The sequence below is a fragment of the Myotis daubentonii genome, chromosome 20 (assembly GCF_963259705.1).
Source record: "Myotis daubentonii chromosome 20, mMyoDau2.1, whole genome shotgun sequence".
NCBI lineage: Eukaryota > Metazoa > Chordata > Mammalia > Chiroptera > Vespertilionidae > Myotis > Myotis daubentonii.
The window spans coordinates 501,248-619,358 of NC_081859.1; the positions used below are offsets into that span (position 1 = coordinate 501,248).

The 118,111-nt window shown below is 61.7% G+C and overlaps 3 protein-coding genes across 24 annotated transcripts; 1 reads left to right on the forward strand and 2 right to left on the reverse strand.

Annotated features, from left to right (window-relative positions):
- Nucleotides 1–2,252: 2,252 nt before the first annotated feature.
- PPP1R12B (protein phosphatase 1 regulatory subunit 12B) lies at nt 2,253–66,830 on the reverse strand. Of its 18 annotated transcripts, XM_059677440.1 has the most exons (27): nt 63,809–63,947; nt 63,113–63,253; nt 62,024–62,367; nt 51,610–51,740; nt 50,680–50,798; nt 49,664–49,823; nt 48,442–48,586; nt 47,670–47,744; nt 46,945–47,024; nt 46,233–46,369; nt 45,671–45,765; nt 44,996–45,196; nt 44,457–44,539; nt 43,500–43,625; nt 38,656–38,835; nt 28,363–28,453; nt 27,896–28,096; nt 27,438–27,606; nt 27,226–27,338; nt 26,349–26,390; nt 14,434–14,450; nt 13,399–13,543; nt 12,746–12,850; nt 10,761–10,814; nt 9,539–9,589; nt 6,937–7,089; nt 2,253–4,561 (listed from the first exon to the last, which is right to left on the reverse strand). In XM_059677440.1, exons 4-26 carry the CDS (start codon nt 51,714–51,716, stop codon nt 6,955–6,957), a joined length of 2,631 nt encoding a protein of 876 aa, XP_059533423.1. In that variant the 5' UTR covers nt 51,717–51,740; nt 62,024–62,367; nt 63,113–63,253; nt 63,809–63,947; the 3' UTR covers nt 2,253–4,561; nt 6,937–6,954. The 18 variants fall into 18 exon arrangements, 15 of the variants coding, with proteins under 15 accessions (XP_059533423.1, XP_059533424.1, XP_059533425.1 ...); XR_009450234.1 differs by lacking the exons at nt 62,024–62,367; nt 63,113–63,253 and adding an exon at nt 9,393–9,429 and having other exon boundaries at nt 10,761–10,811; nt 63,809–64,238; XR_009450233.1 differs by lacking the exons at nt 62,024–62,367; nt 63,113–63,253 and adding an exon at nt 9,393–9,429 and having other exon boundaries at nt 63,809–64,238.
- Nucleotides 66,831–67,015: 185 nt separating this feature from the next.
- On the forward strand, nt 67,016–72,134 carry UBE2T (ubiquitin conjugating enzyme E2 T). 3 transcript variants are annotated; one of them, XM_059677306.1, is made up of 8 exons: nt 67,016–67,034; nt 68,013–68,091; nt 68,916–69,074; nt 70,045–70,114; nt 70,771–70,876; nt 70,952–71,050; nt 71,158–71,238; nt 71,770–72,134. In XM_059677306.1, exons 3-8 carry the CDS (start codon nt 68,966–68,968, stop codon nt 71,890–71,892), a joined length of 588 nt encoding a protein of 195 aa, XP_059533289.1. In that variant the 5' UTR covers nt 67,016–67,034; nt 68,013–68,091; nt 68,916–68,965; the 3' UTR covers nt 71,893–72,134. The 3 variants fall into 3 exon arrangements, with proteins under 3 accessions (XP_059533289.1, XP_059533290.1, XP_059533291.1); XM_059677307.1 differs by having other exon boundaries at nt 67,017–67,034; nt 68,013–68,142; nt 68,845–69,074; XM_059677308.1 differs by lacking the exon at nt 67,016–67,034 and having other exon boundaries at nt 68,013–68,142.
- A 3,095-nt stretch (nt 72,135–75,229) lies between these two features.
- On the reverse strand, nt 75,230–113,995 carry LGR6 (leucine rich repeat containing G protein-coupled receptor 6). 3 transcript variants are annotated; one of them, XM_059677874.1, is made up of 18 exons: nt 113,450–113,987; nt 99,847–99,918; nt 98,870–98,941; nt 97,781–97,852; nt 90,856–91,071; nt 88,559–88,630; nt 85,738–85,806; nt 85,291–85,362; nt 85,055–85,126; nt 84,382–84,450; nt 84,140–84,211; nt 83,100–83,165; nt 81,968–82,039; nt 81,683–81,754; nt 81,227–81,352; nt 80,690–80,850; nt 78,923–78,991; nt 75,230–78,159 (listed from the first exon to the last, which is right to left on the reverse strand). In XM_059677874.1, the coding sequence occupies exons 1-18, from the start codon at nt 113,662–113,664 to the stop codon at nt 76,898–76,900; spliced, it is 2,901 nt and encodes a 966-aa protein (XP_059533857.1). In that variant the 5' UTR covers nt 113,665–113,987; the 3' UTR covers nt 75,230–76,897. The 3 variants fall into 3 exon arrangements, with proteins under 3 accessions (XP_059533857.1, XP_059533858.1, XP_059533859.1); XM_059677875.1 differs by lacking the exon at nt 84,382–84,450 and having other exon boundaries at nt 113,450–113,995; XM_059677876.1 differs by lacking the exons at nt 97,781–97,852; nt 98,870–98,941; nt 99,847–99,918 and having other exon boundaries at nt 113,450–113,977.
- Nucleotides 113,996–118,111: the final 4,116 nt, after the last annotated feature.

Sequence of the window (118,111 nt, forward strand, 5' to 3'; positions counted from 1 at the left end):
TGGGGGAGGGCAGGCAGGGAAGTGTCCCAGGCCGGATCTTGGGGCCCAGAGCCCTGACATGAACAGTGAAACTGTTAAACGTAGGGGCGTCCCAGGCACGACTTGGGACACAACCCACTGAATGTACTTGGCTGTGTGTCCCTGACATTCGAGTCTAACTGGCCGGGCTGTGGGTTCTGTGACCGTGTTTCCGGGGGCGGGGGGGCACCTCGTCTGTTGGAGACAGGTCCCCAAGGGCTTCTCCTCCCCTGGGTTTTGAGCTGCAACATGATGGAGGAGGAGGACGCTGAGGCTTGAAGACACATGAATATACTTTATTTTTTAAGCGACAACAAAACCAGAACCTTCTGAAGCCATTTGAGCCGCCCCCCCCCACTCCGCCCCCCGTGGGTACAGTTGTCTGTAACTGACTCCGTCCCCCTAGACGCCTGACCGAGCCTCGCCCCACATGCATGTCTTCCTGTAAGCAGCGCATGGCCCAGCTGAGCGCTGGCCCCTCCCCCGAGTCTGCGTCCGAGAAGTCTGCCCCCCCAACCCCCCCCCCCCCGCTCACCCACTGGGAACCGCCCCCCACCCCTCACCCTCCGCCGTTGCCAGCCCTGGGGTTGCTGGCGCCTGAGGGCCCCCTCCCCGGGGTCCCCTCTGTCTGCAGGGCTGACCTGGCCGTGCTGTGTCCAGCCCCCCGCTGTCTGGTGTCCGTGTGTGTGTGTGGTGTCCCCCCACCCACTGTGTGAACTAACTGACAAGCCATACAGGGGCCCCCCAGGAGCCCCCCCCTTGGCTCCCGACCCCCCACAAAGGGCTCCCCGCTGCTTCCTCCTGCTCAGCCCGTGTGGTGAGGGCGAAGGTCCTCAGGGTCTGCACCCGTGGTGGACGGCCCGGCTGGGCACCCCAGGGGGGGCCTGTCCAGGCGCCTGGCGGGCATGTGCAGCCATGCAGGGGCTCAGCCTGCGGTCAGGCTCCCGTCACCGCTGGGGTGGGCGGTGCTCACTTCCCACGTGGGGTCAGGTCTGGATGACCAACGAGGGGGACCCGCTCTTCCTATCGCCCCTCCTGCCGTCCGACCGAGGGCACCTGAGGCTGCAGGGCCGGCCGGAGGGTGGAGGGCAGGTCTAGGTGGGGGAGCACGCGGGGGAGCACGGGGCTCCAGCCCGCCCGCAGCCCCGGCCGGGCCGGCAGGGCACACGGCTCCCGGAGCTCAGCTTGGAAGGGCGGGTGGGGCCTGGGCATCAGGCAGGTGTCGGTCGGGCCACAGGGGCCAGGCGGGCTCTGCCCTTCGTGATGTGAGCACACGGGCCCGGCCCCACCAGGGCCACCTTCATCGTCACAGAACACGCGGCAGCCTGTCCCCCCGCCCCCCACCTGCCTGGCGATGCTCTCACCCCTCGTGTGGCCCCTTGTTCTCGTCTGATCTCGTCAAATCGTTATTTTGTAATGAGCTGCGTCTCCTTATTAAAGAAATGAGCTGAGAGAAACCTGGGGGTGGGGCGTGTCTGGCTGTGTTTGCTGGGGGGGGGGGCAGGCGGGGGAGGGGGGTCTGGGCTCCGAGGGCAGCAGCCTGCGTGGCGGAGGCCGCTCCCTGGGGTGGGAATGGAGGCCCTGAGCGGGGCTTGGGGGAGCCTGGCCCCGGGTCTGGAAAGAGAATTCCTACACGGTCCCCCGCCAACTGCCTCAAAGACTTCAAATGTCTGACTGTGGAGGCAAAGGTGCTGGGGACCAAAGACAGGGCTACGGCCGAACGGCAGCCTTCACGTGGGGGCTTGTTCCGCTGTGGACCGGCCCCGAGCGGGAGCAGGGCCGGGGCACGGAGAGCAGCCGGGCGGAGCTGGCCTGGGCCGGCCGGTCAGCCAGTCACAACCGGGAGCCGGCAGAGGCTTTGTCTCTGGCTACGGCCACATGGACGTGGAGGGTGCACATCTTGTCTGAGCTCTGCTGTCTCCACGGAAATACACGGGCGCCCTGGCCTGGGGGCTCTGTGGGTCCTCACTGGGCCTCGCCTCGGCCGGACTCTCGGACCTGCCCTGGGGACCCGTGGCCGAGGCAGAGGTGGGCGGGGCCCGGGCATGGGTGGGTGTGTCCCAGGGCAGAGGTGGGCGGGGCATGGGTGGGTGTGTCCCAGGGCAGAGGTGGGCGGGGCCCGGGCATGGGTGGGCGTGTCCCAGGGCAGAGGTGGGCGGGGCCCGGGGCAGAGGCGGTGACGTGGAGGGAGGCCGGACGTGAGGCCCACTGCCCGTTTCTAGGCGCAGAGCCAGTCAAGTCGAAACACGTTTATTGGCTGTTTGTAAAGACCGCTGTGCGCAGGCGCCACACAGTGAGTTACTCCCACACAGGAACTCAGTGACATTAGGCAACACCCACCAGCAAACCACTCGCCCACTCGGGTCGAAGGCCACGCGAAGGTGCATACAAATACATTCAGCTCAGTGGCCTGCTGCCCGCTCGGCGCCCACCCGGCATTTACAGCGGCAGCGCCCGGCCCAGGCAGCGCCCGCTGACCCGGGGGAAGTGGAGAGGGACAGAGGGGGATGGGGACCAGAGTCACCCGAGGGCGAGTCCTGGGATGGGGGTCGGGCAGGTGGTTTGGGGAAGCGTGAGCTCCCAGGGCTCGGACTCTGTCCCGGTGGGACGTCGCCACGCTGCCCCTGCTCCAACCTCAGGTGTGCGGCCGGGGCCCCGCTGGGAGTCTGGGACAGGCCGGGGTCACATGGCGGCTGGTCCCTGGAGGCCTCCCTGCCCTCGGGGAGGAGCGGAGGGTGTGAGGGAGGCCGAGGTGAGGGCAGCGGCCAGACAGGACGAGCAGCTCACGCTCAGTGGGACTCAGGTTAACGAGGGGCTCAGACTCTCGAAGGCTCCCCTCAGCCCACCTGCCAGGGCACCTGCGCCTCTGCGCTCCGGGCACCTGCTGGTCAGGTTCCTGCTTTTTCTCTGCTCCAGACCGTTCCCTGGCGGCCGTGGCCGTTCCTGGCGGCGGTTCAGACCCTCTTGTACAACCTCACCAGGAGCCGACAGGCGGCCAGGAGCCGGCCCGCAGGGCCATGCCATCGGGAGGCCACTGAGATCTCCGCTCGGCTGGAGGCTGAGGTCTGAGCCACCAGGGGCCCACCCCACCCGCCCCTTGATGGGCCCGACCGCCTGCCTCCTTGCACCTTGGGGTCCCTGTCCCTCCTCTCCCCCCACCCGCCTTCCGAGAGCGACCGTACAACAGGGCTGAGTTCCCCATGGGTGTCCCCCCGCAGACCCAGGGAGCGGCCCTGCCCCTCCTCACCTCGCCTGCCGTCCGCAGCTCAGACACCGCGTGGGGGCCTCCACCTGTGGCTACTGTGGGTCTCGCTCGGGCAGGGACAGCTGTGTCCACTCAGGGTGCCCCGGGGGGAAGGAGGCCCAGATGGAGGCCCCCTGCCAGGCTCCAGGGAACCGGGGGTCGCCCTCCCCGCTGCCTGGCGCTCCGTCCCCAGGTCTGCACGGGCTCCGGGCAGCGGAGTGAGGGATGGACAGACACCGGACACCTGCCTGTCTGAGGAAGGCAATGGCACGGAGTCCCCGGACCCCGGCGTTTCCTGAGGCTGGGAAGCTGGCGCTTCATCACGGGAACTTTCTGGCAAGAGGAGGCGTCGTGAGCGCGGGGGGCACAGCTCTGGGGAAGGCACACAGGTCGGACGGACGTCCTCCTAACAATCCCGCTTTCTTTTCCTGAGAAGAGGCAGCCCCTCCCCGCCCGCCCGCCGAGTGGAGCAGCCCAGTACTTGTGGGCTCCCAGCCAGAGGCCGTGGGGGGCAGTGCTGTCTGTCCCTGAGCCCCCACACTGCTCCCCCTGAGCGGCCCTGGGGGCAGACTGGGCCGTGCTGGGCCCTCACCGCAGCCCCAGGACCAGGAGCCTCTGACTGACCTGCACAGACAAACCGCCCTGTCGGCTGCACCGCTCCTGGCACGCCCGCCCCACCCACCTCCGTCCTGGGGCCGGCCGGGTGCAGGGAAGAGGTGAGGGGAGGGGCCTGTGGACCAAGCCCTGAGCAGGGGCAGTGGGAGATGTCAGGGAGGCTACTGCCTCCGGGGAGGCCCGGGAGCTGTCTCTGTTTAGAGTGCGGGAGGCGGCGGAGCAGAAAGAGGAAACAGGACAGGCCTGGGGGGGTGGGGGGCAAGGACATTGGGGGTGAAGGCTGCTGACGGAGACCCCAGGGTCTTGGGGGGCCGGTCTGTGCACTCCCAGCCCTGGGTGGCGGCCCCACCCGACCTCCTGCCCCACACGGGGTCCAGCAGGGGCCACCGGCGAGGCTCTGGGCGGGTCCAGGGCCAGTGGGGACGGCGGCGAGCAGCAAGGCCCAGGCTGAGCGGGCACAGCGGGGCGGAGGTGGGGTGGTGTGGAGGGTGCAGAGGCGCAGAGCAGGTGATGTGGGACGGGCAGGCGGCCTTCCCCACAGGCCCTCTGCGGGAAGGCGAGTCTGGGGCAGCAGCTGGCCTCCATCTGGGGCCGCGGCTACTTGGACAGTTTGCTGATGACTCTGATGAGGGCGCCGTTCTCATCTTTTAGCCTCTGGTTGTCGGATTTCAGTTCTGTTAACACCTGCGGGAGAGGGAGGGTGTCACAGCCCTGAGCACCACCTGCCCCCAGGGCCGGTCATGTGACCATGTACGGAGGCCAGGCCCGGTGCCCCATCAGCCCACCAGAGCCCTGGTGTCGCTGCAGGTTCAGGGATGGCTGCTCCTCCAGGGAACAGGTGCCGCGGGCAGGAGGGCGGCCCTCCCATCACCGCAGGCATGCGTGTCGCCCACCAGGAACCAGAGGGGTGCACAGCCGTGGGCGCACATGCAAACCCTGTGGGGTGGGGTGCAGTGCCTGTGCGGACGCTGTGGGAGTGGGAGGGGGTCAGAGACCCTGGAACCATGCCCGCGCGGCCAGGGCAGGTGTCCCAGGACTGATCGCCGAACAAACAGGCAAGCCACCAACTGCAGGGTTCCTACGACAGAACCGCCGTGCCCTTGTCCCTGCCAGAGAGGGACCCGTGGGGCCCACAGGCAGTCAGGCGGCCGCTCCCAGAACCTCCTCCAGACCCTGCCTCCTGCCCGCCCTGCAGCCTGACCCAGGGCCGAGCACTGCCCACGGCCACAGATGCCCAGTGCACCTGCCCCGCCGCAGGGCCACACGGCGCAGCTGCATTCATCTGAGGGCTGGGCTGAGGTGCCCCCTTTGGAATCCTCACCCAAGGGCACCCTTTTCACCCATTCTAGAGACGGGAAGGGAGAGAGACACATCGATCGGTTGCCTCCCATACGCGCCCCGACCGGAGAGGTGACCTGAAAACCTGGGCAGATGCCTGACTGGGAGCAGAGCCCAGGGCCCTTCAGTGCACAGGCTGACGCTCCAACCCACTGAGCCACACCAGCCGGGCCCCACCCCTTTTTAAAATGTACAAATTCCTCTCAAGCCTGGGTGACCTCAGACTTAATTCTTTGGGGCGTAAAAAAGACACCGGACAGCGATTTCCCAGCTGCACGGACCCTGGAGGGTGTCCCGACCTCACTGGGTGGGCGTTGGGTAAGAACACCTGAAGGCAGACGCTGTGCTGGGGAGCGACTGCCATGTCAGTTCCCTGGACGTCAGCTCCCCCAATTCTCAAGCCCCAGTTCACCACGACCGATGTGATCCTTGGACAAATAAAACGCAGTCTGTGTCTCAGGTATTACTTCCTCCCGCCTCTGACGAGCAGTGTCGGCAGGGACCACGGCCCGAAGCTGCAGGGACGGCGTGAGCGCTGCCTGGCAGCTGGGGGGTCAGTGCTGGGGACAGTGGGACAGGGCGCGGCTCCGGGCCTGCTGCCTGGTGTGGAGCTGGCCTCCACCACGTGCTGAGCGATGGAATCTGAACTCGGGCCTTTTGTTTGTGAAATGACTGTTCTGGGCAACAAGGAAGGAAAAGCTGTGAAGCACCGGCCAGGCTTTAACCCGACCTTCACCATGGTTACCATCGCCGTGGTTACCAGCCGCATGCTATGCTGCCTCCCTGAAAGAGGGACACCGCGAATAACTGGGGCGCCTGTGAGCCTGTCTCCAGCTCCAGCTTTCAGGAGTCTCAGGGTGACTTTAAGCGGGGAGCCATCTCTCTGTGCCGGGGGCACCCCTCGTGGGTGCGAGCTGCCTGCTGCCAACCGGAGGCTCCGCAAACAGGCAGAGGACAAGCCGGCCCTGAGAGGCTCCCGAGGCGGCTGCCAGGCGCTAAGCTCCTCCACCCGCTCGGACGGAGGACCCGCCTGTGAGCTCGCCTTTCAGACCTCGTGCAGGGAGGGCTGGGACCAAACCCGCAGTTCTCTTCTCCGGAGACGAACCCGACCCATCTCCCTGCAAGGCCAGCCCACGGCTCTGCCTGCAGCCACACGCGGGGGCCCGCACACGCCAGGCCCATGATTTGTGAAGGGGGAGCAATGCCCCCAGAGGGAGGAGGACCACATGGGAGGGAGGCTGACACACGCACCTCCACCAGCCTGGGCTGCCGATGGCTTTGCTGGCGCAGGTGCTGGGCACGGCAGCCTCCAGGCCAGCCCCCCAGCCAGCCCCCGGTTAGATGGGGAGCTGGCTCTGTGTGCTCCCCACAAGGCCATGGTCTCAGCCCTGGTTTCACAGACCCCTTGGGGCTGGGCCCAGGCACGCACATGCCGCAGCCCACGCCCACTGTGACCCCCAGGCGCAACCCCAACTGCTCTGGGGACCAGGCTGCATCTGGTGGAGACAGCGCGGTCTGTGTGGCATGACCCGTGCACACCTGTGCGTACCCACGGCGTGTCCAGTCTTTGGGCAACCTTCCTGCACAGACCTCAGCCAGGAGGCCCTCCCTGACCTGGCCGTCCCACAGGCCTCATCCTGGCTCCTTTGCACGACCAGCCTTGACAGCGCCTGATGGGCTCCGGTGGATGAGCCCGAGCGGCAGCAAGGGGAGCGACCTGCCTGCAGAGGGCGCGGCGGCTAGAGCTCCTGGGACTGCGCGGACTCCATGGACGCCGAGAGCCGGGCCACCACGCGGGCCAGCGCCCTGTTCTCAGCCTGCAGCTGGGCGTTCATCTGCTTCAGGGTTTGGATCTGTTTGAGCTGGTGGAGGTTCTGCAGGGACACGAGGCACGACAGAGAGACAGAAAGACAGACAGACAGACCAGGAGATGAGAGCAGGCAGAGGCCACACGACTCGGTTAGTCTTGGTTCGCATGCGAGAAAGGAGACGAGAGGAGCAGGGATGGAGGAAAGCGGAGCCTGCCCTCCCCGCGAAGGCAGCCATGCGCACGCACGGCTCGGCTCGGCTCCAAAGCCACCTGCTTGCTCTCAGGGCGACACCCTGTGGCTGGGCCCGCGGGCTCGGAGCTGTGGGTGCGGTCGAGCCACAGCCTGGGACCCTCCATGGTCATGGCCAGGAGATGGGGACCCAGCGTGTCCCGGTGAGGCCAAGGCCCGTGCTGCACCTCTGTCTCACCCCGGGCCCCTGTTCGGCTTCTCTGTCTGGGTCCTACTTCACCTCATGACTTTTTTCTCTAAAGTAAAGAGCAGCCTGAGTAGGTATTTTCTGGGTGAAGCGGCTGCTAGAACTGGAGGGACACGTCCCATGGACGGTCCTGACCTTCCAGTGGCCGTCGGCATCGTGGAGGTCAGGCGCCCCAGCTCCATCAGCTCACGCTGGGCTGACGCTCATGTCGGGGGTGCATGTGCATGAGGAACAGCCCCACGTCCCAGCCTCGCGCTGCGGGACCCCCAGGGACACGTAAGGGCCTGCTCACTGCCTGACCCGCGGCCGCCACTCCTGGGCGCAGAGGACTGGCATGTGAGGTCAGGCGCCCCAGCTCCATCAGCTCACGCTGGGCTGACGCTCATGTCGGGGGTGCATGTGCATGAGGAACAGCCCCATGTCCCAGCCTTGCGCTGCGGGACCCCCAGGGACACGTAAGGGCCTGCTTACTGCCTGACCCGCGGCCGCCACTCCTGGGCGCAGAGGACTGGCATGTGAGGGCTGCGTGGAGGCAGACAGAACCTGTAGGCCGCAGGAGGGTCGCCAGGACCACACAGGACCGTCTGCCACCCCCAGAGATGAGGACAGAGATGGAGGGTGAGGGGAAGAGCAAGGAAATGAAAGAGGCATGAGGGGGACAGAGAAAAGGAAACAGCACAGACAACACACGGAATCTCTGTCCCCACAAGGGACGCCAGCTTGGGAAACGGTCGGCACCGAGCAGCCCCAAGTCGCCATTGGAGGGCCAGGACCAGCAGCCGCCCCCCGGCCGGCCGCAGGGAGGACAGAGCAGGCTCCGGGGCTACACATGGACACACCCAAGGGACGGGGGAGGGACCACGTCAGAACCAAAGGCAGTCCCGCCTCGCCCTCCTCTGAGGCTGGCCTGGGCCCACGGCCTCCCTCCCTGAATGCAGCCTTGACTGCACGCAGGTCGGGGGGTGGGGGTGGGGGTGGTCTGGAGGACTCAGCAGGAGGCAGGAGGCGCCTGTGGAACGTTCCAGAGGGAAGGCACTGGGCAGGCTGGGGATGGGGTCTTTCCAGAGGAAACAGTACATGCAGGAGCGGACGCTGCGGGCCCTCGTGCAGGGACCTGGGAAGGGCTGGTGCTTCTCAGCGGCTGCCGCCGCCGTAACCAGCCTGAGGCGGGCGCAGCCAGACAAGAGCGGCCGCGCAGCTCCCGCCTGCACCTCCCAGGACCGGGGAGTCTGGGTGGCCACGGCGTGACCACAGCCCGCGCCCACCTCCGGCTCCCGTCCCCTGGGCTTTCTGCACGACTCGCCTGAGTCCGAACAGGCGCCACTGAGGGTCCCTGGAGGCCGCCCTGCACCTGCTCCGGCCGACGCCCGGGGCCCAAGTGCCTGCGTAGCTGCGTGCGCGGCAGACACAGCCCCTGGCCCTCAGCTGGGCCAGGTCCCAGGCTGGACGGACGCTGGCCACGGCTCATGACTTGCTGTGTCCACAAGAAGCACCCCTTGGCCCAGTTCCCCCAACTTCACGCGGCTTAAGTTTCTGCCTCCAAAGGCACAGACCTTGTCCGGTCCTGACCAGCCTTTTCAGTAGATTCACCGTGAGCCAGCGGACAACAGGCACCTCTCCCCACGCCAGGGCACGGCACCCACCGCCAGGGCACCAGGCAAACACTCTCTCACGGAGTGAGGGACCCCGCGGAGGGAAGCTGAGCCGTGCTAAGCGGCTGCGGGTGCTGGCGTCATGCACGCAGGGCGGCGCTCCCAGCCTCCGGGAGGCCCAGCAGCCCCGGCCCAGCTGCTGCGGGGTGGGGAGCAGTGAGCGAGGTGAGGTGTGGCCTCGGCAGCCCGACATCGCGGAGGGCCTCGGGGGCCACCGGCTGTGGACAGACCCCGACTGCGTGCAGCGCGGGCTGTGGTGGGAGGGCGGCGGCACCTACCTGAGGCCCGGGCAGCTGCCGCCTGTCCACCCAGCCCCTGAGGAAACCACAGGTCAGCCCACGCCTGCCCCAGCGTCCCCGCGGCCGAGGCAGCGCTGCTCCCCGAGGGGCTGGGTCAGGGCTCAGCCTGGGGACCCTCCCCGTACCTTCATCTCCTCCTCCATCTCGGACATCTTCCGCTCCAGGGCCCGCCGCTCCTGTTAACAGACAATGCACGTGTGGGCTCAGCAGGGAGTCCATGCTGCCTCAGGGTCGCCAGTGACCAACAGAGTCAAGGCTCAGGCACACTGCCCAGGAGGCTGCCTGCCCTGCTTCCCTGGCACTGTCTCTGCACCTCCCCCCACAGTTCCCCCCCAGCTCCCGCCCCTCAGTTCCCCCCCAGCTCCCCCCAGCTCCCCCCCAGCTCCCCCCAGCTCCCCCCCAGCTCCCACCCCTCAGCTCCCGCCCCTCAGTTCCCCCCCAGCTCCCCCCAGCTCCCCCCCAGCTCCCCCCAGCGCCCCCCCAGCTCCCACCCGACAGCTAGGAGCACAGGGATACCAGGGCCCGCTCAGCCACCTGGGGGTTCACAGGACACCAGGCAACGAGAACCTCTCAAGGAGTCCCGACTCCCCGCAGGGCGCCCTGTTCCTTGGGAGCCGCTGGTCACCAGGGGCCAGAGGCTGAGCTGACTCCCCCCTCCCCCCAAGGATTCCAGGACAATGCGGCCTCGTGATTAGATGAGACACCAGCCAAGGGAATAAATGCGTCACAAAAGCCAGCTGCTTTCCAACTGAAGAGGGGATGAGAGCATGCGCCCCAGGGTCAGGCAGCGCAGGGGTCACCAATGCACCAGAGTCTTCCCGATCCAAGAGCCTCCGATTCCAGAAAAACATTCTGAATGCGGCCCGAGGCCAGCAACTAACAGGAACACTCCCCCAGGGCGAGGCTCTGGCTCACGCTCCATCACAGCCCGGAGGGTCCCTCTGCCCCAGGGGGTGGGGGGGCAGAGCCTGGGCCCAGTGTGTGTGGTGCAGTGGATTTGTGTGCATGCATGTGGCGCAGTGCGCACAGGGTGTGCATGTATGCAGTATGCGTGTGCATGTAGTGTGCTTTGTGTGCAGGCGGTGCACTGTGTGTGTGTGTGTGTGTGTACGAGCAGGTCTGCCTACAGGCAGGACACTGACCCTCCCAGGCCCTGCCCCCACACGGGACGTGTGGAAGGACTGACCGTCTGAAGGCCAAGGACGGGCAGTGAGCTGCCGTCCCCGTCAGACAGAAAGAATTCATGACCGGGCTGGGAGTGGAATGCGGTCCCCCGCCTGGGACGCGCTTTTTCCACTGGCACACACAACAGGAGAGCTCGGGAAGGAGGACACGGGGGCTGCCTACCCGCTTCTCCACCTCCAGCAGCGAGGACCTGTCGGGCGTCTTCTCCTGTTTCTGCTGAAGAAGGGGGGGGCGTGTCACGGAGCCTCCCAGGCGGGCGTCTGGGCAGCCCCACCGTGGAGGCGGAGGTGGAGGCGGAGGTGGAGGCGGAGGTGACAGCAGGCTCCGGGCGCCCGGTATGCCCTGCCGTCTGCAGGGCCCCGTGTTCGGCAGCCACCGTGCAGACGGCCCTCTGGGCCTGCCCCTCCAGCTCACCAGCCCCCGCGTCCTCCCTAGAGTCCCCGAGTGAGCACGGGGCCCTCTCCTCTGAGAGCGGGCACTCCTGAGCGGGCCTGGGCCACCCCACTGCACTCTGCTTTTCCCCGGAGCAGTGGCCTCCCCGGCTGTGGGCCTCAGGGTCCTCCCTCGGGAGGCTCCTGCTGTCTCCCCAGCTGGACCAGACCCGGCCCCCTTCTTTCACACATGGAGCTCCCAGATAAGCTGATTTTATTTGAATGAAAGATGAGAACTTCACTCTAGGTCACAGGGAGGGCAGAGCCGGCAGGGCAGGTCATGGCTGCCTCACGGAAGGGGGAGGTGAGGGGGGCGGAGAGCGGCCTGGCACCAGGAGCTGCCCAGAGCTCCTCTCTCGGCAGGCACTGGACCCAGACACCCCGTGGCTCTGCCTGCAGAGGTTCCCTTTTTCAAAAAACTAAGGAAGAGCCAGAAGTAACAGCACAGCTGAGAACGTGCTCCTGTCCTGTGGGCTCTCCCCTGTCCTGAAGGTCACGTCCCTTGTTCTTTTTTAAAAAATATCTATTTTTATTGATTTCAGAGAGGAAGGGAGAGGGAGGGAGAGAGAGAAACATCAACGATGAGAGAGAATCATGAATCGGCTGCCTCCTGCACACCCGCTACTGGGGACGGAGCCCGCAACCCGGGCATGTGCCCTGTTCGGGAATCGAACCATGACCTCTGGTTCATCGGTCTACTCAACCACTGAGTCACGCCAGCTGGGCATGTGCCCTGTCCTGAAGGTCATGCTGTCCCCTCCGGAAGCCGTCCCGTCCTGTCAGTCTGCATCCCTGGCTGAGAAGCAAGGTCTGTGAGGACTGCACTTACTAGTCGTTCACGCCCACAAAGAACTGGCTTTTGTTGTTCTTTAGATCTTAGCGCCCTCAGAGCTCAGTGGGCCTTCAATCCACCGACGCCAGGTATCGCTGGGGAACCATCCCCATGAGGATGGGAGGCTCTGCCCTCTCCTGCCAAACACTCCACTTTGGCCAATCAGCAGTGACTTGCTTTGCAGCAGCACCACTTCTCCTGAACTTCAATAGTGCATATTTGGCAAAACTAAGGACATTACGACACACCCAGCAAGCAGTGGCTGGAAAGGCAGATTTTATTCCAGCGCCCTGCGCCCGTTGGTCAGCAACGGCTGAGACTGCGGACCCTGAAGGATCCTCCTGTGAGGTGCTGGGTGAGGTCTGGATTGACCGACAGCTCATTGGCTGCTGAGATAAAAGCAGCTTCGGACAGCTGGGTCTGCTGAGCGTGGACTGGCGGGGAGGGCGGAGGGCGGGGAAGGCGGACTGGCAGGGACTGGGCTGCCGGGGTTGAGTCCATCCCTTGGCCTCACTCTTTCCTTGAGGCTGAGGCCTGCTTTTCTTGTCCCACTGAAGTCACTTAACGCCCCAGGAGCCCCCGTGGGGGAACCAGGCCGCAGGACAGAAGCACTGCAGGGGCTGGACCCTCCGTCCACCACCACCTCTGCCCTGAGCAGCCGCTGCCTCAGGCCTCTGTGCCCTGAGCTGGCGTGTGACAGCGCTCCTTGTCCCTCTCTGGGGGGACCTGGGGGACGAGGCAGAGCAGGCTGGGACTGGCCTCATCCCACGAGATCGATGATTCCCATTTAGGCACCAGGAGTTGCTCCCGGGACCAGCGACCATCCCGCCTCGGCAGATGTTGATTAACCTGCCGCCCCGCCCCTGAGGGCCCCGCCCCCTCACCTGGGCCACCTTCTCCAGCCTGGACTTGACATCTGCCAGCTCCAGCTGGGCCTCCTGCAGCTTGGTCTTCAGCTTCTGGTTTTCGGTCAGGGCGCCCTCGTAGAGCTGGGGAGCGAGTGGCCTGTCACCTTGGGGGTGGCCCGAGGTCGCCCAGCAAGAACCACCACCCGCCACCCACTGGGGGGGTTCTAGGGAACGTGTCCGTTTGCTGGTCTGCACCCCTCCCCACCCCCGTCAGCGGAGGCCCTGGTGACGAACACAGCCACAGGCTCGACCTCCACACAGTCCCTTCCCCACCTGGAAGCCACAGCTCACCCGGGAACAGCTGCTCACACCCCATGTGACCTGTGTTTTCAGAGCCAGCCCTGTACGCACTGATTGGTCAAGTTCTGCTTAACAAACAAACGCTTTCCTCACAAAACCGTTCTTTGGTCACCTCCTCTGCGAGGTGGAGAAGAGTGACGGGGGCAAACCTGTGCACCCGCGGCCGCTCTGGACAGGCCTGTGGGCAGGAGGTCCCCGGGCTGACCGAGCTGGGGGCAGCGGGAGGCCTGGGTGTGATGTCACTGCCTGCCCTCAGCTCCATCAGACGGGGCGCACGTCCCACCAGCGAAGGCCGCAGCCTGCGAACCGCACGCTGAGCAGGACGCTACCTTCTTATAGTCCCTGCTGCTGTCCTCGTCCACGCGGCTGGCCAGGTTGGCCAGGCGGGCCTCCCGCGCCTCCCTGCGCGCTCTCGCCGAGGCCCGGTCCCCATAGGAGTCGCTGGCCGTGGGGTTGCTGCCTCCAGACTCCAACCTGTGGGGACACCCGGAGACGCACTGACATCAGGTGGACTCTGAGGACGGAAGGTGTGGAAGGGCAGCGAGCCTTTTCTGAGAAGCGCTTGGGCGCCAGTCGACACATGCAGACGCCCCTTCCCTGACCCCACCCCCAGCTGCTGGGACCTGAGGTGGAGCCAGCTCAGAGGAGGAGGAGGAGGAAGAGGAGGAGGAGGAGGAGGAGGAGGAGGAGGAGGAGGAGGAGGAGGAGGAAGAGGAGGAGGAGGAGGAGGGGGCCATCACTGGCCAAGAATGGAGCTTACTTGAAAAATTGGTGGTTTAGACCCAAATGCTAACTTAAATCTTAGAGCTTTTCAAATTAATTTAGGGTTGAACTGCTTCTCTTAAGAGTGTGCTTTTTAAAGCAAAAGTTTCTTGGATCTCAACAGCCCTGGGAAATGATTCCAGCGACCAGCCAGGGAATCAGAAACACATGGACTTGGAGCTCGAGCTGCAGGCCTGGGAGGAGTGGTGATGGGGCAGTGGGCTCTGGCCCTGCAGGCCGAGGGGGTGGTGATGGTGGTGATGGGGGGAGTGGTCACGGGCCCTGCAGGCCTGGGGAGAGGAAGAGGGGTGTGGGGAGGGGAGGAGGGGAGGAGGGCTATGGAGGGGAGGAGGAGTGTGGGGAGGGGAGGAGGGGTGTGGGGAGGGGAGGAGGGGTGGTCAGGAGCGCTGCAGGTCTGTGGGGTCCAGACGGCTCCCCCCGCACGGCTCTGTACTCCACACCAGACTGTGCTGCCTGCTCAGGGTGTGAGTGCTGTGGGGCCGTGGAAAGGGAGGGACTGAGGGACACACTACACTAGGAAGCGGTGTGTCAGACATGCACTCACACGAGAGCTAAGCATGCGGAAAAACGGTCCTTCTTACCTAGAAAGTCTTTCGTGCTGGAGAGAGGAAGAGACAAAAAACAAAACAAAGATTAGAAACCAGCATCAGCAAGGGAGAGGTACACGCGTCTCCATTTGCAAACACTTCAGACCAGGCCTCCCGCAGGTCGCACTGCGCGGCGGCAGAGGGGTGCGTGGAGAGCAGGGGTCTTGGCAGCAGCCCCCCCTCTGCGCCAGGACTCTGCCCTGGAGATAGGGGACACGCTTCCAGCACAGGGAGCGGCGAAATGGGAACAGTCACTGCCTGCCCCCTCCTGCTCCAGGAGCCAGGCAGGTCACCAACCCCGGCAAACATCAAGCTCCGGAGGGCGCCCGCCGTCTGTCTCCCGGGCCTGCAGTGACGGCCGGGAGGGACAGTCCCCATCCCAGTCGGACGGACGGCGGAAAAAGCTCTGGGGCCTCAGAAGAAAGGACTCTGAGGTGCAAACGAGGCGCGGACATGGGGCCAGGGCAACCCAGACATGACAGTTCTTCGCTTCACAGTTAATTTTAGTCATCAATGACCTTTACCCTCTTACCTCCACTTTTCTTTTTAAGAACTCAGGAAAAGAAAAGCCCCGCTGATTTGCATGCATCTACTCATTTCCTATTTTGAGGCGTTGACAACAAAATCCCCAAGGACAGAGAGAGAAGGAAGAGGGACAAGGGCCCAACAACCCCAGAAAGGAAGGACCCCGGAACCGCCAGAGTCGCCCGGCTGTCCACTCGCCCCCCACCCGGCTGTCCACTCGCCCCCCAGCTCTCCACTCATCCCCCCACCCTGCCGGCTGTCCACTTGCATCCCCCCCGGCGTCCACTCGCTCCCCCCGGCTGACCACTCGGCCCCCCACCCTGCCGGCTGTCCAGGGGAAGGACGGAGAGGGCGGCCATTCTCCATGGAAACCTCTCTAAACCAGGGGAACTGCCATCAGAATTCTCAGGTGCTTCTGCAGAATGGACACTGGCGCAGAGCATCCGGGACCTGCGGCTGGAGCGCAGGGACCTGCTGGCGCACCGACGGCCGGTGAGAGTCAGTTACTGCGTCATCAACACTAAGGAGGTGGGTGTCTGACTTGAAGCCTGTTTAGTGCGATCCCCTCTGGAGAAGCGCTCGTTTATAAAGTGCCGCCAGCCACCGCTCTGCGGGGAGATCCGCCTTCACACGTCGGTGGGGGTGAATGAAAAGTCAGAGCCAGGAGAAGGGTAAGCTGTGCAATGCCAGAGATTCGTGAGCTCAGAAGGAGCTCACAGCAAATGCCCAGGGCCTGGTGAGCCTAAGAGCCGCGGTGCGGGCCTGCCGGGGGCACGGCTGAGTGGCAGCCGCTCTGAAGCAGGGAGGGGAAACCTGTGACCAGGTGGCAACCGGGTCTCCAGTGGAGGCTTCCGGAAAGCGCCGGCTTCAGAGAGACACACTCACGCGTGCGTTCTAAAACCATGTGTCTCGGAGGCTTCCCTGGGACCCACCCTTGTGGCTGCAGGGCCCAGAACGGGGTGGGCAACCACAGGGCTGCCGTTTCTGGGAGGCTCTGAGGTCTGCTCTGCGCACGACCGGCTCTTAGGGATGATCCAGACCCAGGCGCAGGCTCCTTCCTTTCCCCGGGAAACTCCCCGACAACCTCCCTCTGTCAGCCCCAGGGCCGTCTTGGGAGGGACAGCGCCAGGCTGGTTCCGATGGTGAAATGTGTACGGCTCGCAGAACACCAGGGGCTGGCTTAGAAAACCCCACAAAAGCTTCCAACTTGAACGTTACCAGGAGTTCAGGAAGACCCATCATTAACGCCCCCACCCCCAACGTTTAAAATAAAATTGTGGCTCTGGAGAGCTGGGCCCGAGGGACAGGAAGGAGCCGGGTCACACGGCCACTGCCACGGGTCACACGGCCACTGCCACGGCCCACAGTGATGGGAAAACCTGCTGCCATCTCCCCGCGGAGAGCGGCAGGACGTTCACACCGGGTCCCCAAGCGCCCCCTCCGCCCCCGGGACAGGCTGAGCTTTGCTGGGGGCCTCGGAGACCCGCCTCCTGTGGTTCTCGGCTCCGTGACCACGGTGAGCGGGACCCTTCGGGTTCCAGGGCAAGGGCAGCCCAGCACATTCACGGCTCAGGGGTGAGGCCAGTGGGAGCCATTTCAGAAATTCCCACGTCACAAGGCTTCCCCAGGAAAGAACGGCCTCATGAGAACCACCCATGCCGTGGCCCAGCTGCAGCTGGGGCCTGTGCGGGCGGCGGGAAGGGGCGGGGCGGGGCAGGGCGGCGCTGACTGCCGTGAGCAGGTGAGTTTCCGACACCCAGTGTTTCACACGCTGAGTCCCATGACCTCCCCCATCACTGTCCTGTCAGGACGTGCGGTGCCTGCCCCAGTCTGCGATGTCCCTGAAGGGTCTCACGGCAGTTGTGGCCACCCTGTCGCCGTCAGGTGTCCCTCACACGCTCTGGACACGTTTACAACGTGTCACGTTCCGGTGCTGAGGCAGCTCCGTCCCTTCTCCCCGACACCCGCTGGGCCTCCCTGGTCCCCGTCCTCCCGTCCCCTCGTGGACAGGGACCATGTTTAACAGCATGTCATGCTCAGAGAACGGACAACGCGGTTGCTGGAGAGAGTAAACAGACACCCTGGCTGGTGAGGACACCGTCTTGGGCACAGAGTGCGTCCCCCGGGGAGGAACACGCCTGCGTCATGCTGAGAGGGTCACGGCCGGCACACAGGAGCCCAGTGGCTGTGGGAGTGTTGAGGGAGGGGGATGAGACTGTGGTTTTCCAGCTGGTTTTGAGTTACAACGGTGCCCGCTGGGTGGCAGCTCAGCCCGGCTGCTGCCTGGCGTCTAAGACGAGGTGTGCAGCCATTCCTGCTCAGCCGGGAGCCAGAACCGGAGCCGAGGTCCCATGAAGGACGGTCTCCTTGTCCGGGGCAGAAGCAGGGACCCCCCCCCCCCCTTCACAGCAGGAAAGCAGGACTTCATCCCTGGCTCCCAGGCAGAGCTGCTCCAGGAATGCAGGCCCCAAGGCCACGCCCCTTTAACCCCAAAGTCTCTGGACCACAATTACCTCTCACAAAGGCAGTGAGAGCTTCTGCATCTTAACTCTGAGATCAGACCCCCCAGCGCCTTCCCCGAAGCCCAGTGCTTCTGCCTCAAGGCCCTGCAGCCTCCGTCTCTCTGCCCCTCCAGCTCTGCAGACACCTTGCTCTTCCTGTACCTACAGCTTGGGGTCCCCGTCCGTACAAAGGTGGGGCTCCCACAGCTCCCCAAGCTCTCCCCGTCCTCTCTGACCCTGCCTGTCCCTCACCTCAGACACACCTATCAGAACGCAGTGTTACTGCTGGTTGTAGTCAGGCTGCAGCTCTGCTGTGTCTCGGTTCCCTCCTGTACACGAGGCCGCAGCCCCACCTTCCAGGGAACCAGAGTGAGGGCCGGGCACAGGTGGGTGTGACAATCACGTTCCCGCTGCATTAGACAGATCAGAACGCGGGCAGCACCCGGGGGTGGGGGGCAGGACGGGGCTGCGGAGGGATCCGACACGAAAGCACTGGGGTTTGCGGAGACAGTGGGACGGAAATGAGGGTGAGGAAGAGGCTCCCTCCCGAGGGCTCCTGGATGACAGCCGGGCCCCCGGGAGGAGCCGTCACTGAGGGGCACACAGGCCCCCTCGTTCCCCCACGAGGAGCTCAAGACAAACAGCTTCATACAAACTGTCTTGGTGTCTGGGAGTCAACAGCCCCGGCTGATGTCCCAGAAACACACTCCACACACGGCTGCACCCGTGCCGACACAACAGAGGGCCAGGCCGCGGGCCATCACGCAGACGCGGGCCGTGCGGGTCCTGCAGGCTTCCCCACTCGGCCCCAAATAAGGAGCTGCCCCTGCGCCCAGCAGACTGGTTCCTAACAAGGAGTGGCCGCCGCACTGCCCAGCCCACAGCCCGCAGAGACGCCTGCTGGAACACGGGCACGCCTGGGGCAGCACGCCGCTGTCAGCAGGCACAGGGCTTCCTGGGCTTTCCCGGCACGTTCCCTGAGGAGGAGGAGGAAGGCGGCAGGTGCCACGATGCCTGGCACACACTGTCCCTGCGTCTCCCATGTACACACACACAGAGGCTGTCAGAGCCTCACACACACAGGCACAGCCTGACACACACACACACACACACACACACACATACAGTTACACACACAGAGGCTTTCACAGCCTCACACACACACAGAGGCACAGCCTCACACACACACACACACACACACACACAGGCACAGCCTGACACACACACAGAGGCTGTCACAGCCTGACACACACACAGAGGCTGTCACAGCCTCACACACACACACACACACACACACACGCACACAGGCACAGCCTCACACACACACAGAAGCACTCACAGTCACACACACACACACACAGGCACAGCCTCACACACACACAGAGGCACTCACAGTCACACAGGCTCTCACAGTCACACACACACACACACACACACACACACACACACAGGCACAGCCTCACACACACACAGAGGCACTCACAGTCACACAGGCTCTCACAGTCACACACACACACAGGCACAGACTCACAGTCTCTCACACACACACACAGGCCCTCACAGTCTCTCTCACACACACACACAGGCACAGACTCACACACACACACACACAGGCACAGACTCACAGCCACACACACACACACACACAGGCACAGACTCACAGCCACACACACACACACTCACACACACTCACACATACACACACGTGAAGCTGCACACAATTAAAGGTTACTGTCCACAGTTGCATGGCCATTTGGGAGCTTTTTCTTTTAAAAACACAGTGTTGACCCATAAAACACAGGAAAGGGAACAACTAAATATAGCCCGGAGCCTGAGAAAAGGCCTGGAGAGGCAGACAGGACGGAACGCCCCCTCCGCCCCTGCAGCTGACACTGTGGGTTAAGGGCTCAGGTGCAGGAGCCGCACACGTGCGGACCGGCTGACACAGGGCCACGTGCACGTGGGACCGTCCCTGGCACAGCAGCCACAGGGCCTCTGCGGGTTCTATCTTCCTGCCCGACTCCCTCGTGCCCTGACATGCCTGTGCTCAGCACCTCCCAGACACACATGCACTCTCCCTGCACTCAGCACAAGACACGAGACAAACCGCTTACTCGGAGCGTCTTGGCAGTCGGGGAGGGAGTGGCGGGGGGCGAGTCCGACGTAGACTTCCTGCTCCGAGGGAACTCCTTGCTCCGGGTGTACAGAGAGGACATGGCTGCGCTGGGCAGCGGAGCTCAGCGAGGACGCGGCCACCCTGGAGTCCAGCCTGCAGCTCTGGGCCGCCAGCCGAGCAGGCGTGAGGCGTGTCCCTCCACAACGTCTAGCCGGGCCCGTGGACAGCAGTCCCGCCGGGGGTGGCGGGGAGCCTCGCTGCGTGGCCTGGACCGAGTCCTGGGTTCTCCACAAGCTCACTCTTCCCGAGGCCTCCTCCCCGACAGGAGATGCAATCCTGAGGCAGGACGCCCCGGGGCCTGCAGAGACGCCGGACGGCCAGCTCCCGGCCGGAGGGAAGGAACGAGCCCCTGCCAACACGCGCCTCCCAGGCTGGCTCCACGCGGGGCGAGGCCAAGGGCTGTGATCACTCAGGTCCAGCAAGTCAGGAGTTTGTGAGAAGCAGCAGTTGGAGGAGCTGGGCTCCCGTCCTCCAACATATAAACACTCAGCCACATCCCTCCTCTTCTCTCTGACGCTCCAAAGCCGATTCGCTCAGCCAGGAATGCTGGAGCCGGGCCAGGGGCAGGATCGCTTCCAGCCCACGCGGCCGCCACTTGTCGGGGGAGCCGGCGCAGCTTCTAGGAACACGGGGCTCGGGGTGCACGCGCAGACCCCTGTCCACAGCGGCTCTTCTCGGCTGTGACCAGGGGCCTCTATTCAAAGCCCAGACAGAGGCCCGCACAGCACCGCGGCCCCCATGCTCCGTTCTAACCACGCGTCACTAGCTGCCCTGAGGAGCCCAGCAAGTGGACACAGAAACTCCAGGCCGGGCAGGGCTCAGGTGGGCACGGCGAGGGCCAGGCCGGGGCACCGACAGCAGGGGCAGCAGGACCCAGGACCAGTCTCCACAGCGAAAAGTCAGTTAAAAAGAAAGGCATGTGTCTGCGTGGTCTCGAGGGGGAATCTGACCATGAAGTGCTTCCACACCCTGCCATCCCCACCCACACTGCTGGCCCCTGCTTTCTACCCCTGGCGACCCCTCTCTGGCCCCACCCCCTTTCCCACATGAATTTAAATTCCCTCCTCTCTCCTGGCAGTGCCGCCTGGTGACCCCTATGACCTCGCGGACCCCGCACCAAGTTCACAGACAGGAAGACCAGCGCGCCCTGTTTCCTTCTGATGCAGGCGACAGGAACTGCCCGTGAACACAGCAGTGGACGGGACCCCAGGCAGGGCCCCGAGGCCCCACCACCTCGTGCCCTCGGCCTCCTAGGGCTGCTCCTCTGGGTTCTGCCCAAGGATGGGGAGGAGGGGCAGGGAGGAGGAAGGTTCCCTCAGGCGGGGCCCAGGCTCCTTTCTCACACGAAGGGTTAGTCACCAAGGAGCCTGGGAAGGGACCCTCAAAGACAGACTTCAGGGCCCAGACCAGAGGCTCCGTCCTGCTCTCAGCCGGGGTCACGGCCCTGCCCCTCGAAAGCTCGAGGCTCAGGAGCTCACGAAGGAGAGGGGTCCCAGGCCCTGCAAGAGGCTCCTCCCGCGGACCTGCCCAGAGCTGGCTTAGGGCCTCGTGCTTCACAATTAAACTTAAATTCAGCAACAGCTCGCAAAGGCAGACCCAGTGGGAGGCTGCCTGCTTTCATGGAGGGTGTGTGCCCCTCCACGGCCAGATGGAGCCGCGGCCACGCCGGGCGCAGAGCTGCCCACTGGGTCGGCTGCACCTGCCCCAGGACACAGCTCTCAGCACTGGACAGCGCTCCAGGCGGACGCCGATGTCCTACTGTGCTCCAGGCAGGCCAGGGAGGAAGAACTACCCGTCCCCATGTTCACTGCGCCCGAGGAGAGCACGCCAAATGGATCCTTTCTGACTGGCTCAGAGGCAGCCACGGGGGCCTCTGTAGGTGCTACAGCTGGTTAGATAAACGCGGGACAAGTAGCTTCAAAAGGTAAGACGCACCAAAACTTTTGTTAAAACTATAAATATTCAAAAATCAGCCGGGGTTTGGAAAAGTCCTTTATGTCACGAAGGCGGTTTTAAAGTGAGCAGGAGAGATGCCGAGTACCACTCACACGCCCCATAACCACTGTAGGCGAGTAGCTGTAGCATGAGCAGGTCTGCTCAGGAGAGAGGCCTGGCATTCAGGGCGTGCTGGTGCTCTGCGTCCGGTGGAGCCCCCCCGCCCCCCGCAACAGGCCCACAGCCGCACCATTTGCTGGCGTCTCGTCAAGGCTGCTCTCCCACTGCCACAGAGAGTCGGGGTCACACAGAGGGCTGACCGCAGGGTGCTGGGCCCTGACCGAGGCCCACAGGGGACGAGGCTGGTGCTGCCCCGCCCCTCCCGCTCGCACTGGGGGACGGGCACCACGTCCCTCAAAGGGCAGAGCCTGGCGCCGTCCTCACAGGAGCCACGGGGCACGTCACCTGGGCAAGTCCCCGACACTGAGTAAAAGTCCACAAAGTGTGTTACCTGGTTACACAACATCCCAACGTGCCGTTTCCTGTCACCTGAGGGAATCTGAGACATAACCAAGAACAGGCTCCAAGACGGCACAAGGATTAGTCTGAGCTATTAATTCAGCAACAGGTTTTTAAAATGTCCCTCCTCTCTCCCAGGAGCAGCACTGGCATAGTTTAGGGTGTAAGAAAACACAATTTTTAAAGCATCGAGAAGCCACGTGTTCTGTAAGGCTCATGCTGTTGAGGCTCCTGTGCCAACACTCACGTGCCTTAAGGGATCCTGTTTGGTGTAAACGATGCTTTTCCTACGCAGAAGCTCAAGGCACTAAGTGGCTGTGCCTGCCTCCAGCCCTGAGCCACGGCCCGCGCCCGGCCACCCGCCGTCGCCATCGCAGAAGGAATGACTCTGTGACTCGAGGGGCCGCCCAGGCTGCTGCCTCTGATGGTCAGAGCTGAACCTTGTGCTTTGATGAGGGCCCCAGGAACGCTCAGGGTGAAAACGATCCCGTTCTTAAGGATGCTATTAGTTGGTCTAGAAAATGTTTTAAAAAAACAACAACACAGGAAATATACCAGCAGGAAATTCAGCAGAAGGTTAAACAATAATTTCTTCTTAGTGGTACGACTGAACAATTTCTTCTTCTTTGTAGCAGAATCCCCTTTTATAAGAAAATTTTCTAACACCTCAACCTTTACTATCCCGACATGAAAGCCACTGATATAAGCCCTAGCTAACATCATAACCCATCATCTGAACAAACAGAGGAGACTACCATAATGAGATGCAGTGTTTCACTTGGACAATCCGAGGCCTGTGACACCAGGAGGCAGACGAGACAGACGAGGCCGCCAGGGCGCGGCTCTCCCAGGCCGTCCTGGAGGGGAAGGTGGACGCGGGCCTGGAGCACGTGCTGCTCGGCGTCCCCCACGCGCCCCACCATCACCGCAGGCACCACCGTGAGGGAGAGAAGCAGAATTAGGTAGTTTTCTCAAGTTCACAGGGGTTCAACGTTCAGAACCTCCCTCTGCCAGAAGACGTGCATTAACGTGTAAAATCAAGTCTGGTTTTGGACTCAGATAACTGCAGGGCGACTGTCACACGGGGCACACAGCCCCACAACCTCGGCCAGACCCCCAGCTGCTCGAGAGCCACCGCCCTGTGCTCGGAACTCCGTCTCCACGACAACGGGCCGAGCTCGTCAGGTCCCTCCAAGGAGACAGAGCCGCGGCCACTAACCCGCTAGCACCCGAGGCGGCAGCAGCGGAAGTGGGGAGACGGACGGGGGTGACGGACCGTTCTGGTGGCTGATACACCTTCCTCACCCCTGTATGAGGAATCCAAGTCCAAACAGAGAACAGGACGCAGCTTGCTCTCCTGACAGAGTCCTGGCTGGGGCGCAATGCACGGGGCCGCAGGACAGTGGGTCCAAAGCTACAGCCTCTCCAGGGAACAGACTGCGCCCTGATGACCCGTCTCCTTGGCAACAGCACGACCTAAAATTAATCGGATCCTTAAAAGGAAGATGCCAAGAGGACTGGTTCTGAGACGCCCAGGCGGCCTTGGGAGTGGAAGGCCCATGTGACCCTGGAGGGGGCGGTCACGGGGTCACCTCTGGAGGAGACATCAGCGGCTCCGGGTGGAGAACTGCCCCACACGGGGCTGCGCGGCTGCCCATTCTCCACGGCGGCTCCTTCCCCCACGGCCTGTCCCCGGGGGCTGATGCGACGCCATCGCTGAGGGGCCCGTCCCCATGAGCACCAGGACCCTATCAGCCCTCAGACTTCTCAGACCCCGTCCTGGGCAAGCTGGCCACCCCCTTTCCGAGGCGGAGGCTGAGAGAGGAACAGGGATGCCTCTCGTTCACTCTGCCGGAGGAGGGGCTCGCTCTGAAACCAGGACTGCGCTGCAGGAGCACTGAGAAAGTCTCACGTCCACACAGCACCTCACCTCCCTCCGTGTCTTCAAGCTCAGCCCGCCGGCTCCCAGGCAGCTGCCTGCCTGGCGGGGCATACCTTACCATATTAGGCAGTCGGGCCAAGCAGGAGGCTCAGCCTGGGGTTTTACCTAAAAGGACAAGGGCTGGGAGGGACGGGAGGTCACTGGGCACCAGCAGGGAAGGGGCTCCGGAGGTTAAGGAACGAGACTGAAAGCTGCACTGCTTGGGTTGGTGGGGGCGGGGCGTCCAGCAAAGGCTAGAAGCAGGCTGGGAAAGCCAGGGCCGAGGGACAGGGCTGCTACCTCCTCAGGGGGGACTGGAGCTGGGGGGACACTGGAGGAAACAGGGCGGGGTGCTTAGGGAGCCGACTGGAGCGGGGCTCCCCAGGCTCCGGGCGAGTGGGAGCGCCGGCCCCACTCCTGCCCTTCCCATCGGCCCGTGCTTCCCGCTCCTGCAGCCCGTCAAGTCCACTTCTCAACCCACCAGGGACATTTCAGACACTGACACGCGTCGGGGGAGCCTGGGCGCCTGACTCACAGGACACCTAGTCTCTGCAGAAAAACTAGGAATGGCATCAAATCACCCGATTCTAAGGTCAGCGAAAGCCTCACTCTCATCTAGACTTAGGGACCTGGACTCCGAGGACCTCAATGGGCCTCCAGCACCCCAACCATTGAAATGCACCATCACTCCCAGCACAGCTCCGGGTCGGCCGGGCGTCACCCCCACGTACACGAGGGACGGAGGCTGGGAGCTGAGTGGTGCGCCAGGTGCGGGCTGGCTGCAGCTTAGGCGTCCGCTCGCGTTCTAACGGGGTGTCCTGGAGACATAAACAGACGGAAAGCCCACCTGACAGCCCCATAGGAGCACGGCCGTGATAGGAGCTCGGGGCCTCAGTTCTCATCTCTGACACGAGCAGCGGGAATTTAGGGTCCCTGAGGCCGCCCCACCTTCCCCAAGCTAAGCCCAAATCTGCTCCCCGAGTCTCCAGCTCACAGCCCCACGGACTCCCCCGTCTACACCGTCTGCTCACTCTGCTCAGCTACATGGGCCCCCACCTCTCCTCAGGGGCGCCGGGCACACTCCTGCCTGTCTCTCTGCCGGCGCCGTCCCAACGACAACACTGCACCCCTAAGTCCACAGCCCACTACCCTCCCTCAGGTCTACGCTCGCACGAGGCTTCCCCAACAAGGCCTGTCCGACCCCCGGCTGGTGCTGCCCTGTCCACACGCACCCACCAGAGCAGCCTCCCTCGGAAGCGGAGGTGGCATCGAAGGCGACCCTGTGCAACCTGCCGAGCGGAACGCCAGTGGGAGAGGCGTGAGCCTGGCCGGTCTGCCTCGCGGTAGCCCCATGACACCAAGCGGCCAGGTCCCTGAACCCTAACTTGTTGGGGCCTCGGTTTCCTTCACCTCTGAATCCTCCCAGGTCAGGTGAGTGGCTCCACTGCGTGGAACTGGCTTCGACGGTCCCTTTAACACAAAGCCAGCTGTCCCTGTCCGCCGTGCAGGGCCCGTCCGTGGAGGCACCAGCGTCCTTGTCGCCCCCAGTGCCTCCGAGTGACGGGTCAGTCACGGGACAGATGCTGCGAGGAGCAGAGGCGGGACAGCCCAGCGCAGGCCCAGAGGGGCGGGCGGAGCACGCAGGGCGAGGCCTCCCCTGGCCCACGCAGTGCACAGCACAGGAGACAGACGCTCCTTACCGCCCGCGTGCTCTCACCACAGCCTTCCCCACCTCAGGGTGCAGGCTCGCTTCTCTTTAACCGAGCGAGGTAAGGCCACCCGGACACCTGCAGGCTGCACGCCGGCTGTGACAGCCACCAGCCGGGCTGCCCACACACCCGTCGGCGGTGTGTTCCCGGTCTCACTGGCGCCTGAAGCGACCAACGGGGACAGCCTTTGGCCACACCAGGCACGAGGCAAACTAAGCAAAGTCTCCACCGTCTCAGCACCACGCCTCGTGCCCTACAGTGATGCAGGGCAGGTCTGCCTCTGTCGCAACCGGGAGCAGAGGCAGCCTCCAGCCAGAGCCCCTCTCCACATCCAAATGCTGGTGACAAGCAGACGCAGTGCCAGTGCCATCTCCACTCCCAGCTGAAGACTCAGAGATGCCCCCAGGGGCGCCATCCAGAGAGGGCGGGAGGCAGCCTGCAGTGCTGCCCATCGCAGGAGGCGGGAAGCGGAGGAGACTGTTCACCGCGTCACAGCCCCGACCCTGCCTGCGCCCGAGGACGCCGTCTCTCCCTCGCCCGTGGCCGGCTCTGCGCGGCCTGGCCTCCTGCGTGAGGTGTGCGTGTGAGCAGGCCCGGGGACACCCTCGCTGGCTGTCACTTACCCTCGCTTCCTTCACCTCCTCAGAGCCATCAGCTTCCTCCTCCTGAAAAGGAAAGAGTAGACAAACAAGGTCACCGTCACAGACGCCTTGGGAGCAGGAGGGTCAGCCGCCAATGACCCAACACACAGCCTGGGGGGACAGACAGCTCGGGGCGTCCTGCTGCCACAGCTGGGAAGAACTCTGAGACCACAGACCGCATCTCCCCTGTCGACAGCCCACAGCCCCACGGCTGTGAGCATCTCCCTAGAGCACAGTTCTACAGATGACACTGCCCTTTCTTCCCCACCGAACGGCTCAGCTAATTTCAAAGGAGTTGTTGGGAACCAGGGGTCTGACTCTTAAAACCCCAGTGATGGAGCGGGGCGGGGGGGGGGGGGGGATGAGAGGGGAGCAACTTAAAGCTCCGGACGGGGTCTGCAGCCAGCGGCACAGTGCGCCTGCCTTTGTGCAATGCCAGGCTCAACCTGTTCTGCATTTTTTCCTTCCTCAACCTGTTTTTTATGATCCCTTCCTTTTTCCTCCAAAAGAGCGAGGCTGAGCGGAGGGACTGGCTACTTCCCGTGGTGCCATCCCTGCGAGGAGGTCCGGGCGGCACGGCTCTGGGGCGTGGGGAGGACGCCGAGGGCTGGGCTAGCTTCCAGGTTGCAAACAGTGGTTTCCACGCATCACCCGTCGTGACTGAGTACCTACTATGTGCCTGGCGCTGCTCCAGGCACGGGGCCCCCGGAACACCCTCACGAGTCCCACACGAGTACCTCTCCTTTCTGTCCCACAGACACTTCCTGCCACCTGCACCTTGGGGCCTTGGGTGGGCCTCTGACCTCAGCACGGAGGGCGACCGGGTGCTGGGACAGGTGCCAGCAGACCGTCCACTTACGTCCTTCGTCCAGAAGCTGATGCCCGTGCCCCTCCGCCGCTCCCGGGGCCGCCTCCGCTCCCGGACGGACAGCCCACCGGCGCACGGGTCGTCCACACCTGCCTCTTCGCTCTCTGCGGGGGAGAGAGGAGTGAGCACCAGGACCCAGGGTGCGGCCCGAGGACGCTGTCGGGAAACTCCCCGGAAGCTGCATTTCCGGGAGCTCTACGCACCGTCTCTGTCCATGTCCTTGGCCTCTGAGCTCTCAGCGTCGGAGGCTGCCGGCTCGCTCGTCCGCAGCAGGTGGGAGCTGGTGTAGAGGGTGGGTCTTGAGGCGGTCGGGGACACGGCGGTGGTGGGCTTGTCTGGCTGAGCTGCACCCCTCAGGCGACGGCACGCAGGCTGGGGGCCAGCCACAGGGAGACGTTAGAGTCCAGCCCCACCAAAGGGCATGCACAGCGGGCTTGCTGGGATGGGCTTTTCTGCACCAAGAGGGTCACCAGTAGTAGATGCTCAGGAAGTAGCTAAAGCTAATTGATTGCCGGAAAGGAGATAGTGACGGCCTGGCCACGGCACAGGCAGCCCTGATGCTGGAGAAAACCCCCAACTTTGGAATGAAATAGAAGGACAAGGGCCTCAGGACGAAGCTCCACCCACCCGCCAGCACAGGCCTGCGGCCTCACGAGCTCACCTCTTCCTCCTGACCCCGGCCCCAGGGCTGGCGGCCTTCCCCGGTGTCCTTGGCGGGGAGTGTGGACGTCTCATGCCTCTCGGCGCGGCCCTCCAGCCCTTCGGTACCCAGCTTCTGGCCCGGCTGGTCCTGAGCCTGCCGCTCTGCCCGAGACCGGCTGAAGGTCCTCTCTGCCTCCTGCAGGTCTGTCAGGGTCACTCCCTGGGGAGAGAGGACAGATCAGAGAGGGGCCAGCCTGACCAGGACCCCACATCCCAGCTCTGAACGAGGCCCTCAGCACGGACCATCTCCAGCACACGGACTTAAAGTCAACCTGAGTGTGCAGAGCCCTGTCCCCGAGGATGGCCGAGCCTCGCTGCTCCTCACTGCCAGGCAGCGGCGCTGCATGGTCAGTGACAGCCCTGCGCTCGCCAGTCCCTAGTGGGGGCCCTGGGGTCGCCAAGGACAGGAAAGGAGGCCACACCCACCTGCGTCGACCTCCGCGTCTGCCGGGCCTGCCTGGAGCGTGCTTTCCTCAGAGACTCGGCTTCCTCATCGCGGACGGGCGTCAGGTACGACCTGCGGAGGGATGGACGCAGTGAGGGTCTGCCCAGCCCGTCCTCAGGAAGACGACGCGTCCGCACCCTCAAGTGGGTCCCACCTGCAAAGAGCAAAGGCGGGAGCCGGCAGAGGCTGTGGGGACACTGGACACACAGCAGCACTGAATCCTTGGGACGCGGTCTTTTAGTTTAGGGCTCTCCCCCACGTCCCGTGAGAGACCGCAGCGCCCCCACTGTGATGGCCCGCTCTGCAGCGATGCTGGGCAAGCTGAGAGGAGGGGCTCCTCGTCTGCTCTGTGGGGACGTGTGTAAGATTGGGGTCTGTCCTCCTTAACTCACTGAGAGTTCACCAGTGAAGCATCTGGAAAGGTCTGAAAGAGGGGCTCCATTTCTTTACTACACTCAGGCCTATTCACATTTCTGTTTGGTGATCTGATCACAAAATGGGCAGAGGATTAAATAGACCTTTATCCAAAGAAGATGTACAGATGCCCACAGGACGGTGCTAAAGGCCACTCACCACCAGGGAAATGCAAATCAAACCACAGTGAGGTGCTACCTCACGCCTGTCTGAATGGTGTCATCAGTAAACCAACAGCAACAAGTGCTGGCGAGGACGTGGAGAAAAGGGGGCCCTGTGTGCTGCTGGTGGGAATGCAGACTGGTGCAGCCTGTGTGGAAAAAATACGGACTTTCCTCAAAAAATCAAAAAGAGAACTGCCTTTGGACCCTGCAATCCCACCTCTAGGCATTTATCCGAAGGAAACAAAAGCACTAAAGATGGGGCACAGACACAGGGAGGCATTGCTCAGCCGTAAGGAGAAGGAAACCCTGCCGTTTGCTACATGGAGGGACCTGAGGGCATCGACTAGTGACACCGTCAGACAGAGACGAGTCGTCCATCTCACTTTCCCATGGAATCTAGACGCCCCAAGCGCAGACACAGAGAGCAGAGTGGTGGGTGCCAGAGGCAGGTGGCGAGTGGGCAGTGGGTGCAGGGGGTCAAAAGGCCCAGGCGTCCAGCTTTAACCGAGGCCAGTCCTGGGGCAGCACCCAGGGTGGTGGCTGCACTGAGGATGGGACAGGCGCAGAGGCCAGCAGACCCTAAGCGTCCCCACAGAAGGGAGCGGCTGCCCTGTGCGGCGAGGGGTTCACCGCAGCGAGGCCCAGGCACCGGGTTCTGCACAGTCGGCTTGTCCTCCATGGGGGCCGCTCACACGCTCTGCGGCCGCTCCTCCGGGAGACACACTCCAGCAGGCCTGGCACCTGCCGCCCAGCGAGACGGTCACTGCCACTCACAGGCAGCCGGTGGGATGGAGAAGCTTGGTTTTACATTAATTTAAGCCTCGACAGCTCCACATGGCTACGCTCCCACACTGGACGGCACAGCCCGAGAACCCACTTATACGACCCCAACCCTGGACCCATCTCGTCTCCCACGAACCACATGCAGGCTGCCTGCCAGTGACACTGAAAGCAGCTGATGCGACTCCTCAGGACACAGCCGCCCTCCCACCATGCTCCTCGGAGCCTCTACACTGTCACAGGCTGAGGAGGCGGTGCTGGCTCCCACCTGAGACACTGACAGGGGCAGCACCAGACCAGCTGCCTCCCCCGGACGCCCACTTCCCTCTGCCTCGACCACAGACGTACCTCCTTGCGCAGGCCTGCATGGCGGCGGGAAGGTCAAAGACGCGTGGGGTGGACGGCCAGAGAGGTGCGTGGCTGTGGGGAAGACGCAGCCTCGGCACCCACTCCCTGGGCACCCGATTGCTGGTGTGCTGGTGGCTGCCACCCAGCCGGACGCCCGGCCGGTGAGCGCGAAGCTGCCGCAGAGCAGGAAGGGGGGGGGGGCAGGAAGGCAGATCCTGGGCTCAGCAGAGCCAGTGCCGGTAACAGTTCCCAAACACACTGCATGAGATGCTATTTCATCACTGTCCGATCAATACTCCCGTCCGCGGGGAAGGCGGGGCGCGCAGGGAGGAAGACGCAGGACGCAGCTCGGGGAGGAGTCCTGGACACGGTTCCACCTGCCCTTGGGCGGCCCTCAGGCTGCCCGTCCTCGTGGGCCATGGGGGCAGATCCCGCCTCGCTGGCGACTGAGTGGTGAGGGCGGGTCAGAAAGAACCAGCACAGTCAGCATTTCAGGCTGTGCAGCTACTCAACAGCTCCTACTCGACACAAAACCAAAGGGCGAGGCCCCGCGCCCACAGCGCTACGGAGAAAGCCTGCGGACCCTGCTCTGGGCTCAGCAGCACGCCACGGCTCAGGGGACACTGCTCTGTACAGACCGGGAGTCTGGCGTGTCTGCGACGACCTAGAAAGTACTGTCATCCTGAATTCGTGTCCTTCTGAACGTTTGCACCATTAAAACACTCCAGCCCCAAGTGCCAAAGCCACTGCCACCGACGGCACGGCCTTCGTTGTGCAGATCACGTACAGTGAGTCCCGGACCAGCCATGGCTGACTCCAGCCCCGAAAGGCTGGCGAGAGCTGATTAATTTCACACCCACAGGCTGGACCAGCTGGGCCAGCCAACGGCCCTGCACTGCTCACTGACCACAGCCAGGCCCGGTCAGACTCAGCACCAGCGCCGGTTTGTTTTCTTTTAAACAAGAAAGTCCTGGAAATAACCCAATTCTCAAACAGTACGGAGAATAGTTAGATAAATGATGGGAGATCCATTATAGAATACTACACAGACACTACAAGACAAATGAATCCAAAAGATACCCAAGTTGGGGAATATTAGTATCTTGAACATGTAAAGAACTTACAGCAATTTAAAAAAGAGTGAAAAAACCCAACTGAAAAAAATCAGCAAAGCACAATCAGGAAATTCACAAAATAGGAAACTCCAAAGCCTGTGAATGTAAGAGAAAACGTTTATTTCCACTAATAATCGTGAAATGCAAACTAAGACAGGAGGGACGACTTCGTCTTCCTTAGACTCGCAAACACTGAGCTGTCCAGGGTCACGTGCCTGGAAAGAAGGGACTGGCCCCCCACAGGCCCCGCGGGGGGGGGGGGGGGCACCTGTTTGCTTCTTGGACAACTGTGAACTTAGGCTGGACCTTGTGCAGCTAAAACTTAACGGTAACAAACGATGTTACCGACAGGGCACTGACCAGACAGCATGAGACACGAGACATACGTGGTGTCCCAGCGGGTGAGACGCTGCAGGCTGTGCCCAGCCTGAGGGAGGGAACCCAGGGAAAAGGCGGCGGCGCCTCCGGTTGTGAGGAAGGCAAGGCACACGGGGGCAGGAAGCGCCCAGACCCGGGGACCTGTCCTCAACACTCACTTCGCCGTCAGGTGACACCTGTCCTCTCCCCAGAGCAGCGCTCTGTCCCAGACTCTGCTGTTCCGGGGTCCCTCCCGGCCGGGCCCCCCGCCCCTCCGAGAGGCCTCTGAAACAGCTTGTTATCTTCCCGCCCACACCCCAGCCCGGTGACTCACATTCCTGTAATTAAGACGCAGTGGCACGTTCTACGTCAAGCTTTCCTGGGGTGTAATTTGCACACAGCAAACTTGCCCTTTTCAGACGAGGAAATGAGGGAAGGAAAAGAGTGCCCAGAAGTGGCTGTGGCCACAGCTCCCAGCAGCCACGCTCCAAGTGGCGGAGACAGGGACGGGGGACACTGACCCCTGTGGAGGGAAGGGCCTGTGAAGACGAGGGAGGCCTGGGGCCGACACTGAAGGGACACAAACAGGAAGGACGGAGTGAGCTGGCGGAGGAGGTGTCACGGCCCGGGAGAAGCCTCGCAGGAAGAAGCGCCCCGCAGTGGGGGACCCTCACTCTGCCCCTGAACCTCACCTGTGCCCGAGCCACAGGCCCACGGGCGCCCCTCTGCTGCCATCTGCTGGACACACGGGCACTGCACACGCGAGACCACGGCCCGCAGCAGCATTTACTCAAGCAGCTTGTGTAGGCTCTGCGGTGGAAGAGACACAATAAAGAGCACCCGCAGGAAGCTTCATGCGCATCAGTCACACCTCCAAGAGCAGAGCAGCAACAGCCCCCGGGGGCGCCCTGGTGCAGTGGGGCGGGGTGCAGGGGTCTCGTGTGCACAGGACCGTGCTCAGCAGAGGGGTGACAGGCCTCGGCGTGGCCAGAGGGCCCCCGTAACCATGCCTAAGCTTTCTCTCTGGTGCGTAGCTGCAGACACGGGGGGTGGGGTGGGGGGTGAGCTCCAGCCTCAGAGCCGTGGGCTGGGATGACCCAGCAGGACTGTGAATTCTGCCTGGAAATTCGTCCTCGGAACATCCAACCCCAGTCAGAGCGTCCATCTCACACACACCGGAAACACTCGCCTCCACTCTCCCGTACAGCAGCCGCGGCAAGCAGACAGCTTGCACCCAGACCCAGCGCCGGCCTCTCGCCGACAGCTCCCTGCCGCACCTGGAGCCGGCCTTCCTCCTCCTGCACCAGCGTCTCCGTCCTGCCCCGACTACCCAGCAACCTCCTGCCCCAAGCACCTTCATTTTCTCAGCACACACATCATCACGTAACACAGTGGTTCTCAACCCTCTGGCCCTTTAAACACAGCTCCTCATGCTGTGACCCCCAACCATACAATTATTTCCGTGGCGACTTCATCACTGTGATGCTGCTACTGTGATGAATCGTCATGTCAATATCTGATCTGCAGGATGGTCTTAAGCGGGCCCTGTGAAAGGGTCGTTCGACCGCCAAAGGGGTCGCGACCCCCAGGTTGAGAACCGCTGATGTACCATAAAAGGCAGGTAATACAGCCGCCCATGCACTGCCACCTGACGTTCGGGCCACATGAGCGACCCCGTCTCCTCCTACGGAGAAGCACTGAGGCCCTGACCCCCTGGGGCGCTCCAGTCGGGCACACGTTCAGGTTCGTCAGGGGCATTGCAGGCTCCGGAGCAGCGCCATACCCTTCTGGCTGGCGACCTGTTCTTGCCCCTGCTCCTCCGCCCTCCCCGACCCCCGACCCCCGACCCCCCGACCCCGGACCCCGACCCCCACTCATCTGCAACCAAACCGCTTCTGAAGGGCCATCGGGAAGAGCCAAGGACCGAGCAGAAACAGAGCCTGGACATCACGCTCTAAGCAGAGCCCGGCGGCGGCTCGGCTCAGCCCGAGGAGCGAGGCGTCCCGGTCCCTCCCCGGAGCACAGAGCACCCTCCTGCCCTCAGGTTTCCTGACAACCAGCTCCTTCCTTGGCTGTACCTGGGCAGCAGCTCGCCCAGAGCCCGATCAGCAAACAGGGGCCACCTGGCTGTCCTTCCCTAGGAGCACAGCCTGCTGATGGGGCTGTCACAGCGACTGCCCTGTGCTACACCGGACACCCGACTGGGAGAGGGCTGAGTGAGGGCACACAACTCCGGTCCCTCCCGGTGCTGCCACACTCACACTCTGAAAAAAGAATCGCCTTATCAGAAGGAGACTAACCATAAACAGGGCCTGATAAGGACCCTGAGCAGCAGGGGTCAGGTGACCGCTGGCTCCCTGAGGTGCTGGGAGCGGGGACAGAGCCAGAAGCTGGAGACACGGGGTCTGGCCTCCCTCTGGGTGCGGGAGTCCTGTGCAGGGGGCACTTGTAAGCCCCCACGCCTGAATGCTGGCCGGTGGGAGGACCTGTGAGGCCCCCGCGCCTGAATGCTGGCCGGTGGGAGGACCTGTGAGGCCCCACGCCTGAATGCTGGCCGGTGGGAGGACCTGTGAGGCCCCCACGCCTGAATGCTGGCCGGTGGGAGGACCTGAGGCCCCCACGCCTGAATGCTGGCCGGTGGGAGGACCTGTGTGATGAACACACCATGTTGGGGAAATGAGGTGAGTTCCTGTCTCAATAGTTGTGCTGAGCAACAGAAATCCAGGAAAAGATGACAGACTTTTAGTCAAGATCTTGCACCTCACTGTAGTGACCCAGCTGGCATCGCCTTGGCCCTGTCTCCTGGGTCCCGGGCACCAGAGTCACCAACCGCTGTGCTGCGATCATCCATACACCATGGAACGCACACTCAATGGCTTGTTCAGTAAATCCATGTGATGCAATCGTCACACAATCCATTTTCAATCATGTTCTTCACCCCGAGGCACCAGCAGTCACTCCCGCCTCCTGTCTTAGACTCAGGCCCACAGGACATCTCTACGGACAGAACGTCGTCACTGCAGCCACAGCGCACACAGCTCCCCTCATCCCCTCACCTGACAGTGACTTATTTGGACACGCTGTGTTCTGTGTGGCCACATGCATGCAGGGAGGGCAACCACAAGCCTTCCTGAGATGTCAGCCGGGAAACGCCCCTGAGCACTGGCACCACTGCTGGGCACTGCGAGTGCACGGCTACATGACAGCAGAGCCTGGCCACACCCCATGCAGGAACCACACGCACCCTCTACACAGCCGACAGGCGCCTGGTGACGAGTCGCATGACAACCAGACCCCAGGAGGGGAACATGGGAGAAAACACAATGACGGCTGCTAACCGCGCCCCCCTCCCCTGCAACCTCCGTGCAGGAAGGACGGTTCCGTCAGTGGAGGACGTGGGAGTGGGCAGTGCTGCAGTCTCTCGGGGCAGAAAAGGCTCATTTTGCAACAATAATTGACGGAGACTAGAGGGCCTCTCTTTGGAGCCCTTTATGAATTGACAACTGCCTGTCTTTAGCCTGGGGACAGAGATGAGTCAAATGGCTTTTAAAAACCATGACTCAAGGTTTCACGGCCTCCATTTCCCACCTTCCCAGGAGGAGGCCGTTACTCTGCTGACACGTCACCCCAGTGGGAATGAGCCCGGAGCTCAGAGACCTCCGGCCCCGAGAAGGCCGCCACATGGCCTGTGGGACTCGAGCCAGACCTGGCCGAATCCCACCCCGCAGAGCGGTCGCAGGGGGGCTGTTTGGGGCAAGAAAACCCATTCACCTTCTTGTGCAGAAAAACTGTGGGCCGTTTCTATGAAGAAAGGGAAGGGCACCCACAAAAAGGAAGAGATAGGACTCAGGGAGGGCGAGGTGGTGGGGGGCAGGGGTGGGGGCGGAGGAGCCGGCAGAGCAGCAGCACAGGGAGAGGGTCAGAGGCCGCACTCAGAGTCTAATATTAGCCCCAGGGCTGTTTACGCTTTGTTGCTAAGGAAAACTTGGAGCTTTGGAAAACGAGGCCAGTCCACTGTGACAGCTGCCACCTGGCTGCGTCCCTGTCCCGCAGGGCTCTGCCAGCCACCCGCCCTCTCAGAGGGCCCCTCTCAGATGGCTGCTGCTCTGGGAGCGCTGGGACAGGGTGCTGGGACAGGCTGCGTGGCAGGAATTTCAGTGCCTGGGGCCCAAGGCCACCAACCCAAACCCTCATCCTTAACCCCTAGAGTGCCGGGGATCGCGACTGCGCTCCTCCTGTCTTTCGCCAAAAGTGCCGGGAGCGCTATCAAAGCTTCGAAATGGCGTCTAGTTCTAAGTCTGCTTTTATTAGTGATGATGATATTGCTAAATATGTCAATGTAGTAAAGGTTTCCTTAAGTTTTTGAATACGTAACTTCATTTACTTGCGATTCATAATTTTTTTCCTAAACTGCTGTAAAATCAGCAAAAATGCCTGGGCAGTTTTAGCCTAGTGCCTAGGATATTGGCTGGCACTCAGAGGCTTAGATCTCGGGGAGGAAACGGTTGGTGAGCTCCGTGAGGGGAAGAGGTGTGACAAGGGCCATCACTCCGCCAGGGCCTCAGCATGTCCACCCCACCGGCCTAACTCTGACCCCTCCATCGTGTGACCAGGATGCATGAGCCCATGCGAGCTTTGCAGGGTGAAAAGGGGACTTTGTAAATCCAAAACTGTGCCCTTCTTTAGAGAGAGAACTGTTGTACAAGTCCTGCCCTGAGCTTCTGCAGCAAAATCATAAATGACCCAGAATCCTGCAGACCTTGCATCCAGATGGACTGTTTATTCCTCAGGGTGACGGTCGCTCACAGACTCACGTCACGTCACGAGAGACTGTCCTGTCGTCCCTAGAGGGCGCTGTTCGCACTCCTGCGCCACCCCCCCTCCCCCCACAGTGGTCATACTTTCTCACTCTGCAACTTTGGGGAATGCAGGAGGAAAAAAGAAAATACAAGTTGCCCACATCCCTCAGAACAGCCCAGGCGGCCACGCCCATGCTTGCCCTGTGGTGTCCCAGGCACCCATTTGGCTCTGGCTCTGCCCACTAGTGGCCCAGCTGCAGCTCGCCCCAGGGGAAGAATGGGGTGCACAGGGAGGCTGGTGCTGGCCACCAGGTGTGCACACCCTCCGGCCGCTGGAACACAGGTTCTCGGAGAAGCAGCCAGCTGTGCAGGTCACTGTCAGACCCGCCCAGCCCGCCTGCTCCGGTCATCACCTCTGAGAGACCTGTCCACAGGCCAGTTCTAAAGCCCAATTTATCCCAAGGCTCTTCATGCTTCCAACTGGACTCGCGCACCAGGCCTCGCCACGACCCCAGCACGAGCTTCCCCAGACGGCACCCGCCAGCTCTTTTAGAAGGAAACGTTAGCTGTTTCCAAAACATGTGATTTTTTCCCTTTCATGTTTGTCTGGAGGGAGAAATTAAACAGCTTTAATTCTGTAACAGCCTAAATGATATGTCTGATTGGATGAACTCAAACGAACTGACACACCCGGGTCCCCGCAGCTGGGAGAGAAGTTCAGTCCCGGCAGGGCACCTGTCTGCCAGGCAGGCTCCCGCCGTGCTCGCTGTGGTCTCCAGTGCACACCCAGTGGAACCTGGCCTTGGTGTCCGTGATAAAACAGAACGACTCCACAGATGCAGAAACTTGGAAGATGCTGCAAATTCTACCCCCGCACCCCTTCCGCACCAAGAGGACCGATCGGCAGCTCTGAGCCGCCCATTAAGCTTATGTGACCGACTTGCACACATTTATCTGGTGCAAAAATGCCTTTTCCTTCATCTAATCTATTTCATACAAGGCCTGCTCAGGTGTCCTGAGTGCCGCCCCTGAACTTCCTGTTCCTAGACCCGCCCCCAGCATCACTCACGGGAAGGGGAGCTGCCTCTCCCAGACGCCTGCTCAGTCTCCTTCGATGGGGTGAGGGTGAGCGCTGAGGTCTGGGGTTTCTTTCTGGAACGAGCGCGTTCACACACTGACTGGTGGCGGCTGCACAGATCTGTGCACACACTGGAAACCGCTGAGCTGTGCACGTCAGGGGTAAATTGTACGGTGTGTGAACTGTGTCTATAAAGCTGTCAGCACGGCTCCTCCAGGCGCAATGTGAAGCTGGCTGTGAGCGGGCTGCACCGTCCGCCCCCTGCCTATCCCCAGCGCTCCAGGCCTCGCAGCGCCTTCCACTTCCTTCCCACCCGGTGCTGACCGCACCTTCTGCCCGGATGCTCGTCCTGCCTCCGCCTGGCCTCGCCCTGAGCGCTGCCTCTCAGGCACTGGCCCCTGGTCCCCAGAATTCTCCAGCTCAGTTAGCACCCCTCCCGTTTCTTCTCATGACGGGTTTCAGAGCCGCCTTTATGACAAATACCCAGACACCTGGACTGGTTGTGTCTCGTCGGAAAGAGTCTCTGGCTTGTTTTGCACAAATACACACTCACAAAATAAAATCTTCCTCTGACATGCACGCATTTTCTAGTCTGAAGACAGGGATGACCGGGGCCTCAGTTTAGGGTTAGGTGGGCCTGAAACTCCTGAGTGGAGCGCCCCCCTCGAGGGAAGACTGGCCGTCCTCCTGGTCACATCTCCCCAGGACCCTGAGCCCCGCCCCCGCTCCCTCCTACCTTACATCTCCCGTGTCGGTGAGACCACCTCCAGGCAGACACCGCAGAACCTGCACGCGGCAGTCACCATCCTGCTGTCACCCATTCCTGCTCCGATTCCTCTCCAATGAATCAAACGTGACAGCCCTCGACCTCTGAGCCTCTGATGCCCTCACTGCCTTTCTGAGCCGCCAGAGTCCCTGTGGACGACCCTGAGCAGAGCAGCCGGTCCCGGGTCAGGCTCTCCCTCACAGAGCGGACACTGCCTGCCACGACCTCAGACAGACAGACAGACAGACAGAAGGGGAGCGCTGTCACCCTGACAGAACAGGCGTCTCTCTGAAACAGTCAGAAACAATGCAGATCTCCACCGAAATCCTCCTGGCAAATCCAAAACCCAAACTGTAATGGAAAGGCCTGCTTTCATCAGTGTGTGAGACTGGGAAGACGTCCCACAGCCCCCCTCCCCCCGGGAGAACCCAATGAGCCGGGCCCGTGACCCACCTCCGTCTCTCCCTGGCGTCCACGGAGGAGTCCGGCCCAGGCGAAGACAGCACAGAGGCAGTGGTGACGCCGTTGGCAGTGCTGGGCGGGGGGCGGTTGGTGATCACACACAGAGGGGTGCTCGAGGAGACGCTGTCTGCTTTCTCCGCTGTGGAGTCGGCTGGGGACCTGTGAGGAGCCCTGAAACCAGAGGGATACAGATGGCGTTCAGGCGCGGCGCCACCCGCAGAGCCGGCGCGAGACAGGCCGTGCTGAGCAGCTTCTTGCCCGGGTCCCGTCTGCTGCTGGTGTTTAACTCTGAGCCCTTGGGTCTGAGGACAGCGAGAGCAATTCAGTCGGACCGCCTCTGCTGAGGAGGGATGTTTTATGAAAATGTTTTCTTTGCTCGAGATTACATTTTTAAAAAACTTAGCTCTGGCAGCAGGCGACGCGGAGCCTGGGCAGGAGCTTTAATGACCCCGCACACCGCCTGCTCCCTACGCACAGAGGCGGCCGCTCCACCCCGGGCACGACTCTGCGGTCCTCACTCGTCTCCTCCAGCCCCGCACACCTCAGCCTGGACGGGACGTCCCCTCGGCTGTGCAGAGATGCCTGCTACCTCTGCCCGAGCCCCCAGCCTGGACGGGGACCACGCCGGGGGCTGTGCTAACTGCCGCCCCAGGACGGTCACCCTCCCTCCCCCAGCCAGCAGCTGCGCTCTTTCCAGGAGCCAAATGCCTGCCTGTCTGTCCACAACTGCACTGAGAATCAGAACAAAACGCAGGGCTCTAGATGCACAGCCTGCAATTACCGTCATTTACACAAAACAAGATCTCTGTTTCTCAGCAGAGCGAGTCCAACCACCGGCTCTCCCCCCAAAAAGCCGCCAGTGGTGAATCACAGCTCGTTGCTGGGGTAACATCCAAAACCGACTCCCAGAGACAGAACAAGCATGAGCATCAGGGCTGCTAAGGGCCGTTCTGCTTCGCCTCCTCGCGATGACCAGGCGCTGAGAGCAGCTGGAGCTCACTGTCCAACGGCCACGGTCAGAACAAGCGCAAAACAAATCAGACCCTAAGGTCTCATGCGGCTCCTCGACGCGGACAGAGCAGACAGCGCTCGTGGGGCCAGAAGACACAGGCAGCATTCGGAGGCAGGCAAGCCCTCCGGCCTCGAGATGTCGACAGAAGGGCCAGTGAAGTCACGCTGACCCAAACCTGACCCGCAGGCCTCCTCGGGTCAGGACCGTGTGGTTTCCCTGCAGCCCACGCTGCAGAGATGGCCAGGACTTCACCACGGCACATCGTGGGCCAGAACTCCCGCGGCTACTGTGAAATGTGGTGAATTTCACAGAGAGCGGAGAGCTCAGAGAGACGACCCGAGGCCTCGGGCAACGGGGCTGCATCTCTGCCAACGTAAGCTCTCCGACCGTCAGCTGTGAAATGGGGGTCATGTACCTCCACACGCAGGGTTGCGTGACACTTCAAGGAAACACTGTGCGCAGACACCTAGGATGGGCCCAGGGTAAGAACTCAACGGAAACAGACAGTGCAGCAGGCAGGACCCTGAGTCGGACAGACTGGGCGCAGACCGCGTGGCCCCGCCGCGCTGTGACCTGGCGGACGAGTGGGCTTTGGTGTCTGGTCCTCCTCTATAAAGCGAGGCGACCCTTTCATTCACAGAGGACAGTGACCCCTGTGGCTGTGGTGGCTACTGCCTCGCCCTGTCCACTGTCCTCTCCCCCCTGACCAACAGAGCCTGGGAGGAGTGAGGGCAGCAAGGTGCTGCTTAAAAACCCACTTTCCCAAGTCTCCCCGAGCTTCAGTCTCTTCCTCGGTGAAGACAGTGCTTACGATGCCTGTACAAACGCGTCACTGCGACGACCCACTAAACGTCTCCATGACGACGCAGTGCTGTTCTAAATAATCCATCATAAGCCCACCCTCCTGGCAAACAGATGGTCCCACTGGTTTTAGGGGGAAGCTGGTCACTAACGATGCCCGTCACGCACCAGCCGGCGTGTCCTGAGCAGCAACGCCACCACTAACATTCCCCTTGTCCTTGTGTCGGCTGGAGAAGCAAGACCCCAGAAAGGAGTCCCTTTGCCAGACCCGAAGTAAACAGGGTCCTGACCACAGGGGACTGCACCCCAGGCACAGCCACACTGAGGTTCTCTGTGCTCTCAGCGACCTGTCCGCTGCCCTCAGATGACTCAGAACCCAGGATGCCCCCCGCCCGCCCCCCCCCCCCCCGCCCGTCTCCCTGGAACCGAGTTCAGACCACACACACCTCCCCTTCCTGCAGAGGTTCCAGCAACACTGGCTGGCTGGGATGTTCGGGAGGCTGCAGGCCTTTGCAACAAGAGCTAGCGCTCCTGGTCTGGGGTGTGCCACCTTCCAGGGAGGTGCGTGGGAGAGCCCCTCCTAAGAACTGAAGTCCCAGGAAGCGGGGGTTCGGTGTGAGATTTACCACATGTGGGGCCCTTAGCTGCAGCCACGACTGGCAGGTGATGAGGTGGAAGCAGTCAGTCCGTGGGTGCCAAACCCCAGCACAGAGCACACGGTGGCGACTGTTCTACAGGCTGCTGGCTGACAGGGGACGTCTCAGCAAAGGCAGCCTCACCGAGTGACGGCCCTGTCGCAGTTCACGCAGCTTCTGAGGGACAGGCCTCTTTGGCCCACGTCTCTCACGCATCCAGAGGCGTCCGCTGTGATGACGTGACCGAGTGGCTCCAGAAGCCTTACCTGCGGTGGGCGCAGGTGCACAGCGTCCGCACTGCCAGGCGCGGGACTGCAATTGGCTGAAAGGAGGGCGTGTGGGGCCACTACTGTGCAAGGGAAGCACTGAAACACACACACATCACGTTCCTCAGGACCAGCCGCCCACCCGGCCCAGCACCTCCTCCCGTCACCAGAGAAGGCAGGACAGAGGGCGCGGGAAGAGGGAGGACCAGCCAGCGCTGGCCACGGCAGCAAGCAGGCCTGCCAGTCACCCAAGGAGGGAGGAACGTGGAGGACAGGCCATGTGCAGCCAGAGAGAGAACACGGTGGGGGAGGCCCAAAAGGGAAATCACAGAAAGAGAGTCATTTTGTTAGAAAACCCAATTCTCAACCCCCCCCCCCCCGAGGCCACAGGTCATGCACCCACCCCGTCCGCCTGTTACGGAAGCAGCTCCGAGAGGCTGAGTGAGACCAAGAGCCTGGAGAGCGGGAGCAGAGATTTCAGACGAGAGAGGGGGCCAGCCTCCAGAAGCTGTGGACAAAGTCCCTCTGGGGGGGTTCCAAGTTGTGAGTCTAGAAACCTACTGTGTGGGCGACACCAGGCAGGTTCTGCTTCTGCCGAACGTGAGCGAGAGCCACCTCGGTGGCGGCAATGACCTGGCTACATCTAGAACCTTCCTCCTGTGGCAGTAATGAGGCTAGGGGGCGACCACCCGAAGCTCCTGAACGCAAGCTGCGCTTTCTGCCATAAGACGAGCGACTCGCGCCGGGAGGTGCTGAGCTCGGCACGGCCGGGACCGCGCCTGCTCTTCCAACAGAGACGCTGCAAGATCCCTCACTTTTGAAAAGATCCTAAGATGTTGTAAAACCAAAACGGGCTTTCGGGTTGGAGGAGAAAAGCTTTGAAATCCCAAGTGGGAAGCACGTTCTAGGTCTTCTCTCAGCACGTGCGCACGGCAGGACGCCGCTCCCACCCCGAGGCGCCCTTGCTCCTCCGCCACCGCTTGCCCTCCGACCTGGGTCAGACCCGTGCTGTCACTCAGCCTGGGCGGAGGACCTGGGCCGTGAACACCAGCCCCCACGAATTACGACCGGCGGGCGGTTGGGGCAGCCTCCTCTCCCTGGGCCCACCCTGTTCTCTCAGGACGGTCTCCTGGGAGCAGCGATGACGGAGGACGTGTCTAGCTAGACTGACACCTCCGCCTTGAAGACAAAGAGGTGCGGCCTCGGGACGCTGGGGACAGGGAGTCTGTGGGAGGCAGCGCAGGGACCAGCACAGGCTGAGCCGCCTCGCAGGGTGTCTGAGCAGCGCTGCTCGTCTATAGCTCATGTCCTGACACTGCCCAGTGGACAAGAGTCTCCCAACCAAGCAGAAGTCTGACCCCGACACAGTGTCAGGTCAAAGCCTGCGTCTGGGTGCCCATCAATCACCTGAACCACCTGCTGGCGAGGGTCGCAGCACGCAGAGGCAGCCGAGGGGTGTGGGTGGGAGAGAGGTTCAGAGTAAGCAAGAGAATCGGATCTTATAGCTTACAGAGCTATATAGAAGTAGATCTTATAGCTCGAGGGCTCTGGCAAAGGTGCTTTGCTGGCTGGCTGGTACAGGGCAGAGAAAATCATGGCAGAGAAGGAAATACAGACGAGAAGGGGAGAAGCCCAGGTACCTTCTCTGCACCAAGCTTGCGAGTCTCACATCTGGATGGATCTGAGGGCCATTCAAGTCATAAAAAGAAAACAACAACTCAAGTCCCTCCATTAACAGGCTTCAATGTGAAACATCTCTGCTGCCACACAAACCCAGCCTGTCCCCGCCCCTCACCACCTGCGGGTCCCCTCCTCCCTCACAATGAGCGTGGCTGTCGTTTTACACGGGACAGCCGGCCGGGCCGGCTCAGAGCTCCGGGCACTTCCGGGCGACCTCACAGGACCCGGAGGGCAGAGTGTGAGTCCAGGCCTGTCCGTGGTGGGACTTTGGAATTAGCTTACTTTAATTCAGCTAAGAACATTAATTAATTTTAATTTCAAATGAGTCACATGTTACTCCCACGAAGTCTACAGGAATTCACTTCCCGACTCACGTCTGTGGTGTTGGCTTACAAACGTGCAGTTACGGCCACACGCCTGTGGCCAGAGTGAGCCTGGTACCTTCTCAGGTAGGTGGACACGTAGGTGGAAGGGGCCGCGGTCTGCGGCGTCTCGCTCCCTTTGGCTTCATCCCTCCGCATCTGCCGAGTGTACGAGCCGCTCCTCACCAGGTTTACAGCCGATTCTCTGAGGCAGAAGGAAAACCAGCGCACAGTGCGCCCACCGCCAGCCTCTGCCGGACCCGCACGCGAGGAAGGGCCTGAGCGCTGTCGGCTGGGCAGAGGGTCGCCGCCCCGGCCTCTGCTGTGCTCCACGCAGAGGGCGAGAGCCACGCCTGCTGCCCCTTCGCAACTTCAAAGCCGACCCACTCGGCCAAGCCCTGGGCCACGGCCTCTCCCCCTCTCCTAACGAGGACTCTGCTCCTCCCTTACAAGGCTTTGCAAACCTGTCCCCAGCAGGAGGCAGGGAAGGGGACCGAGGAGGAAGAGGTCGCAGGGAAAGAGGAAAGAGCAGGGCCTGCAGTGGCCGCACTGGTATCACCAGTGAACGGTGCCCAGAGAGGCTGTGGCTCGGTTCTGACCACACGGGCACCTCCGGCCTTTGCTATAAGAGCTAAGTCTCCAGAGCCCCTCCCAGGCTCCCACGCAGCTGAGGCGCCTGGACTGTTGTTGGAACGGAGCTTCCAGTTCAGCGGGTCTGGGTGGGGCCCACGTCTGCATCTCGGACACGTGCCCAGGTGCTGCCGGGAGGACCACACCTGAGAGAGGTTCCAGGGCAGGGTCCCCTGAGACTCAGTGGCACCTTCACTGTAACTGATGAGGAGGATGGAGATTTCACCTACTGACAAACTAGGAGCTGATCAATTCTGTGAAAGAGCACTCCTGCTAGTGCTGCCCTGGGGTGGCCGGGGCGAGGGGCGCGGGCACCTGGGAAGCCAGAGCCCGGCCGCTGCAGTGCCCGCCATGGAGCCCGCCCGGAGGAGCCCTGTGCAGGCGGCTGCCTCAGCCTCGCAGTTACCTGTTCTCCTTCTCCTCAGCGTCGCTCGTGCTGCTGAGTCTCCGGGGCGCCAGGGAGCTGAGGTAGCTTCTGCTCTCCCTCTCCTGCAAGACCAGACACAGGATCAACCCTCGGATGCACAGCCCTTAGCACACCCACCACCTCATCCCAGCTCAGTCCCACGTGCAGCCGGAGTTGTTACAGAGGGTAGCTCTCCAAGGCTTATTCCCAAGGCCCCTCCACGTTAAACCCACACGCAGGGAAAGGATGCTGCTGGGGAAGCCAGGACGATGAGATACAGAGAAGAGCTGCACGAACCACGTGCGGCAGCTGAGACACAGGACTGCTCCGCCCGACACCAGCCCGAGCCGAGAGGGGCAGGGCTCCGAGGGCTGGGCCAACAGTGAGAGAGGGAGCCGTGCGCATCGTGGCCGTCGCCCACGAGTGGCCTGCGGAGCCGGCCTGACCACCCGGAGGAGGAAGCGGGACGCTGAGCCTTCCTCCGTGTGAGCTGCCTGAGCCGCAGCCCATGGGAGCCGGCTGCCCCGGCCCGGACGTACCTTGTCTCTGTTGTCCAGCAGAGCGGAGATGCGAGGGCTGGACGCCGAGCGGGAGAGGGCGGAGCCCCGGTCCCTCGCAGCCTCCCGGGTGTCGGCCACGGCACTCAATGTGTTGTGGCTGCCAGTCTTCCTAAGTCCCAGGCGCCACGAGGAAGGCGACTCGTCTTTGGGCTCCTCCAGCTTGTTAAAAAGGCTGGCGATCTACAAGGAGAGGAAAGAGAAAGAAAGGGCCGCTTGCCTCTGCGCCTGGAGTCCAGGGAGGCCCACAGGCTCTGGGCCAGTGCCCTGCCCTCTCTCCCGACACCACGCTCCCCTTGAGGCTGGCTTTGTCCCTGAGCCAGAAAGAGCCTCAGACTCTCCACACACCTGCCCTGGGGCTGCTCTGACAAATCAGACTCTCCTGTCTCCGGAGCTCAGACCCCCCGAGATGAGGGGGCATCTTTGAGCCAAGAGGGGGGGGGGGTCCTCACCAGGAACTGCATCTGCTGGCACCTTGGCCTGGGGCCCCGCCCCAGGCTGAGAAGTGAATGACCATAATTTAAAGGCACCCAGTCTGCTACTTTGTTAGGGCAGCCATGTATCTTTATTGTTTTGCAAGAATGTATCCTAAAGGCCTTTCTCTTATGTCACTGCAGTCGGGGAAACATAATATCCAAATTCATCCCCAGGACTCACCCTCCTGGCTGAGGGGGCTGGTGTCTGCTCCAGGACCGGGCCCTTGCTTTCCGAGCTGGAGTGGTTGACAACAGCCACCGGCTTCCGATCTGCGGCTTAAGACACAGGAAGCACAAGTGCACGTGTGAAAATTCATATTCATGCATGTGCTTTCCTGCTAACAGAACAGGTTCACCCGTGACCCAGACCAGAGCTGGGCATGCTTGGCCTCAAACTCATGAAAGCTCTAGCAGCTGCTGCCAGAAGAAAATAAACTCAGCTAAACCTGCATTGTGGGCCGAGCTCAGGGAACCCAGACTCCCCTGCACGGGTCTCCCCGCTGGACGGACACAGGAGGCACCGACCAATGAGCTCCCTGAGACCCAGCGTCGGAGAGGTGGCCCCTCACACAGGGCTTCTCGGGCACCTGGTCCCGACTACAGGGCAGCTGCTCTAGCTCAGCTCACCGCCTCCACCGCTGCGCTCTCCCTGGCAAAGGGACAGCTCAGCCCCCTCCGCCCTGGCTGAGGACTCCTGCTCCGCCGGACAGCGCACGCCTCGCACTGGGACACAGCCGCATTACCTGCCTCCTTCTCAGCCTCAGACTCGGACGCTTCATCTTCGCCCTCCTCCTCCGAGCTGGAGCTGCTGGACTCCTTGCTTTCTTCCTCTGTTTCATGGGACTTGGGCGTCTCCTCCTCATACAGCATCTTCTCTTTGCTAAATCATAGAAGACAGTGTGAGTGTCATTCAGAAACGACAACTATGTAAGCGCACTCACAGGTGTCGGGGGAGCGCATCGATGAGCCTGGGTCACAGCAATAGAAAGGCATTCGGACCCTCCTCTGCGCCTGCGCCCCGAGTCCTGGCCTGTTTGACACATGAAGGTTACTGTTTGGCTGTGGAGTGTGACTTAGGAGCTCTAGCCATTCACACACAGAGAAAAGAGGCCATGGGCCTGGGTGCTGCCGGGCAGGCAAACAGAAATCATTTAACAAGTTACTCAGTGCTTATGACGCCAGGGAGCCTGCTGGCTCTGGGGTGGTGGTTCCTGAGCTCACAGAACAGCCCATCGGAGTGGTGGCTGGGACTTGGGACCCCTGAGCTGGGGACCAAGAAATGCTGCACAATGTGGATTCATTCCCCCACCCTCAGCACCTCCCCGCCTATCAATGCCCCTCCCTGCCCTCAAACGTTCCCACGTGTTCAAAAGTCACTGGGCTAAAATCAAAGTTTTCTTATTGTGCAAATCCTCACACTAAGTGTGTCACACCCACAGGCTCCCAACATCTTACTTCTTAAAGAGTCCACCCTGCAATCTGCTGTTCAGGTCCGACTCAATGAGCTTATTCCGCGTCTCTTTTTCACTCCGAAGCTGCAAAGTGAGAAAAGCCAAGAGGCTGATCTTTGGTAAAAACCAGCAGAGATGAGAACTCGGAACAGCCCTGTCATCCTGAAGACAAGACCAACACCACAGGGGAGGAGGGAACCTGAGCAAACCACGCTCCTTTTCCAGAACGCAGGGCTAGCTGTTAGTCTGTCGTTTTACCTTCCAGCTGATTGAAGGTGTTCTTGTGATGAGGCAACTTTAACAGCCAGGGTTTCAGGGCATTTCCTCCTAACAGGCTGCTGACAGTGCCCGAAGGGAACACGCCCTCTCCAGACACAGACCTGACCAGAGCCAGTGACTGAGAGGCCTGGCATGGACGGAGACTGCCCAACAGCTCTCAGCATCCCCCGGGCCCTCTCGGCGTCCCCCGGGCCCCTCGGCGTCCCCCGGCCTCTCGGCGTCCCCCGGGCCCTCTCAGCGTCCCCCGGGCCCTCTCAGCATCCCCCGGCCTCTCTCAGCATCCCCCGGCCTCTCAGCATCCCCCGGACCCTCTCAGCATCCCCCGGACCCTCTCAGCATCCCCCGGGCCCTCTCAGCATCCCCCGGACCCTCTCAGCATCCCCCAGACCCTCTCAGCATCCCCCGGACCCTCTCAGCATCCCTCGGCCTCTCAGCATCCTGGGGACTCACCACACTCTGCTGCTTCTGGAGCATCTCCAGGTGCTCCACGAGGCCCTCATCAGCCACATCGAACGGCGTCTGGCCCTGGCAGAGAGAGGGTACCGTGACCAGGAGAAAACACAGGAGTGACCCCGAGACTCCACCAGAGCCATCTCCAGCAGTCACTCCTGTCTCTGCATCCAGCGCCAGCTGCTTCCCTCACACATCGGCCCTACGTGACGACCAGGCCTTCGTCTACCACAGAGAAACAGCAAGGCCTTGTGGAGAGAGCTCACACTTTGTAACCAGCAGTGAGGAAATGCCCACAGCATTCGGACACTTCCTGGGCCTGCTCCTAAGTGGTCTGACTGTATGACAAGTTCCACAGGGGCTCTCAGAAGCCTCAGGAGGGCCCGGCATGTCCCTAACGTCACGACTCCTCCAGGCAACACCAGCACAGCCAAGGACCCAAACCCCCAACCAGAGAAGAGACCGGACCTGGAGATGGGGAGGCCCATGGGCACACCCACTCTCTAACGGGCCGTGCCTCTGGACTGCCAGGAAATTCCTAAAGTTCTGCAGACACAGAAAAGCAAGTAACATTATTTCAACCAAACCCCTGTTTGCTTGTTTTAGGGGCTTCAGCATCAGTGGAAGCAGAAGGCGGCTGGAGCTTCGGGCTCAGCAAACCCTGTGCTGGTAATGGCCATGGCAATGTGTCTCCACGCCCTGGCCAGACTCCAGACAGCTGTTCCGAGGCCCGGCACAGTCTTGCTGCCTCACAGGGGCCCGGCCGACTCACCAGCTTGTTCCTGACGTCCATGTTGCAGAGGGCCTCGGCCAGGATGGAGCAGGCCTCCTTCACGCCCCAGTGCGCGGCAGCGTGGAGGGGCGTCCAGCCGTCATGGTCCTGCACGTCCAGGTCGTAGCCAGCCTGAATCAACAGTCTGAGAGAAACCCAGACGGACATGTGTACCGCCATTCCGTTCCCCTCCCAGAGGCACAGGGCGAGGCTCTCCTGTCCCTCAGCACAGCTCCAGCTGGTTACACACTGCGGCCCAATCACAGGCAACACGGACCCACCCGAAGGCACACGGGCGCCCCAGCACATGCGTGTTCCGCCTACGGGAGTGTCTGGAGCGAGTGCACCTGAGAGATGCCAAAGCCTAACCCATGAGCCAAGCCCACGACGCCCCCCCGGGGTGTTCTGTCTCCCGGTGGGATTCTCCGTGTGGTCTCCCCGACCGTGCAGTCTTCCTACGTCTGCAGGTGGGAAGTGACCCCTCAAATGAGAGCTTGGCTCTCTTCGGGGCACTTCACCTACTGACTTCGGTTCACTTCTGGGGCACCCCATGCTCGCTACAGACCCTCACACCCCCCCTGCCCAGTGCCCGCAGGGCTTCTCACAAACAGCAGGCGTTACTCTAATCGCCCAGGGCCAGGGGGCCTGTCTCCCGAGGAAACAGCATGGCCACTCCCCACCTCGTGGGCCTCCAGACGGCTCCAGGAGTGAGCAGAGCACGACTGCCGCAGCTAGAAACCCAGTCAGCTGCGTCTGACATCGTGACGCCATCCTGAGAGCCACTGAAGCCGTGTGGACACAGGGGGCAGGACCCAAACTCCGCCTGTCCAGACGGATGGCCATCGACTGCAGCTGGACACGCACACTCCAGAGCCTATCACAGACCAATGAGCCCAGAGAACTGTGTCCAGCGGACCAAACGACCTCAAATCTGTCCCGCCTGACGTGTGACAGAGGAGCGGCTGCAGGGGTGTGACGCTGCACCCGGAACTGGGAGAGGCCTGTAAAGCCGCCTCTCGGCCAGGCTCCCGTCTCACAGGCAGGGAGGAGCTGGGGGCGGCAGGGCTGGGTGTCCACGGTGAACACCAGCAAACGTAAGGAAGACTGCAGGTCGGGGAGACAACACAGAGAAACCTGCCACCTGGGAACCCTCATCCCCCCACGTTCAAGGCCTGTCTTGCTCGTCCCCGCCTCCCGACCATGGTGGCTGTGGCTGACACACCTGAGGACCTCGGAGTAGCCCTTGGCGGCTGCCACGTGCAGGGCGGTGGCCCCCGAGCGAGCCTGCCTGGTGTCCTCGATCTTCCCGCTGTTGAGCCACTGCCTCGAGTCCTGCAGCATCTGCTGCTCCTCCTCCTTCCGCGCCTGCTCCAGGTCCACCCCTGTGGGAGCCACACGGGACGCGGCGTTACCACGGCCACTCACCCTTAGGCTCAAACACACCCTCAACACACCACAGGCCACTGTTAGCACCGGCCGGCACCCATCCATTCGCCTCCATTTGCAGAGCTATGGCAAGTGTGAGATAGCAGTCGCTTATCAGTGTGACTGCGTCAGGAAGACTGTGATGGCGGCCCATTAGGGCACACCAAGCGGTTTTCAGCCCAAGCGCACCAAGGCCAGAGGCGCTGCCATGTCTGTGTTAGGGTCTCTGGGCAGAACGTCCCCTTCAGAGTCTCCGCATGGACAGCATTTCTGTTCCCCAACATCCTCGGGGTAAAAATAACAGACACACCTCCCCTGGCACAGACAAGGGAACAGACACAGAGGCCACTGGGCACATCGGAGTCGCCACCAGGCCCTGAGAGCCTCTCTGGGCAGGAGACTCAGCATCGCCCTCAGGTCCACGGGCAGAGCTACACGGAGGCAGTGACAGCTCACACTCACGGCCCGGGGCCACGGTCCCACATGTTCTCTAAGGGCCGGCATGAGACACGCCCGGCTCTGGGCAATCTGCAAACACGTGGAGGGACAGCGCTGTCCTCCCGAGGTCACGCCGGGAAAGGCGCTGCGCTCCGCCAGGGAAGGGGCGCAGACCCCGTGACGGCCACTTAACAGGCAGAGGGGGAAAAGCACCACGAGCCACGTCCACAAGCCAGTGCCTCACTTCCGACGCCCGTGCCCAGCTGCGGTTGGACACGTGTCACTGGACGTCTGACTGACGACGAACGCTGCGCACACAGGTGGCCCTGTCCCGTGACCACGTGGCTCCCGGGTGCTGTGTCTGAGCCCGGTTACCTTGCTTCTTCACTTGCTCCAGAAGAAGGTCCTTCATGGCCGGCTCCTCCGCCAGGTCGGAGGGCACCTCCCCTTCGCTGTTGACGATGCTCACGCTGGCTCCATGGCTGAGGAAGTACCTGTGCAGACGAGACCAGTGTTAACACCGCCTGTCACATGCTTTCACCCTCATGCATGAGACTCGAAACCGAGTGAGGCCCGTGTGAGAAACTGGGCTCACGCGCCGACTGATTTTCTTAGAGTCACAGAGGCAGCGACTGCCGAGGTTACGGCTCCAGTCATGTGACTTCACGTCTAGTTCATCTTTCACAAGATCAGGTGCTCCTGGGCCAGTGAGAATCCCAATCATGCTCAGAGCTCTACAAACTGTTCACAAGCATTTGAAGGAGAAGAACACCTCCTAAGCCTTCAGCAATTCAGTAGACATTTACGTCATTTACAAGGCGCTGGCTCCTGAGGCCTTTGCTGCTCTCACCATCGGGAGGTCCTTGCTGCTCCCTCAGTCCCTCCCACTGCCAACACTTCCCCTTCCTTTCGGCTGAGAAACATCGACCAGAGAGAGACACATCAGTTGGTTGCCTCTGGCCCCGGGGCCAGGGATCGAACCTACAACTGAGGCACGTGCCCTTGACCAGGAATTGAACCCAAGACCCTTCAGTCCACAGGCTGGCGCTCTAACCCCTGAGCAACACCGGCCAGGGCCCAAACCATTTTTAGAATAAAAAATAAAAACCTGTTTAGTTTCACACTTAACCCTGAAGTAATATTTACTTTATTACCCCTGAGGACCCTTACAGCTACCCAGAGGCCCAGACGTGCCCATTAGCTCAACACGCATTTCCCGGAGGAAAGAAAGCCCCTGCCCTCCTCGCTCCTCCCTGATCGAGCCCTTTTGTCGGCGAAGCGCAGCTCCTCAGAGTGCGGACTCACTCGGCGATGTTCAGGTAGCCGCAGGATGCCGCCGCGTGCAGGGGCGTCCAGCCCTCGTTGTCCTGCCGGTTCACGTCGGCTCTGTTCTCCACCAGGAATTTCACCATGTCGAAGTTCTCGTCAATGCAGGCCTGCAAAGGGAAGCCCACCGTTCACCGGCCAGCACTCACTGTGCTCTGCCGCGCAGACCGGGGAAGACCCACTCAGAGTGCAAGCCAGACTCCGGTTCTAATGTCACCAAGTCAGAAAAGCTCCCGACACGGTCAGAGCCCACAAGCCACTCAGGTAAGAAGCTGCTCCCTAGGCCTCGAGTCCAGCACCCAGGACAGGGCCCTCACGCCGAGCGGCTGCGGAGCACGCCTCCCTCTTCCCATGCGCAGCTCTGTGAGCCAGGTCGTCGTCATATCGCACACGCATCCCAACAGACTGCATCCAGACGGTCACAGAGATGTGTAAAACCGTAAAGCAATGCCGCTCTTCTCCTAATTTTTGTTTTGAAAGTAGACAGCTATTTCAGTTAAAGTGTGTGATTCAGAGACATGTAGTAGCTCACTGCTCACTGCAGAGCGCCTCGCCGCGAACTGTGCAGAAAGACTCGAGAAGAGATGACGGGGCACTTTTCAAAAAGGCAGCGAAGTTCAGGGAGGAGAAAGTGCCCCAGCGGTCCGCACGCTCTGCCCAGGTAAGAGGTCCCGCGTCAGGATGTCCACGGAGCCTGGCCTGCTCTGGGCGCCAGGCGCTGCTTCTCGCATGGCGGCAAGGTGCCTTTGGCGCTGAGAGAAGAGCCCGAGCCTCCGCTCCGAGCGCCGCGCCGCCAGGGCCTTTGGAAGCCCTCCTTCCAAGATCGCTCTCCGCCCCTGAAGGTGAGGGCAGCCGCGCTCCAGGGCCTAGCATGGGCCCGGCTGGTGCGGCTCCCGCGGGAGAAAACCTCTCTCCCTCCCTCTCGCGCGCCTCCCTGTCTGTCTCCCCCAGCACAACGTCAGCGCTCCTCCTTTCCGGTGTCGGTCTTTGGGTTTATGAACATCAAGTCTGAGCCGGTACTTCTACAAGAAGAACACCGTGCAGCGTCTCAGAGAGCCACCACCAGCCCGTCTGACCACAGGTGATCTGGGTGTCACTCCCCACGGCATCACAGACGGTAACGAGGCCGCTGGCGGGTCACGCCGATGCCCACAGGCAGGCCGTGCCCTGCTCAGTGCCAGCCCGGGGGCAGGCAGGCCCAGGCTTGCGTCCAGCTCTGCCAACGCGTATCCCTCAGTGAGGAGGAGAAGCTGGGCCATGCCCTCATCTACAGCCCGGGACCACCTGGCTCCCGGGACTGCGGGAGGAAGAAAGGAGATAAATGGTGGGACCGTGCTGGTACTGTTGTTGTTTTTAAGCCGATAGTCTAACAAATAGCAACTCCCCAGGAAAAAGCACACACTGCCCTCATCCTCACCCAGCACTGCCAACCCCACCTCAGTACCTTAGGGGGGAGGCAGTTGGGTAAAAATGTCTTTGAACTAGCAGGACGGGGGGCCTGCTTGTGAAGTCTGACCTCAGGGACTTCCTCAAATGTCCAGCGAGCTCCTAAGTCCAGGAGCTCCGAGAATAGACTGGCATGATTCAAGACGACGCTGAGAGAACCGTCCCTGGAGAGACCCACCAACAGAAACACCCTGGAGTGACCGGTCTGCTCTTTGCTCTTCTCCTGGGGCCTCTAGAAGGAACTGGATGAAGCCACGGAGGAGAGCGGAATATCCCTGAAAACCCCACGCAGTGTGTCAGCTCCCCAAGACACAGCATGGGGGACACCCAGACTCATCCGGAAAACCGTGTCCAGGCCATGGGCCCAGCACCTGGCCCCACGCAGAGCTGCACTGACCACCAGGTGGACGGGTCTTTCCTCTCCCTGAACAGGCAAGGAGGCCATGTGAGTGTCTGAGGCTCCTCAGGACATCAATGGGAAAATTATTCTCTATATTCAACCCATTCCCTCTCCTGTGGCTCATGTCCATTTCCTTCTGTTGTGAAGACACAGAATATTACCGAAGGAACACCTTGTTCTAAGCTGAAGGAAGAAAATACCAGCTTTCTGATGGAACTCATGGTAGTCCAGAGACACTGCCACAGAGACAGGCAGCCGGCAGGCTGGGCTTCCTTGCCGAGCAGCCACCTTTCCTCGGCAATGACCAGCCATCTCCAAGGAAAACACCTGATTTCAGCAGACGGGGCAGAGCGCTATGACGGCCACTGCACCGACCGACTGATGCTGCTCTGCATGGAAGGCACAGCGGCTGCCGGCTGCCGGGGCCAGAGTTCAACCTGGGACTGCAAAGCAGGCCCACGGCAGAGCTCCTCCGCTCCCAAAATAGCGCAACTGTCACCGCCTCTGCCTGCCACGGCTCCAGGAGCTGACCTTGCTGCTGGGGCTCAGAATCCGCTGCGACCCCTTCCCCTCAGAGCCCGCTCCGGGAGCCAGGCAGGTGACACGCTGCGTGTGTGTGTGTGTGTGTGTGCGCACGCGTGTGCATGCGTGTGTCAGCCCACTCCTGCCTGGATTTCAACAAACGGCTGATACGGTGCTGGGCGGCGATGGTGCTCGTAATAAACCCCCATCCTACCTTCCACTGTGCCGTCCTACATCCCCCAACACTTACGGAACTCAGAAATAACATGTACAATCCCCAAAATTATAATTTAATTTTATGCTGAAAACCCTAAATGCTTAGAGATAACAGTAAAGACCATAATGGATTTCATTTATCAGCCACACACCCAATCCCCAAAGGCTCGGAATTTCCCAGTCGTGCTGGGTATGTATTCCCTGGCAGCCCAACACCTAGAACAGCACTGGGCACCAACATTTGTTGAATCAAAGAATGGGCTTCAACTGCACAGAAAGTCACATTTTCTGCACATTCGATTGATTCCCAGGCATCCAGAATCGCCCAGTCATCCCTGCAGGCTGCAGGCAGACCCTGCCCAGACCTGCAGCACATGGAGGTGGCCCGGCCGGGGGGTGCTGCACACGGCTGCCCCCCACCTGCACATGCTGCCCCTGTACACGCCCATGCATCAGCCTCCCACTGCCGGAGTGTGCTGGATGGTGCCCCAAATAGGTCCACGTCCCAATCTCCGAGCCTGTGCAGGGACCCAATTGGAAAGGGTCTTTGCAGGTAGAATAGGGTCCTGAGATGGCACACTGCATTACCTAAGTGGGCCCTACATCCCATGACAAGTGTTCTCATAGGAGACAGGCGGGGGTGGGGGGTGACACAGACAGAAGAGGAGGAGGCAACGTGTCCAAGAGGCCGATGGGCCCCAGAGCTGGAAGAGGCAGAGAACGACACCTCCCTGGGCTCCAGAGGGAGTGCGGCCCATCAGGACCTCGACTTCAGACTCCAGACTCCAGGGCTCCGAGCCGGTACGCTTCTGCTGTTTTAAGCCACCAAATTGGTTCACAGAAGCCACGGAAACCAAGCCCCTGGCACTGAAGAGAAGGCATCACGGGAGAGGCCCCGCGGCCTCGCTCCTGTAGAAAGGAAAACCACAGCAGGATTCTCCCTTCTGTGCCAAATAAAAAGTGGTCAAAATTAATTCTACCGTTTTCTCCTCAGGAGCCGCCCTGGGAGGCATGACCGCGCAGGGCCTACCCTCCATCCAGACTGTCCAGACTCTGCCCGCAGTCCAGCTGGTGCCACATTGTAAGTAGAACCGCTGGTCCCTCTCCCATCACACCGTGTGCCTGGGCTGGGCTGGGGCAGGAGGGCGCGAGCAGGGCTTGCTAATAAAGACCGGAGTCTCTTTAAAAAAAAACACCACATTAATTATACCACTTTTTAAAAGGCAACTACATTTATAGAAACTTTTAGGGTTTTTTCCTTATCAGTCTTTAGCCAAAATACCAAATGCCCGGAATACCTGGCCCTGGTTCTTCCCTGAGGCACTCTGCTGACCGTATTCTGGCGGAGGGCTGACCCTGACACAGGGTGCAGTACTGACCCACGAGCTTACGGGACCCAGCCTTTCTAAGCTCCAACGAGGGAGCCTCACCCTATGACAGGAATTCATACAAGTAAATTAGATATGATACAAGCCAGTAACGTTGGAAATCGCAACTGTCAGCAGCTGTTACCCACGAGAGCGTTCACGTATGTGGTTAAGGACCAACCCAGTGAGTCCATCCTTCAAGTGCCTGTCTGTCCACTCCCATCTTCCCAAGTGAGGCTCACGCAGCAGTGGCTGCCACGTGACAGGTGACACGGGCACTGTCAGCCCGTGTGAAAGGCACAGCTCCCTGGCAGACAGCTTGGCTCTGAGAGGGTGAGAGCTATGGAGCTGATCATGTCCTCAGTGGTCAGCAGACTCTGGGCACAGACCCGCGGCCTTTCAGGAGAGAGCCCAGAGAGACAAAGAAGTAAAGAAGTTCCCATGGAGGGTCACCCTAAGGTGTTGTTCTTAGTACACTGGCATACTGTCCCCAAGACTGTAAGATTCATGACTTGAGGCCAGCGAGCACTGGCTGCAGTTAGAGCAGGGGACATTTAGATCTCAGAAGGGTGCACTCTGGGTTCCAGCAGGTCCTGGAAACGGCCCAGCCCTCACCCTCTGCCTCCCTGCAACTTCCTCCCCGCCCCCAGCACTCGGGCTGTCCTCCAGGTACTCCCTTTGGACCCCGCCAGGCACAGGGTAGGGGGCACATCTGGTCTAACTCCTGTCACCAAGGCAGAGTTAAAAAGTGAAGACGAGGAAGGTAGATGGAAAAAGGCCCAGAAAACGAAAGCTGTATCTACTCAGAGCCCACAGTTCTTCAAACAGACGTTTCACAGTTCCTCACGGAGAACTAATTCTGAGGAATAACAAACTCCCTGGTAATGGTGGAACCCCCAGCATGAGTTTCTCTTGGGTCCAAGAGTGCCCACAGCCGCGTCCCCAGCACCTGCCAGAACTAAGAAGGCCCAGGCTGCCGCCACCTCCTCACCGCGTCTGCACTGCGAGTGAGGCACGAAGTGAGAGTGACTCATCTCAACCGGCTTGACCAAGAGGCTCCTTGGAAAAACTGTTATAACGAAGCTGTCAAGCGAGGGAAGGACGTGGTGGCTGCAGCAACAGCGTTAGGATGTCTCCTTTCACAGGGAGGAATGGGGCCCAGAAGAGTGAACAGGCTTATTTAAGGCCATGGATCCGGCTGCTAACCACTCGCATGCTTTCCACCTGCCAACTCAGAGGCATCAGCGCCAGCTCAGGCCAAACTCAGGCTACCACCTGGCTCCTGGGACATTTCTAGTTCCTGAGACTCTCTTCCTAAAAATAATTTCGCTTCAACATCCATAGGGTGCACAGATACTCGCCCCGCTCGCCAATGACCTCCCCGGAGGAATGTCCCAATTGGCTGCTCTGAGCTGGCCGCTCGGACAGACTAACTGCAGAGCACGAGGCCCTGACGGCACTCTCGCTGCCCTCTGCTCATCGGCGTCAGCCTGGGCTGGAGCCTCCGCGTAGCCTGGCTACCTGTCTGCGCCACAGCCCCAAGTCCGCTCTGCTGCCAAACTGGCAGGGCGAACCGCTGTCCCGTGGGGAGGACGGCCCTACGGAGCCCAGAGCACCCTGTGCCTACACACAAGTGTTTCCCAAGCCACGAGCACCCGGCCGAGAGCGCCAAGGCAGGCGTGGGGGTCCGCACTGTCCTCACGCCTCCTGGAAAGAAGGCAGGCAATTCTGGGATCTGAGTTGGCTGAGGAAGAAAAGCCACAAATAAATTATGGGCAGATTAAATTCTCAGAAAGTGTCAGTCAGTCCCGCAAATTCCATCCCTGAAAGGAGAGATTCAGCAGGAGGGTGTGGCTCACCCAGCACCTTTCATCCAGAGGCCGACACGGCAGGAGGTGCCGAGACGCAGTGACATACCCGTCCCCGTGCAGGGCACTGCCGACGAGGGCAGACCATGGAGCAAGGCTTCCTGGGCTCAAACCCAGGCCTGCTAATGAGTGGTTTTGTGTTTTTGGAACTAGTTATGCCTGTATTTCCTCGACTGTAGGATTACCACAGCAACCACAGTGCCGACTTCATGGTGTTACAAATGAGCTCGCGTGTGTAGAAACCCTCAGTGCCCGGCTCAGTCAGGTGCTAAGTGACTGTCGCTGATGCTGTGATTATTACTCCTCCTCCGACTATCACTCTTATGGAGTCTCTACGAGTCAGCAGAGACACTCCTTCCCAACAAGAAAGGGCAACGCCTCTCTATGTAAAGTAACTGCGTAGGCTTCAGCAGATGCCAACAGACCGCTGTCAGGTTCTGCCAATAGGAGGAAAGGTAAGTTAAGGTAGGAAAGGGGAGACAGGGAGGGCGAGGAGGGCGAGTCAGAGCTGTGGACTGGTCCTGCCCCCCGAGCCACTGGCCGAGGCTGAGTCTGTCGTGAGCGCAGGCAGAACCCCGCGGAGCCACTGCAGTTCCGGCCCCGACGGGCTCACGTTACCCAGGCACAGGCTAGGAGTTCACCCGAGTAACTGCTCCTCGATTGTCACACGCTTTTCCATTTATATCTGTGACACACGTTTACCGAGGCCCATGCTCTGCCCGACAATCCTTAGGGAGAGGCACACGACGACACACACCACAGGAATCACACTGCACCACGCCTTCTCCTTCCCACCTCTGCCCGGGGTGACGGTGGTTCACGTGTCATGAAGGAGAAGGCAGTAGCCAGCTGAGGAAGCAGGGGTGCACAAAGTCCGGGAAAGGGAACAGCATATGAAGGTCTGAAGGCGGGAAAAGATCGTTTGGGGATGCTGCGCAGTCTGGTATGTTCGACTCAGACGGGGGTGGGACATCCATGAAACCTGTCCAGGCTTCCTGTGGCCCCTGCAGCCTGAAGTGGCAGGACGAGGCTGACAGGGCGGCAGCAGTGCAGGCCGTGTCCCCTGATAAAAGCTCCACCTCATCCTGAGGCTTCAACCAGGAGCAACGCCATCGGGGCTGCATCTCGGAGAGACAGCTGCATGGGCACAGGAGCCGTGACAGGGACACCACGCAGGGAGTGGCCACCGTGCGGGGGTGAGGTCCGGAGGCCACGCTGGCATGGAGACATGGCAGAGGTGAGGGCGGGAGGCCCTGCGTGAAGGGACGGGCTCATCAGCGTGCCTGCCAGTGAACAGGACAGTACCGAGAGGGCTGAGCTTCGGACCCTGGTGGACTGTCCACCCTCTGCCCACAGGGACTGCGCCGTCTTAGACGGCTCGTTTCCATCCCGTCTGGAGCTCTTTTCTCCTCCGGCCTGAGTGACTCCCATCCAGAACCACCCTGAGCAGCGAGTAGCTGTGCTGCCTGCCGCCCTTCCCACCTGAAACACCCTAGTGAGCCCAGGAAGTCAGTGCCACAGCCGCCTCGCAGCTGTCCCCGGCCCCCGCTAAGCCTGGCTGGGCAGGGTCACGGATCCTGGGCCGAGGCAATGGGAATGAGAAGGCCGTCCTCCGAGGGAAGGGCAAGCCTGCTGGCACCCGTGGGCGTGGCGCTGAGTGAGGTGGACAGCCGAGCAGAGAGGTTCGGAGAGCGTGTCACCTGCTCTCCCATCCGTCTCAGCGATCTCCTTGATGCCGTGGCCTTGGGCCCACGCTCTGAGCAACGTCCATGTGGGACAGGGGTAGAGGGCAAACCTCAGCCCAGAGCAGGGACGTTACAAGATACTGTACAGGAGAGAGGAACACACGTCAGCGCGTCCGATCTTTCCACAGCCCGTTCCCTGCTGGGAGGCAGAAAGCACACTGCCCTTCCCCTACTCCAGGGGTGGCCTGAGGACACCTGAGACAGAGCTGAAAACCGATAAGTACACGTATGTCCAAGTATTGTTATTAGCACATGTGCTCTACACTGTTTTATATAACAAGGTAGACTGAGATGGCCTAGTGCGCTGATTTAGAGCGAAGGTTGGTACAGCCTCTTGGAAATACTCACTGTAGTGTGAAAGCAGCCACAGACAACACCCGGCCAGCGGGTGAGGCTGTGTCCGCCACAGACAACACCCGGCCAGCAGGTGAGGCTGTGTCCGCCACGGACAACACCCGGCCAGCAGGTGAGGCTGTGTCCGCCACGGACAACACCCGGCCAGCGGGTGAGGCTGTGTCCGCCACAGACAACACCCGGCCAGCAGGTGCGGCTGTGTCCACCACAGACAACGCCCGGCCAGCAGGTGCGGCTGTGTCCGCCACAGACAACACCCGGCCAGCAGGTGCGGCTGTGTCCGCCACAGACAACACCCGGCCAGCAGGTGCGGCTGTGTCCGCCACAGACAACACCCGGCCAGCAGGTGCGGCTGTGTCCGCCACAGACAACGCCCGGCCAGCAGGTGCGGCTGTGTCCACCACAGACAACGCCCGGCCAGCAGGTGAGGCTGTGTCCGCCACAGACAACACCCGGCCAGCAGGTGCGGCTGTGTCCGCCACAGACAACACCCGGCCAGCAGGTGCGGCTGTGTCCGCCACAGACAACACCTGGCCAGGGAATGGAGATGGGTCCCAATACAATTTTATGGATACAACAACCCAAAGTTCCAAGTAAGCTCCACAGACATGGTCTGAAACCCACGCTCACTCACAGTCTATGAAAACCACCTGATCATGGCCTAAGACGCCCGTAACTCATAGACAATGAAGCCGCTTGAGTGGCCAGGAACAACCCTTCAGGCGCCTTCTCATGTATTTTGGGCCCTAATTTACAGTCATAAGCATACTGATGGCAGATCTATTTTTTTCTCTTCCAAAAGTAGACAGAAAGACTAACAAATGATGCTTAGTCGGAAAACCCTTCATATAGTCTCCACAAAAGTCCTCAAAGACATGTTTCTACTGACACTGCTCTTTCAAAGGTTACAAATGCCCAGCATGGTCTGATGCATCATCCGCACCAACCTGAAGAGGCAAACTACTAAAAAAGCCACGATGACGTTCTCATGCCCACAGTGAGAGGCAACAGGAGTCTTCCCCATTGGGCCTGGGGTCCGGTCCCTGAGCAGAATCCACCCCCACGGGGGAAGGCAGGAGTCACGGCACAGCCAGAACTGTCAGGGAAGACGGAACGGACTTGGAATGAAAGAGAAGGGTCGGAATGCAAGTTTCATGCTCCCACGTGAGTTGGCACACATACGTGCTGCTCTGCACTGAACTGAACACATGATCTCAGTCGTCTCCTGTCTCACTCTACCACTCGGAACAGAGATAGTTTTCTCCTTCCCTCATCTGCCCCTTTCTCTGCCTCTCCTCCAGAGACAGGGATAATTTTAATCTCCCTGAGGATTGAGGCGGCTCTAGAGTGACAGGCTACTAGGAGTTGAATTCCAGTGTGGGTGACCCTGAGATCCAAACTTGGACTCTGAGCCCATTCCAAAACCAACCCGAAGGTCTGCGTCAAGGAGAGAAGGCCTCTGTCCCGAGGTGTCCCTCCAGACGGAGACTGTCGGGCGGGTCTAGAGGCAGGGTCTGGTGGACCGACAGTGAGCTCGCCACGCCGAGCACAGACCCGAGTGCCCATAGAGCACGGTCTGGAGGAAGAAGCCAGCATTCACTTTCACGAGTCCCAGCACTTGCCACTCACCCAGCCCAATAATTTAGTAGATACAGTTTTAAGAGCCTCTATCTAGACCTTAAGCACTAAGATCATAATGCCAAGGATACCAAGATAGGTGACAGTAATCAACTTGCAAAACAAATAAATAAATAAAAAGACAAGACATTTTCAGAAGTATCAGCCTACCCAGAATTCTTAGCCCACACTTTGTGCCCTATAACGTATACACACAGATGAAGTGGGAAGCCCTCTGCGAGCAAACAACTGCTTTCAAGGGTTTTATCATCCGGCGGATGCCTTTTCCACCAGACTCCGGCCCGAAGGGCGCCCGTTTTGTCGGCTGCACCGCGTGGAGGCTTCATCAGAGCAGGGCTCCCTTTGGATCCTCCTCCCCAGTCTATTCCAAGCATTATTAATAGGCCCCCGGAGCCTGTTATCTTTGACTCCAGCACCTCGTGCCTAAGCAAAGGCTGCCAAGGAAGGTCTCCAAGTCAAAAGTAGCATCAAGGCACTGCAACCTGAGGTGCCAATCATCCACGGTCACCTGTGGGCGAAGGAGAAAAGCCGTCCCCCGATACCACCTGAGGGTTCTCCCAACACACCAAGATGATAATCCATAGCCGGTCAGGAGGCCACGGCCAAAGGAAAGAGAGAAAGGCCGCAGTTATCCCGATAATCCATATCACGCTGTGTAACAGATGGATGTCTAACTAAGTGACTCGGATAACAGCCACTGTCCACCTCACAGAAGGGCCATCAGCAATGAAGCTGGCAGTCCAGCTGCCGGCGCTCGTCTCACACTCGGAGAATAATCGTTCTGGACCTGAGATTCTTCAGGCCGTGGGGACAGGCACCGTAACTGCAGGAACTGACCTGTCAGAGTTTGTGAGCCAATAAAGGCCTCTTCTGGATTCAGACAAAGAGATGGCTTCTCAACAGAGGCAGGTGTGAGCTACAATCTTCCAGAAGCTTCATCTGTAGCTGAATTTGTCTCGTGTTGACTGCACCTGCTCACGCCCAATGCTAGCCCTGTAAGGTGGGAGGGAGGCCCACAGTCCCGCTCAGTGTCTGTGGGGGATGGGTTCAGGCCCCCTGGCATACCAAAGTCCGAGGACGCTCAAGTCCCTTAGTCCGCCCTCAGCACCGAGGATTCGGAGGGCCAGCTGTATGGCACTTGCAGGTGTTTTGTTGTTACTGTTGTTGTTTTAAATCCGCAGCTGTCGGGATAGAAAGCGCCGACATTTAAATCTGAAAAGTCTATACCTAATTCTCTCCTTTCTAATCCAAGTAACGGTTTCCCAAGTTTCAGACCCCTCATCTGTAAAACGGGAATAACAACACGACCTGCCACACCTACTTCCAAGGATCGCTGCTGAGATTGGCAGGAGGTAAGACAAGAAGTAATTTCAAACAACAAAGGACTGGATGGGGTGTTGGTTGCTACCTCGGGGGGGGGGGGGAGGGGGGTTGTTGTGAGCAGGAAAGAAAAAGATACAAATGGGGTGAAAAGAAGAGAAGTTCTTCCACCTGGAAGAGAAAGGCGGGCGGCAGGCATGGTGAGGAGTAATGTTAAGCTGTTGGCTGAACACTGAGGGGAGTGGGTGGCACGAGACTGAATCAATTAGAAGCCAATTCTCATGCCAACACATTCACTTTGCACCGACCGAAGAAGAAAAAAAAAGAAGAGAGATTAAGAGTGGGTGCCCAGGGCTCAGCTCCCCAAGAGAAGGATGAAGTCCCACCTGGGGGGCGGGACTTAGAGATGACGGTGGTGGAGACAGAATAGTGTTGCATAAGATGACAGCAGGAAAGGGGTTATCATCAAGCAGAGAAGCGTCGCCTTACCCACGGCCCCTGCGCTGTGGCTATATAAGGGTATGTGATGTCTAGAGAGGGCTTATAAAAAATAAAAGAAAAAAAAGAGAAAAAGGAAGAAAGGCCAGTCTGTAGAATCAAACAAACCTAAGTGACTCAGGAGGCTGGTTCCCCACCGGCGGCCGTGGGGAGCTGACGCTGCTAGGAGGAGAGGGGGACACCCACAGCTGAGATCTGGCCGCTTGCAGCCGGCAGGAGACGAGCTCGTTTTGAACCATCACAAATCAGCTAAACGAGAAGAGGTGCCAGTTCAGAAGACCTGCTTCCTTAAACCAATACAGGGCTCTTTTTAAAAATATGTATATGTCTTTATTGATTTCAGAGGGGAAGGGAGACAGAGGGAGAGGTAAAAAACATCAATGATGAGAGAGAATCATCGATCAGCTGCCTCCTGCGCGCCCCCCCTGACCGGGAATCGAACCCTGACTCCTGGTTCACAGGTGGACGCTCACCCCCGAGCCTCACCGGCCGGGCCAATATGGAGAGCTCGGTCCCGCAGCTACAGGGGCTGGACTCTCTGCAGGGGACCTGACAGGCGACACTGACGGCCCAGAGTGCCCGGTGCCCGGACGCTGGACCAGCCAGCGAAGAATCCCGGCCAGCCCTCCCCGTCCAAGTCTCCAGTAACCATGACAACCGAGGAGGTGGAGGGAAATCCAAACCCTGGCCCGGCGGGAGCCTGCTCCTCCGGGCGGAGGCCTGGTCGGCGGAGGCCGGGCTCCAGGGGTGGCCGCCCGGACCGACGTGGCCCGGGACCCGCAGCCCCGCAGCCCCGCGCGGTACCTGGTGCAGGGCGGTCAGGCCGTCCACGTTGGCCGTGTTGATGTCGGCGCCGCGGGCCAGGAGCCTCTTCACCTCGTCGGTGTCCCCGCTCGAGCAGGCGGCCAGGAAGACCGCGCCGTCCTCGAAGCGGACACGGGGGGCCCCGCGGCGGGTGCGCGGCTGCCGCTCGGCGGGCTCCTGCTCGGTCTCCGAGCCCCGCCAGCGCCGCAGCTGTTCCGCCCGCCGCACGCGCGCCGACTCGGCCCGCTTCCCGCCCAGGTGCCCCAGCTCGGCCATCGCTCGGGCCGGCGGCCGCGGCCGCACTGCCGCACGGGATAGCCGCGGCTCGGGTGGCCGCCGCCGCCTCCCCCGGAGCGCGTCAGCCGGGAGCGGGAGGCGGAGACCCGCGCGCCGCCATCTTTACTCCGCCGCCGCTGGCGCCGCCCGCGCGCGCCCTCGGCTTCAGCACGCAGGCGCGGCGCCCTCGCGGGGCATCACGGGACTTGTAGTCGGAGACCGGCCCCCAAGGGCGCCCTGCGGCCTTCAGGAAACTACAAATCCCTGGATGCATCAAGGAAAGGGGCGAGAATCCGAGGCTCCCTGCTTCGCGGCCGGACCCCGTGGGGTCACCTTTGCCCCAAAGCTGGAAGTGACCCCCGGACCCGAGGCTGGCTCTTGGGGCATTTTGGGAGTCGTAGTTTATTCTTGTTTTGACCACCAACTAATCTTGGCACCCTAATGATCACATCAGCCCTTTCAAGTGGAAAAAAGGCAGTAATTATCCTACTTTCTACTGGGGAAAACTAGACAAAGCTGGTTCTGAATCTAGAGTTTTATTCACATCGTAACATAGAGTACGTTAACCTGTATTAATCACGGTGTCAATGTGCATGGGAGGGAGGAGCAGGCACACACATACAGTATTGCATGTTTTACACGAACACCTTGAACATGAAAAGATCCTGGAAAGGATGCGTCCAGGTGGTGGGAAGGGCATCAGCTTTAAATCCACATGAATCCTCAGCCCTAGACAAGTTCGTTGACTTCTCCGAGTCCGTGTCCTTATTTGTAGAGTAGGAATAATAATGCCTCACTGTACCCAGGTGGATCAAATGAGATAATGTATGGAAGGACACCTAATACTGTTCCTGGTATATATCAGCTCCCAATAAATATTAAGGTCCCTTGGTTCTCCCTCCTCTTCCTCTACCCGTTTTAGGAATCTTAAAGTCGTAGGAAACAGAATGGATATCTTGTCGTCCACAATTCCCGCCCCACCCAACCATCCACCCACCCACCCAACGCTACAAAAAGATATAGTGGAGCATACTACTAAACCCCTAAGGCAGCAAGTTGGACATTTTCATATTCACAGTGAACTTGGTTATAAAACCTGTCAGATTGATTTAATAACCATACCCCCCCCCAACGCCTTAGTCTTGAACAAAATTAGTTAAATGTGTTACCCATAAAGAAAGAGAACATATGCAATGACTCGGTTCTTCAAGCTTTTCAGTATGTTTGAAAATTTTCATTTTACTAGGTGTACTGGTTAATAATGCGGATTCTTCTCAATAGATGGGAGTCACACGTATGTTGATACATATGCGACTTGATCTGTCCGCTGTTTTGTTGTATTGACAACAAGCTTCAAAACTCCGTATGTCAAATTTTCTGAAGCTGTTAACACTGTAGATATTTTTACGCTTAAAAAATGGCGAATTTCGTGCCAAAAAAAAAAAAAAAGCATTTGCGGATTGGCCCCTTACCGGTTTATAATGGGGATTTTTGTCATCCAAGAAAACACGATAATTCCAAGAGAAACATCAAAGGTGCTTTACTAGTAAAAGCAATGACAGCTGTACGCCGTTCACGAAATCTCTCAGCCTGCCTCTCTTTCCACCAGTGAACACACTTCCCTCTGCTGGTCACATGGACACTGTACATGTAACCCGTGGGGTTCTTTTATTATTATTTTTTTTTAAATCCAATCCTTTGGTGGATTGCCAAAACTACAGGTATTTGCTCGCTTTCTCACGCCATCCCTCCTCCCTCCTCTCCACGGGGCTCAACACAGTTCCTGCTTTTTCTAAGAGACATTTTTAAAAATATATTTTATTAATTTTTTTTTTGAGAGAGAGAAAGGGAGAGGGATAGTTAGAAACATGGATCAGCTGCCTCCTGCACGCCCCCTACTGGGGATGTCCCCACAACCAAGTATATACCCTTGATCGGAATCGAACCTGGGACCCTTCAGTCCGCAGGCCGACGCTCTATCCACTGAGCCACACCGGTTAGTGCCTAAGAGACGTTTTTTAAAGACACGTTTCAAAGAGAACAGACCCAGAAAGAAATCCATTTCGGTTTCGAAGACAGAGCTGCCACTGAGGTCCGATTGCAGTTGGGGTAGGAGGAAAACAGGAGAAGACACAGGTGGGTGGAAGCAGAACATACCTGCAGTCACATAAGCAGCCGACACTCCGGAATGATGGACCCCAAGTGCAGAACGCCTCCACCTAACGGAAGGCAGCCCGAACCAGGCTCCTCGCGATGGTCATTCACAGGCCACATTTGCCGGTTCGTTCCTACGACCAGTGAGAGGGTCCCCGGGGCGGGGGCGGGGCGAGAGCACATGCCATGGGGTTCCCATACCCCAGTCCTCGTGGGGTCCACCAGGTGCCAGCCTTCGCCCGGCGGCTTAGCGGTCCACAGGTGCTCCCGGCTCGGGACCCAAGCGTCGGAGCTGGAAGTCAGTGCGGAGTCCGGTCCCGATTTCCGCCGGTTCGGTTCTGAGGTCTACCAGTCGGAACGATCGCAGGGCTCAGTCCGCATCCTCGACGTCCACCCGCGCGGTCTTGGACGCGCCCTCCGTGTCCCGGGAAGGACCGCGGCCGCCCCGCTGCACATCGAGGCTGCCCGCTCCCCTCCCTGTCCCTCCGAGGGCTGCCCTCCAGGTCTGTCTCCATTCGGACCACCCGGCCGGCCCGGTAACCCGCCCGGTAGCCGTAGCTGTAGCGGCCTCCCCGCCGGACGCCGGCTCCCAACAGCCCCGCGCCCCATCTGAACCCGCAGTCTCGCGCGCGGCCAGTTGAACCCGCGGGCTCAGCGCGCGGGCCAATGGGCGGCTACGCTCGTCTCCCCGCCTTGCTGCGGGCCAATCGCGACCCGCGCCGGGCGGGAGGCGGGGCGACGCCCACCTTTGAGCAGCGCATGCGCGGTGGCGGCGGACCAGCTGGCTGGTGCGCGGGTAGGTGGTTTTTGCGCGAAGGCGGGGGGCTGGGGTCGGGTCGCGGGGGGCGGGGAGGGCCGGTGGCTCTGGGGGCGCCCTGCTCCTGCGTGACGTGGGGGTTCTCTCCAGGGAGGGGCCCTCGGAGTCGGGGCGGTCGGGCGGACGGCTGCGCTGGCTCGGGCCGCGTGCACCTGGGTGCTGCGCTGCGGGCCGAGAAGCCACTGAACTAGGCGGGACCTGCCCGGGACAGCCCGTCGGAGCCCCAGGCCTCGCGGGCGGCGGGCCCGGGGTTGACTCTCGCCTGTGCAGCGCGTCCCGGTGTCATACACCCGCGCTTGATTTATTTATTTTTTTAAAAAAATATATTTATTGATTGATTTCAGAGGGGAAGGAAGAGGGAGAGATAGAAACACCAATCATAAGGGAATCATTGATTGGCTGCCTCCTGCACGCCCCCTACTGGAGATGGAACCCGAAACCCAGGCATGTGCCCTTGGCCGGAATCGAACCCGGGACCCTTCAGTCCGCAGGCCGACGCTCTATCCACTGAGCCAAACTGGCTAGGGCTATTTGTTTATTTTTTTTATTTGTTTATTTTTAAAATAAGTTTTTATTATTGATTTCAGAGGCGAAAGGAGAGTAAGAGAGAGAAATATCAATGATGAGAGATCATGGATTGGCTGCCTCCTGCACGCCCCCTACTGGGGATCGAGTGCAGCGGGGGAGGGGGGGGGGTCATGTGCCCTGACCGGGAATCAAACCCTGACCTCCCCGTTCCTAGGCCGATGCTCCACCACTGAGCCGCCCCAGCTGGGCTCTCGGAGGTCTTTGAATCTTCATATTTACTGCAGCATTTAATTTTCGTCGTAAAATGCTGCAAAATGCAGTTTGGAGATGTGCCTCGGATCCCTCCTCATGATGCTACAAAAATGCAAGATCTGAAGTTGAAGTTTGCATCGTCGTTAAAGTAAACCTACATTTTTGTTTATTCTGCAGCCGACGCGTTTGGATCGCTCCTGTCGGCTGTTACGAGTGATGCTGCTGTGCGCATCCGCGTACCGGTGTTTGGGTGCACGTATGTTTTCCACTCTCTTGAGTGTGAACCCCGGGCGTGGAGTCGAGGGCCGTAAGGCAGTCGATGTTACGTAAACGCCGGGAGGGCTCCCGTGTCCCCTCCTCCTCCCCCACACTCAGATGTCATCTCAGCGGTTGTGAAGGGCGTCACCGTGGCTTCCATCGGCACATCCGAGGGACTCAGGGTGCCGGGCATCTTTTCATGGACTGTCAGCTTCTAATCCACTTTGTAGCGGACGTTGTAGCCGGATAGAAGGGAAGGGAGGGATTAGAAGGGAATGAATAAACCGATTACTTATGAGTTGGCTCTGGGAGTTGCCAACCCCTCCCCCACCCCACCCCCAAAGTGGATGCATCATTAGCACTGTTCCGATTCCAATTAGATATCAGTATACTCACATGCACCTCCAAGCTTTAAGCATCAGCTTATCAATGCCTCTGAGTGGTGACTCCGTGTCGCTGTCCTTGCTCCGCCCACCGCTAATATGTGTCGGTCCCCGTGTGTGCCAGGCGTGCTGAGGGGGCAGGGGCAGCCCGAGGAGACCCAGGCTCTGCCTGGTGGGCGTGTAATTTGCCGGTGGAGACACGTTCACTTAAAGCATCTAGTGTTCTTGCTGTTTGCAGGTAGAACTTCTCGCATCTTCCGTAGTACTTGATTTATAAAATGTGTTTGCCTGACTCGGTAACAAAAAGGAAATGGAAAAAAAAACTCAGACTCCCATCTGGGAATAGGGATCGGTTTGTCCTTCCCTAGATTGAAACCATGTGCTGAAAACCCCAGTCACCGTTCCGACTGCGCAGTGTTGCCGTTTTTCTCCTCGCCAGCCTTTCACGTGGTGGAGTGAGCGGAGCAGGGCTCCCGGGACGAGCGGACCATGCAGAGGGCTTCCCGGCTGAAGAGAGAGCTGAGCCTGTTGGCCACTGAGCCACCTCCCGGCATCACCTGCTGGCAAGACTCGGACCAGACGGGTGACCTGCGAGCGCGTAGGTGTCCCGTCGTCGGGAGGTGGCCCCTGACCCTGTGGCAGGCCGTGCTGAAATGCGAACATTTTCCCTTCTTCTCACGTGGGGTACAGTCTCGATGTCAAAGCGCCCACCATCTTCCTCCCCTAACTCGTTTACATTTAGCAAAGGTTTGCTGGACATTTCTCCTTTGCCCTTTATTCTACCCTTTGCTGGTTTGTAGCCAAGATCTGGGCATCCGCTGTGAAGCAGTGTTTAGGCCAGCCGTGGGCAAACTACGGCCCGTTTGAAATGAATAAAACTAAAAAAAAAAAAAAAAAAGACCGTACCCTTTTATGTAATGACGTTTACTTTGAATTTATATTAGTTCCCACAAACACTCCATCCATGCTTTTGTTCCGGCCCTCCGGTCCAGTTTAAGAACCCATTGTGGCCCTCGAGTCAAAAAGTTTGCCCACCCCTGGTTTAGACCAAAGATCAGCATCTCAAATACCTGTGAGGCCAGACAGAAACGATTAGAATCCTCAGTCCACACAAGGCCAGTCTGCAGGTCATATTGGATCTGTGCCCAGCATTTTCCACTTTTAAATTTTTTTTTTAATTTAACCCTTACTCAAGGATATGTTTATTGGTTTTTAGAGAGAGGAAGGGAGAGAGAGAAACAATGATCGGTTGCCTCCCGTGTGCCCCTGACCAGCAACCGAGGTATGTGCCCTGAGTGGGAACTGAACCCACAACCTTTTGCTGCTCAGGACGACGCTCCAACCCACTAGGCCACCCGGCCGGGGCTTCCACCTTTTGATCTTCTGTGCCTCCTTAGTGTGACACTTTTGGGGTCCGTGGTGGATTGTGTGCAGAGAGGTTAAAGCCCAGAGAGATTTCCAGTCCTCGACCCAGGACCTCGCGACGGCCGCAGGCTTCACAGGTCCACGTGGGGCAGTGATTCAGATCATCTGATTGCCTCTGAACGGTCTTTCCTTTTCCTTTTAAGAAATAATAGGTGGGGCCGACACACCTTATGAAAAAGGAGTATTCACGCTGGAAGTGACCATTCCTGAGAGGTCAGTGTGGGTCAGACCCTAAACCACCAGGGTAGAGCCCAGCGACTGGGAGGCAGAGCCGCGCAGCGGGCAGAGGGCCTGGATTTTAATCCTCGTCTAACCGTGACTTTGTGTGAAGGACTTAGAGCAGTGGTTCTCAACCTTCCTCACGCCGCGACCCTTTCATACGGTTCCTCATGTTGTGGGGACCCCCAACCGTAAAATTATTTTCGTCGCTACTTCATCACTGCAATTTGGCTACTGTGATGAATCGTCATGTAAATATCTGATATGCAGGATGTATTTTCATTGTTACAAATTGAACATCATGAAAGCATAGTGATGAATCACAAAAACAATACGTAATGATGGATGTGTTTTCCGATGGTCTTAGGTGACCCCTGCGAAAGGGTCGTTCGACCCCCAAAGGGGTCGCGACCCACAGGTTGAGAACCGCTGACTTTGAGGGTGAAGTGGCTGATCCAGGTGGAGGGTAGATGAGTGTCTATATGCTGTCATTTCTCCTTGCTATTATTTGTAAATTTCCATAATAAAAAAGTGGGGGGAGGAAAGGTTTGCCTCGAAGGCTGTCTTCCCCAGGGGTCCCCAGGAAGCTGTTGGTAATGTGCTACGAGGCAGCATCTTAATAAACTCTCTGTTGTCCGTCGCTGTCACAGGTACCCATTTGAGCCCCCTCAGATCCGGTTTCTGACTCCAATCTATCACCCAAACATCGACTCTGCCGGGAGGATCTGCCTGGATGTCCTCAAGTTGCCGCCCAAGGTGAGCAGAGGGGGCGGGCGGGCTGCGGGGCTGTGGCTCCAGGCAGGTGCCTAAGCCGTCGCTCCGTGTGCGCAGGGCGCCTGGCGGCCCTCCCTCAGCATCGCCACCGTGCTGGCCTCCATCCAGCTGCTCATGGCAGAGCCCAACCCGGACGACCCGCTCATGGCCGACATCGTAAGTGTCCTCGTCTCCTCTCTGGACCCCGGGCCCCGTCAGCGAGGTGGCTGAGCCCTGACGGGGGGTCCTTTTCCCCTCCACTCACTCCTCCCTCTGGTTCTCAGTCCTCAGAGTTCAAATACAACAAGCCCGTCTTCCTCAGCAACGCCAGGCGGTGGACAGAGCAGCACGCGAGACAGCAGCAGGTGTGTTTGCGCGGGCCTGGTGCTCTGCCGCCGTCGGCGCACGAGGGTCTGCAGTAGGCGCGTGTGGATGTGCCTTCACCGCATCTGTACGGGGCCGCGCTCTAGGCCAGTGTGGGCGTCTTCTCCGCCTGCAGCCTTCTGACTAATGACTCAGCAAAAGGTTTCTCCTAACTGTGGTCGCCCACTGACGTCCCTAGAGGGCGGGCAGCCGCGGGGTAACCCATATTCTGGGCGGCAGCACAGATGGACGAGCGGGGACTCCGATTCTTTTCCCTAAGATTTCGTTTTGTTTTGTTTTTTAATATATGTTATTGATTTTTACAGAGAGGAAGGGAGAGGGATAGAGTTAGAAACGTCGATGAGAGAGAAACATCCATCAGCTGCCTCCTGCACACTCCCTACTGGGGATGTGCCCGCAACCAAGGAAGATGCCGGTGGCGGGAACGGCATGTGCAGGAGGCAGCAAGGAGGCACTTGGGGGTGACACCGCAGGGCTCTGCGCTGGTGTGAGCCCCGGCTTTTCCTCCGTAGGGTGACGAGGAGGTGCCTGGGAACCCGCCTGCGGCCGGCGATGCAGGAGCACAGGGCACAGCACCGAAAAGGAAGGCGGAGCCGCCGGGAGGCCCTGGCAAGAGGTTCTGCGATGGCGTCTAGGGCTCGGTCCCAGTCCCTCCCGGTCACTGCTCTCTGTCAGGGTGGCCCAGCTCGCCCGCCTGTCTCCCGTGTTCTCGGTGTATGTGACAGCGCGACCGTTTCTGCCTCTCATAAAACAGACCCTGTGTATTTATATGTCCTGCCCTACACAGATCCTCTAAGTGGAGTTTGTTTTATTCCGCTTGTGCCTATGTATTTAGAAACCTTTTAAACCTGAAAAATAAATAACCGTTGAGCGTGGAGCGTGTTTATCCTGGTTGTGGCCCCAGGGATGTTAAATGAGTGAGGGTGTTACACTGGCCGGGTGTGTTGTCCTTTGTTTTGCCAGCTCGCCCGCACCCCAGGGACCCAGGGTGGCTGGCGTAGATGTACAGGAGCTACTACAGACAGTTCCACGGCCTTCAGGGGTTCTGGGGTTCAGAAGTCTTGACACAACGTGGGAGTAAGGTGACCTGCGCTTTTGTTAATTTTTGCAGCTTTCACTTTTTGTGAACGACACAGCCGGTCAGCATCGCTGTAGTGAAACCATTTGTTCCACAAATATTTATTGGACACCTACTCTGGGCCAAGTTCTATGCTAGTGTTTTAGAAGACAATGGTGAGGCCCTGGCCGGTTTGGCTCAGTGGATAGCGCGTTGGCCTGCGGTCCGAAGGGTCCCGGGTCGATTCCGGTCAAGGGCACATGCCCCAATTGTGGGCTTGGTCCCCAGTAGGGGGCAGGCAGGAGGCAGCCGATCACTGATTATCTCATTGATGTTTCTATCCCTCCCTCACCCATCCTCTCTGAAATCAATAAAAATATATTACAAATAAAACCTGACCCTGTGCTGTATAATAATGAATAGATAATGTACTACGTTTCAACCAACTCCCTAAAGACACAGCACAAATAACTTTCTGAGAATGCTCCAAATATTTTAAAGAAAAATAATAGAATGGTGAAATCAGACATGGATTGATTAAACAATCATACAGATGTTGGGATTTTCACAATCCCTTTCTGTCCCTCGCTCCATTTCCAGGCGAGTCCTGCTCAGAACAGCTGGGTGCCAAAGCCGCGTCCCCTCCCAGGACGGGGGAGCCCACGTGGACGCATCCCCATTGCTCCGTCGGGCGACAGAGGGAACAGACAGGACAGGGACGGCCTCTCACTGTGTGCTGGATCCCTGGGACAGGCGAGCTGAGCGACCCCGACCCTATTGAAAGAGGAGTGATGGCGCCCATGCCGGATCCTGTAAACACTGCACATTCCAAGCTCCCTCCCCTGCGCCCCCTCCCCTCCTCCCTCCCGCTCCCCAAAAGCATCTAAACCAGATCAGCCTTTACCACCCACCGCGTGGGCAGCCTCAGAGCTGAGGCCGGGGCGGGCGATTTGTCCTCCGGCCACAGTGGGAATGCAACGTACAAATAAAGCTCCTCTTCCAGCCGGTGTGGGGCAGCCTGGGGGAGGCCAGGGCGGGAGGAGACCCGGCTGTGGCTTCAGAACCTGCTCCCCGGGCAGGCTGCCGCTCTGGGCTCGGGGCTCCTGGGGCTGCCGTGAGCCCGGGGGAGGCTGGGGTGATGGGCCCAGAGCCGCTGTGACCAGTAACAACACACTGCACTTGGACCTCACTTCTCAGGAAGTCACCTCCGGCTCCCCCCGCCCCCCCCCCCCCCCCGCGAGCTCCCACGCCACTCTCCAACTCTCAGGGTCTATTGGGGGTGACAGGTGACTCTTCCTCCCATACTCGCATCCTCAACCAGAACCTCACAACTCCACCTCGAAGAGGTCCCGCGTCCCAGCCGGTGGTTGAGCCTCAACCTATGAACCAGGAGGTCACAGTGTGATTCCCCGTCACGGGCACGTGCCCGGGTTGCAGGGTCCATCCCCAGTAGGGGGCGTGCAGGAGACAGCCGATCAATGATGCTCTCTCATCATGGATGTTTCTCTCTCCATCTTCCTTCCTCTCTGAAATCAATAAAAAAAATACATATATAAAAAGAGAAAGGCTCTAACTGGTGTTGCTCAGTGGATAGAGCGTCGGCCTGCGGACTGAAGGGTCCCAGGTTCGATTCCGGTCAAGGGCATGTACCGTGGTTGCGGGCACATTCCCAATAGGGGGCGTGCGGGAGGTGGCTGATCGATGCTTCTCTCATTGACGTTTCTAACTCTCTGTCCCTCTCCCTTCCTTTCTGTAAAAAATCAATTAAAAAAAATTTTTTTTAAGAGAAAGGATGTGCGCACGGGGCGTGGCACAGCCTGGTATGTGGGGGTCACAGGGACTTGGTTGAGACCGAAGCTGGTGCTCTGTGTTACCTGCATCTCCTGGCCAGGTGTCCCCATTAGGCTGGGAAACAGAATCCTTAAGGGTGTACGGTGGGGCCTTGACTTACGAGTTTAATTCGTTCTGAGACCGAGCTCGTTAAGGAGATCGTTAACTCAAGTTACTCTATCAACTCAATGCAAAAAATCTGCCGAGAAAAAAACTCGTTAGTCGGGACACTCATAAGTCAAGGCCCCACTGTCTTTAGAAATGTTAATGTCATAATTATCCCCCCCCCCCACCTCCTCCCGAAAGAAACGAATTGAGCACCTACTGGGGGAGGCCCTGGGAAAGGGCCGTGGATATAGGAGTGAGAGACAGGCCGGGTGGGCCTCTCCCGCCGCGCCCACGCACAGCCCCTCTCCCCGGGCAGCCCTGTCCCGCCCACGCTGGCCCTGCAGGGACACAGAGTTCAGTCCCACTGAGTCCAGGGGACCAGGAGAGGGCCCGGCCCGAGAGGGGTCGACCTCAGCTAACCGCGGACCTGTGGTTGGCCTAGGACGGGTGGAGAAGGAAGCCGCGGGTGGAGAAGGAAGCCGCGGGTGCGGGGTCACTCAGTCTCCCAGGACATCACCTGGGACACACCCAGAGGAACGCAGGCCGGGACGGGAGGACCAGGAGGGCAAGCCCGATGACGGAGTGGCTGGAGGATCCCGAGACACCGGGAGGAGCTGGGGGGGGGGGGAGGCCCAGCTCGAGTGCTATCCGCCAACAGGAGCAAGGGGCCGAGCAAAGGCCTACTTACGTACAACCGTGGCTCTCTGCATTGCAGGGTCACTCCCCCCAACTGCACCCCAGGACCCGGGTCGCCAGGGGGGAGCCGTGGGGGTCACAGGCCTCCCAGGACTCTCTTGTCTCCGGCTCAGGCCTGGGCGCTCCTCCTCCTGGGAGACCCGCCCTCCGGCCTCCGGAGCACCTGACGGGAATGCGCCTACAGGGGCTGCAGGTGGAGGGACCGGCCTGGGCTTCAGGTCACGGCTGCCACCTGGGCTGACCCAGGTGCCCGGGGAGGGACGCGCAGGGACACCCACGGAACGTCACTGGGCTTTATTGTACAGAAGAGCCGGAATATTTACATCGTGGCCATTCTCACACTTCACACAGCGGCTGGGGAGTGGGGCTGGAACCAGGAGTGAGTGACGGGGGTGCTGGGGGGAGGCGTGGCCGCCCCAGAGCAGAGGTAGTTAGAGGTGAGCCAGGAAGGGTGGGGGGGACCCCGGGCATCTGTCACTCAGGCTCCTCAGCCCCGCCTCCAATCCTTGCTACGTGCACCGGTGAATGATGCGGGCTTTTCTCAATAGAGGGGGTCACACACGTGTGGATATGTATGCGATTTGATGTGTGTGCTGTGTGGCTGTATTGCTCCCTCAGAGACCACTCGTTCCGACCGACGGCTCACGCGCTTTCTGAGCAGCCCTTCAAAACGGGCGAAGAAGTGGGAAATTGGGTCTCTGAATGGTCTGCCTCAAAACAAGGAAAGTTCTATTGGGACGGTCTCCACAAATGACCTGAAAGATGGGGAATGTGTAGCCAGCGATGGACATGACTTTGAACAAAGCACTTTTGATGTTTCTCTTGAAATTATCGTGTTTTCTTTGATGACAAAATCCGCATTACTAACTGGTAAAGGGTCAATCCGCATTACTAACCGGTAAAGGGCCAATCCGCATTACTAACCGGTAAAGGGCCAATCCGCATTACTAACCGGTAAAGGGCCAATCCGCATTACTAACCGGTAAAGGGCCAATCCGCATTACTAACCGGTAAAGGGCCAATCCGCATTACTAACCGGTAGAGGGCCAATCCGCATTACTAACCGGTAGAGGGCCAATCCGCATTACTAACCGGTAGAGGGCCAATCCGCATTACTAACCGGTAGAGGGCCAATCCGCATTACTAACCGGTAGAGGGCCAATCCGCATTACTAACCGGTAGAGGGCCAATCCGCATTACTAACCGGTAGAGGGCCAATCCGCATTACTAACCGGTACACCTAGTAGGCCTTTCATTCTTCCTGGAAGGAGGTCAGGGAGCTGCAGGCTCCATCCATCCACAGTCTTCACATCAGCACCAGACTCGGGCGCCTTGGGTCAGGGTCCTGTGGAGCCGCCAGCCTGCGGGGCCACCGGGCGGGGCGGAGACGGGGCCCTGGGAGGCACAGGTGCGGATCCTCTGGGACGCGGTCAGCTATCCCACGAAAACCAACCAGGCCAACGGAACCCGTTGTCAAGCCACGTGGGAACCGGGGAGACGCCGTCGGCAGAGCCTGCACCGCCCGACCCGCCGGTGACCCTCCGAGGGGGGACGCCACGTGTCATGTCTTCCCGCACGCGTCGTCACGGCACACGTCAGGTTCGAGAGACACAGAACACGGGTTGGGTCCAATCCGTGAGCCACGGGGGAGGTGCCCAGCTGCCTCTGTGGTCCCTCGTAGACCTTCCTTCCTCCATCAGGGCCCAGACCCGGGGCCTGCTCAGCACCCCGACTTCCAGATCTCGCTCCACAGCCTCCGATGTGGCCGAGAAGAGGCCCAAAGGAAACCAGCACACGCTGGTGACGGCCACAGGAGGCCAGCGAGCCAGGGTCTGGGCCACCCCCTCCCGCGGGCCACGCGGCTGCATCCGGGCTGAATTTATTTTACAAACAGCCACCGTTCACGGAGGGGAGGGAAGGAGGAGGCGGAGACAAGGATGGGGCGCCATTTATACGCGGGGGGCCAAGGCTGAGCCTGAGGGCTGGAGGCCCCTGCCCGCCGCCACGCCCCCGCCACCAGGGGCGGCCCCCTCTGCCTTCAGCAGCAGCTCTCCGTCCATGGGGGGTTGCCGGTCCCCAAAGTGGGTTCCCTCTGGCTCAACCAAGTGGCTGCCCTCCGGCCTGGGGCTCTCTGGCTGTGGGCAGGAGACGAGGCTGCCCGTGAGGAAGCCATAGGTCTCCGGCCCTGGGGGCCGCCCAGCCTCGGAAGCTTCCAGAACGAGATCCGCGTCGGAGAAGGCCACCAGGACCTGCGTGGAGTCGCAGGAGCTCTTCTCCAGGTGACCGGCCGCAGCAGAGGCCAGGGCGCCTGGGGCGGCGCCCGCGCAGGGCCAGAGGCGCCCCAGGTCCTCGCGGGAGTGCGGGGTGAGGAGCAGGTAGAGCAGGGGGTTGAGGCAGGCGGGCAGCGGCAGCACCAGCAGCAGCACGGACTTGACGGCCTCGGGGGTGACGGGGGCCAGGCCGAGCGCGGAGGCCACGCTGAGGAAGGCGACCGGGCAGTGCAGCAGCCCGTCGGCGAGGATGAGCCGGGCCACGTGCCGCCCCAGGGCGCCGTCCCACGCGGCCTCCGGCTCGCCCCGCGGCAGGGCGCAGTACAGCCGGATGTAGGCGCCCGTCACCACCAGGAAGCAGAGGGAGTTCAGCATCACCAGGGCCACGGCAAAGCCCAGGGCCGCCGGCCGGCCCTCGGGCGGGGCGTAGGGCAGGCAGAGCGGGGAGGCCCCGTACTCGCCCACCGAGGCCAGGGGCAGGGCCGCGGTCAGCCCCGCCAGCGCCAGGCAGCCCAGCGCCCCTGCCCGCACGCCGCCGCCCGGGGCGGGCGCCTTCCCCTGGGCCCGGACGCAGGCCGCCGCGGCGCCGCTCTGCACGGCGGCCAGAGTCAACAGCAGCACCGCGGCCTCGGACCCCAGCACGGCCAGGAAGCCCGTGGCCCGGCAGCCCGGCCCCGACTCCCAGCGGGCCCCGTACGCGGCGAACCGGCCGAAGGTCAGGGCGTCCACGGAGGCCAGGAGGCCCCAGGAGATGCCAGTCAAGGCATTGGCGCCGGCGAGGGCCCCGACCACGAACTTGACCGCGGGCAGCGGGCCGGGCCCGCCGGCGAAGACGCTGAGCAGCACCAGCCCGTTGCAGAGCAGGGACAGCAGGACGATGGCCCACACGGCCAGGCGGACGCCCCAGCTCTCAAAGAGGTGCTCGCAAGGCTTGAAGGGGCCTGTGGAGAGAGGGCCGGGGCCGCTGGACTCGGGTCCTGGGGCCGGGGCCGGGGAGCCTGACCGGGCCTTGGGAGCCCGTGGGGATTGGTGGTTACACACAGAGTAGAAGCACATAATAAGCCCGGCCAGTGTGGCTCAGTGGTTGAGTGTTGACCTATGAACCAGGAGGTCATGGCTCAATTCCCATCAGGGCACAGGCCCGGGTTGGGGGCTCCATCCCCAGCGCGGGGCGTGCAGGAGGCAGCCGATCAATGAGGTTCTTTCTCATTCATGTTTCTCTCTCTCTCCCTCTTTCTTCCTCTCAGAGATAAAATTTTAAAAATTAAAAAACAAACGAACGTGCTCTTTCGCCTGCTGATTATTACTTTTCGGAGGTGACATTTCTGTCCAGGTCCCTAAAACACAGTGCCTGCCTCCTCTGTGTTGGCGCCCCTGCCCAGGCGGCCACCAGAGGGCGCACTGCAGTCACCGAGCGCTGAGGGCAGGTGAGGGCAGCTGTGGGCAGCTGTGGGCAGCTGTAGGCAGGAGCCATTTCATCCTTGGGGGGCGGGGAGGGAAGGGATCCGAGTCGCAGAGGGATGGGCATGTGGAACCTCTAACTGGCTGGTTTGTAAAGGTTTCTCTGACTCGGCCCCCCCCCTACGGCCCCCAGCTTCTTCCCCAGGAATCACCCCAAGAGGCTGACCTCCCCAGGAGGTGACCCCAGACACACCCTGCTGACCCTGTGTCCCCCCCCTTCCCCGCCCCCGGGGCCGCCCTCACCTGGAACGGGGCTGCACTGCACACGGGGGTGTGGCTTCGTGTCCTCCATCTCGTCCAGGTCCAGGTCATCTGGGGGGAGACCAGACAGTGGCTCAGGGCCTGGGCTCGCAAGGCCCAGCCCTGTGCCCAGCATAGGTCCGTCCAGGGCCCCTGGGCGCGAACCCTGGGTGGGACCCGTGTGTGGGTTATCCGCGTGGCTGGCTCTTGACAGGGACCTGCTCTTCCTGCAACTCAGCTGTGTGCTCCCCAGGTGGCCGGGGCCCCCAGATGCTGCCTGGAGGTAGGGGAGGGGCCTCCTTGAGGGTGGGAGCTGGTCACCACGGAGCCAGCCCAGCACGGCCACTCCCTGCCCAGCGGGAACACTGGACACGAAGAAGGACATCTTCCTAAGACAGAGAAGTGAGGCTGGCCGGCGTGGCTCAGTGGTTGAGCGTCGACCTATGAACCAGTTTGATTCCCGGTCAGGGCACAGGCCCTGATTGTGGGCTCGATCCCCAGTGGGGAGCGTGCAGGAGGCAGCCGACCCATGATTCTCTCTCATCGTGGATGTTTCCGTCTCCCTCTCCCTGCCTCTCTGTAATCAATAAAAATAGATTTAAAAAAAACAGAGAAGTGAGCTTGAGCGTGTTCTGAGGAAGTGACCCAGACCAGGAGCCTGCCACCGAGGTACGTGCCCTTGATGGGAATCGAACCCAGGACCCTTCAGTCCATAGGCCGATGCCCTATCCACTGAGCCAAACTGGCCAGGGCAGGTCTAGCTCATCTTTAACCATCCTTCCATTTCTACATCTGTCTGTTAGAGACCATAGGAATAGAAAGGTAAATTCATTGTTAAAGAAATCCTCTAACAGGTTTGAAACGCATGGATTTTTTTTCTTCTTCTTCGCTGTTACAATTTTCTTAACCCGGCCACAAACTCTATAGGAATTTTGAAATGAGGATCTAAAACACTTTATAACCTACACAGCCGAAACTCCTGCACATGGTACAGGTGACAGCCAGCGTCTACAGGGGACGGACAGGTGGCTCTGTCTGTCCCACGTGTCCCTGCGTGTGTTTCCTGTGAGATCTTTCCTCCCCACAGGAAGGGCAAACACCTCCCCTGGGAGAGTTCCCAGGAGGCAGGCAGCCCTGGCCCAGACCCTAAGGGCGGAGGCTGCCGTGTGCCCGCGCCCTGGCATTTCCTCCTCTCTCCACCTCTCCTCCCGCCCGCCCGCCGCCCGCCGCGCTCTCCGGGATGGAGCTCGGCCACACGTTGAGATGAAAACGCATGAATGAAATACAAGGGCCGGAGCCCAGGGAGTCTGAGGCCGGAACGTCCCCGCCAAGGTGTTGAGCAACCGCTCTGCAAACTCGGAGGAAACGGAGGCGGAAAGGGAGTCTGGCTGAAGCGGCAGCCCTGGCGTTGGCTCCCACAGGAAGCGGGCCGGTCCCTGCTCCTGGTACCTGCAGGCGGCCCACATCCGACGCCCTGCGGTTCCCCCAGACTGAGGCCTGGCGGAAAGTTTCCATCCCTCCTTCCAGCCCCCGAGGGAGTGTACCACGGCAGACATCCGTCCGGGACGTCTGGGGGAGCCGGGTGCCTGCGGGGCCAGCAATGGCTGGGCTTCTTCTCCCAGGGAACGCGCTCGCCCACCTGGGGAGGGGCTTGGGCACACGGGGGGGGGGGGGGGCTCCCGGAGACCCCAGGGGCCTGCCCAACACTGGCCTCCACACGCTGTGTCCTGTGTGCCCCGGACACCCCCGCCGCCCCCGCCACGCACTCACAGTGGCTCTCGGCTTGTCCGGCAAGAAGGCCCAGCGGCCCCTTGGGCGTCTCCTCATCCTCGAGGCGAAGGACGTCCGCTCCCCACTGCCCCGAGGCCTTGAAGAAGCCGGCACAGACGCCGTAGGCACAGCACTGGTAGGCGTACGGCACCTCCAGGATCCTGGGGTGCGGGAGGGACACGGGGCTGCCTCAGGAATGGGGTCTCAGCCCGGGCACCAGCGCCCCGAGTCTGCCCTTCGATCCCAGAGCACCCGGGTGCGGGTGCAGGAGGCCTCCGGGCTTTCCGGGAGGGTCTGCAGCCTGGCTCCCGCCTCGGAAGGGCTCTGAGCACACTCCAGGCTGCTCCTCCTTCACCTTGAGAATGACCCTCCGCCCTCAGAGGGGAGCAGCGCACCCAAGCACCCCGGTCCCCCCCCAGCCAGCACCCCCACACCCACTCAGTTTCGGCCACAGTGCTCCTCCTGGCCGCCCTGGGTGGGTTGAACCCCTCTCGGTGTTGGGGGGAGCGGGGGTGGGGTGGGGGAGCCAGGTCTCACCTCAGCTTTGGGAAACTGTCCTTGGAGAAGGCCTGGGACAGAGCTGGGTTCCCCTTGAGCTTGAGATGCTTCAGGCCCCCGAGCCCGGCCAGGGGCAGTGTGGTCAGCTGGTTGTCCGTCAGGTCCCTAGGACAGCGGACGGGAGGGGGGGCAGGGTCGGGGGCGGCGCAGGGGCCGGGCAGGGGCCGGGCAGGGGCCGGGCAGGGGTGGGGGGGCCTGAGGCTGCCAAAATGCTGCAGAGCATCCCCGGGTGCCCTCCAGAGCCTGCGGGACCCGCGCTCGGTCTACCAGGCCCCGAGGGGTGTCAAGCGGACTGTCCGTCAGGGTGATCGATGAGGCTGGAGCCCGTGCCCCCGGGATGTGTGGTCACGCATCCATGCAGGTCCCCGCTCTGGGGGGGGGGCCTGAGGTCCCCTCTGGCCTGCAGCACCCGGAGGGGGACGCAGTGGCACTCACAGCTTGACCAGCGAGCGCAGGGTGGCGAAGGCCTCGGGGTGGATGGACCGGATGGCGTTCCAGCTCAGGTCCCTACAGGCAGAGAGGGTGTGACCGGAGGGGACAGGCACACGGGGGGGGGGGACTCCCCGGTTCTCCCGCACTCACCCCGTCTGACCGCCCCCCGGAGGGGAAGGTAGCTTTAGCCTGGCTCCCACCTGCCTGTGGCCTCAGGAAAGGGCATGGGGCTGCCTGGCACCCCCCCCGGCCCTCCACCCCCGCCCCCCACGAGCTGCGGGTACTCACAGGGCCCGCAGGGAGCTCAGCTGGCTGAAGGTGTCCGCTCTGACTTCCCAGATGTGGTTGTGCTGGAGGCCTCTAGGGCAGCAAGGCAGGCCGAGTGACCAGTGGGCTCAGACCCTGGATCCACTCCACACCCCGCCCCCCCACCTTCCCGTGCTCCGGGCAGAAGAGAGGAGAGCCCCCGGGCCCCCACTTCTCCTGGCTTGGGAAGAGAGGGCCCGCCCTCGGAAGTCGCCAGAATGAAAGGGATCCGGTTGCCTCGGGTAAGTGGGTCAGCGGACAAAGCCACACAACACGGTCCCTGTGGCCCGAAAGGGAGTCAGTCTCCAGGGTTCCCAGCGGGCGCGGCTCCCCGCCCAGCGGACCTCGCCCTGCGGGTCCTCCAGACCCTGGTCCAGCACCAGAGCTCCGCCCGGCCCTCGGGCGGCTGTGACCGGCCCCAGCCGGACAGTGGCTCAGGGGACGGGCTGTCTGAAGGGAGGCACTCGGGGCCTAGGCTCTGCAGACCCTCCTCCTTGGGCACCTAGACCAGTGGTCGGCAAACCGCGGCTCGCGAGCCACATGCGGCTCTTTGGCCCCGTGGCATGGGCCACGAAGTTTCAATCACACTGTATGTGCGCGCCCGCACGTGGTATTTTGTGGAAGAGCCACACTCAAGGGGCCAGTTTGCTGACCACTGACCTAGACAAATGGGGCAGACCCTGACACCCCCTTCCTGGGCCCCAAAGGCATCTGTCGCCCTGCTGAGGCGTGGGGACAGACAGGAGGCTCGGGTCTCCTCCCGTGGGCGTGAGGGTGTGAGTGTGCACGGGCACACGTATGCACACGTGAGGGTTTGGAAAACGACCGACTGTGCTCCGAGAGGCGGGCTCTCCCGGTCCCCTGACGCTTCCCTTGTCCAGCCCGACGCGGCCCTGACCCCATCACCACCACGAGGCCACCGTGCTGCCCTTGACCCTCAAGGAGACTCCTTCAGGCACCGGCTCCTGGGCCCGCCCTCTGCTCCCAGCCCTCACCCCTGGGTTCCACGCCCGCAGAGAAGGGTCAGCGTGCAGAGCCCTCCCCACAGGCCGGCCGGAATCGGCTCACGTGCCTTCGTCCTGCCCCCATCCCTCACCCCCCCGACCCCACTCACATCTCCTCCAGCTTCTGGCACCTGTGCAGGCTGGGCAGCTCCTCGATCCGGTTATGAGACAGTTCCCTGCGGGGAGAGGCCAGGGCCAGGGTCACGTCGGGCCCGGGGAGCCGCTCCGGCCAGGGCCCCACTTCCCCGTCAGGCGGCCGAGACCGGTGGACCCTGCGAGGACGTGGCTGCGGATACCCGTCGCACCAGAGCCCTGTCCTCAATCGACTCCTCTGCATCCCTTGCTGAGCCCCACTTTTCCCAGCCGAGAGAGAGGGCAGAGAGGGGGTGCCCGGGATGGGTGGACCAGGAATGATCCAGCCAGCTGGCCAGTGCCAGCCCCGTGGGCAGCACCTGCTGTCACCGTACGTGTGGATGACAGAGCCAGTGTCCTTATGGACTATCTGACCCCTTTACCTTATTCAGGAGGAAACTGAGGCACAGATGTGGGGAGGAACACTGGTCCCCTTAAGTACCTCCATGGTTCCACAAGGGGTGTCTTGTGTGAACGAGAGTAATAAAGCCCTGTATTGAGCTCCTACTATGTGCTGTATTGAACACCTATATGTGCTAGATTGAGCATCTACTATGTGCTAGGTTGAGCACCTACCATGTGGCCTGTATTGAGCACCTACTATGTGCTAGATTGAGCACCTACTATGTGCTAGATTGAGCACCTACCATGTGGCCTGTATTGAGCACCTACTATGTGCTGTACTGAACACCTATGTGGCCTGTATTGAGTGAGCACCTACTGTGTGCCAGGTGCTTTACACATGTTTTTCCAACCCCCACAACTGTAACCACATCCTGCGGATGAGGAAAGTGAAGCTCTGAGAGGTGGTTGGTGGCAGAGCTGGGGTCACACCCAGGCCTGGCCCCAAGACCGCTGTCTTCCGCCTTGAACAGGAGAGGACAGCCCCGTCCCTCTCAGGCCTCTCTCAGCAGCAGCAGGGAGCGAGGTGACCCAGTGGGACAAAGCAGGAGGGGCCTCTGCAGCCCACGGGACCCAGGGCGCCAGGCGGGGCGTGGGGAGCGTGTGGGAAACTCACAGGACGCGGAGCCTGGGCAGCTGCTGGCACATGCCAGGCGGGAGCCGCCGGATGCCTGCGCGGGTCAGGGTCCTGCAGGGGAGCAGAGACGGAGCAGGTGGAAAACCAGACACCAGTCGCCCCCAGCCCGTGCCTCGGGGGAGGTGGGGAGGGAGGATGGGAAAGAAGGGGGGCAGGGGCTGCTGGGGGTGGTCGGTCGGGGGGAGGAGCGGGGAGGAGGCACAGGCAAGAGAACCACTCACAGGGTCTCCAGGCTCGTGGTGCCTTTGAGGTCTGGGAACTCCTGAATGTCTGTGGCTCCATTCAGGGACCTGGAAACAGAGCCAGCAGCTCTGAGGATGGGTCCACATCACGCCCAGCCCCCAAGTGTCCCCACAGGCTCCTGCTCTCCCCCAACACCCCTCCGTCGGCCCAGCTCCCTGGTGGAGGCCAGACATGGCCGAGCAGGGTCCACGCAGCCATGACGCCCAGATGGGGCCGGCAACCTCAGCATCCGGGAGCCAGCATGCCAAACACTGGCCAGCCCGGCTGGTGTGGCTCAGTGGTTGAACGTCGACCTATGAACCAGGAGGTCACAGTTCGATTCCCACTCAGGGCATAGGCCTGGGTTTTCGGGCTCCATCCCCAGTGTGGGGCGTGCAGGAGGCAGCTGGTCCATGATCCTCTCTCATCATCGATATTTCTATCTCTCTCTCCTTCTCCCTTCCTCTCTGAAATCAATAAAAAAAAAATATAGAAAAGAAAAGAGGCCGGCCCAGGTCCCTGGCTGTAGAGAGGGCCCTATTCGCCCGTTCAGGATCCGGAAAGAAGCCAGGAGAGGAGGAGGGAGTTGTTGGTGCCCCCGCGGCCTGAGCCTGGCGGGGGAGGGTGGGAAGGGCACAGGGTGGGGGGACCCGGGAAAGGGGGCCCACGTACAGCGTGTGCAGCTTCGGCAGGTCCTGGAACGCCGACCTCCCCACGGACTGGATTGGGTTGTCATAGAAGTGTCTAGAAGAGACCCCAGCACGGAATTCATTCAGCCAGGGCCGCGGCGGGTCTCTGCTTTCTTCTCCCCATGGAGCCCCGGGGGGTCAGCTCAGGCACCCCCCTCCCCATTGTCCCGCTTCCCCCGCTCCCCCCAAACCCCCGACACCCGAGAAGTCGGGACTCACATGGTCTGCAGCAGGGGGTTCCCCATGAAGGCCTTCTCTGGGATGGCCTTGATGTTGTTGTTATGGAAACCGCTGCAAGACAAGCCGGTCAGTGAGGCCACGAGAACACAGGGGACGGACGCCATGCAGCTTTCGGATGGGGACGGGGACACGGGCCAGAACAGCAAAGGGGCGTGCCGGAGGCTGCCCATCGGTGTCTCTCCCACATCAGTGTTTCTCTCTCTCTGCCTCTCTCCTCTCTTCCCGTCTCTCTACACCTCAATGGGGGGAAATCCTCAAGTGACGATTAACAACAACAACCAAAGGGGCTGCCCACAGCTCGGGGCTCTGCTCCTAACCCTCGGGCCCTGCCGGCTGCTCACATTCACTCCCGCTGGGCCCTCTCTCTGCCCGGGGGTCAGTTTCCTGTCCGTGCTCCCGACCAGGACACGGCGCGGAGGTACTCACAGCTCCTGCAGCCGGCCCAGGGTCCGGATGGCCACAGGGAACTCCCGCAGGTCGTTGTGGTTCAGGTCCCTGGAAGGGAGCAGGGCTGGGGTCAGGGGCGCTGGCAGGCGGGCAGGCCAGGCCTGAGCAACACGCGTGGCTCCGGGGCGGGGGGGATCCAGGGGTCAATGCTGGGGAGGCCCCTGGACGACAGGCCGGGAGAGCTGGCCACACCGGCCAGCCCGCATTATTATCTAAACTCCGGAGACTCCCATCGGCCGAGCCTCAGAGCCCGGGAGAGAGAGAGACAGGAACATCAGTGATGAGAGAGAGTCATGGACCAGCTGCCTCCTGCACGCCCCACACTGGGGACTGGGCCGCCACCCAGGCATGCGCCCTTGACCAGAGTCAAATCTGGGGCCCTTGAATCTGCAGGCCGACGCTCTATCCACTGAGCCACCCCGGCTATGGCCAGCAGGCTGTTTCCAGTGGATCATTTTCTATGGCCCGTGGATGAGGTTATAAATATCTAAATGGCCGTGGGCAGGAAAAAGGGTCCCTACGTGTGTGTGTGTGTGTGTGTGTGTGTGTGTGTGTGTGTGGTGAAGACCCGGGAGGCTTGAGTGATGACGTGGCGTGTGCCCTGCATGTGCACAGTCTGCTGCGTGACCACGCGTGTGCCTGCCCGCACCTGGCCCCTCCTCCGCAGGTCACTCCCCTCCAAAGAGGAGCCAGACCGGGGGGCGGGGGGGGGGAGAAGGGGTTAGGCCCTCCCTCCACGGAGATGAGAGAGGCCCAAGTGGCCCCAGGGAGAGACACGCTGCCAGCACACAGCTCACATGGAAAGCTCGACAGGAATCACCCGGGCTGCAGAGCGCGCCAATGACACAACAATTAACAGGTCGGACGCCCGCTTTCATGCCCCGCGCCGCCCCGCCCTCCCCATCTGGCCGCCCCTGCAGGCTCCCAGCGGGTGCTCCGGGGACGGGGTACAGAGAACACACACGCGCCCCTTTTTCATTGGAGATCCAAAGCTGGAAGGAGGACGGATCCCTGGAGGAGGGGAAAAGGGGTGCGATTGAGACGGCGGCCAAGGAGGGGCTGGGAGAGAGGGGAGGGGCTGGGAGGGAGGAGGGGTGCAGGGCAAGGTCCCACACAGCTCTCATGGGGTCCGCACAGCCCCTGGTAAGGCTAGCACTGTGCCTTTTTTTTATTGATTTCAGAGAGGAAGGGAGTGGGAGAGAGAGAGAGAAACATCCATGATGAGAGAGAATCATGGATCGGCTGCCTCCTGCACGCCCCCCACTGGGGATCGAGCCCGCACTCCAGGCATGTGCCCTTGGCCGGGAATCGAACCCAGGACCCTTCAGTCCGCAGGCCGATGCTCTATCCACTGAGCCACACAAGCTAGGGCAGCGCTATTCCCAGAACCTGCAGACTCACAGGACGTGACCAAGGTCACAGGGCGGCGGCAGGAAGAGCTGCCTTCACCCTCCAGCTGTCGGATGGATGCTCTGTCCCAGCCCAGGCTGCCTCCACGTTCTCGACGGGGCGGGGGGTGAAGGGACTTTTCTCGCCCCTTATCTTGGCCTCCCAGCCTGTAAGCGGGCTCAGGCTTCGTGGGCACCCCCGCACCCTGCACATCAAAGGCAGGTGGGCGCTGGGCGCGGGGCGGCTCTATAGCAAAGCCAGCACCCACCTCGCCACGTGCCCTGCGCAGCCTGCCGGGGGCTAATTGAGAAAGAAGCGGGCAGCGTGCCCTGAAGTGAGGCAATGGCTGCTGGCTGGCTCTAGCGGAGCCACCCCCCGCCCCCAGCCCATTGCCCCCTCCAGCTTCCCAGCAGCGCGAGTGGCCCACACCCGGGTGGGCGGGTGAGCTGGCTGCTCTCTGAGTCTGCCCACAGCCCTGGCGTCTCCCAGAGGTGGCGGAGGGGACACGGGGTCCCCCCACACCTGGCGCGGAGCAGGGCTGCACGGCTCACACCAGACTCGATGGCGGAGGACGGCCGGGAGCCGATCTTGGGATCCCCTCACTCAGGAAGGGCGCTCTGCGGACTGAAGGGTCCCGGGTTCAATCCCGGGTTCGTGTGGAGTATATGGGGGGGGGGGGGGCACAGAACAGGCTGCACCTCTGGTACCCGGAGCCCTTCCCCAACCTCATTGGCTGACTGACACCTGGTGCCCCGGGGCCCTGATACGCCCCCTTCCCGGCACCGCCTCCAGCTGGGCCCCAGGTGGCAGTGGCTGGCGGACGCCAGGGCAAAGGATGGAGCGCTTGGGGCATCCCGACCTGCGCAGAATTCCAGGACACGCGTGTGAGAAACGGGCTTTTTAAGAGCCAGCGGCTTGGGGGCGTTGTATCGGCCGGCTGAGCGCTGAGGGGCCATCTCCCTGTGATTCACTTACTGGTCGGGTGACAGGGCCAAGGGACCGGTGGTCCCCCCTTCGTCATTGCCGCCCTCACACGGGTGTCAGACTCCCCTGGTGTCGGCCCCAGACGCACGCCTGAGCCTCCCATCCCAGGTGGGACACCCCAGTCCTAGCTTCTCCTTGCGGTCCCCCCTTTTCTGAAAGTTTCATTATTTTGGTGGGGGTCTCTGCCGGCAGGGGTCCTGGGTCCCCCTCCCAGGGCCACCGTGAGCCCCGGGAGGGCACCTGCCACCGGCCTGAGGAGGGGGCATTCATCTGGGTGATGCGCTCGGGAGACAGTGCCAGGGAGAGGCGTGTGGGGAGCAGGCCGCAGCCGGATGCCGGCGTCCCAGGCCTGCTGGCCAGCCTCCCCGTCGCCCACCCCGCCCCTCCGCCCCGGACAGGACGGAGCTCGACCACAACCCGCACTCACAGCGTCTCCAGGCTGTGCAGGCCCTCGAAGCTGTGGGTCCCCAGACGCTGGATTCGGTTGTTATGAAGATGCCTGTGTGGGAAGGAAAGGCGGGTCAGCCCGGTGCCCGCAGCACGGAGCCCGGGGGAGGAGGGAAGGGGCAGACGGCAGCTTGAGGAGGAGGCTGAAGTGTGGACAGAATGACCCCACTGGTCCAGCCCTTGACTCCAGGGACAAAGTGATTGGCGAAGCCCGACTTTGGAAGGCACGGTCTCCAAGGCTGGACGGACCACGGGCTGCCCTGGAGAGGAGCGTCTGTTCGCGGCCGATATGGGCTCCCACTACCTTCTCAGAGAGGCCTGACTGGCAGGGGCCGAGGGGGCTCTGATCTGAGGCTCCCCAGGACCCAGCCCGCATGACGCAGTGGGAACCAACAGCCAACCGCTGCAGACAACATATAATTAAGGGCTAAGTGTTCTGTTACAGCTGGGGTGCTGCAGACGAGCTCAGCGGTGGGGGGACTGGTGAGCCCAGAGCAGTCAGGGAGGTCTTCATGGAGGTGGTGACCCAGAACAGTCAGGGAGGACTATCATTTTTTTAAAAAAAACAAACATATTTTTACTGATTTCAGAAAGGAAGGGAGAGGGAGAGAGAGCTAGAAACATCAATGATAAGAGAGAATCATGGATCGGCTGCCTCCTGCACACCTCACACTGGGGATCAAGACTGCAACCCGGACATGTGCCCTGACTGGGACTTGAATCCTGACCTCCTGGTTCATAGGTCGACCACTGAGCCACGCCGGCCGGGCCCTGGTGTCTATGAAACCTCCTGGGACTCTTGTTCTCTTCGCTGCACAGTCTTTGTCACCTGCCCAGAACTACAGGACCCCCTCAGGCGCTGCTGCTGGTCAGCCCTTGGGACTGTCCCAGGCCCTCACTCCCCGGCCCCCAGACGCCCTCCCCGAGGATGCGGCCGGAGTAGCCCTGAAGCTGGACTCCAACACCTGCTCTGCTCGCCCTCTGCAAGTCCCCCTGCCTCCTGGGACGGACACCTGGCCGCCTGGCACACGGGCGTGGCCCCTGAGGATGCCCGTCCAGGTCCTGCAGCTCCCAGGTCAGAGAACGTGACAGATTCCACCACATTCCCAAGAGCAGGGTCGGTGACACACGTGTGCCCCAGCCATGGGTGTGGCACCCCAAGCAACTCCACGGAACCTCTGAGCCCTCGGTAATTACCCGATGAACTTACCACTCACTCGCAGCAATTAGCTGGGAGCTAATTTGCCTCCCCGCTCCCCGCGGGGAAGGAAGACAGAGGTAACCCCAGGCCCCAGGTCCTGCCAGGGGTGCGGTCTTCCAGGTAATCACCCTGCAGGGGGTGGGGGAACGCGGGTTCTGGCCGATCACCCCATGGCTTCTCTCTGCTCCTCCAGGCCTGGGAGACAGGAATGCACCCCACCCAGTGCCAGGCCCTGAGACCGCACCCCTGGCTGTCAGAGGCGGTGACCGTTATGGACACCCTCGCCCCAGCCGGTGTGGCTCAGTGGATAGAGCGTCTGCCTACAGACTGAAGGGTCCCAGGTTCGATTCCGGTCCAGGGCCCGTAGCTCATTTGCAGGCTGAACCCCTGGCCCCGGTCGGGGCACATGCAGGAGGCAACCAATAGATGTGTCTCCCTCACATCGACGTTTCTCTGCCTCTCCCCCTCTCTCTAAAAAAATAAAATCAATGGAAAGATAACCTCAGGTGAGGATTAACAACAAAAATTAATTAAAAAGAAAAAAAAAAAAGACACCCTTGACTTACGTGCCCACACACAAGGTGCAGTGAATATGTTCTCACGGGGAGGAAAATAGTAGCTAGCCCGGCCAGGGTGGCTCAGTGGTTGAGCGTCGACCTCTTTGAACCAGGAGGTCACAGTTCAATTCCCGGTCGGGGCACATGCCCGGGTTGCAGGCTCGATCCCCAGTGGGGGGCGGGCAGGAGGCAGCCGGTCAGTGACTCTTTCTCATCATCGCTGTTTCTGTCTGTCTCTCCATCTCCCTTCCTCTCTGAGATCAATACATATTTATTTTAAAAAGAAAGAAAATAATAGCTTCGCTCTGGCGTCCGCTCCGGTCTCTGTCCTGAGGGCCCCTCTCTAGCTCTGATGTCGTCTGGCCTCACGGCAACCCCCGGGCGTGAGGTCAGCAGGGCACCATCCTCCCCACTTTTACGAAGGGGACCCAGAGCAGAAGGCTCAGCCCAGCCGTCGGGCCCTGGAGTGAAGGGGCAGGTGGCCCCGGGCGGCCCCACGCGGAGGGGGGAGGCGCTCACAGCACCACCAGGCTGCTCAGGTTCTGGAAGGCGTAGTCGGGGACGTGGCGGATGCGGTTGAGGGCCAGGGTCATGGCCTGCAGGGCGGGGAGGTTGCTGAGGGCCCTGACCGGGACCTCGGCCAGCGCATTGTCATCCAGCCACAGGTGGCGGAGGCAGGACAGCCCCTCGAAGCTCCTCTCAGGGACCAGGGAGATGAGGTTGGCATCGAGGCGCCTGGAGGGAGGGGGGGAGAGAGGATGGGGAGGAGCAGTCAGGGCGAGCATCAGCCTATGAACCAGGAGGTCAGGGTTCGAGTCCCGGTCAGGGCACATGCGGCTGGTGCCTCGGGGCCCAGACGAGCTGGCCTGTGAGGAGACCTTGCCCCAAGGTGAGGTTCTCCCACGGGGGCCCCTACATCGTGGAAGCCCCAGTCTTCACCCCCAAAGGCCCTCAGGCTCCATAACCCTGCACCCCAGGAAACGGACCTACTCTCCCCGCCCCCCTCTGAGGGACATCCCCTGCCTCCCCCTGGGGACCCCCGGGTCTGCAGCCTGGCTCTAGACGCCCCTCCCACTCTCTCCCTGCCCCCAGCAGGATGGGGTGCTCCTTCAGGGAGCTGGGGTTCAGGCTGCCCCGGGGTCCCTGGTCCTCCAGGGCGGGTGGGGCGGGAGCTGGAGGAGCCTCAGAATCCTCCACGGGGACGGGAGGCCTTCGGGAGCCGTTCCCGCCCGCAGGTGGGCAGCCGCCCAGACGGACGGGGGTTTGGCAGGAAGCAGCGAGCAATTACACCAATTAAGCCCTGGAACCAAGTCAACACCCCAGCGGCCCTCCCCTCCCCTCCCACGTGGGCCTGGGCTCCCCGCTGGCTGCGATGCCCGTCCTGACCTGTGCTAGCACGGCAGGTGAGCAGGGGCCCCGCGGCCAGTCGGGGCTCGCCTGGGCTCCGGGAGCCAGCCTGACCTCACAGGGGCCACACTGCGCCCCCACACCCCCCCATACACACACCCAGGGCTGAGGGGGAGGGAGGCTGGCAGGGTTGTGGCCCTGTCCCTCCAAGCCCCCAGGACCGGGTGGTCGGAAGGTCTGGCCAGCCTGGCCGGCGTGGCTCAGGGGTTGATCATCAGCCTGTGAACCAGGAGGTCAGGGTTCGATTCCCGGTCGGGGCACAGGCCTGCGTTGCAGGCTCGATCCCCAGTGCGGGGCGTGCAGGAGGCAGCCGATCCATGATTCCCTCTCATCATTGATGTTTCTCTCTCTCTCTCTCTCTCTCTCTCTCTCTCTCTCTCTCTCTTCCCTCCCTTCCTCTCTGAAATCAATGACATTTTTTTTTAAAAGAAGGTTGTTGGCTTTCAGTCCAGTGTTCCGTTCCCTCCCGCTCACGTCCACTTGGTAGAAGGTGTCCCTCAGCCTCTGCCCTGTAGCAGGGCCATAGGGACGGCCCCCCAAGCCCCCCAAGCCCCCCCCCCCAGAGGAGCATGCTGCCCCTACTACGTCGCTGGCCGAGGTCTGGTGAACGGCTTGGGCCGGACATTGGAGTCCCCTCCCTTGGGTCCTGGCCGCCCTCTACACACCGGGAGCCCAGCGTCAGGCCCTCACAGGGTCCGAAAACGAAAACTCTGGAACCTGAGCTCTCCTGGGCGGGGTCCCTCGGCGACAGAGAGGTGGTGGCTGAACGAGACCCCACGCTTCCCTTCTGGGGGTGAGGCGGGGTGAGGGAGGGTGAGGGGGGCAGGTGGATGGAGCCTCCTTCACCTTCGTGCTCCCACTGACTGAGCGGGGCAGCTGAGAGCCACAGCAACACTGCCCCCCAAGTTTCGTCAGTGTGTTTTTTTATTGATGTCAGAGAGGAAAGGAGAGGGAGAGACAGAGAGAAGCATCCATGATGAGAGAGAATCGTCGATCGGCTGCCTCCTGCACGCCCTCTACTGGGGATCGAGCCCGCAACCTGGGCCTGTGCCCTGACCGGGAATCGAACCCGTGACCTCCTGGTTCATAGGCCGACGCTCAACCCCTGAGCCAGCCCGGCCGGGCATGTCAGTTCTGGTTTATGCCACCTGACGAGATCCCTCCCCTCCCAGTCAGCCCTTCACTAGATCAAAGGTGGGTATGGAAACAAAGGCAATCGCAAGGGTCTGGGGGGGCTGGGGGAGGGGGGGGCTACACCACCAAGGCCCAGCCCCCTCCCTCCACCTGCCAGGCATTGACGGATGAGCCAGCGCCCACCCGCGCCCGCCTGGCAGGCAGAGAGCGCCCATCCTCTCTGCACATCAAAGGGTGACACCTGAGCACCCTCCCTCGTGTTTAATCGGCAGCAGCGTATAAAAATAATTGCCCGCCCGCCGGGGGAAGGCACGGGCGAGGCTCTGTGTGCAGCCTGGATGAGCTTCCCCTGAAGACAGGGCCCGCAGGCCTGGGCAGAGGGCCAGCGCTGGGGGTGACGGTCCTGGAATCCTGGGGTGGGGACCACAAACAGCCAGCGCACCCCTCCCGGCCCCCGCCATCGGGGGCCTCGCGTCGGTCGAGGGGGTTTCTGGTTTCTGGGTCCCTCCTGGGCTGTCTGAGAGCTGGGCTCTGTGGTTCCCCGGGGCCTGGACGCCTGCCCTTGGCCTCGGGCGGGCGGCTGTGGTTGGAGGAGGAAGAGGCAGACGGGGTTTCCCCGCTGGCCTCTCGGAAGGGCGCGGTGACGTCAGAGGTTAGGAGACGTGAGCAGCACTCAGTGTTTCAAAGACACTGAGGACCCGTCCCAGCAGACTCTGCAGTGAGAGGGACCAGGGGAGACCAGGCCTCAGGTGAGCACTTTTCAAGGAACCGGGGGGTGGGGGGTGGCGGTGCGGAGAGAGAAGGAAGGAGGGAGAAGTCCCATCAGCGCCGGCTTCCCTGACACAGGCTCCCAGTCCTTCCCACAATCTAGTTTCTCCTTTCTCGTGTCCAGGGTCTCGTAGGCGCCCTGCGGACCAGAGTGAGAACTGGGGAGGTTATAGCTGTGTGCTATGCATCCCCTCGTCCCTAGTCTCCCAACGTCCCATCCACCCACCCATCCATCCATTTATCTGTCCATCTATCCATCCGTCTGTCCATCATCCACCCATCCTTCCACCCATTCATCCAACTGTCTGTCCATCATCCATCCTTCCATCCATCCATCCATTTATCTGTCCATCCATCCATCCGTCTGTCCATCATCCATCCATCCTTCCATCCATTCATCATCCATCCTCCCACTCACCTACCATCCATCCATCCCTCCATCCATCATCCATCCATCCATCCATTCATCATCCATGCTTCCATCCACCTACCATCCATCCAATCATCATCCATCATCCATTCATTTGTCTGTCCATCCCTCCATCCATCCCTGCATTTGTCCACCTGTCTATCCATCATCCCTCCATTCCTCCATCCATCTCTCTGTCCATCCACTTGCCCATCCACCCATCACCCATCTGTCCCATCCACCCATCCCTCCTTCATTCCATCCATCTGTCCATGCTTTCATCCATCCACCCATCCGCCCACCCTTCCATGTGCCCATCCTTCCATCCACCCACACAGACTGGAGACACCCCGCCTGGCTCCAGGCAGTGACCTCGTCTCTCTCTCTTGCTCAGAGTCACCTGGGCTTCCGGTCAACTCCTAACCCCTCAGCGATTCTTCCCCTGGGGCGACTCTCACCGGCCCCACAGCTCAGGTGCCCGGCTCCGTGTCACTGGGAATCGTGCCTCCCTCCTTGTCCCGGAGCGCACGGCTCTCCTCTGTACTGCGCACGGTGGTGCGTCTCCCCCCTCTTCCCAAAGCCCCACTCCCGACTCCTCTCACCAGGACTCAAACCGGCCTCGCACGTCTGTGCGTAGACAGGCCGACCACCCGCACGTCCACTTCCAGAACAGCGGCCTCGTACGCCGCGGGAACGACACCTCGATGTCTAAACCGACCTAAAGCCGAAGCGGTGACACCGGGCTGCAGGCCAGGCCCCGTGTGGCCTGTGCGGCCGCCTGTCTCCCGGCGGCAGCGAGTGTGTGTGTGTGGCGGGAGCGAGTGTGTGCGCAGAGGCCGACGCACCGACGCGCACGGCCTGTGTCTGGGTGGCAGGACTGCGGGTGATTTTCATTTTCCCTCTTTTTCGTTTCTGTCTTTTCTAAACTCTCTGCAATGAGTCAGAACCAAAATAAACATGTTTTTCAGAAAACAAACGGCGTCAGGGTGTAATTAAGTCCCAGACTCTGAGCCGAGAGGAGGGAGGCGGCCGGGAGCCGCGGGGGGCAGCGCGGGGGAGGGGGAGGGGAGGGTGGGGCAGCCTCGCGGGACCCGCCCGCTTCGGTCACCTGCTCTGTGGCCCACCCTCGCCCTGGCCGGCCTGTGTGGCTCAGTGGATAGAACGTCAGCCTGTGGACCCAAGGGTCCCGGGTTCGATTCCGGTCAAGGGCACGGACCTCGGTGGCAGGCTCCTCCCCGGCCTGGGCCCTGGTCGGGGCGCGTGCAGGAGGCACCCCATCGATGTGTGTCTCTCACGTCGATATTTCTCTCTGTCTCTCTCCCTCTCCCCTCCATTCTCTCCAAAATCCCCTCCATTGATTCCAAAATCAGTGGAATAATACCCTTGGGTGAGGATTAAAAAAAAAAAAAAAAAAGAGGTCGGAGGGAAGAGGCAGGGGCAGCCTGGCCGGGCCCTCTCCCTGGGGGACGCTGGGGTCACCCCTCTCTGCTGCCCGGGTCCCTCCCCTGCAGGCGGGGCGATGAGACGGGGTGGCCACCTCCACCTCCCAGCTCCGCAGCCGAAGGCCCTGTGGTCGGCGGGCGGCCTCGCCGGTGGCCAAGCGGGAGCCGGAGCGCGGCCGCCCTTTCCGGCCGCCGTGTGAATTTCCACACGCCGGCGGGGCCGCCAGCCACCGGACTCCAAAGGCTCGTAAACGAGTGGAAAATTACTCATGGCCTCGAAAAAGACCCACCTGAGGTGTCAGCTCCCGCAGCCCCATCCTGGGGGCGCTCCGGCCTCTCCAAGGCCCCCCAGGCCTGGCCCGCGGGAGCTCCAGGGGGCGCGAGGGCAGGGGGGCTGGGGGCCCGCGCGTGGTCGGGGGAGGCGTTCCTGCTGGGGCCGAGGCACCCCCTGCTCCTGGGTGGCCCGGGCGGCCGCCTGTCCCCACCAACATTGACGCGGAGAGAACCTCCCAGGATCCGGGCCGGCCCACACGGACACACGCCCAGAGCCTCCAGCAGCCAGGCTGCCGCGCGCCCACCCGCCTCAGGGCAGCCTCTGCCCAGACGCACATGTAGCAATCAGCCCCCGGAAGCTCGGGGAGATCCAAATGCAGCAGCGTGTAATCACGGAGCCCGAAATAGCCACGCCCGGAGCCACCCGCCACCCCGCGCGTCCCCAGGGACCCTCGGCCAGGCCCCACAGCGCGGCCAGGCCTCAGGGTCCGCTCCGGCTGGTGGGCGAGATGGGTGGTGCTGACGGTACCCACCGGGCCTCGGGGCAGCTTGGGGGGCTTCTCCATGGCAGGGGGGCCTCTCCGGCCCAGAACAGGGCCCCCTCTGAACTCACACACACACACACACACACACACACACACACACACACACACACACACACTTACATGCTTACACACACTCACATACACCATCACACACATACACACACCCACGCACACATGCTTGCATGCTTACACATACATACATACACATGCACACTCACACACACATGCACACCCATACACACACTCACATGCTTACATGCACTCACATACACACATAGACAGTCACACACATTCTCACACACTCACACATATACACCCACACGCGCGCCCGCACACATTGACGCCCTGCAGGGAGGGAGACGACCCATTTTTAAGGTCGTCACCGACGCTTGGTCACCCCACCCACAGGCACCTCAAACTCAGCTCCTGCAGAAGGGCCATCAGCACCCCCTCCCCCTGGGCCCCTCCTGCCCGCCCTCTGGGCATCACTGCCCACTGAACCCTCAGTCAGCACGTTCTCACTGACCCCCTCCCAGGGCCACACTCTCGGTGCCCAGCCTCTCGTCCACCCCGAGGTCAGCGCCCCCTGCCCTCCCTCAACGCCCCCCTCCAGCCAACACCACCAAGAACGATTGCAGTGGCAGCCAGAAACGTGCTGTTCTGCCTCTTGTACGCACGTGAGCTCACTTCCCGCTCTCCTACTGAGCCACCGCCCCATTTTCCTATAAAGAAGCAGCTGCCGGGGTTCGGTCACCTGCCCGGGGTCTCCAGGCAGTAGGCGAAGCGACCCCAGGCCGCGTGTCCTGGCCTCCTGGCCTGTCCAGAGTCCGCCAACCTCTCCTCCGGCCCCTGCGCCGGCCTCTCCTTCATACGCCGTCACGCTCCCTCAGTTCACGTCCCTTCACAGCCCCCTCCTCCAGGCTGTCCTCCAGGCTGCTACCAGGGCCATGCTTCAGAGACGCAAACTCTAACCCACGATGCCCCTGCTGGGCGGGAGAGGAGCTGCAGGGCTCCCTGGAGGGTGACCCTGTCTTGGGTGGCCCATGCTTCCTCAACACAGCCCCGCCCCAGGCAGAGGAAATGGGTGTCGGGCCACCCCGCCCCCAAAGCCCTGGGGCTAGGGCAGCCTCCACGGAGGAGACGGCTCTTCCTGGGGGCGGCCGACCCCGCCCAGCACCCCCGGCACCCCAGGCTCCGTCAGGCAGAACGCCAGGCGCCCCAGGAGGCCGCCCTGGTGGCCCCGCCTAGGGAGGTCCCGTTCCCACAGTCCCCACGGGGCCTGGAGCCTCCCCTCCCGGATACATAAGCGAGTCCACACGCGCACACACACACACACACACACACGCCCTCTGACGACAACAAAAACCCGGAGACACCGGGGACAGGAGCGCACGCTGTCTGAACATGGGGGGGAAGCGGGGCGCAGAGGCGGGGATCGGGGTGCAGGGGGCGTGGCCAGGACTCACAGAGACTGCAGGCTCGGCAGCTGCCTCAGCGCCTCGGCAGGGATCCCTCCCAGCTGGTTGTTCTGCAGCATCCTGCAAGGGGAGGAGGGGCGTGAGGACTCCCAGGCCTGCGGGGCTGGGGTCCCTTTCTTGAACCCCACCCCAAGCTAGATCCCTCTCTCGCACCCCAGCTGCAGCAGCCCAGAGGGCGTCCTGGCCCAGCCCAGGCCCGGCCCATCAGGGGGGCTGCCCGGGTGTGGTGGGCTGGGCCCCGCCAGGAGGGGTCACGGGAGGGTGAGGCAGAGCAAAGAGGGTGACGGAGCCGAAGCAGAGACACGTGGGCGGCCGGCCGTGAGGGACGAAAGTCAGAACTCGCGGTTCCGCTGAAATTTGGTCTGAAAGGCCCGGCCGGCCAGCGTGGCTCAGTGGTTGAGCGTCAACCTGTGAACCAGGAGGTCAGGGTTCGATTCCCAGTCGGGGCACAGGCCCGGGTTGAGGGCTGGGTCCCCAGTGTAGGGCGTGCAGGAGGCAGCCGGTCCACGATTCTCTCTCATCACTGATGTTTCTCTCTCTCTCTCTCCCCCTCTCCCTTCCTCTCTGAAATCAGTAAAAATATTTTTTTAAAAAGGATGGTGGCCGTGACCAGTTTGGCTCAGTGGATAGAGCGTCGGCCTGCAGACTGAAGGGTCCCGGGTTCGGTTCCGGTCAAGGGCATGTACCTGGGTTGTGGGCACATCCCCAGTGGGAGATGTGCAGGAGGCAGCTGATCGATGTTTCTCTCTCATCGATGTTTCTAACTCTCTATCCCTCTCCCTTCCTCTCTGTAAAAAATCAATAAAAAATATTAAAAAAAAAAAAGGATGGTGTGCTTTCCTGCAGGGAAATAATGAAATAATAGGGGGTACAATGATGCGTGTCCCCAAAGCGTAGCGTGTGTTACAGACAGAGCGGCCGCACAGGAATGGGAGTGACGGTTAAGATGGAACGGCAGGTAAGGGAGTGACAGGGAAGTCTGCGGCGGACGGAGACTCGGAGACTCGAAACTGCGCTGCAGCCTCCGTCCCTCCGTCCCCAAGGTCACGCCGCGGCATGAAGGTCACTCGTACTCACAGGATCTTCAGGCTGTGGAGGCCGGAGAAGGCTCCTCCCGGGATGTGTGACAGGTGGTTCCCTGAGAGACGCCTGCCGGTCGGAGCAGAGGGTGGGTGACGCCGGCCAGCAGGGAACCCGCGGAGGGGACCCTGTTAGCCTGGGGGGGCCGGGGAGGGGGCGGATGGGGTGCTGACCCCCAAGTTCTGAGAGCGACAACGTCTGGGCCACACCCACCACCTCGCTCCATTCTCACGATCACCCCGTCTAGTGCTGCTGTTGCCCCAAATCTTAGGGGGAAACTGCGGTTCGGGGAGGTCGAGCCTTGGCCCTCGGGGTCCTGGTGCTCAGCAGCCGCAGGGCCGGCGAACTCCTCGGCCCGGGCGCCCCGCAGCCCACAGCCTCCTGGGCTACCGCGACCCCGGGCCCGTCCTCGCCTCCCTGTCTGTGTCGCTCCCGTCGCCGTGGAGGGTCCGACACAGACGGGGTGTCGGTGTCTCCCCGGGGCCCGAACGCCACAGTCAACCCACAACCCAGGGGGGTGCGGACATGGGGCTCGATCAGTCTGACGCCCGGGGCTAAGGCAGCTTGTCATGGGGCTGGGGGGCGGGGGGGGGTCCGTCCCCACGGGTCAGGGGCAGGTGGAACTAAACGGGCTTCCTGCTCCCCCGGACCGAGCAGAGCCACACAGAGGAGCCGGCGACCTGTGAACCAGGAGGTCAGGGTTCGATTCCCGGTCGGGGCACAGGCCCGGGTTGCGGGCTGGATCCCCAGTGTGGGGCGTGCAGGAGGCAGCCGGCCCATGATTCTCTCTCACCACGGATGTTTCTCTCTCTCCCTCTCCTTTCCTCTCGGACATCAATAAAAGTATATTTAAATATATATCTAAAAAAGAAAAAAAAAGAGCAACCCCCGCCCCTTGTTCTGAAGGGGGCCCTGTGCCCGCCACCCTGTGGGCGCCCCAGGCCCCCCGCCCCGCCCGCCCCCCATCCACTCACAGCTCCTCCAGGAAGCGCAGGCGGTGGAAGCGGCCGGGCTGCAGCTCCGTGAGGTTGTTCATGCTCAGGTCCCTGCGTGGGGAGGAAGCAGAGGGTGCTGGGAACAGCCCAGGGCTGGGGAAGGGGCTGACCTCCGGGCCAAGGGGCCTGGGGCAAAATTCACGGAGTTCCCAGCAGGAGAGGAGGAGCCGCCTCGTGCACCTCACACTCCCCGCACCCGTGGGTAAACCGAGGCACGGGGCGCCCTGCCGTTCCGACCTCCAGGGCCGGCGCCTACAGAGTCCACACACGGGCGTGAGCATCTCCCTCGTCAGCCCGGAGCCGGGGGACAGCGCTGCCTCCCGAGCGTCGCCTGTGGTCATGTCCCTCTGGGCGTCCCTCCAGGGGAGGCCGTGGCCTCCGGGCACATCGGGAAGGTGCCGGCTCCCAGCGGTGGGACGGATGCGCTCCCTGGGGGCCTCCAAGGCGCTCGGCACACAAAACGCTCACAACACGGACGCCCACACTGACGCCGCCGCATCCGGCTGAGATCTGGGGGTGACATGGAGTCTGGGGGGGGGGCGTGAGGATGAAACGGGATGATTTGGGTAAAGGTGAGCCGGTGCCAGAGAATTACTGGCCGGCTGCCTCCTGCACACCCCCCACTGGGGATGGAGCCTGCAACCCTGGCACGTGCCCTTCACCGGGAATCGAACTCAGGACCCTTCAGCCCGCAGGCCGACACTCTATCCACTGGGCAACACCAGCCAGGGCTCATCATTGATGTCTCTCTCTCTCTTTCTCCCTCTCCTTCCTCTCTGAAATCAATAACAATATTTTTTTTAAATAAATAAATAAAAAGACTGCTGAGTCTCCAGTATTTCATCTCTGACTAAGCCTGGGCTCCCAGCAGTGCCCCAGGGAGGGAGGATGGTCCCTGCTGGGCAGAGCCGCGGGCTAGAGCACGGAACACGGGGTTGGCACACGGAACACGGGGCTAGCGCACGGAACACGGGGTTGGCACACGGAACATGAGGCTGGCACACGGAACACGGGGCTGGCACAGGGAACACGGGGCTGGCACACGGAACACGGGGCTGGCACACGGAACACGGGGTTGGCGCACGGAACGGTGGCGGGGGGAGCCCAGGCCGACGCCCGGTTCTGCCGGGACCTCCCCTCGGGCCGGGCCGGGCTCCCCCCGCCAGGAGGGAGGAGCAGAGCCGAGCACCTTCCGTGTTTACCCCGAGCCCGGCCGAACGTGCCTCCACAGGAGCGCGAGGCCGCGTGGGGCCGTGACTCAGGGCGCGTCACTCAGCTGTCCCCCCGGGGGCCGTCCCGCGAGGCTCTGATGTGGCTCCAAGCCCCCCCACCCCCCCAGAGGCCTCATTGTTCTCCCCGGGGAGGAGGGGCCCAGCCCCCCACATCCTGCCCTGAGACAGCACAGCCCAGCTGCAGGGGCAGGGGAGGGGGTGGATTTCAGAGGGGCGGGGGCGGGGCGGGGGGGCCCCATTCAGGCCTGGGCCCCGCACAAAAGGAAAAGGGGTGAGGCTGGTGCCAGGGAGAGTGAGGAGGAGCGCAGAGCTGTGAGCGGGAGGCGCAGAAGGCTTCCCACTGAGGCCCTCCAAGCTGATGCCAGGGCCCCGGGAGCAATAAGGGCCACTGGCCCTGCAGGGGGGCAGGGGACGGGGTCGTCCTGGGGGGGCTGTCCTTGGGGGGGTCATCCGGAGGGTCGTCCTGGGGTCATTCTGGGGGGGCCTGCAGGGGGGGCCGCCTGGGCGATCTCAGGAAGGTGCCCTGCGAAGGTGGAGGCTCTGAGACAGGCCTCCCAGGAGGTGGGCTGTCCCTGTGCGACCAGAGAGCAGCTCAGGCCGCAGGCCGTGCCCAGGCCGGGACGAGGGGCGCCCTGAGCCCTGGGGGCCTGGGTTTGGCTGCAGCAGCAGCAGCTCGGCGGTAGGAACGGGTGATATTTATGAGGGGGCACATGTTGGGATACACCAGGTCTTGGATATGCTTGTCTAGTGGGTGCTGGGCAGCATGTGCCACGTGTGAGGGCACACGTGTGTACCTGCCCGTGTGCATCTCAGCGTGTTGGACTGTTCACGGTCACCGGCGTTCTGGAAGCCTCCGCGCGCCACAGTCAGGAACTCGGGAGACGCCGTGGCCTCCGGGCCCCCCCCCCCTCTGGTGGGAAAGCCCAGGGCGCTGTGACCTGCTCTCGGCCTCAGTTTACCCCGGCCCGTCTCCCGAGGGAGCACGGACGCCCCGTGAGGCTGCGGTTGGAGACCAACGTGTGCCTGAACCGAGTGCCCAGGCCTGGACTCGCCCTGTGGCCCCCTCGCCATCCTATGACCACTAGGAGCGCGCACACGTGTGCACACAGAAATCCTCCCTTGCACACAACACACACGTGCGTGCACATATGTATATAGATGTGCACCTGGGCATGTACACACATGCACACACAGAAACCCTCACTTGTGCACAACACACACGTGCGCGCACATATGTATATAGATGTGCACATGTGTGCACCTGGGCATGTACACACATGCACACACAGAAACCCTCACTTGTGCACAACACACGTGTGTGTGCACATGCATATAGGTGTACACACATGTGCACCTGGACATGTGCATACGCGTGTGCATATATGTACAGAAGCATATATGTGCACAGAAACCCTCATTTGTACACATGTACACGACACACACCTACACATATGTGTGCACGTGCATATAGATTGTGCGCCTGGGTACACACATGCACACACACAGAAACCCTCACTCGTACACAATACACACATACACATGTGTGTGCGCCTGGATACACACGTGTATGTGCACAGAAACACATGTGTGCACACGCATGTGCACAGGAACGTGCATGCACGCGCATCACTGCCCCGGGACCAGCTTCACGGTTGTTTAGCTGCACGGAGCCGCACGTTCGGCCGCTCAGCCTCTGCTGCTGTCGTTTGAACTCTCACTAACGTCTGGACGAGGGGCCCCGCGTCCTCACGGCGCTGGGCCCTGCACGCTGCCTCCCCACCGAACCGCGGGGGCGGCGAGGGCGAGGGGCACCCCCATCCGCAGCCCCGGGCCTCTGGGCGGACTGGGCCAGGGGGGTGGGTGTGGGGGCGGGCGAGGCTGGCAGCAGGGGGAGCAGAGCCCCAGCCCTGGGCGCGGGAAGTGGAAATTCTGGCCGCACGTCAGGAAAATGTTCTCAGAACTTCACCCTGTGAGGCGACCGGACCACCCAGGCTGCTGGGCGAGGCGCTGTCACCATGGAGACCAGGAGCAGGTGTGATAAGGGGAGGCCGGGGGGGGGGGGGGCAGACGCTGGAGGATGGGGAGCAGGAGACCCTCCCCTCCGACGCCCGGGGGACGGCTCCGGGCCCCTTCTCTCCGCTCCGCCCACTCTCTGCGCCACGAAGGGACCTGCTCTGCCCCACACAGCAGCCGCCAGCGCACGGGGGACATTTCCCTCCGTTCAGACTAAATCAGCAAATCGGTTCCCCGGCTGCACTCGCCACGGCTCGAGGCTCGGCAGCCACACGCGGCCAGTGGCCCCACACGGGACGGACGCGGCCCTCGTCACAGGCAGCCCCACCGGACACCCTGCAGCCTCTGCGGTCTGATTCCCGGCTCTGCCACCGTGGGACTCTGGGCACGTTCCTTCGCCTCTCCCTGCCTCGGTTTCCCCCCTGGCAAAGTGCCCTGCCGGTGCCCAGCCCACAGCAAGTAACCGACCGGCAGGACCCGTGAGCACCACGACCCAACGCCCCCGTTCGCCAAGACCCAGGTCAAGCGCCGCCTCCTCCGGGAAGCCCTCCAGGCATTCCTCTCACCACCCAGGCACCCACCACTCAACCAGCGCTCGCTGAGCACCTACTATGTGCCAGGCTCCGCCGGGCGAGGAAGCTGCGAGGCCCAGTCACGTGTGCTGCCCGCCCTCAAAGAGCCCGTCCGTGGGGACAAATGACAAGAGCGTGGCCGGTGACAGGCCCGAGGGACCAGGCCTGGGGCGGGAGCCGGAGTCCCACTGGGCTTCCTCGGGCTCGTCCATGCGGCCGTTTGACGGAGCGCTGAAGCTCCCGTCACCAAGTCAGCCACAGCCCGGCCTGGGTGGCTAGCGGTGGCGTGTCCCGCGGGCTCCCTGAGGTCCCAGGACAGGGGCTGGCGGGGTGGGAGCAGGGGGGGCCTGGGCGGAGGGATGGGTGCCCAGGGCGGGCGGGGGAGTCCCCTTTGTGGGAGGCACAGCCCTGGGTTCTGTTTCTTTAGCTGAAGACGCTGGTCCTTCTGCCTTTATTCCACCGGATAAAGGGCCAGGGCGTGTCCGGGGAGAACAGGAGAAAGAGCCTCTATTCAGTGCCCCCACGCCCAGTCCCAGTGAAAGCTCCTCCCACAGCTGGGAGCCCCCCCCCGCCCCCCGCCCCGCCCTCGTCCCCATACCTGCACTCCCAGGGCGCACCCACCCCAGCCCCACAGCACCCAGACACCCAGCGAGACGGTTTTCTAAATGGGACTGGGAGCCCTGGCCGGTGTGGCTCAGTGGATAGAGCGTCGGCCTGTGGGCTGAAGGGTCCCGGGTTCGATTCCCGGTCAGGAAACATGCCCAGGTTACGGGCTCCATCCCCAGAGGGGGGTGGGGGGGTGTGCAGGAGGCAGTCGATGTTTCTATCTCTCCCTCTTTCTTCTTCTCTGAAATCAATAAAAATATATTTTAAAAATACAGATATATTATGTGATAGTTCCTCGTAAGGGAGTGATTGTGAGGGTTGAACGGAGGGTCCTAGTGTGTGTGGCTGGGGGTACAGCTGTGCCCACGGTGGGGGGACACCCCTCCCTCCTTGCATTCAGCTCGCAGAGCCCTTCCCCACAGGTCACCGCGGGGGGGGGGGGCAGGGAGCGAGGGGAGGGCGTTCTGGGTCAGCCCTGCCCTTGGGAGGCACCAGCTGCTGCCCCTCCCGGTGCCTCCAAGTGACGCCACCTGCCCAGCCCTGATCTCCGCACCCTTTGATCTTGGGATCTCTGGCCCCGGTCCCTCCGCCAAAGGCATCTGTCTCCCTGGCCTCCTCCAAGGAAAAGCAAAGGTCCGGGCTGCCCGCCCCCAGCGCCTCCTCCCTCCCTGGACGGTGTGCAACCAGGGCAGCCACAGAGGCCCGAGAGCGGTCGCAGCCAGGTTCCCTCCGAGGCGCCGTGTCCGGGGGGCAGCGGGGACGGGGCCAGGACGGGGGGGCTGGACACCGGGCTACCCCTGGGCACGGTGCCCCGGCCACTGCTGGGAAGAGGCCTTCCGCCCAAATTCCTCGTTTCTAGCGCCCTTGTGGGCAAAGGCCTGCTGAGCCCTGGAGGAGGACACAGCCCTCTGAGGACACACTCAGAACCACAGACACAGCTGCACGGAACCTGGAGTGCGAGGCGGGGGGCAGTCAAGGAGGGCTTCCCGGAGGAAGTGTCACCTGTGGGAGCCAAGAGGGTCTGGCTCAGCCATCAGAAAGTGGCCTGAGAGCTTTGCAAAGGGCAGGACAGTGCTTAGGATGACAGCGAGGGGGTGCCTTTGGCTGAAGGGTGGTCTCCCCAAAAAAAGAGATATGTCCGCATCCTAACACCTGGAACCTGGGGGTGTGATCTTACTTGGAAAGGGGGGTCTCTGCAGGTTCGGGTGGACCCCAAGCCCATGACAAGGGAAACCCACAGGGAGACCCCCCCTGAGGAGGAGGGGAGGCACTGGGGGAGGCAGAGGCCGGAGTGACGTGGCCACAAGCCGCCACCGCACTTAGAGGCGCGCAGTAGGCCGTCCCCAGGAGCCCCGGCGAGCACAGCCCTGCCGACACCCGGATCCTGAGCTGCCGGCCTCCACAATCTCAGAGACCCCCGCTCCGACGCTCGAAGCCACGGGTTTGCTATGGGAGCCACTGGAAACCACACAGTCAGTGGTCAGAGGGTCTCCGTGTCCGGCTGCTCCTCGGGGCCCAGCCCTGGGCACCCCCAGCCTCTCCCCCTCCTCACTCACGTCACTGGCCTCCCTGCTGCCTCCGACCAAGCCAGCGACCCCTCCACACGTCCCCCAGGAGGCGGCGCCAGGATCTGACGTGACCCAGAAATTCCACTCCTGGGCTTACAGCCAACAAAGCGCACCAGCGTGACCATGGCCACCAGCAGCGGCGTGGACGCACCTTCAGACGCGGCGAGGGGAAGGGGCCGGCCTCCATCCCCTTAAACAGCGGTTCTCAACCTCCCTCACGCCGCAGCCCTTTCATACAGCTCCTCATGTTGTGGGGACCCCCAACCATAACATTATTTTCGTCGCTACTTCATCACTGTCATGTTGCTACTGTTATGAATCGTCATGTAAATATCTGATAGGCAGGATGTATTTTCATGGTTACACATTGAACATAATTAAAGCACAGCGATGAATCACAAAAACAATATGTAATGATAGACGTGTTTTCCGATGGTTTTAGACGACCCCTGCGAAAGGGTCGTTCGGCCTCCAAAGGGGTCGCGACCCACAGGTTGGCGACCCACAGGTTGAGAACCGCTGCCTTAGAGGGAGCTGAGAACACGGGCGAGGCGCACCTGCGTGGCCAGAGGTCACGACCCATGACCTACCCAGGTTGCCCGCCGCGGACGGGGACGGGGCGGGCCCTGGGAGCAGTGGCCACCCTGCCTCCCCGTCTGGGTGCTGGCTACGCAGGTGTGTGCAGCCCGGGAAACGGTATCGCACGCCGCACCTGTGACGGGGACTCTTCCCTGTGATGCATGTGACGCTTCAATGAAACGTTCGTCTAAAAAGGAGACGCCGGCCGGCCGCACGGCCCCGTGCTGAGCACCGACCCAAGAACCAGGAGGTCAGGGCGCAGGCCCGGGTTGCAGGCCGGATCCCCAGTGGGGGGCGTGCAGGAGGCGGCCGACCCACGATTCTCTCTCACCATGGATGCTTCTGTCTCTCCCTCTCCCTTCTTTTCTGAAATCAATAAAAAATATATTTTTTTAAAAATAAAATAAATGAATAAAAAGGAGAGAGAGAGACTCGTTCTGAAAGTCTTCTGTAAACTGGCATCTCGCCGTCTGGAGCTGGAACTGCCAGAGGGACAGAGAGTCAGAAACATCGATGAGAGAGAATCATCGATCAGCTGCCTCCTGCACACCCCCCACTGGGGATGTGCCCGCAACCCAGGTACGTGCCCTTGACCGGAATCGAACCTGGGACCCTTCAGTCTGCAGGCCGACGCTCTCTCCACTGAGCCAAACCGGTTACGGCTGGAACTGCCTGTTGATTGCTGGGCGTCATTGTCACCCTCCTCATCAGGGCTCCCGCACACAGTAGGTGCTTTACGAGCACTTGCTGAGGTCTGGGGCTTGGTGTCCCCCCACCGTGGTCATCCCAAGACTCCGAGTGGCCATCCCTCCCCACGGCGCCCCACCCCCGAGCGCCCCACAGCCAGGCCATGAGCGTCCTCACCCGGCGCTTACAGGGCGGCCGCTTTCTCACCCGCCCGCTCGACACTTCTCTTCACACCGACCGACCGGCCGACCGACCGACCACAGGGCTTAGTCGTCTCAGACCTTCGGGGCCCGGGCGAGGGCCAGACACACGGCAGCTATTCAGGGACTGACCGTCGCCAGAGCGCTCTCCCCGCCCAACCCCCGGACGGGCACATGCCCCCGCTCATCCTAACTGGTCGGAGACTGGATGGAAACTTTCAAAAGAAGTTTTCTTTTTCCAATAAATAAGTAAATAAATAAGAGAAGGAACCGGGGAGGCCAAGCAGCTCCTAAGTGGAAGGGTTTGTAAACAGATGTCTCACTTAAGGAGACCCTGCCTGGCCACGGGCTGGGGGGGGGGGCCGGTGGCTTCAAGGGCCCCCCCCCCGGATGGCAGCTTCAAGGCTCCCCGGACAGGACAGCCGTCTGGGGTGGGTGCCACCCCTTGGGGCCTGCGGGGAGCCAGGTGAGGGCCAGCCCAGGTCTGGAGGGGGCTGCCCTCCTCCCTCTCAGGTAAGCACAGGCTCTGCTCTGCACCCCCGGACTCTGGCCCGTCAGTTGGTTATTGATCCGTGATTCTTTCTCATCATTGGTGTTTCTCTCTCTCTTCCTCTCCCTTCCTCTCTGAAATCAATAAAAAATATATTTAAAAATAATAATAAATGTGGCAAGTGCTGTTTCTGGCGGGGGCAGGGGGCAGTTTCCGGCATCGTGCCAGGCCCCTCCTGACCCCCTAGCACAGCGGTTCTCAACCTGTGGGTCGCGACCCCTTTGGGGGTCGAACGACCCTTTCACAGGGGTCGCCTAAGGCCATCGGAAAACACATCTATAACGACATCTTGTTTTGGGGATTGATCACTATGCTTGAATGATGTTCGATTGGTAACCGTGAAATTGGGGGTCACCACAACAGGAGGCACTGTATGAAAGGGTCGCGGCATCAGGAAGGTTGAGAACCCCTGCTAGCATCTCCCTGGAGGGACGGTCAGGCCCAGGGCGTGCGGGCTGCAGCCAGGACAGGACGCGTCCCCTGTCCCCTCTGTCGGGGAGCGAGGAGGAGGCGGGGGGCTGGGCACAGCCTCCATCCCTGGCCCAGCTCCGGGTCCTGGGTCCTTGTCTCACCATCGATCCGATCGGGGAGGGCCTGGCCCCAGGGCTGGGACGGCCCCTGAGACTGGCCCTCCTGGTAGGTCTCGGAAGAGGAGGCTGGGGACCAGACGCATGGGAAGTCCCTGTCCCTGCGGCCGGCCCAGCCCCCACCTGCCGCTGCCCGCCCGCCCGCCCGCCCGTGCCCGCGCTGGCCTGGCTCTGGGGGGCACGGTGCCAGCCCCTGAGCTCCTCCACGTCCTTCTGCTTCCAAAATAACCCTCTGCTCACGGCCCGCGTTTGGCATCCTGGGTGTTTTTCTCGTCCCGGGACCTGCTCCCGCGTCTGAAGGGCAGGAAGAGAGACCTCTGAATCGTCATTAGAAATTGGGGACCCCTCCCCTGGTGTTTACCACGAGAGTAGTTAGCACAGAGGGGGGTCCCCCAATTCTGACAGCCCCTGAGTCAGGGAGTCCATGGCGGTTTGGCTGAAAGAAGTCGTCATTTCCAACATGGGAGGAGTTGGAGCTTGCCCCCCACGCCCAACCCCACCCCGTCTCCTGCACCTTCCCCAGGTGCCCAAAGCCCCCCGCCCCCCAGGACTCCCCGTCCTTGGCCCTGCTCCCCTTAGAGTGAGCTGCGAGCCTCCGGCCCCAGCCCATTAGGGATGAGCTCAGAGTTCCTCACGGGCCCTCAGGGCACATCCCAGGCGGCCAGGACCACACACCCTGGTCCCCTCACACCTGCCTCTCCTCCAGCCACAGACCCCCAGACTCCGTTTCTGGGGAGAAGCCAGGCTCTCCAGACGAAGGGACCTAGAAGCCGGGTCTCTCCTCGTTGGGGAGCACCCATTGGGTGTCCGGGGGCGTCCCTGTGAGGAGGGAGGGGCACGTCCTGCCGAGCCCCGGAGCCCGGAGCCCAGGAGCAGAGCCACCGGGGACCGGCCGCCCTCCCTGCGGGTCAGTGGGACGGGCTTTCATAGAAAGAACAAGGCCCGGCCAGTGTGGCTCAGGGGTTGGGCGTCGACCTATGACCCAGGAGGTCAGGGTTCGATTCCCGGTCAGGGCACAGGCCCGGGTTGCGGGCTCAATCCAGGGTGTGGGGCGTGCAGGAGGCAGCGGATCAGTGATTCTCTCATCACGGATGTTTCTCTCTCCCTCCCTCTCCCTTCCTCTCTGAGATCAATAAAATATACTTTTTTTAAACAAAAAGAAGGATGGAGGGAGGGATGGAGGGAGGGAGGGAGGGAGGGCAGCCCCACTCGGTCCCTGCAGCTCCGATATCCCCTTTCGGGGCCTCTGGTGCTCACGTGTGGGGGAAATGACACTCCTCGTGGACGCGTGGAACCAGGAGTGGGGGGAAGGCCCCCGGCTTTGCCGTCTTTGTCTCCTGCTCCTCCCGCCCCCTCCAGGTGCTCGCCGCTCGAGTTTCCACGTTCAAGACGCAGAAGCGGAGAGGCTGAGGGACGGTCCCAGAGACACCCAGCTCACACACCCGGGCCCAAGGCAGGGCCAGGGGCCCCCAGGCCTCCCGCCGGCACCCCGCGCGGCCCTGCCTTCTGCCTCTGCCCCGGGCACGGGTCCGGTGGGAAGGGACCGGGCGTGTGTGGGGCCATCGGGTTGAGAGCCCGTGGACCGGGGAAGGCGGTGGAGTGGGCGGGACGGGGGCCAGCTCTGCTCCGAGCCAGGCTTTCTTCTCCTCCACCAGCCGCCCCGCCCGGCCGCGCCCGTGCCCTCCGCTGCTGCCAGACGTTTCCTTTTTCTCGTGCCTACGGCTGTTTCCTGCCTTTCCTTTGAACTGGGGTGCTGGCTCCCCCCACACTCACCCTCCTCCAGCCGCCCCCAGGGGCTGCCCTCGGAGGGGCTGGCACGGCCTCCTGAGGACCCGGTTCCTGGAATCACCCCCCCCCACATGCCCTCTCCCTCTTCCCTGGCCTGGGTGCTGCCCCCTCGCCTCCCTCCCCACCGCCTGCCGCCCCGAGGGCGCTCCTGTCCCCCAGGCCCGCCTCCTGGGTGGCTTCTCCTTTCTCAACACAACATGTGGACACCGAGGCCCAGAGAAGTTTGGGGGCACAGCAATGGGGGGGCTGGCCGAGGTGAGACTCACAGGCCCCAAGTTTGGGGGGGCTGCAACTCAGGCTGTCTGATTCATCAGGAAGGAAAGGGAGCCAGGCCGGCGTGGCTCAGGGGCTGAGCGTCAACCTATGAACAGGGAGGTCAGGGTTCGATTCCCGGTCAGGGCACATGCCTGGGTTGTGGGCTCAGTCCCCAGTGGGGGGCGTGCAGGAGGCAGCCGATCCATGGTTCTCTCTCATCATTGACGTTTCTCTCTCTCTGTCCCTCTCCCTTCCTCTCTGAAATCAATAAAAATATTAAATGGTTAAAAAAATTATTGATTTCAGAGAGGAAGGGAGAGGGGGAGAGAAACATCAGTGATGAGAGAGAATCATGGATCGGCTGCCCCCTGCATGCCCCCCACTGGGGATGGAGCCCGAAACCCGGGCCTGTGCCCTGACTGGGAATCGAACCTGGGACCCTCCAGTCCGCAGGCCGACGCTTTATCCACTGAGCCACACCAGCCGGGGCTGAAATCGATAATTTTTTATTTTAAGAGACACATCTGGTCCCGGGGCTCCGAGGAGCTGGGTGACTCCCAGCAGGGGGCAGAGCTGGGAAGGAGCCAGGGTCTGGCGGGCGGGACAGAGGGCACGTGGTCACATCATCGGATGCAAACCTGCACCGTCCTCGCCAGGAGCCAGGCTCCCGCGTGCAAGGCCAGAGCGGGCACTGCCGGCCTCACTGAGGAGAGGAAGCGAAGGGGCCCCGGACCTCGGCTCCTGCAGAGACCCCTGCTTCCCCACCCAGAGGGGACGCTCCTCACCTCCCCCATCTCCCAGAGCCCACCGCTCCGTCCCCTCATCGCCCCGGCCCCTCCCCTCTCCCCCTCTCAGAAGCACCAGCTGTAAAACAAGACCCGAAGGCGGGAGGCGTGGGCCAGGCTGACATACCCCACGTGGGGTTGGGGGGACGAGAAGAGATCAACCAAGGAACTTATATACTTATGGGCGCAGCCCGCGGACACGGGCGATAGGGTGGTGAAGGCCTGGGGGTGGGTAGGGGCTGGGAGGAGGGAGGGAAAGGGGGGATGGGAGATCTCTGTAACACCATCAACAGTAAAAATATTTTTTTTTATGAAAAGAAGCACAAGCCGTGTCCGAGGACAGAGGGCCTCGCTCCATCCCCAGGGAGACACGGACCAGCTCAGAACACCCCACCTCCACGGCCCAGACGCAGCCCCCCAGCCCTGGGGGTGGGGGTGGGGTTGTGACAAGGAGGAGGGAGGATCATCCATCTCCCAGCAGCAGGGGCGTGGGGTGCTGGGGTTCCCCAGGTGGCTCTGACCTCCCTTCCCCGAGCTCTTCCCGAAAAGGTGGCCGGGGAGACAGGTGCTGGGGAGGAGCCTGGACCAGTCCGCCCGGGGGGTGTAGCCCCCAGCCCCCCCCTCCACAGAGGAACGGTGCCTTTCTCAGCCCCCACCCCAATTTCCAAACTCTTTCTTTTTTCCTTTTCCAAGAGGAAAGAAGAGGAACAGAGAGAGAGAGAAACATCCATGATGAGAGAGAATCACTGATCGGCTGCCTCCTGCACGCCCCCCCACTGGGGAGGGAGCCCACAACCCGGGCCTGTGCCCTGACCGGGAATCGAACCCTGACCTCCTGGTTCATAGGTCGACGCTCAACCGCTGAGCCACGCCGGCCGAGCCAAACTCTTTTTATCCACAGAACCCCGTCCTCAGAGGATTCAACGCCATGTACCCCAACATGTAAAAGGGCCACAGGTGGGGCTGCCCTGGGGGGAGCAGGCAGGGGGCAGACCTTCTGGAATATGGTCACTGTTTCCTCCCCTGCCCCCCACCCTGTGCACCCCAACTCAGGGCAGAGAGCCTGGGAGGGGAGCCCCGTGAAGGATGGCAACGCAGGACCCTGCACCCCCACCCAGGACGTGCCAGCACCGAGCACCCGGGCCCCCCGCGGTTCAGCAGACACGCCTGTCTCTTGTGAGAACCATCCCGGCTCTCTCTCCCTCGTGCCCCAGGTCCCGAGGCCCTAAACTGGGAGCTCAGGACCCATCCAGGGACAGATGGACAGACGGCCGGCCGGTCCCAGGCTCTCCACCCTCTGAGAAAAGCTGCAGGAGCCCAGGCAGGGCAGGGCTGAACCAGGGACCTTTCCTTCCCTGCCCCCCCCCAGCAGGGGTGGGAGTGGGGTACATGGCCTGGAATGAGTTGGCACCCCCTCCTCCTGCCCGGGGGGCACCCCATCCGGAGCCCCCAGCCCTCAGGCTCCGGAGGGAAGCTCCTCCAGGGGGCAGCTGCTCCCGGTAGAGTCCCCTTCACGCATCATCGCACCCCATCCCTCGGCTAAAAATGGTTCTCTGGTGTTCAGCCTGGGCGCCTGCCCACAAATTACTGTCTCCTACGCTGCCTCCTGGGACGGGCCCCACGGGGCCCCGGGAGCCAGGCCGCCTCCCCGAAGGGACGGGGTACGGCAGGGTCCCCTCTGGAGGAGACAAGCCCGGGTGAGGCTCCTTTCCCGGCTTTCGGGACCCCCCCCCACCTAGGCCCCCCAGCCTCAGTGTGGCAGCTCTGTCCTGGCCCCCCCCAAGCCACAAACCTTTCCACCCACGGAGCCCCTCCCCTCTCCTCCTCCGACTCTCAACAGCTTCACCTGCAGGCGCCCTGGGGAGAAGGGGCCGCCAAGCCAGGTCCCTCCAGCTCAGGGTCCAGATACACCCACACACACACCGGTCACCAAACCTGAGCTCCCACCTGAACCTGCCAGACCGGGAGGGAAGCCCAGCGCCGCTGGTCTGATGCTCAGTCTGACTCTCCTCCCGTCCGGTCCCCAGGGGTCAGCCCCCTGGAGGGGAGAGCCCTCCCCAGGCCCATGCGCAGGGCGCCCACCCAGCAGGTGCCCCAGCCTGAGGTCGGGTGGGCACAGGCGGGCGCCGCAGGGGCGCGCGCGGCCCAGTCGGTACTCACAGGTAGGCGGTCAGCGGGGCCAGGTCCGGGGGCACCGTGGAGAGCCCCAGCTCCGAGCAGTCGGCCGCCAGCATGACGCCGTCCTCGCGGCAGCGGCAGGGGGCCGGGCAGGCGGCGGGCTCGGGGCCGGACCCGGGCTGCGGGGCGCACGGGACGGCGCAGAGCAGAGCGCACAGCCGCAGCCACGGCGTGCGCAGTCCTGGCGCGCAGGGCATCCCGGCGGCGGCGGGCCGGCACCTGGCGGCGGGCGGCGGGGCGCACCGGGGACGCAGCCAGGAGGGCGCTGCGCCGTCACCGCCGGGGCGCGAGGCGGGGGCGCCCGCGGGCTCTGCTCCGGGCGGGCGGGCGGGCGGGCGGGTGCGCGGGGACCGTGCAGTCAGCGCGGCGCGGGCATTGCCTAGTGCGCTCCTCCAGCTCGCGGGCTGGGCTGGGCGAGGGAGGGAGACGCGCGGAGGAGGAGTCAGGGAAACTTTGTGCGCCCGGCTCGCCCCTGCCCGCCTTCCTCGGAGCTGGCAGGAGTTCCATCCAGGAAAGAAAAACAGCCGCGGAGCCCAGGACAGCGGCGGCGCCCGCCTCCCCGGGACCTGCGCTTGTCTGGACCGGGGCCCAGGGCCTAGGCTTGCGCACTCAGACCCTCTCCTCCCGGGGGAACAGCCATGGGCCACCTGGGGCACGGAGGAGGCCCGCGGGAAGCCACCTCCGGAGTCTCCATAGGGCCCGGGCGGTGTGGCTCAGTGGTTGAGCTTCGACCTAGGAACCAGGAGGTCACGGTTGGATTCCCGGTCAGGGGCACATGCCCGGGTTGTGGGCTCGATCCCCCGTGTGGGGCGTGCAGGAGGCAGCCCGTCCATGATTCTCCCTCAGGTAGCTTCAGGCAGCTGTGACTTTAACACTAAATCTTTACATTTGTTTACGTTTATCTTAATGGCCAGGTAGGTCTGTGTTTACGTACATAAGTTTTGATAAACTTTAGCTCTTTATCGTCGATGTGCTTTATGGTGGTGAATGATAAAACAGACGCGTATCTATATATGTTTTATGTATTCATGACATACCTAACTTTTTCCTTCTCATTTTTTTTTGGGGGGGGGGGATATTTCTAGGCTACGCAGCTCATCGTTGATGTTTCTTTCCTCTCTCCCTCTCCCTTCCACTCTCTGAAATCATTTTTTTTTAAATATTGAAAACTGGGGAACTGGAGGACTGGGGATAGGGATCGCCCTGTACTGCTCGTGGGGACACACACGGGGTGTCCCTGCGTTCCCCCCAAGCCAGGGTCCCTCTGAGAGCGCTGTGGTCCACAGCGCCACCTGGTGGCTGCTCCGAGGACGCTGCCCGGAGGCTTGTGGAAAGGAAGATGCAGATGGCCCAGCCCGCGAGCCCTCACCCCGTCTGACTCCTAACCCCTTCTCTGCCGAGAGCAAGACCAAGTGGACACATTGAGGACCATCAGGGGCCAGCTGGGGACTTGAGAACCTGGTCCCCTGCTTCCCCAGCCAGGGTGGCCCCAGGGACACCCCCTCCCACCCCCCAACACACACACACCAGGGCCACTCCTGCGAGGAGAACGAGTGCCACCTGGTGGTCGAACTGGGGAGCTGCAGGGGTGCTCACCCACTCACCGGTCTTCGCGGCCACGGTCAGGTCAGCGGGGACGAGGATGTGCACCTGCTGGTCCCACCCCAGCAGCCAGAAGTCCTCCAGGACTTTCCCCAGAGCCGGTCCCCCGCGGGTGGCAATGAATTCTTGCGCGTGTGCGTGTAGCCCTGTGGGGGCGGAGGGCAGGGCATGTGAGTTGGGGACACCTTAGCCCCCCCAGACCCCACTGTACATGCACACACAGGCACACGTGGGGGCCCCAAGAACGCAGGCCAGGCCCAGCCAGCGTGGCTCAGTGGTTGAGTGTCGGTCAAGCTCTGAACCAGGAGGTCAGGGTTCAATTCCAGGTCAGGGCACAGGCCCGGGCTGTGGGCTCGATCCCCAGTGGGGGGCGTGCAGGAGGCAGCCGGTCAATGCTTCTCTCTCATCATGGATGTTTCTATCTCTCTCTCTCTCTCTCTCTCTCACTTCCTCTCTGAAATCAATAAAAATATATTTTTTTTAAAGAAAACTCTATTTATCTTTCCGGAGACGAAAAGTCCCCATGCAGCTTCTGGGGCTGGAGACCAGCTCAGCTGCCCCAGCTCAGGCCCAGCCGGCTGCCTGCCCTTCCCCTGCACCTCCTACCCCAAACTTCAGAGCTGCCCTCCCACCGGGCCCTGCACTGGGGGGAGGGGGGGGGGCTCGAAACCGCCCTGCAGACTCAGCAGATTTTCCTGCTCTGTGTGTGTGTGTGTACATGCACATGTGTGCTCTTCCAAAGAGGCCTGGGGAGGGCAACTAGGGGAGCTGATGTGAGAGAGGCCGGCCAAGTATGGCTAGGACCCCCGATGCCCCGTGGGACCACCCTCACCTAGGGCACCTCCGGCCGAGTCCTGGCAGCAGCCAAAAGGGGGGACATGGGTGGAAACCCTGCCTCAGAACCTAAGGGGAAGAGGTGCTGCTGGCACGGTTTAGGGGGGCTCAGAGCCTCCCCACGGGGGGGGGCTGTTGAGGACAGCACACCTGCCGGCCCTGCTGGCCAGAGCAGCTGGGTGCGGGTGAGGTGGGCCCCGGAGCAGCTGCAGACAGGTAACCAGCACCCTCCCGGCCGACCTCTCCATTCAGCAAAAACCGTCCCACAGCCTGAGTCTCGTCCCCACCAACTACTCCCTCAGACGAACCCACATCCTCTCCCGCGGGTCCTCTCGAGGTCTCAGCACCCCACTGCTTCCTCCGAGGGGGGGGTGCAGGGCCAGGAGCCTGGCCCCAGCAGCTGGCCCAGCCCCGCCCCCCCCTGCGCCCCCCCCCCCCTTGGAATGGGATACGGGGCAGCCTGTGGTTTGGGGCCCTGGTGGTTGCTCAGTGGATAGAGCATCTGCCTGCGGACCTGGTCGAGGGCACACATCTGGGTTGCAGGCTCCTCCCCGGCCCAGGCCCTGGTCAGGGCATGTGCAGGAGGCAACCCATCAATGTGTTTCTCTCACATGGATGTTTCTCTCTGTCTTTCCCTGTCTCTTCCTCTCTCTCTAAAAATCAATGGAAAAGTGTCCTCAGGTGATAGATATATATCCACACACATACCCATCCTACCCTGGCCCCAGGCCCCTGCCACCTGGCTCTCTGCCCAGGGGCTCAGCTTCCAGCCCCTCCGACTGCTGTGGGACCAGCCTGGTGAGGGGAGGGAGCTCACAGCCCTCGGGGCTCGGCCGTGGAAACCGGGGCACGGCCGCCCTCAGCCCGCGGGGGAGGCTGGCTGCTTCCTCCTCCCGCCCTGTGCGCCCCGAGCTTCCGTTCTCGGCAACAACCACCAGCGTGGCCCAGAGGGGCTGCCCTCCTTCCAGCCCCCCTGCCCCCCTCTGACCTCAGGGCCCCACTAGGGATGGGCAGGTTTGGGGGCAGTTGAGGCAGAGGCCAGGCTTGGGGTGCCTCCCACAGGTATCCAGGTGGTCCTGCCCCCACCCCCGTCTCAGGTACCAACTACTGCCCAGCTCTGATCAGCCCCTTTGGGGGAAACCACCCCCAGAGGAGCATGAACGAGGGAGGGAGGGAAGGGACAGGGAGAGGGAGAGAGAATCATGGACCGGCTGCCTCCTGCACGCCCCACACTGGGGATCGAGCCTGCAACCGGGGCATGTGCCCCGACTGGAAATCAAACCGTGACCTCCTGGTTCATAGGTCGATGCTCGGCCACTGAGCCATGCCAGTTGGGCTGTAAGCCTTCTGAGTAGAGGTCAGAGTTCTGGGAGGAGGCCTGGAGGGGGCTGGGGGCTGCAAAGACCCCCGAAGCCCCCCCCATAAGCTGTCTCTGCTACCTCTGCCATCTATTCTCCCAGTGGCTGGCCCATCTCCGACCAGAGGCAGCTGGGAGCTGGGGTGACCCTTGGGGCCCGGCCTGGGCCCCTCTGGCCCATCACCTCTGCTCTGGGAAGACCCAGCCTGTGCCTGACCGTGAACTCCCCACTCCGGGAGGGGCCAGTGTGGCCAGGCCAGGGCTCCGAGGCCAAAGCAGAGACGTGGACGTCAGGCTCGGGCCCGGGTCACGGAGCAGCCGCCACCTGGGGTCCGCTCGCTCTGCCCAGCGCGCAGGCGGCGGCTGGACCTGACCGGCCGGCGGAGGAACGGCCCAGGGAAGGGGTTTGGAGTGGGGCAGCTGGGAGGGTCAGGGATATCGGCTCCCGTCCAGCCCCAGGGCAGAGGTTGGGGGACGCTGCCCGCCTGTCCCAGGGCCCCGCAGGAGGCACCGACCCCTGGCGGCGGCAGGAGGGCAGCAGGCAGCTGGGTGTGCGTGGGTGGCAGCGAGGAGGGGCGGAGGGAGGAAGCTGGCTTCCTGAAGCTTCTTTCGCCTCAAAGACAGACCGACAGACAGACAGACAGCTGTCCAGAGGCAGCCTGGGGGGCACAGCTGCGTTGGTGAGTCCGGCAAGAGGGGAGGAGGCGGCCTGTAGCCCCGCGGACGGCGTGAACCCCAGGGAGACGGGCGGGGGTCTCGGAGGAGGTCGCGCTGGGTGCCCCGGGCCCGGCGGGCAGACGGGTGCAGATCTAGCCGAGGTCCCCGCAGCGGGAGGATGGGGGCTGCGGGGG

What these genes read in the sequence shown, in the direction of transcription:
- PPP1R12B (XM_059677433.1), bottom strand. Translation starts at nt 64,084, where the DNA reads ATGGCCGAGCTGGGGCACCTGGGCGGGAAGCGGGCCGAGTCGGCGCGC. An exon ending in TCCAGAAGCAGCAGAGTGTG is followed by an intron (nt 47,025 to 47,669) that starts GTGAGTCCCCAG and finishes CTCACTTTGCAG; the next exon opens with CTTCGGAGTGAAAAAGAGAC. An exon ending in GACGCCAGGGAGAGACGGAG is followed by an intron (nt 28,454 to 38,655) that starts GTGGGTCACGGG and finishes ATCCCTCCGCAG; the next exon opens with GTCGTACCTGACGCCCGTCC.
- UBE2T (XM_059677306.1), top strand. Translation starts at nt 68,966, where the DNA reads ATGCAGAGGGCTTCCCGGCTGAAGAGAGAGCTGAGCCTGTTGGCCACT. An exon ending in GACGGGTGACCTGCGAGCGC is followed by an intron (nt 69,075 to 70,044) that starts GTAGGTGTCCCG and finishes TTTCCTTTTAAG; the next exon opens with AAATAATAGGTGGGGCCGAC. An exon ending in AGCACGCGAGACAGCAGCAG is followed by an intron (nt 71,239 to 71,769) that starts GTGTGTTTGCGC and finishes TTTCCTCCGTAG; the next exon opens with GGTGACGAGGAGGTGCCTGG.
- LGR6 (XM_059677874.1), bottom strand. Translation starts at nt 113,664, where the DNA reads ATGCCCTGCGCGCCAGGACTGCGCACGCCGTGGCTGCGGCTGTGCGCT. An exon ending in CTGCCGAGCCTGCAGTCTCT is followed by an intron (nt 91,072 to 97,780) that starts GTGAGTCCTGGC and finishes CCCTCCCTCCAG; the next exon opens with GCGCCTCGATGCCAACCTCA. An exon ending in CTGCACAGCCTGGAGACGCT is followed by an intron (nt 85,807 to 88,558) that starts GTGAGTGCGGGT and finishes GCTCCCTTCCAG; the next exon opens with GGACCTGAACCACAACGACC.